The sequence below is a fragment of the Hyla sarda genome, chromosome 9 (genome assembly GCF_029499605.1).
Source record: "Hyla sarda isolate aHylSar1 chromosome 9, aHylSar1.hap1, whole genome shotgun sequence".
Taxonomy (NCBI): domain Eukaryota; kingdom Metazoa; phylum Chordata; class Amphibia; order Anura; family Hylidae; genus Hyla; species Hyla sarda.
The window spans coordinates 43,663,379-43,788,142 of record NC_079197.1 but is presented as its reverse complement, the minus strand read 5'-3'; the positions used below and the strand labels follow the sequence as shown (position 1 = coordinate 43,788,142).

General features: G+C 44.5%; 1 protein-coding gene and 1 long non-coding RNA gene across 3 annotated transcripts; both read left to right on the top strand.

Moving 5' to 3' along the window:
• The first annotated feature begins 22,998 nt into the window (after positions 1-22,998).
• TSC22D3 (TSC22 domain family member 3) lies at positions 22,999-96,506 on the top strand. 2 transcript variants are annotated; one of them, XM_056538843.1, is made up of 3 exons: positions 22,999-23,548; positions 93,153-93,204; positions 95,182-96,506. In XM_056538843.1, the coding sequence occupies exons 1-3, from the start codon at positions 23,217-23,219 to the stop codon at positions 95,425-95,427; spliced, it is 630 nt and encodes a 209-aa protein (XP_056394818.1). In that variant the 5' UTR covers positions 22,999-23,216; the 3' UTR covers positions 95,428-96,506. The 2 variants fall into 2 exon arrangements, with proteins under 2 accessions (XP_056394818.1, XP_056394819.1); XM_056538844.1 differs by lacking the exon at positions 22,999-23,548 and adding an exon at positions 91,921-92,191 and having other exon boundaries at positions 95,182-96,504.
• Positions 89,670-91,488, top strand: LOC130290779 (uncharacterized). The gene is made up of 3 exons (XR_008847694.1): positions 89,670-90,608; positions 90,693-91,008; positions 91,093-91,488. It is a non-coding gene; the product is annotated as an uncharacterized LOC130290779 (long non-coding RNA).
• Positions 96,507-124,764: the final 28,258 nt, after the last annotated feature.

The following is a 124,764-nucleotide window of genomic DNA, read 5'->3' as shown; positions in this document are numbered from 1 at the left end:
CTCATGTTATCCTTTTCTTTGGCTATGGGGCCTGTTGGCTCTCTTGGCACTTCTCCCCAAATCTGACTTGTTTGAACTTGATGTGGACAGACTTGACTGATGGACAACCTGTTCTGCAGGATCCTGATGAATGGTGATGTTACTCAGGAACTGGAATCTTGGCAACAACTGGGTTTCCTAGGCCTGTCATCATGTGGTGAGGCACAGGCCCCACAGCAGAGGTCTGGACTGGACCTCCACTGATTGGCCAAAGTACACATGTGATTCCCTATGCATCCTCCTTCACAGTTACGAATAATTATTTCCTGACAATGGAACATAAGTGCATTAAACAGTGCAGTCACATTATAGTAAATTACCAAACATATGACATGTAACCTTGCAGCTGTGGGCCGGAGCAGAAACAATAAAGTGGCATCCACCTGACAGGTGTTCCACACCAGGATACCACACCATGAAGATCGGACGCTCAGAACAGTATATAGCCCTCTAGGCAATGAGCATAGGACCATTAGATCAATGTATAGCCAGATATACAGATGTACACATATATAGCCAGCATCAAAATAGAGGAAGAAAATAAAGCCATATTGACTTCTCCAATCCAGTGATTTTGCACATATTCCAGCTTCCAAGATGTCTGTCACATTTCTGCTTTTGTATTGGAAACCACGTAAACACAGACAACACTGGATTGGAGAGGTCATCATGGCTTTATTTTCTTCCCTTTTTTATTTTATTACTTTTTTTTTTTTTTTATTACAGGAAGAAGAACTTTGGTTCAAGAAGTGAAGAGAAAGAAAGATTTTTTTTCCACTTAATAAAAAGGTTAACATAGGGAGCTAAAGGGATTATATGCTTTTGTCTAAAAGTTTTTTTGGTGCTATGAGGGTCTAATGCTTTTTGTCTGGGGTGATTCACTCTAGATTGCTCATTTTCTAGGGGGTAGGTGCGATGCAGCAGTGGAGGCAATGCCCATTGTCAAGGGGAAAGTAAATTTACCAGTAAGAGTATCAGCAGCCTGCGACTGAGGATGTCCTCTGTCTGTGAGCTGGCATTTTCTGTGTGGAGCGCGCATCTTTCTTCTCCCGTTGCTCGGCTTGCCTTCTTCAGACCCTTGCATACCAAGAACAGGAAGTGATGTCAGCAGGATCTGCTATATGACCTATTTCTCACAAGATCCTGCTGACTGAGCACTCCCTTTCTTCTAAAACACAACCCCTAAGTACAATACATGCACACCCTCCCTTACAATGGTAACACCCGCTTCCTCCTAATCCATCCAATATTACAATGAAGTTCACACCCATCTGATGGCTTATGGGAATTGCAAACAAAATATAAAAGCTTATATCTTGGGAATGGGTGGAGCAATCAACATTTCGTAAAAATGGTTTGAAATCTCGGCCACATAAGAAATTCTATAAAACAAGATTTGTCCAGCTCATCCACAGCTCTTCACTCCTTGGCTTGGACAGGGCCTGGCCCCGGCCGGGTACAACTTGTTAACAAAGAGGATTCCTGGTATAAACCCTAAGGCTAGGTTCAGACTATGGAATCTCCGGGCAGAAAATTTACATCCGGAGATTCCAAGTGCGGCCAACGCCGACTGAATCAGTCGGCGCTAGGATCGTACAGACACTGCAGTCTCCAATAGACGGCAATGTGTTCCGCGAGTATTTCCGTCTGAATAATGAGCAACGCCATTCTTCAGGCAGAAATTTCCAAGTGGATTCACAAATTCTGCTTCACAAATTCCTAAGTGTGAATTTGTGAACAGAAACCCATTCACTATACTGTACATTTTAGTAAGCGGAATTTCTGCCTGCAATTTCAAAGCGGAATTGCAGGTGGAAATTCCGTAGTGTGAACCTAGCCTAAAAGGTAAACTTTATTTGTGTCCATGTAAATTTACAGCAAAGCCCACATGGCATATGGGCATTGTGCCATTTCCAAGTGCTTTGCTGTGATTTTAAATGAATGCAAGTAAAGGCTACCTTTTATGATTTATACCATGCTGGTCATCTTTTTCTTTCACAAATGAAATTCAAGCACCCTAAGCTGACTTATGGTGCAACTTTTTTTTTAATGGTGATTACAGGTCCGTCTTAAGGATGTATTTAAAAAATAAAATTGGCTTGGCCTCAAACCCCTTTATGAAGAAACCTTTTTTCACTTTTGAACTTCTTTTATTCTATAGGTCAGTTTGATTATGATGATACCCAATTTATATAGGTTTTGTTTCATTTAATCACTTTTAAAAAACTTAAATTCGCTCTATTCTGACCCCTATAACTTTTTTCCATGGAACTGAATGAGGGCTAATTTTTTTGCACCGTGATCTTTCATCAACACCATTTTTGTTTAATGCCACTTTTTGATTACCGTACTTTTTATATTTAAAAAAAATATCTGACCAAACATCAAAAATTCTTGTTTTTAAAATTTTTTTCTTTTTCTTTACTTACACTATTCACCGGGCAGAGTCATAAATATTACTTTTTAAATAGTTTGTCCAATTCCTCACACAGCAATACCAAATATGCTTTTGGGGATTTTTTTTGCATTCTTTATTTGAAAAATGGGGAAAAAGGGAGTATTTTTACATTTTATTAGCTTTGTATGGTCAGTGCTGTAAACAACCCAGCTTTTTCAGGATCAGAAACTCTGACTGGTTATTTGTTGCAATATGCTGTTTTTAGGCCCATACATCATTTTATTCTTTAGGTTTTTCTAAAATGACACTAATTTCTCCACAATTTTATTCCAGTTTTCAGGCATGCCTAACATTCATGTGTTCTCTATGGGGAAGGAAGAGTAAACCACAGCCAGACAGCTCTGGCCCAGCTTATCCCTCTAAGAACAAAAGGGTACGGCAGTGAAAATCCTGCACTCTGGACTCTTTATTTCACCAACAATATCGGTCGATGGAGAGTTGGGAAGCTGCGATAGATAGTTTAAGGTTTATGGGATGGGCACCTTAACAGTTGATAAGAAAGTCCTTGTATGCCTACTTGTGACCCTTTATGCCAGACCTCTATCTGGGCCTTGCATTGGAGTTCTTCCACTGTAGACAGGTTCTGTCCATGGCCTTTACCTTTCTGCAGTCTTTCAGGTGTTTTTACTGCTGATTCTGCTTTCTCATTACTACAAGGATATCTTGGAGATGTCTGGTGCATAAATACCCACATCTCTTGGAATTTTCTATTGAGATGTAGGTTGAACATCTAAGTTGGAGAACACAATATAGGAAATTCTATACTTTACAAAATGGGCCTTGAATTTTTTTAATCACTGTTTTAAATCATTGAACTGCAGCTGCTACTGTGGGGCCAGAGTCCCGCTGCCACTGCCCGATTCCCCCCCCATCCCCGGTTTTCTAGTTACATGTCCTGGGGACCGTGCTTTTTCATGTTCTGTCAGCATCCTGAGCTGTCATTGTGCACTGCGCAATGTGCACGTCAACTCAATGCGACGTCATTCGTCAATTATTGCGCAGCGCAGTGACAGCTCAGGAAGCCACCGGAGCATGAATGAGCGCAGTGCCCAGGACATGTAACTAAAAAACTAGGGACGGGGAGGGAATCGGGCAGCGGCGGGACATATAACTATAAAACCGGGTATGGGGAGGGAAGCAGGTAGCGGCGGCGGGACTCTGGCCCCGCAGAAGCCGCTGCAGTTCAATGATTTAAAGTGCCCACTTTAAATCATTGAACTGCAGTGGCTTCTGCGGGGCCAGAAACAGTTTATCGAGGTATACTCGCACACACATGCACCCTCATATTGCCAAGGATATTTGGGTAAAAAAACATTTTTACCCAAATTTCGATGGAAAAATTAGGGTGTGTGTTATATGCCGGTGTGTGGTATACCCAGATAAATATGATAGGTTAAGTTAAGATAAGTTGGAAGTTATCAGGTATTCTTGATCATTCATCTTGAACAGATCTTTTCCTATTTTTTTTTCCACCATGGTCTGTTTGGAGATGCATGTATTTGGTGGAGAAACTTATTGGAGTATGTTTCACTTGAATTTTAGCCAGCTGTATGTGACGTAAAGGGGTATTCCAGATTTTTTTTTTTATTGGACTATTGCTACATAGGCTGTAAAGTTAGTGTAGTTCCTAATATAGTGTCTGTACCTGTGTTTCATGGTGGTCTCGCAATTCTTCTGTGATTTTTGGCCCAAGGTTTATTTTTTAACAGCATACAAAATGACTGTCATCTCAGGTTTTCCCAGGTTGCTGTGTGGCCCGAGATATTACATCACTAGTCAGGTGCTCAGAGTGAGCCTATCTTTGCTTCAATGGGTGGAGCGACTGGTGGGTGGGAAAGAGATCATTCTGCACTAATTCATAGGTTTGCAGCAGCTGGATGCACTCCGGTTAGAAAACATTAGTCTATTGCATTGAAGGGACCACAGGTGTATTTCAATGGGTAGGGTGGCTGATGCGTGAAAGGAAGAAAAATTACCTCACACTTACAAAGAATTATGTGACATGTAGTTCTAGGGAGGGAACTCCAACAGGAAATAGCCAGTTCACAAAAAGATAGCCACAGCGTTATGGTAATCTCAAAACTTAGCCATTTAGCCCCAAGACAAGCACAAACCCTTCCTAAGTATGTCAATTACTGTCTGAGAGGTATGCACTAAAATCACCTTATGGTGGATAACCCCATTAAGATCTGGAGAGTTTTATCTTCTTCTGAGAAGTCCTGCATCTGTCTCAGCTTGTGTTTTCGCATTGCCAGGTATTCGCACATACAGGTGAAACTAGAAAAATTTGAATATCGTGCAAAAGTCCATTAAGTCCATTTCATTAATGCAACTTAAAAGGAAAGGAAGCATGAAGTGCTCCAAAATCTCCTTGTAGACGGATGCATTGACCCTGGACTTAATGAAGCACAGTGACCAACACCAGCAGATGACACTGCTCCCCAAATCATAGTAATGGGGGGGGGTTCATGAGCTGTAAGCCATAATCATCGCAATTATGACAAATCACAGCTTGGACTATTTTGCATTGCATGTAATGAGTCTCTATCATATATTAGTTTCACCTTTTAAGTTGCATTACTGAAATAAATGAACTTTGAACAATATTTACATTTTTCAAGTTTCACCTGTATTGATGCCATTCAATGACTTTTTCTTTCATATGTGTAATTAAAAAAGTGCTGCTTATAACATCTGCAGCCAGTAAAACCAGTAGCTGATGTCAAAATATTTTTGGAAGGATACAATCGAATTAGCTGTCAGATTCGACAATCTATTTGGATTTGTGCAGAAACACAGGCTCCTATCAAAAGACGGGAGTCCCTGCCCCTATACACTGAGAGGCCAGGAATACACTGTATGTCCCGCCACTCAGTTAACATCTGTTGGGTTGGGTACAGAGAAACCTCAGTGTATGCATAAAATGGCAAACAAATAATACAAGATAATACAATTACGTCCAGCAAACCTTTAATCTACTCAGCAACCTGACAAGCTGAGCTGGGAATCCACAATTACTTTCCATGGCACCCTATGCTCTTGGCAATCCAGCTGAAATCTAATAGGCAGCTCATCTAACTAAATGGCTGCAAAATGCTACTGACTGACTGACATGTTATTTTGCAGTCTGCTGCCATGTCATCTTTGTCTTGTGTCACTGGGTGGACTCGTTTGTGCTGTTTGTCTGTTTATAGTTTGTACAAAGCTAAGAAATTCTTCCTCTTAACACAAGTTGAGCCGATTTCTCAAAATGCTACCACAATCTTTACAATAAATTGAGGTTCCAGAGAGTTATGGCCCTGCTTTCCCTTCCTCAGATTAGCAAGTGCCGTGGAATTATTAATGGTATTTTGTGAGTTTAGCATGTAAGAGGGGTTATCCATGAATGGTGGCCTGACAAATAAGTCTGCCCCAAACACTTGTTATACTAGTTTGTCTTGGTCACGCAGACAGAGCTAGGAGAAAAATGCACTTAGCATGTAATTCCTGGCTCATTCCAATGATAAGTAGGTGTCTTAATACACAGACCCCAACCTATCAAAACTTTTCACACAACTCAATGTAATGTCGAAGGTTTTTGGAACTGACAGTGCCCACTCAACTACTACATAATGTTTCAAGGAGTCCGATTATGTTTTCCACGAGGAAGGAGCTGCAATAATTTGACAAAAACTGTCCATTCCTTGCAAACCCTGTAACACTTATCTGAGATGAGACACTTCAAGCTTGTTGGCTTTAGGAAGTTCACAATGTTTAACATTCGAAACTTAGGGGGAAATGTATCAATGTTGGTGTAGGTAGAAGTTTTTTGTAGATCGTTTTGGTTGGTCTAAATTTGGTGCAATTGCACCAAACTTACCATTCTTGTGCAAGGCACGTGATAAATCTCCACACGGTTCTATTTGTACACCTGAGCTGCACCTCAAAGGAAAAGTGGACACAGGGATTTTGTTCTATTGCTTTGATGCCAGGATTTTTTTTGTCCTCCAGCAAAAACGCCAGAAAAACTGTCACTGCGTTTTGTCAGTTTTTCTTGCTTTTATGCTGATGTGTGAAAAAAGTCATTTTTGTACCCTGTGGCAATTTTTTCACTGCTGCCTTCAGTGTACCACTCCATGGGTCGTATGCAGAGTGCCCGGTCCACAGAGTGTAAGGAGGTAAGGAATGATGTAGAGCATCACTACTTACCTCCGCCGGCTTTATAGTATACAGGGGTGCATTGTATACCCATGTATACTACACAGGAGCCCAGCAAGTAAAGAGTTAACCCCCACTGCTGCTGAGCAGTTCTGGGATAAGTCTTTGTGCACTATCCTGTATATACAGCTGTCTATAGATGACTGTATATACTGGACACAGTAGGCAGACTTCAACAATTGGAGGCTCCCTGTTTAGGAACACACCGCAGTATGGGTGAACTCCCCAGGGAAGAGCACCAAAAATGTACTAACTATTTTTCTTTTCTTTTCTTCTCATTTCAGATAAGTGAATGCGGAGGACAACGTCGGTGGATTACGATGATGAGCAGCATTTTTTAAATTTCAATAAAAGGGTTAATGAGGGCTGTGGGGGAGTGTTTTTTTTAAATAAAAAAATTTCAACTGAATTTTTTATAATTAAATTTTTAGGCTTATTTGTGGAAGCCGTCTCGTAGACAGAGTCCATTACCAAGCTGGGGCTTAGCGTTAGCCCCAAAAACAACTAGCGCTAACCTCCAATTGTAACCTCGGTACCCACCGCCACAGGGGTGCCGGGAAGAGCTGGTACCAACAGACCCAAATCATCAAATATGGCACTCCTGGGCCTAGGTGGTAACAGGCTGGTGTTATTTAGGCCGGGGAGGGCCAGTAACAATGGTCCTCGCCCACCCTGGTAACGTCAGGCTGTTGCTGCTTGGTTGGTATCTGGCTGAAAAAAGGGAACCACACACGTTTTATATATATGTATATATATATATATATATATATATATATATATATATATATTTATACCGTTATTTTCAGTATCAGCCAGATACCAACCAAGCAGCAACAGCCTGACGTTACCAGGGTGGGTGAGGACCATTGTTACTGGCCCTCCCCAGCCTAAATAACGCCAGCCTGTTACCACCTAGGCCCAGGAGGCTCTTCCCGGCACCCCTGTGGCGGTGGGTACCAGGTAATAATTGGGGGTTAGCACTAGCTGTTTTTGGGGCTAATGCTAAGCCCCGGCTTAGTAATGGATTCCATCTACAAGACAGCTATAAAAAAATGTTTTTTTTAAAACACTGCCCCACATCCCTCGTTAACCCTTTTATTGAAATAAAAAAGCGATTGTCAACGTTGCAGTCCACCGAATCTGACGTAGTCCACCGCATTCATGTATTTGAAATGAGAAGAAAAGAAAAAGACGAAAAATGGAGAGAGCGCACATAATGCAGTGTGTTCCTAAACAGCTGGAGGCACCCTTGTTGGGAAACACTGCCCTACATACTGTATCTTATAACCCCCCAGCCTCCACCATATTGTGCATCATAACACACTCCCACAAACCTACTCTGCGCTAACACAGGGGAAGTCAGCGCAGCTCCATCCCACTCCTCCGATACAGAAACACTGACTACACAGAAACAGTGAGTGACAAAGACACCCTCAAAGGGCCGGTTGTATCTGTAGGACCCCTCCCCCCCCCCACATACCGTATATGCCTAGGTATAAGACGACCCCCAACTTTTAAAGTTAAAATGTAGAGTTTGGGATATACTCGCCATATAAGACAACCCCTCCCACCGCAATGTACAGTACCTTGTAGTTCCCCCCACATTAGGTAGGCAGCATGTTCCCCCACATTAGTAGGCAGCATGTTCCTCCACATTAGGTTGGCAGTATAGTTCCCCCCACCTTAGGTTGGCAGTATAGTTCCCCCCACATTAGGTTGGCAGTATAGTTCCGCCCACATTAGGTTGGCAGTATAGTTCCCCCCACATTAAGTAGGCAGTATAGTTCCCCCCACATTAGGTAGGCAGTATAGTTCCCCCCACATTAGGTTGGCAGTATAGTTCCACCCACATTAGGTAGACAGTATAGTTCCACCCACATTAGGTAGGCAGCATGTTCCCCCACATTAGTTGGCAGCATGTTCCCCCACATTAGGTTGGCAGTATAGTTCCCCCCACATTAGGTTGGCAGTATAGTTCCCCCCACATTAGGTTGGCAGAATAGTTCCCCCCACTTTAGGTTGGCAGTATAGTTCCTCCACATTAGGTTGGCAGTATAGTTCCCCCCACATTAGGTTTGCACTATAGTTCCCCCCACATTAGTTAGGCAGTATAGTTCCCCCCCCACATTAGGTAGGTAGCATGTTCCCCCACATTAGTTGGCAGCATGTTTTTCCACATTAGGTTGGCAGTATAGTTCCCCCCACATTAGGTTGGCAGTATAGTTCCTCCACACATTAGGCTGGCAGTATAGTTCCCCCACATTAGGTTGGCAGTATAGTTCCCCCCACATTAGGTTGGCAGTATAGTTCCCCCCACATTAGGTAGGCAGTATAGTTCCCCCCACATTAGGTAGGCAGCATGTTCCCCCACATTAGTTGGCAGTATGTTCCCCCCACATTATGTTGGCAGTATAGTTCCCCCACATTAGGTTGGCAGTATAGTTCCCCCCACATTAGGTTGGCAGTATAGTTCCCCCCACATTAGGTTGGCAATATAGTTCCCCACACATTAGGTTGGCAGTATAGTTCCCCCCACAATATGTAGGCACTATAGTTCCCCCACATTATTTAGGCAGCATGTTCCCCCACATTAGTAGGCAGCATGTTCCCCCCACATTAGTAGGCAGCATAGTTCCCCCACATTAGGTTGGCAGTATAGTCCCCCCACATTAGGTAGGCAGTATAGTTCCCCCCACATTAGGTAGGCAGCATGTTCCCCCACATTAGTAGGCAGCATGTTCCCCCACATTAGGTTGGCAGTATAGTTCCCCCCACATTAGGTAGGCAGTATAGTTCCACCCACATTAGGTAGGCAGCATGTTCCCCCACATTAGTTGGCAGCATGTTCCCCCACATTAGTTGGCAGTATAGTTCCCCCCACATTAGGTTGGCAGCACCCCCCCTCCCTCCCTCCCCACAGACATACAGCCTCCAGCCATATACAGTGTATGGCTGGAGGCTGTATGTCTGTGTGCTGCCCCCACTGTGATCCGGTCACCACTCCTCCGGCCCGGGGTCACAATCTACTGCTATGGCCTATGGACCATAGCAGTAGGTGCCAGGACCGGTCGAGCAGTGACCGGAACGCTGACGAGAAGAAGATAACGCATCGCCGGTCTCTTACCAGGCCCCAGCCGGAGAGCGTCCTCCTGCGATGATCCTGCCGTCCTCCTGGTCCTCCCGCGTCTCTATGGTTGTACGCACGGGACGTCACTGACGTCCCGTGCGTACAACCATAGAGGCAGAGGACCAGGAGGACCGAAGGAGGATCGCTAGAGGGCAGATGTTGGTGAAGGCTGGCGGCCGCCGGCCGCTACGCGGGCCATATGACGAGGTCTGGCAGGCCGAATTTGGCCCACGGGCCTTGTGTTTGACACCCGTGATTTAGAGCATCAGGTGCAGGGCCGGAGGCTCCAGACATCACGCCCACACCCCCTCAATGCAAGTCTATGTCACACCCCCTCCCATAGACTTACATTGGGGGGGCATGGCCGTGACATCACGAACAGGCTGTGATCATGACTTCATGAGCCTCCGCCCCACTTCGCCAGTTATCCAGCACATCGCTCCATGCACCGGATGTCTGGGGTTCCCGCAGCCGAGATCGTGGGGGTCCCCAGCAGTGGGACCCCCACAATCAGACATCTCATCCTTTACCCTTTGGATAGGGGATAAGATGTCTAGAGGCGGAGTACCCCTTTAAAGTCTCTCATTGAAGAAAAATACAAGCTCTTACACTCCAGAATCACATTACACACTACATAATCTGAACCGATACCACAGATAAGTTTGTTTATATTGCTGCAGAAGTGCTTTACCTTGTTATCTCTGCAAACATTCAGTGGCTTTAGCTGTGAAACTGACATCCTGTATACTGGGCTAGCAACTGAACTGAAAACAGCATAAAATACTTTTTAAAATTCCAAAATTTAAATAAATATAATACACAAGGAATAATCTGCCCTTCTTGGAGCCCGACCCCCCGACCCTGTGATTAAGTCTCATGCTCTGCCACCCAATGTGGGGCTTGAACCCAGGAGGGATCCACATGAAGTTTAAATTATTCCTGTGGCCTCTTCACTGAAGTGTTTAACATTTTGTGGCTCCTATTCCCGCTCTTTGGGAGATGGATTCACTTTGACTTAAGACAGGCTGTTATGTTTGGTAAAACTCTGTATTACAGCAGTGTTGCTTCAGGCTATGTTCCTCCTGCAGCCTTGTCAATCAGACATCTCATGTCCATGACCCTTGGACAACCTCATGATGCTGTGGGACTCATCAGTGTCCCAGTAGGTTTGGGGACCCCTAGTGGTGGGATTTGCAAAGGCAGTTTTCTTTAATAAAATGTTAATAATTTTTTTTAAAGAAGTATATTAGAAAAACTATTGTTTTGCCAAGATGAACAACATATAAAAAGTTTTTATATCTGACAGTGCCCATTTAATAACATTTTTTACCTCTACTTTGTTTCCAAGTGTCCTTCTTTCCTTTTTTTTAAGTTACAGTATCTCACATAAGTGAATCCCCCCTAACATTATATACAGTATCTCACATAAGTGAGTTCTTCCCTTACATTTTAGTAAAAATTTTATTATATCTTTCCATGGGACAACACTGAAGAAATGGCCCTCTGCTACAATGTAAAGTAGTGAGTGCACAGCCTGTATAACAGCCCTCAAAATAACTCAACACACAGCCATTAATGTCTAGACCTTGGGAACAAAATTGAAATGTGGAAATGTCCAAATTGGGCCCAATTACCCATTTTGTCTCCCTGATGTCATGTGACGCGCTAGGTCTCAGATGTGAATGGGGAGCAGGTGTCCTAAAATTGGTGTTATCACTCTCTAATACTGGTCACTGAAGTTTAACATGGCACATCATGACAAAGAACTCTGAGGATCTAAAAAAGAGAATTTTTGCTCTACATAGAGATGGCGTAGGCTATAAGAAGATTGCCAAGAACCTGAGCTGAAGCACAGTGGAAAAGACCATAGAGTGGTTTACAGGTTTACAGGTTACAAGTGGTTTACCATACAGGTGCCCCTCCCTTCAAAAAGAAAAGAACTTCCTCTGTAGCATACAGCAGCTGATAAGTACTGGAAGGATTAAGATTTTTAAATAGAAGTAATTTAGAAATCTGTTTAACTTTCTGGTGTCAGGTTTCGGCAGGCTGGAGGTGGATCTTCTGTGTCAGAGAGGGATTGGCGTGGACCGTACCGGAGGGCCGGTTCTAAGTTTCTACTGGTATTCACCAGAGCCCGCCGCAAAGCGGGATGGTCTTGCAGCAGCGGTAGCAACCAGGTCGTATCCTCCGGTAACGGCTCAACCTCTCTGACTGCTGAGATAGGCGCGGTACAAGGGATTAGGCAAGAGCAAGGTCGGACGTAGCAGAAGGTCAGGGCAGGCTGCAAGGATCGTAGTCAGGGGCAACGGCAAGAGGTCTGGAACACTGGCTTGGGACATACAAGGAACACTTTCACTGGCACAATGGCAACAAGATCCGGCAAGGAAGGGAAGGGGAAGTGAGGTTATATAGGGAAGTGCACAGGTGAATACACTAATTAGAACCAGGCGCCAATCAGCGGCGCATTGGCCCTTTAAATCGCAGAGAGCCGGCGCGCGCGCGCCGGGACAGTACAGACGGGGAACGAGTCTGGTAAGCGGACCGGGATGCGAATCGGGCGCGTCCCGTATCGCGGATCGCATCCCGGCTAGGGACATTATCGCAGCGCTCCCGGTCAGCGGGTCTGACCGGGGTGCTGCGAACAGGAAAACGCTGCGAGTGCTCCGGGGAGGAGCGGGGACCCGGAGCGCTCGGCGTAACAGTACCCCCCCCCTTGGGTCTCCCCCTCTTTTTGGAACCAGAAAATTTGTGAATGAGGTCCTTGTCAAGAATGTTATTCTCGGGTTCCCACGACCTCTCCTCAGGACCGCAATTCTCCCAATCTACGAGAATTTTTTTTTTTTACCTCTGACCGTCTTAGACGCGAGAATTTCTTTAACCGAGAAGACATCTGAGGACCCAGAGACAGGAGTGGGAGCGACAACCTTGGGAGAGAAGCGGTTAAGGATAAGCGGTTTAAGGAGAGAAACATGAAAAGCGTTAGGAATACGGAGAGAAGGGGGAAGAAGGAGTTTGTAGGAGACAGGATTGATTTGGCACTTGGTTTTAAAGGGTCCAAGATAACGAATTCAGCCCAGGGTAGAAGATTGGCCCAATCATCCTGGCGGGAGGAAACAAAATGTCGCAAATAGTCACCAAGAACCTGGTTAACTCTCTCTACTTTCCCATTGGATTGGGGATGATAGGAAGACGAGAAATTTAATTTGATTTTTAGTTGATTACAGAGAGCTCTCCAGAATTTTGACACAAATTGAACGCCTCTATCCGAGACGATATGCATGGGAAGCCCGTGAAGGCGAAAAATGTGCACAAAAAATTGTTTCGCCAACTGTGGCGCAGAAGGAAGGCCTGGAAGTGGAATAAAATGTGCCATCTTGGAGAAACGATCAATGACCACCCAAATGACTGTGTTGCCATGGGATAAAGGCAGGTCCGTTATAAAATCCATGGCAATCTGAGACCATGGTAGCTCAGGGACAGGCAGAGGATGAAGGAGGCCGGCAGGCTTCTGGCGAGAAGTCTTGTCCCGGGCACAGACTGTACACGCCCGAACAAAATCAGCAACATCTGCTTCCAGGGTAGGCCACCAATAAAATCGAGAGATGAGTTGGATGGACTTCTTGACGCCAGCATGGCTGGCGAGGTGCGAGGAGTGTCCCCACCTGAGGATCTTGAGGCGCTGGCGTGGAGGGACGAAAGTCTTTCCAGGAGGTGTTTGTCTGATGGAAGCTGGGGAAGAGGAGATCAGACACTCAGGAGGAACAATGTGTTGCAGGGGGGCTTCCGTTTCGGAGGCATCAGAGGAACGAGAGAGGGCGTCAGCCCTGATGTTTTTGTCAGCAGAGCGAAAATGAATCTCAAAGTTAAAACGGGCAAAAAACAATGACAACCTAGCCTGGCGTGGGTTCAGCCGTTGGGCAGACTGGAGATAAGAGAGATTCTTGTGATCTATGTATATGATAATTGGGTATTTGGAACCCTCCAGCAGGTGCCTCCATTCCTCGAGGGCTAGTTTTATGGCCAGCAGTTCTCGATCACCAATGGAGTAATTTTTCTCCGCAGGAGAGAAGGTCTAAGAAAAGAAACCACAAGTAATGTTATGTCCAGTCCAGTACAGCTCCGGCTCCCACTGAGGAGGCGTCTACCTCCAGTAAGAAGGGTTTAGATGGATCAGGTCTGGAGAGTACAGGAGCAGAAGAAAAGGCAGTTTTGAGACGGTTGAATGCCTCGTCTGATTGGGGAGGCCAGGACTTAGGGTTGGCGTTTTTCTTGGTTAGGGCCACAATTGGAGCCACAATGGTGGAAAAATGTGGAATAAATTGTCGGTAGTAATTGGCAAACCCTAAAAAGCGTTGGATAGCTCGGAGTCTGGAGGGGCGTGGCCAATCTAACACGGCTGACAGTTTGTCTGGGTCCATTTGAAGTCCCTGGCCAGAGACTAAATATCCTAGGAAGGGAAGAGATTGGCATTCAAAGAGACATTTCTCCATCTTGGCATATAATTGATTGTCACAGAGTCTCTGGAGCACCAGAAGGACATGACGGCGGTGTTCTTCGAGGTCAGAAGAGAAAATCAAAATGTCGTCCAAGTAAACCACAACACAGGTATATAACAGATCACGAAAAATTTCATTCACAAAGTCCTGGAAGACAGCAGGGGCATTGCAGAGCCCAAAGGGCATAACCAGATATTCAAAGTGTCCGTCTCTGGTATTAAATGCGGTCTTCCACTCATCCCCTTCCCTGATGCGGATGAGATTATATGCACCTCTTAAATCCAATTTGGTGAAGATGTTAGCGCCACGTAGGCGGTCAAAGAGTTCCGAGATAAGAGGCAGGGGATAGCGGTTTTTTATAGTGATCTTATTAAGACCGCGATAATCGATGCATGGCCGTAAGGAACCGTCTTTTTTGGAGACAAAGAAGAACCCCGCTCCGGCAGGGGAGGAAGACTTGCGGATGAATCCCCTTTTTAAATTTTCTTGGATGTAATCCGACATGGCTTGTGTCTCAGGAGCTGACAGCGGATAGATCCTGCCCCGGGGTGGAGTAGTACCAGGAAGGAGATCAATAGGGCAGTCATAAGGCCTGTGAGGAGGCAAAGTCTCTGCTTGTTTTTTGCAAAAAACATCGGCATAGTCCAAATAGGCCCTGGGAAGACCTGGTACAGGAGGAGCCATAGGGGTTTGACTGGCAGGACTGGGAGCAGACGTGAGGCATTTTTTGTGGCAAGAAGCACCCCAGTTCTTGATTTCCCCGGTGGTCCAGTCAAGGGTAGGGGAATGGCGTTGGAGCCAAGGCAGTCCGAGAAGAATTTCAGAAGTGCAGTTAGAGAGGACCAGAAATTCAATTTTTTCGTGATGAGGTCCAATGCACATTAACAGGGGTTCTGTGCGGTAACGCACAGTACAGTCCAATCTTTCTCCATTAACTGAAGCGATGTAGAGAGGTCTGGCGAGACTGGTCACTGGGATGTTGAACATGTTAACGAAAGAGGCCAAAATAAAATTTCCTGCAGATCCAGAATCCAAGAAGGCCACAGCTGAGAAGGAGGAGATAGAAGAAGAAATCCGCACAGACACAGTAAGACGTGGAGAAGCAGAGTTCACACCTAGAGCTGTCTCACCTTTGTGCGGAATCGGAGTGCGTCTTTCCTGACGTGGAGGACGGATAGAACAATCCTTCAGGAAGTGTTCGGTACTGGCACAGTATAGGCATAGGTTCTCATTGCGGCGGCGTGTCCTCTCTTGTGGTGTCAGGCAAGACCGGTCTACTTGCATAGCCTCCACGGCAGAAGGCACAGGAACAGATTGCAGCGGACCAGAGAAGAGAGGAGCCGAGGAGAGAAACCGCCTCGTGAGAACAAAGTCCATATCCTGACGGAGCTCCTGGTGTCTTTCGGAAAAGCGCATGTCAATGCGGGTGGCCAAATGAATAAGTTCATGCAGGTTGGCAGGGATTTTTCGTGCTGCCAGTACATCTTTGATGTTACTGGATAGGCCTTTTTTGAAGTTCGCGCAGAGGGCCTCGTTATTTCAAGATAATTCAGAGGCGAGGGTACGAAATTGGATTGCGTACTCGCCTACAGAAGAATTACCCTGGACCAGGTTCAGCAGGGCAGTCTCGGCAGAAGAAGCTCGGGCTGGTTCCTCAAAGACACTTCGAACCTCAGCGAAGAAGGACTGTACAGTGGCAGTGACAGGATCATTGCGGTCCCAGAGCGGTGTGGCCCATGACAGGGCCTTCCCAGACAGGAGACTAACCACGAAAGCCACCTTCGACCGTTCAGTTGGAAATTGGTCCGACATCATCTCCAAATGCAGGGAACATTGCGAGAGAAAACCACGGCAAAGTCTAGAGTCCCCATCGAATTTGTCCGGCAAAGATAAGCGGAGGCTGGATGCGGCCACTCGCTACGGAGGAGGTGCAGGAGCTGGCGGAGGAGATGGTTGCTGGAGCTGTGGTAGAAGCTGTTGTAGCATAACAGTCAGTTGAGATAGCTGATGGCCTTGTTGCGACTGCTAGGCGACCACCGTGGTAAGGTCAGCGACAACTGGCAGCGGGACCTCAGCGGGATCCATGGCCGGATCTACTGTCAGGTTTCGGCAGGCTGGAGGTGGATCCTCTGTGTCAGAGAGGGATTGGCGTGGACCGTACCGGAGGATCGGTTCTAAGTTGCTACTGGTATTCACCAGAGCCCGCCGCAAAGCGGGATGGTCTTGCAGCGGCGGTAGCAACCAGGTCGTATCCACCGGTAACGGCTCAACCTCTCTGACTGCTGAGATAGGCGCGGTACAAGGGATTAGGCAAGAGCAAGGTCGGACGTAGCAGAAGGTCAGGGCAGGCAGCAAGGTTCGTAGTCAGGGGCAACGGCAAGAGGTCTGGAACACTGGCTTGGGACATACAAGGAACGCTTTCACTGGCACAATGGCAACAAGATCCGGCAAGGAATGGAAGGGGAAGTGAGGTTATATAGGGAAGTGCACAGGTGAATACACTAATTAGAACCAGGTGCCATTCAGCTCCTAGGGGGCGGGGCCACGTGCACCGGGACAGTACAGAAGGGGAACGAGTCTGGTAAGCGGACCGGGATGCAAATCGCGAGCGGGCGCGTCCCGCATCGCGGATCGCATCCTGGCTAGGGACATTATCGCAACGCTCCCGGTCAGCGGGTCTGACCGGGGCGCTGCGAACAGGAAAACGCTGCGAGCGCTCCGGGGAGCGTAACATCTGGCACCAGTTGATTTAAAAAAAAATTTTCCAGCGGAGTACCCCTTTAAGGCAGTGCTGGAAAAGAATGGTGGTCATACAAAATATTGAAACTTTGGGCCTAATTTGGACATTTCGACTTATAAGGTGTATTCACTTTTGTTGGAGGGGAAATTTACCTGCTCTGTTGTGACATACAAAGCTTGTCCTGTGTGTATATATATATGGACCCCTTCACCATGCAGCAGTGTTTCCCAAGCAGTGCGCATCCAGCTGTTGAAAACCACAGCTCCCAGCATTCCCAGACAGCCAAAAGCTGTCTGGACATGTTGGGAGTTGTAGTTTTGCTATATCTGTATGCACCTGCTTGGGAAACACTGCCATAGACACAGAGCTCTCGGCCTACATCTCAGCCCCGCCCCCTGCTGGTCATGTTATCACAGACTCATATGGGGGCCTGTTGGGGTCAGAGGAAGGACCAGAGTGCAGGAGAACAGATGGTTATGGCAGGACAGGCAGGTTACAGGTAACACTATACAGTGATCCCTCAACTTACAATGGCCTCAACATACAATAGTTTCAACATACAATGGTCTTTTCTGGACCATTGTAAGTTGAAACCAGACTCAACATACAATGTTACGGACAGTCCAGATCTGTGAAACGTGTCAATGGCCGGAAGAACTGACCAATCGGAATGGGCAATTTACTGGTAAAACACCTGTATTACTGAAGCGTATGCACTGACTGATGTCTGGTAGCGCCCCCTACAGTACATGAGGTATTACATGTTCTGTACTCTTTACCTGTACCAGGTTTACCTGCTCTTTTGGACACCAGGTGAGGGCGACTCCATGTTACTTTTTTAGGACATTGTGTGTACTGTACATGACCTTGAAGAAGCTCCTGTCCTCTAAATAGACCAGGGTTTCCCAAGCAGGGTGCCCCCAGCGGTTGCAAAACTACAACTCCCAGCATGCCCTGACAGCCTTTGGCTGTCCGGGCATGCTGGGAGTTGTAGTTTTGCAACAGCTGGAGGCTCCCTGCTTGGGAAACCCTGACATAGACAGTGATTTACAGCTCCCAGCAGATCTTTCTTACTTTTATATGTAAGGATTTGCTTTATCTATATTAGTCGTCTACTTATTTTTCTTTAATTCTCACTTTTTCCTATTTTTTTAGGACATTTTGGTGTCTTCAGAACCAGTTACCAGGTTTCCATAGAGTTCTGGTCTCAACATACAATGGTTTCAACATACAATGGTCATCCTGGAACCAATTAATATTTTAACTTGAGGGACCACTGTATATACTGTGCCCTGACCCCTGCCAATCCTCCCCCCCCACACTGTGAGTTCTAACCCTGTACTGTTCTATAATTGTATATTATTAACCCTGTACTGTTCTATAATTGTATATTATTAACCATGTGCTGTGTATTATCCCTCTACTATGACATCGCTGTGTGTGTTACCCCTGTACTGTAACTTCGGTGTATAATCCTTGTACTGTGACATCACTGGCTGTATTATCCCTGTATTGTGACATCACTGGCTGTATTATCCCTGTATTGTGACATCACTGGCTGTATTATCGCTGTACTGTGACATCACTGGGCATTGTTATATTTTATATGTAGGGGGCACAGGGCAGGAGGCATTGTTACTATATGGGAGGGGCACACAGTGTTTTTCATTTCAGATGTATGGTGTATCATATAAGGTTTACTGTATGGCAAGGTTATATTCAGAGGCACAGTGTGTAATAGTATCATATTCAGAGAGTACAGTGTGTGGTAGCGTTAAATACAGAGGGTATAGTGTGTCGTATTATTATATTCCGAAGGTACAGTGTGTGGTATTATTATATTCCGAAGGTACAGTGTGTGGTAGTATTATATTCAGAGGGTACAATGTGCAGTAGTATTATATTCAGAGGGTACAATGTGCAGTAGTATTATATTCAGAGGGTACAATGTGCAGTAGTATTATATTCAGAGGGTACAATGTGCAGTAGTATTATATTCAGAGGGTACAATGTGCAGTAGTATTATATTCAGAGGGTACAATGTGCAGTAGTATTATATTCAGAGAGCATAGTCTGCAAAAGTATTCTATTCAGAGAGTACAGTGTGTGCCATGTTTATATTCACAGAGCACAGTGTGTAGTAGTATTATATATTTTGAGGGTACAGTGTGGGATAGTATTCTATTTAGAGGATAAATTGTGTGGCAGGTTTATATTCAAAGAGCGCAGTGTGTGGCAGTTTCATATTTACAGAATATAGTGTCTGGCAGGGTTATATTCAGACAGCGCAGCATGTGGCAGTATTATATTCAGAGTAGTGTTGAGCGGCATAGGCCATATTTGAATTTGCAATATTTCGCAAATATATGGACGAATATTCGTCATATATTCGCTAAATTTGCATATTCATAATATTCATGTTTTATTTTTGCATATGCGAATATGTATACAAGAATTAGCATAAGCGAAAATTCGCATGCCAGTCTCACACAGTAGTATTAGAGCCTTCTTTACACCATACAAGCTGGAAGCAGAGAGGGGTGATGTGTACTGTGGAAAAAAAAAGATTGAAAAAAAAAGAATATTCGTAATTATGAATATATAGAGCTATATTCGCGAATATTCACGAAATCGCGAATATGCGATATTCACAAATAAAATTCGCATTGCGAATATTCGCGAGCAACACTAATTCAGAGGATACAGTGCCTGACAGCATTATATTAATTATCATTTTCATATAGAGGATCAGACTCCGCTGAAAAAGTGAGGAACCAATGCCATCTGGGCATCAAGTTCTGCAGATAGAAGATTTAGCTGGACCAGGCGAAATGTACCATCTGTATTAGATAAGGAAAGACTATAGAGAAGATGTCACCTGTAATCACTGATATCATTGTGTATTCTGCTCACTATAGAGATGTCACCTGTAATCCCTCATATCATTGTGTATTCTCTTCACTATAGAGAAGACGTCATCTGTAGTCACTGATATCATTGTGTATTCTCCTCACTATAGAGAAGACGTCACTTGTAGTCACTGATATTATTGTGTATTCTCATCACTATAGAGAAGATGTCACCTGTAGTCACTGATATCATTGTGTATTCTCCTCACTATGGAGAAGACGTCACCTGTAGTTACTGATATCATTGTGTATTCTCCTTACTATAGAGAAGACGTCACCTGTGGTCACTGATATCATAGTGTATTCTCCTCACTATAGAGAAGACGTCACCTGTAGTCACTGATATTATTGTGTATTCTCCTCACTATAGAGAAGACGTCACCTGTAGTCACTGATATCATTGTGTATTCTCCTCACTATAGAGAAGATGTCACCTGTAGTCACTGATATCATTGTGTATTCTCCTCACTATAGAGAAGATGTCACCTGTAGTCACTGATAGCATTGTGTATTCTCCTCACTATAGAGAAGACGTCACCTGTAGTCACTGATATCATTGTGTATTCTCCTCACTATGTCCCATCAGAGTTGTAGTCACTTGATAGTTCTGCAGTAATAATGGGTGAAACAACAACTCCCAGCATAACCTTACCACTGCTAAGGCCATACTGGGAGCTGTAGTTTTGCATGGTAAAAAAATCTTTACCACTTTCCCATTATGTGGCAATTGTGATATATGAATATTATTCTTGAAAAACATGTCCGCAACACGCTTCACCTCTGGCGTCCTTCAAAACAGGCTATAAGATTACTTTGGGGAGGGTTGTATGGGGTGACACTATTTTCTACCGCACCGGGTGACACCAACCCTAGCAACGCCACTGCGTCCTAAGGCTTTGCGTGACTGTGCCATCCCACACAAGCAGAGAATGGTGGGAGTGGAGCGAAGGATCATGCTGCTGGTCTGAGCTGAAGTGAAGTCAGTAGCAGCAGAGTAGACTAGAGAGGCCAGAGAAGAGTGTGAGTTTCACAATATATATGGGGGAACTGTATATATGGGGGCATTGTATATATGGGGGAAGCCAGCAGGGGCACTGAATATATGGGGGCACTGAATATATTGGGTACTAAATGGGGGCTGGGGGAACTGTATATTTGGAAAAGCTGATGTTTTGCTCACATTCAGTGCAATTGGGGCAGCAAATGAAGCAGCACAGGCAGGATTAGCCAAGATGGTCATTTGGGAGGTAGCAATCCAGTCGCTTTGGGTTATATTTGATCTGCTTTTTCATTGCATTTATTCTTTCTCTTCTATTTTGCACATGGAGGACAGTGTAGATCCTGGAGCATTTCATAATATGCTGCTGCCAGGTGTTATACTTCAAATCACTGCATGCCGGCCTCTGCGAGTCATATCTACTGGCTAGGTGTTTACGGTATGAAATCGGACGACCTGATACAAGGGATACACATCTACACTGAACCCAGCGTGTAATGTCTTGATGACAGATGTGGGGAAACATATGAATGAGGCAGCTGGCCTTCTTCTAAAGATAAACCACCACCAGAAAGATCTGGCAGTGGCATACCCCCTCCATTGAAAATACATGCATGCTCAGCTAAGCCAGGTGTGCATGTGTATGGGGTGATTGGGCAAGATAGCTGACTGCTATCTAACATGAACGGCCAGTTTTAGGCTCCACTTGGCCAGTGGGGGTTAGATACTCTGTAGATGTTCTGGCTCGGTTGTTCTTTAGCTTATGTCTAGTTATCTGTATGTTTTATTTGTTCACTTTATTTAATGGGATTTTATATGTTTAACATATAATAAGGTAGTGGACAATATTAGAACACCTAGACATGTGACTTAATGACTATGTTTTATATTGTAAGTTGTATTAATATATGTTGTATATACCATGAAATTAGTCTCTTGGGCTCTCAAAGAGAACATGTCAAGGGCATTCACATTTCACAAATGTATTCCCTATCCTTTGGACTGGTGGGGGTCTGACCACCAGGACTTCTGATGATTCCGAGAATGCTGGAAAATTATTATCTGGAATTACGGGGTGAACCGTGCATGCAGGGCCAGTGCTCTGTTCACTCTCTATGCTGTTTTTGGTGGTGGTGGTGGGTGGGGGTCCAAGCAGTTTGCTAGCCTCTATAATGTAGATGGAGAATAACTTTGTAAAGTGAGAACACCCCTTGTGAGAGGATTAACACTCTGCTTCCCCTACCTCCCCATACGTTTGCCCAGTAGTTTGACCCTGTGATCCGCCCTCCTCCCTTGATCCCATGCCCTCCCCGATCACAGATGTAGTTGTTTTTCGACTTTGTTTCTTCAATATCGAGTGATGGAGCGGAGTGTTAGTGTAGCATGTGGTACGGTGTATAGCTTAGGGAACCTGTGCTGTATATTGTACTGTCATGCTTTGTGTGATTTTAATTTATTGTATGACTTGTAATGACGACTGAATGATGAATAAAGCTCTTTCAATACCTTGTAAGAATACCCATTAAAACCCCTTTTGAAATAATCGCAAAAAACTAAGCAAAGGGAGATTTTCTTGTCTGTACCCCACTGTCCCCTCGTTTTTATTTGTACTTTTCCTTAACTCTTTTTTTCCATAACATTTTAAATAGTATAGGATTATAGAGTAATCCTCCTAAGAAATGACTTTGTTGTTGATAAAAATAGCCTTTTCATTTTACAATAATGTGATCTAAGTGTGAACTCCTGGAGGTTACGTGGCAAAAGATGAATTATATCATCAGTACTATTTTTTCTGTCAAAGAAATGCTGCTAAGTCAGCAAAACGAACAGACATAGTTACATGGGAGGGATAGAATATAATACAAAACTCTATCCCATTATTTCAGCACACACACGCGAGACTGTCCCCTCCTTCCCTGACTTGTGTCCTCTTATGTAAAGTCTTTTCACGTTAGCTCTGCCTCTGGGGGAGTTAGAGGACTGTGTTTCGGGCTTTCACAACTGGGATGTGCCTATGAGAGAGGCAGCAGCATATTTTTCCTGTTTCTACAGAGGTGTGTGCACATTCATCTGCTCCTCAGATAAGAAGGTGCTGAACACTCTCTCTCTCTGGTAAGGAGTACACCATTATAGGCAGACCTCAAGAAGGAAGCCACACTTCATACACACATCTCCTGTTGTAAACTTCCTCGCAGCTGTTCCTCATAGCCTGTCATCTGCTTTCAAGGAGCACTGCCTGTTGTGTATGAGTTCATGGATAGTTCCAGAGACATGTCTGAAGAAGAGGACTGCAGGTCCCCCATTGGTCTGGACTGCTGTAGCTGCTGCCTAGACCTAGCCAACAAGAGTGATATGGAGGAAAGCAGTGGAGAGAATAACAACCTGGCCAGTCCCACTGTTAACAATTTCCGTCAGTTACGGGAGAAGCTGGTTTTTGAGAACCTGAACACCGATAAGCTGAACACCATCATGAGGCAGGACTCTCTAGAACCGGTGGTGAAGGACCCCTGCTACCTTATGAATGAAGGCATCTGCAACAGCAACATTGACCAGACCATGCTGTCCATCCTTCTTTTTTTCCACAGGTGAGCATCGCATTCTGACACAGCAAATGCCCATTACATTATAATGTCCGTAATAATTTATAGGTGGAAAGAATGAATTCCGATTTGTTTAAAGGGGTACTCTGCTGCCCCAGCATTTGGAACATTTTGTTCCAAACGCTTGGAACGGACGGCAGGGGTCGTGATGTCACACCACTCCCCCTCAATGCGAGTCTATGGGAGGGGGCGTGACGGCAGTCACGCCCCCTCCCATAGACTTGCATTGAGGGGGAGTGGTGTGACGTCACAAGGGGATGTGGCCATGACGTCACGACCCCCGCTGCCAGCTCCAAGCGTTCTAAATGAATGTGGGGTGCTGCACACAGCTGGGACCCCCATAGTCAGACGTCTTATCCCCTATCCTTTGGATAGGGGATAAGATGTCTAGGGGCGGAGTACCCCTTTAGTCCACTATATTAAGCCCAGTTGTTATATCACCTTGTGTTAGCTATATGTAAAGCGCAGTGTTTCACCTCTCGTGTAAGGTCCCGGATGAAATCCTGATGAATAGTAGAAGAGCCATAAATACAAGGGTTACAAAATATATCAACTTTATAGTAATGCCGTAGTCTAGGTCTCCACTTTATACTTGCTGGCGTTATGACAGGTAAGACAAATCATGTGATTGAGGCAGCAAATAACAGGGAACCTGGACAGAGGTCGTGCGAAGAACAAACGCAATCATAAATGTAATTTTTTTTTTATTATTTTAGCATTTTAGACCATAGCACATGTTATATTCCAGCGTGGTTTACACTTGTTATGTCAGTAAATCAAATAAAGGAGTTGGTCAATTCCGCAGCATGCAGTATAGTCACCCATAACTAGGCTTAATTCTATTACGCTGATTGAATGATTTGTGGTTATCCGCAATGACTCTCTTGATCTTATTGATAAGACTTGGCAACAGTGGCTGTCCTCCTCTCATGCATCTGACATGTTCTATTATTTGTCTTTTTAACCCAGCTTTGTTTTTATTCCCTATTACTTTTTTTCTTATTATTGTATACCTTCCAGAGTAGTGAACCGTGCGTATCTTTTTCACTCTGTTTATTGCATTTTGTGCACTTCTGGATTTCTCTATTATTGTACCTAGCAAGCCATATACATTAGATATGTCTCAACTGAATCCGCAGATATTGGTAGACTGGCTGACAATCTAACATGTATGGGGAAACCTGACTCCCCCCTCCAACAGCAAATATCAATGGAGAGAAGATTTAGGCATGTTGAATTTCACCTGCCTTTGCTTTGCATGTGTATAGTGGGAGATCAGGAGAGATAGCTGTAGGCCAAACAGTTCGGACGACAGATATCTAAGATGTTAGAAAACCCACATTTCTAGACCTTTGGCAGTACCTATAATGGAAGTTTCCAAGTCATGGTAAAAAAAAATATATTTTATATTTAAATGAGCACTGTCAGATACAAAAACTTTTGATATGTTGTAAAACATGCAAAACCAATAGGTTTTGCAATTGCTTTCATTAGAAAATTGTCAGTATTTCACACCGAAAAAGCAAGTCAAACAACTGTCCCCCTACCTGCTTGAACACATACTAGTCCTGCTGTGTCCATGCGTCATCACCTATGTCATGGACACACTTCCTTGATTGACAGCTGTGAGTGCAGGGCTTACAGATGGAGGAAAAATCCTCCCACTGTCAGCTTGTGTCCCGCTACTGTCAGTGAGGACAAGCTGGGAGTTGTAGTTTTGCTAATGCTAGGGGAGATGTGAGCAGACAGCATACTGATGGAGGGGGCGGAGACCTGCACAGTGAGGCAACGCCCCCTCCCTTTGAGAGAGATTCAGACTAGTGAGCTAAATTAAAAGTGTAATAAAAAAATAAATAAAGGTGCTAGACACATATAAATTAGATGTACATGGTCAGGATTAGGTACTGAGTGATATATTAAAAATCTGACGGGTACACTTTGAGAAATCTTCTGAGAATTTTGTCAAATTATTCCTTGTAAGGGCCCATTGACATGGCAGAATTTCTGTGTAGAAGCCAGTTTAAAAAATCTGCTAGGAATTCCGCTTGATTTCAATGAGATTCTGCTGCAAAGTGCACACGACAGAATTTCCAAGGTGGAACATGTTCATTCTTTTAGTGAAATCTGCCACCTCTGAGCTTCCCACAATTCCAATGAAGATCTTATGTAACATTTAATTAGAAAAATAAACTAATGGCTACATATTCTTAGAAGGGATTTGTTACATCAAAAAGCATTCTTACCGGCTGATATATTAATAGATAAAGCATTTATTATGAAAGCTCTTGGCTGGCCTATTCCAATATCTGACTTTGAGAGAGGACAGCCTATTACTGATAGACCTGGTATGAACACAGAATGTCCCAGGATTGTGAACCTTGGCACAATATTTACTGTATGATTGAATCACTAAACAATGATTGTACAACTCGGCACCTTGTCTTAGATGCCAATCTGGTATTTAAAAATGTATTCAATAAGTAGCCACCGTCCTTGCCATCGGAGCTCAGGTCACAGCTGCGTATAACTATGATGTTACAGGGGATTATAACACTACTAGTGATACATTTTGCTATATTTATGTTTGAGTGTTGTTGTTTATGTTTAAGTATTACAGACATGACATGACAGTCTCATGGCAGCACCCCCGTGGGGCACCATAGCTTTAGACAGCCAGCCAGCACGTCCCTTGGAAGATGGCGTGTTCAATATGGAGACCTTAAAGGGGTACTCCACCCCTAGACATCTTATCCCAGGGGTCCTGCTGCTGGGGACCCCCGCAATGTCGGCTGTGGCACCCCAGACATCCAGTGTACGGAGCGAACATCGCTCCGTGTTGGATCACTGCCAATGTGGAGCGGAGGCTCGTGACGTCACGGTCACACCCCGCTCGGGACATCACGACATCACGGCCATGCCCCCTCAATGCAAGTCAGGGCTCATGACATCACGCCCTGCTCGTGATGTGATGACCATCCCCCCTCAATGCAAGTCTATGGTAGGGGGCATGACGGCCGTCATGCCCCCTCCCATAGACTTGCATTGAGGGGGCATGGTCATCACATCACAAGCAGGGCATGACTTCATGAGCCTCCGGCGCTGCACCCAACACTCTAAACGTATGCCGGGTGCAGCAGGGAGATCGCGGGGATTCCCAGTGGCAGGACCCCTGCGATCAGGCATCTTATCCCCTATCCTGTGGATAGGGGATAAGATGTCTAGGGGCGGAGTACCCCTCTAAGTGTAACAGCCATTTATTGAAAATAGGTAAATAAGAACCAAGAAAAACTGACATCAGTATAGAGTGGGATACTATGAAGGACATGACTTGTGCCATGTTTTCTCAGAGTCCACAGCAACAGCTGTCATACAAGTTTTTTGGGTGCTCCACAATGACAGCTTTTCTTGTCCTTAGCTGGCCATACATTTTATATAGCTGTTGGATGAATGTAGATGTGCTCTCAATAGGGAAAGGGGAGACATCTGCTACCAAACACCAATGGCTTTTCCTCTCAAAAAGAAACCATCCCCAACTGTTCTCTCCTCCAATATCTGTTGTTGAGGGAAAGTTTGGATGGTTTGGATGACTTTAGTTTAATACATATGGCCAGCTGTAGAATGTGAGAATATCCAGGTACTTCTACTAGCACCATGGGTAAAACCAAGGTCTAAAGAGCTAGACCATTTCCATTGTAATTGGCAATTATTATTATTTTTTTTTTAAGAAAGGGAAGCAAATGACTGCTCATTTCCATATTGCACTTAAAAAGATGAGGGTCTCCACATGTATGTCTTAACCCATGGTGGAAACAAGAATTCAAGTCAAATATATTCCAGTTCAAGTTTGGCGTTCCTTAAATTTTTCATAAATTGACATCATATAGGTCATACTGTCATACTGTGCGTTTAGAACCCAATTCCATGATTTTGTATTATACCCCACTTTGGCTTTATTTGCAACAAATCTGCCATGTGTGAACATACCCATGGTGTCCCTGCATGTGGTCATATTACGGATGTGTGCTGTACAGACCTTATAGCCTGTCCCTAGTGCCATTCATAAATGTCAAATTCACATAGTAAAACAGCAGTCCTTACACTTTATTAGTGCATATACAATACAAAGACAGGCTCAAAAGTGCTCAAGCAACCAGTCATAAGCTAAACAGGAGCTTGTACCGTCAACACCTGCACAGGAGTACAGTTTTATGCCTCAGGCTTGGTATTATAAATGCTTAGTTGGATTGATGTAAGTTTTCTTCAGCGTTTGCTTTGTAGTACAACTAATAAATTATGCAAAGCGTCTAAGGTCCTGTCTTCATGCCTATCCCTAAAAATTAAAGTGAAAACATGTCTCTTATTTAATCGATTACGGTTTATACCGTAAACATACCTGTCCCTTTTTTGGGGGGAAGGTCGAGAGGCCCCGTATTCTTTAAACAGTGGATGGTCCCATTGAATTCAGGGGGTTTGAGACTTTTGTCTAATGTTTATTGAGATTTTGGGACTGCTACAGTACTGTTCATGTGCTGTGTGAGAAAGGATGAGCAGAGGTATGACTTGATATTGATTTGCATAATGTATGAATTTCAATATGGCCCCTTCCTTCCCAAATCATTACAGTATCATACTAAGTACTGTATGATTGCTGCTTAATACACATTTTGGCTGTACCCTGAATGTATATCAGGATACTGTCAAAAATGTATTCTAACATATACCAAGGCATGGCCATACGAGTGAATAGAGAAAACATAGTATACTTGGGAATATGTTTTGTCCATTTTAAGGGGTACTCCGGCGCTAAGACATCTTATCCCCTATCCAAAGGATAGGGGATAAGATTGTTGATCGCCGGAGAACCGCCGCTGGGGACCTCCGTGATCTTCCACGCCGCACCCCATTAGAATCAGGGGTGCTCCGTCCCCGTAATCGCCAGTAATCAGACCCGGAGCGAGCACGCTCCGGGGGCTGATTCTAACGGGGTGCGGCGTGGAAGATCACGGGAGTCCCCAGCGGCGGGACCCCCGCCATCAGGCAGCTCATCCCCTATCCTTTGGATAGGGGATAAGATGTCTTAGCGCCGGAGTACCCCTTTAAACTGTTTTATATTTTATTTTCAGGACACAAAAGCATAGTCTACCATGCTTTCATGTCCTTCAGAAAAAAATACATATCAACGTAAAACAGAGTTAGACTATGAGTGGTATATTGAAGCCTATGGCCCAGCCACAGGGTATGTTGAAATTATTTGGCCTGTCTTGACTAGGGTATGGCTGATTCAGAAATCAAAGTAACGTATCTGTCATGTCAGGTTAGGAGCGGTGAAGACCTGCACTCGCCCCAAACCAATGTCCCTACCTGTTACAATGGGTTAACGAGGGACGAGTCAGACTGTCAAAACCAAGAGGGCAGCACCGTCCTAAAAAAAGGCCCCAAAACATAGTTAGAAGAGGCAAGGGTTAATACAAGGATATCAATGTCAGATCCAATTCAGCAGGCAGGTGGTCAATAAAAACAGGAATAAGGTAAAGTTATGAGATCAGGACTGCAAATAAGGAATAGGGATCAAGAATGCTGGTGACGGGATAGAACCTCACTGATGGTCATCTGATAATAGCAGACGCCCATTTAATTCTCCTGCCATTGGGAGGCGGGGTGTCATTAACCATCAGAAGAGGGTTTTCTGGAATTTTCCAAGCTATCAAAATCCACTGTCAACTTGGTGTATGTAAACATCTGACCCACTGAATTCCTCATATAGTAAATTATAAGTGAAATTATCTTATTCTAAACATTTGTAGGGAAAAATGGTTAGTGTTATGTAGAAAGTAAATATCCTAAATAGATTAATAAAACTGTGGAGGGGAATCTGTGGACTGCGAAATGTGAGTTTCAACCTAAGTGTATGGAAACTTATGACTTAATTTGTCCTAGGTTATTATTGCATGTAACTTCTTTTCTGCAGACAGGTTTCTATCCATCAGGTTTCATCCAGTCTACTTTCAGGGTGTGTGGTAAGAAGAGATAATGGCTGTGACATCATATCTGTTCACCAATCTGAAGTAAACTAAGGTTAAAGCTATATTGGTGCCAAACTTTACTCCAGACGTCAATATAAGAATAATCTAGACTAACACATTGATGAAGTTTACCTTGAAATGTGATTCTTAAAGGGGTACTCCTCTGCCCCAGCATTCGGAACATATTGTTCCGAAAGCTGGGTGCTGGCGGCAGGGGTCGTGACGTCATGACCACGCCCATCGTAGCGTCATGTCACGCCCCCTCAATACAAGTCTATGGGAGGGGGCATGGCTGCATCCACGTCCCCTCCCATAGACTTGCATTGAGGGGGTGTGGTGTGACGTCATGAGGGGCGTGGCAGTGATGTCACGACCCCCGCCACCCACACCCAGCATTCTAAACAAGCGCCGGGTGCTGCACAGAGATCATGGGGGTCCCAGCTGCAGGACCTTCAAGATCAGACATCTTATCCTGTATCCTTTAGATAGAGGATAAGATGTCTAGGGGCGTAGTACCCCTTTAGGAATGAAATGTCTTTGTAGCCATCAGTCAATTGAACATAGAGCACAAAAATATGTATGCAAAAACAAGGAGGACGCCATCCAGTGATCAACTAAACATACTCAGACTCCATTCTACTCTGGTAACACTCCGCTCTTCTCTGGTCCTGGTCAGCCTTCAGTAATATTCAGAAATCTAGAGATCTGCATACAAGTCAACCCAATGTTCTTATATGCAAACAAAAAGAATGAAGTCCAGCACTGCTGTCCAAGACTAAGACCAGTCCCAATAGATAAATCTATCCCTATTCACACCTTCACTGCTGTGCCGGGGGTGCAATCCAGAAGAAGCAGAGGCCAATATTCATCAAACGAGTAGAAGAACGAAAGGATGCACTCACCCGGAATTCTTGAAGAAAGGAGACTTTATTGAGTCATCGGTGTATCACACAGGCGGGTAGGCGCAGAGGAGAGACCTCACAGTGACAGGCTGTTTCCTGCACAGGAACTGTACCTGTACGCCCTGAGTCTGCTCCCGATCTATAAGGCGGGGCCACGGCGTCTAAAATAAAAGTGAAACCATGCCGGTTAGCTCAGGGAGCTGTTCGGGATAGCCGCGGTGAAATCGCGGCATCCCAAACAGCTTACAGGACAGCTGGAGGGTCCCTACCTGCCTCCTCGCTGTCCGATCGCCGAATGACTGCTCAGTGCCTGAGAGTCAGAAGCCCCCAAAAGTTACAAAAGGTTTTTTTTTTTTCAATTTTGTCTCACATTTTGTTTTCCGTTTCGCCGTAGATTTTTGGGTAAAATGACTGATGTCATTACAAAGTAGAATTGGTGGCGCAAAAAATAAGCCATCATATGGATTTTTAGGTGAAAGATTGAAAGAATTATGATTTTTTAAAGGTAAGGAGGAAAAAACGAAAATGCAAAAATGGAAAAACCCCAGGTCCTTAAGGGGTTAAAGTCAGTTTTCAAGCGTTATCTGGGACATATATTTAAATGCTATGGATGCTATGAACTAGATGTAAGTTCAGTGAAGACCATTATCTCCACTATCTGTCACATAACTATAAATTAAACTGTAGTTGAACTGTAGAATTATTGATTTCCCATAAGAATTCAGGGTCACATGTAGCACCTACTAGTATTATACAAGAAGTTCACTCGTATGGGTTGGGTGTACTTCATGTCTGCCTATCATGGGTAAGGTCGTGTTGTGGTATAATATTGTCCAGTAAGTTGTAATACTAGAGGTATTGGCCTTAGCTATTGTCCGTATAAATGGTGGCATTTAGATGAGCAGTGGTATTTTGGTTCACAAGACCAAGCAGGTGGGGTTTAACATGTAAAGGCAAGTTAAGGCAGAGTGGGATAGTTATACCACGTAAGATGACCTATCACAGTTGGTGACAGATGACCTATCACAGTTGGTCACATTATATTAGAAATCCTATCAGATTTGCTCTCATAACCCACAGACAGAAAGTCCCTGATCACAGCCTGACCGTGGGATGTCGAGAGCCTATCACTTTACATGATATCATAACCAACAAACCCACCTCAGATAAAATACTTCTTCAATGGGTTTATAATATACACAATGCAGGAAACAGAAAAGAATTCGTGCAGAGTCTGACAATGGATTCCCTCAAGTACAACAATAAGACACCAGGCCTATTCACTTTCTAGTGCAGGGCTCCCGCAAGTCTCTTTGGCTTCTCTTGAGAGCTCTATGTTATTTTTGGATGTTGTCTAAAATTAAAGGTATTCTATACAAAGGTCAGTCATCTGAAAGCACAATGTCTGTCTTGAATGACTGGCTGAGAAGAATCATATGCAAAACTTTTATAGTCCGAAGTTTCCTTATAGAGTCAGGTAATCGCTAATGGTAAATTTGGGGGCTCCTCAGTTAATTCTATCATACCCAATAATATACAGCCAAAGAGACAGTACATAAAACGCACTCACCCGAAGAAGAGTAAACTTTATTTCTGGGGTAGCATGGAATACAGGAGTGCGGGTCGGGAGGAGAAAGGAAGGTGAGCTCAGCCGAGCTCGTGGAACGACGGTCCCATTTCGCGGGTTCTCCGCTTGGTCACGCCCCCTGGGCGTGACCAAGCGGAGAACCCCTGAAACGGGACCGTCGTTCCACAAGCTCGGCTGAGCTCGCCTTCCTTTCTCCTCCTGACCCGCACTCCTGTATTCCATGCCACCCCTGGAATAAAGTTTACTCTTCTTTGGCAGAAATTGGGTGAGTGCGTTTTATGTACTGTCTCTTTGGCTGTATTATGTGACCAAGCAGAGAACCCGCGAAACGGGACCGTTGTTCCACAAGCTCGGCTGAGCTCGCCTTTCTTTCTCCTTTTGACCCGCACTCCTGTATTCCATGCTACCCCTGGAATAAAGTTTACTCTTCTTTGGCAGAAATCGGGTGAGTGTGTTTTATATACTGTCTCTTTGGCTGTATTATGTGACCAAGCGTGACCAAGCGGAGAACCCGCAAACCGGGACCGTCGTTCAACGAGTTCGGCTGAGCTCGCCTTTCTTTCTCCTCCTGACCCGCACTCCTGTATTCCATGCTACTCTTACTCTTCTTTGGCAGAAATCGGGGAGTGCGTTTTATGTACTGTCTCTTTGGCTGTATTACATTACACTTTTTGCTCCACGTAACCGCACCCCTGACATCCCTGCCGCACCACCCGTCCATTCATATACAACCCAGCTTCAGCAATTCACGGGATAACCCGAACTCACTACAGTGCCGACTCTCTGTCTATCGCTTTATCATACCCAATAACTTAGCATTATTAGAGAATCTTATAGATGTATGACCGGCCTTTAGAAACCTTCATCACACAGTTATCAGGCAGTATCAATAATTATTATCGCTATTGCTCCACACTTTGACCTGGACTTTCACCTATCACCCTGGTAATCTTGCTAATAAAGATAATTTGTCCTTGGCGGTGCTAGAATGAAGTCCTGGCAGTTATCAGCTCCCTACGACCTCGCCGGGTCTAGGTCCTACTTATTCTAGGTGTGGGCATGAATAATGAAGACAATAAATATGGATAGCACTGCTATATTAAGAAGCATGCTTTATATCAGTTGTATGTCCCTGAAAATATTTACCAGATTGATGAATACATTGTAATATAATATTTCCATTTACTGAAAAAAATTACCAAAATGACAAAAAATCCATACTATTCCATAATCATATTCAAAAGATCTACAGTATAGTGTAAGGCATGTGACTTACTTTTAAAGGGGTACTCCCGTGGAAAACGTTTTTATTGAAAAACAATTTTAAATCAACTGGTGCCAGAAAGTTAAACAGATTTGTAAATTACTTCTATTAAAAAATCTTAATCCTTCCAGTACTTTTTAGGGGCTATATAGTACAGAAGAAATGCTTTTCTTTTTGGCTCTCTCTTATGTCATGACCACAGTGCTCTCTGCTGACCTGTGCTGTCCATTTTAGGAACTGTCCAGAGCAGCATATGTTGGACAGTTCCAAAAATGGACAGCAGAGGTCAGCAGAGAGCACTGTGGTCATGACATCAAAAAAGAAAAGCATTTCTTCTGTACTATATAGCCCCTAAAAAGTACTGGAAGGATTAAGATTTTTTAATAGAAGTAATTTACAAAACTTTCTGGCACCAGATGATTTAAAAAAAATAAAATAAATAATAATTCCCCAGTACCCCTTTCATTTTTATGCTTTCTATAGTCTTTTTAAATTACATGTCAGATTAATTTTACTTTAAATGGTCAGGTAGACTGGTACTCTCTGGGAAGGCAAGTGATATCCTGCACTTAGACAAGTGCCCCCCCCCCCTCACAATAGAAAGGCCCCCCTCAGAAAAAAACTAAAATAAATAAAATTCACCTTCAGGCAGGATCTTCTTCTTTATCTGCTCTTTTACAGTATGGGATGAGTGATGCCATTGGCTCCCTTGGTCCATCACCCATCACACAAATCCACTAAAAGCAGTGGAAAGCAGTACACGCTCGCCTGGGTATTCAGTGTGGATTCCCCAGTGCTAGTGTGCCCTATTGGGCCTAGTAGGTGGCGGTGCCTTAGGCGGGTGCCTACTTTAGTCTACCGAGGGTCATAACCCTGTCGATGTTATATAATGACCAGAAATAGTGCTTCATCTCATGTACATACACAGTACAGCTTATTCTGAAACATTTCCTGAAATGACAGATAAACCCTCAAGAGGTGAGCCACACTACATATCTTTGGCCATTGGCATAAAAAAAAACCTCATGCGCACTAATGCATAATGCTGTATTGTACTTCGATTCAATACTGTATTAATAAAGTTGTTTCCAGTCAAAGACGCCTCCCAAGAGCTCTAAAGCCAATTGGACATCATACATAGTGATACAGCTCATTCCATTTAGAAATCATTTAGAATATCTTAATATAGGCTTTAAAGTAACATCTGGCCAAAGCATTTTATAAAACCATAATATGCAACACAAGCTGCTAAAAATGCCACCGAAAGGCTTTGCCTTAAAGGGGTACTCCGCTCCTAGACATCTTATCCCCTATTTAAAGGATGGGGGATAAGATGTCTGATCGCAGGGGTCCCGCCTCTGGGGACCCTCGCGATCTCGGCTGCAGCATCCCAGACATCCGGTGCATGAAGCTAACTTTGCTCCGTGCTGGATGACTGACGATGCGGGGCGGAGGCTCATGACATCATGGCCACGCCCCACTCGTGATGTCACGGCAATGCCCCCTCAATGCAAGTCTATGGGAGGGGGCGTGATATCCGTCACGCCCCCTCCCATAGACTTGCATTGAGGGGGTGTGGCCTTGCTGTCACGAACCTCCGTCAGTGCATCCGATGCTCAAAACGAATGCCGGGTGCAGCAGGAAGATCCCGGAGTTCCCCAGCGACGGGACCCACACAATCAGACATCTTATCCCCTATCTTTTGGATAGGGAATAAGATGTCTAGGGACGGAGTACCCCTTTAATAGTACACTAATGCAATTCTTCTTGATGTAAAACCGTAAAGTAAGCTGAATGACAGGCGCCTTATGTTAGATATAAAATGAAGACCTATAGGAACTATGAGAGCATAGTAAAACTTTTAACTAACTGTTATGTTACATTACTTTATACGAATGCCGGGTGCAGCAGGGAGATCCCGGAGGTCCCCAAAGCTGTTGAATTTTGTGTTACCTTTTCTATGTTTTTGTCTATTATTTTTCTTTTTATAAAGCTATAAAAAAGTTGTTTGGAAAAACTGAATGTGTACATAGTATTCGCTATAGAAGGAGCATTACAGATATTTGCCTGTGGCATCAATATACTTTGCTGGAATGTGCAGAACACTATGTAGAATATGTTGTTCGACCTGTATAATATTCAGTCATTAACCAAGAGGACGAGACCAACTTGTCAGCACGCAACCAAGGGAAGAGCTTAAATCTTCTGTCTGTCTATAATTTTACACGGTGAATGTCAAGTTCAATGCCTTACCCTCAGGACAAATACAAGTATACAAGTCGTACCTAATATACTGTATGTACTCGATTATAAGCTGACCCGAATATAAGCCGAGGCCCCTAATTTTACCCCGAAACCCCAGGAAAAGTTATTGACTCGACTATAAGCCTAGGGTGGGAAATACATCATCCCCCCATGTAATCATCCAGACCCTCGTCATCATCCCCCCCCTTCATCATCACCGCCTGTCAATCCCTTCATCAGTGGTCTTCAACCTGTGGACCTCCAGATGTTGCAAAGCTACAACTCCCAGCATGCCCGGGCAGCCATCATCCCCCCCCCCTTCATCATCACCGCCTGTCAATCCCTTCAAAATCGTGCTGAAAAACTCGGCTTATACTCGAGTATATTCGGTAACTAATATGTTACAATAGTCCATGGTCCGGTTCACAGCTATAGTTGTGGTGCAGCTCGTAGGCGAGGTTCTCACTGCCATTCGTTTGGTCGTTCTTTTTTCTTTTTTTATGGCACTGGACCATTAGGTCCCTGACGAATCCCATTGATTTGAATGGGGACATGCACCATTTGTTTTCTCTGCTCAAATCCCGTTCTTCTGATGGACTGACTGACAGTGCTCTCCTTAGCGGAGTATGCCGGCAGTGTGAACAAGCCCTTATCTGTGCTGTTACCACTGAATGAGACAGTAAGATATAAATCACTGCAAAACCGCCTTCTATTAGATTGCATTTCTGCTCCGATCAAGGTTGCAGGTTTTTTTTTTTTTTTAAAGAAAAACTGTTACGCACATTTTCTTAGAACTGCTTCTGTGAAAAAGTGCACTCATTGTTTTCGACATGGTTTTTTCAAGGCAGTGCTTGTTTCCCATCAAATAAAAATTGCTGGCGACACAGTAATCCCTAGAAAAATGTAATAAAGAAAATCACTTTTTCCACTTAATAAAAACTGCATGCATTTTTACTAAGCATTACTATTAGCCTTGCAGTGTTAACAGATAAAACACATATTTTTAAATAGTTCACTTCTTTGGCAATGAAGACATAGGAAAGAGGGAACAAGAAAACTGGGGGCGCTCCCTTCGTTTATGTATAACGACTTAGTGTGACCCTCCACCACACCTAAGTGATATACTCACCAGATCGGATGGGAAGCCTTGGTCCCAGGTTTCCTGGGATCAATACTTGCAGTGGACCGGTGGGAGTTTAGTTTTAATAGGTAATGGCTGCCGCACTGTGACCGGGACTGGACCCTTGTGCAAGGGCCAGTTTGAGCAACACGTGGAAAATGGAGAAATACGGTCTTAGAGGCACTGCGCAAAACGTGGTCACAGATGGAAAGACTTGAGCCAGCACAGGACGATTCATATTTTATTTGACACAGCGGACGATGCGTTTCAGCACACAGAGAGTGCCTTCCTCAGGTCCAAACATACAGTGCAAATTCTGGGGTGGATCAGATGCAAGATTGCACTTGTGGGGTTCCTGTGATGAGCGGTGCTGGCGTGGGTGGGAGTTGTAGTTTTGAAACCTCTGGAGGTCCGCAGGTTGAAGACCACTGCGGCCTTCATCATCATCCAGACCCCCCCCCCCCCCCTTTAGTTTTCTACTCACCTCCCCTCGGTGGGAAGGAAGGGTGAGCTGGTCCGGGCCATCTATGCTGCAGGGACCGTCCGGTGGAGAGGGTTAGTCGTTCCGGGCTGTCCATTTTCACCGGGGGGGGGGGTGCCCCTCTTCTTCGTGCTCCTGGCCTGACCCTGACTAGTTACGTTGCCGTGATGACGATGCACAGGGACGCTGCGCATGAACGGCAGGCCCGGAGCACGGAGAAGAGGGCCCCTTGGTGAAAATGGACAGCCCGGAATGACTAACCCTCCACTCCGGACGGTCTCTGCAGCATAGATGGCCCGGACCAGCTCACCCTTCCTTCCCACCGAGGGGAGGTGAGTAGAAAACTAAAGGGGGGTCTGGATGATGACGAAGGCCGTAGTGGTCTTCAACCTGCGGACCTCCAGTGGTTTCAAAACTACAACTCCCAGCATGCCCGGACAGCCGATGGCTGTCCGGGCATGCTGGGAGTTGTAGTTTTGCAACATCTAGAGGTCCACAGGTTGAAGACCACTGAGAAGGGATTGACAGGCGGAGAGTTCACTCGAGTATAAGCCGAGGGGGGCATTTTCAGCACAAAAAATTGTGCTGAAAAACTCGGCTTATACTCGAGTATATACGGTGATACTGGCCTGCATTTTGCTTTCTATCGTGTAGGGAAGAATCTCTTACAATTTGCCTTTGGAAATATACAGGGAAACCTCTCCAAATGACCACATAATTGAGAAGACCATCCCTTATCCAGACCTGATTTTGAGTGACAGATTTTCAGTGCACCATACATTATGGCCATTTTCTTTGGGAAGACCACCTCGGTAGAAGACGGTCTTTTCAAGAGGTTTCAGTGTATGTACATGACAAAAAAATTACTATTGGGAAGAAGTAAAATGACATTTGCATTTAGGTCTGTGGAGCAGGTGGTGGTAGTTCCCTACAGGCCTCTATGTTACAGAACACTCTTGCAGCTTTAGGGTAGGGTCACACACAGCGCATACTCAGCGTATTTCACGCTGCGAGAAATCTGCCAGGCAGCAGGAAAAATGCTGCGTATGAGCAATGGACAGACACACAGGGCTTTCCTCACTGCACCCCTTTGTGTGCAAAAAGGTGTTTGAGCTGTATGAGACCCTACCCTTAGAGAGGATTTCACATAATGACATGGTACAAGATACAGTGACCCCCCGACCTACGATGGCCCCGACATACGATCATTTCAACATACGATGGCCTCTCAGAGGCCATCGCATGTTGAAGGCAGCATCAACATACGATGCTTTTGTATGTCGGGACCATCGCATAAACGGCTATCTGGGAGCGCAGACTGCTTCAGCTGCCCCCGGATAGCCGTTTACGGTGCCCCGTGTGGTCTGCTGACGATCACTTATCTGTCCTCGGGGCTCCGGCCCATCCTCTTCGGGATCCCTGCATCGTCGGCGCTCTCCATCATCGTCATCACGTCGCCGCACACACTGTCCTGTCATCCAATAGGAGCGGCGTGCGTAATGAGGTGATGGCGGGGACACCCCGGGGACACGGCGACAGCGATGGAAGGCGACATCCAGGGCAGCGGTGACGAGCGGTGACGGTCCGGAGCGGCGGGGACACGTGAGTATAACCTCCAATACCAGTGGTCTTCAACCTGCAGACCTCCAGATGTTGCAAAACTACAACTCAACGGCTGTCCGGGCATGCTGGGTGTTGTAGTTTTGCAACATCTGGAGGTCCGCAGGTTGTAAACCACTGTCCTATACTTTACATTGCACGGATCCCTCAACATACGATGTTTCAACAAACGATGGTCCATTTGGAACGGATTACCATCGTATGTTGAGGGACCACTGTATTAAACAGGTCCACCAAGTTCCTCCATTCACAGGCCCAACTGTTTGGCTGAATGAAAGATCTGGAACCACAGGGGCAGCCACACAGCTTTCCCAGATCCTGTTGACTCCACACCTCCCTTCTCTTCATTATAAATATTATTACAACTGGCCATCAGATCGATATCTAGTCTTTTAGATTCATCTACTGTCATCTACTATTTCCTGAGGAATAGCATTCCAAAGTCTAAGAACTTTTACCGTACTGATGATGGGAATTCTTTCTTTTTTGTCCAATGGAAAAAAATATATCTAAGTCTGCGTGTGCCAATATTTTTTGGATATATGTAGAGATAACATAAAGTTTTACTGCCAACATCCCTGGTACTCCAGGATCATGAAGGGGCTAATGTCTGTGTGGTGGCCCAGTACAGAAGTTGCCTTCTGTACCCTTTTCTGTCCTGTGTGGTGGAATATATTTCAGAGCCCCCCGAGTCCACCTCCATTCCGCAAACCCTAAATGGTTAACAGTGCCTTATGTGAATGATTAAATTGTCTATTCTGATGTTAATGTGCCTTCAAATGTTGCTACCGAGTCATGTAACCAGGGAAGGTGTCAGTGACCAGTTGACTGTGGGTGACCTATGGGAGTCCTCCAAATTGCTCCCATATATTGCAGTGAGGAGCTAGTTAGTTCATTCTAAGTTTAGCTGTGGAGCAGTACTGTCATTACCTGAAAGCGTCTGGTGTCCTGAGGAAGACCAAGGCCTAGCCACGCAGCCACGCTTCCACCAACTGTGTACCCCTTCAGGTGAAAGTCAAAACCTGGTAAGTAACCACAGGGGAGAAGTCTAGTCAGTCATAGTCAAGTCTATCAAGCCTGCTAAAGTCAGCATCCACTACAAGCCCCAGCGAGCCCGCAAGTCTCCTAAAGTCACTGGTCATCTCCTCGGGCCTAACTTAGCTGTAAGGACTATAACACCTGTCTGCCTCAGTAAAGCTGCCGTTGTTCCGTAACCTTGCATCGGATTGATTATTTGCCCCGTGCTTGGCCCAGGAACCAGCAGCCATACCTTGGGTGGTGTAGAGGATAACCATGCCCTGGCGTCACGAACACAAGGGGTTCATGCCATCTGCCCCTAGGGTAATAACATCTGCCCTTTCATCACACCCTCGCCACACCTGTATCCTTGGAGGTCTAGGGCTCTGAAGTCTGCTTGTCTATGGCCGTAAGGCTGAGTTCACACAGTGCATTTTAGAAATGTATTTTCTGTTGTGGTTTGTGAACTTCTATATCTTTCAATGTGTTTACCAATCCAAACAAAAAATGCATGTTAACAATGGAAGAAAAAATGTACAGTGTAAACACAGCCTACAGATGTTAGTGTCACCCTCCCTGGTAGTCTAGAACAGTGAAATAAGTAACGTCAGTATACTTGATGGTCTAGAACAGTGCATGGGTTAATTCCAATATCTCTGGTGGTCTTGGGCAGTGAAGGAGGTTATATCAGTATACCTAGAGAACTAGGGCATTGAATGGAGTTTTTGTCAGTATACCTGATTGTCTAGGGAAGTGGAGGGGTTCATGTAAGGATACATATTGGCCTAGGACAGTGAGGGCAGTTCTCCGGGTATGATGGGAATTGTAGTTTTGCAACAGCTGGAGGGCCACAGTTTGGGAAACACTATTATAGGACATACGTGGCGGCATTATTTCTGCTTGTTTTTGGAGTTGCACATACATGTAAACTAGGTATTTCTATAAAACATATTAGGCACCAATAAATGAACATCCAAATAGGCTACGGCAAAGCAAGGACTAATGGGATCAAATGTATTTCCTATTTCTGTGTTGTACATTTCTGACAGCACTAAAAAGAAATGCCTGAAGCCTAGAATGTGATCCCACATACAGGTCATTGTGTGCACTGAGAGGTGTGATACTGATACACATACACAGACATTGTAATTACATGCCACGGATTCCTCTGACCGACAAGACGTATAGACACCACACTTCCTAGCTAATCCTTTTGTCCTGTAAAGGCTTCAATAAAGAAGACTACAATGAGTGCACTAGGACTATTGTACATTTGCTTTGTGCATAGGCAAATATAAAGAGAACAGACCGCAGAGAACTGGTGATCCACCCATAGAGACAACAGGTTCAGGACGGCTTGTGGTGTATTATTGTGTCTGCAAGTAGAATCACATTAGAGCACATTACATACCACATATCAGCTTTCAGCACCTCATAAATCTTGTTTTCCAGGCATCAGCATGTCTCCCATATGTTTCATAACTTGGTTACACCAAATTCTTCCAACCAGTTGAATCCAGAGTTCTGCATTAGGACTGGCTTGTTACACCTTTTTTGTTTTATACGTGCTATATCACAATCTACATCAGTGTTTTCCAGCCAGGGTGCCTCCAGCTGTTGCAGAACTATAACTCCCAGCATGCCCAGACAGCCAGAGGCTTTCAAGAAAATGAAGAATTTCTCACAGAAAAGGATTGCAGTAACACATGTTTTGCTATACACGTGTTTACTCCCTTTGTGGGATAGTTTGCGCTGACACTGATGCTCCCTGAGCCTGCCAGACAGCTTGATTATCTTTGGAACTTGTTTGGGGCTGCTTATCCACCAATTCGGACTATCCTGCGTTGACACCTTTCATTAATTTTTCTCTTCCGTCCATGCTCATGCCATAGGTTGCAAACTTCTTGATAATGTTGCGCACTGTGGACAAAGGCAAATCTAGATCTCTGGAGATGGACGTGTAACCTTGAGATTGTTGATATTTTTCCACAATTTTGGTTCTCAAGTCCTCAGACAGTTCTCTTCTCCTCTTTTTGTTGTCCATGCTTAGTGTGGCACACTCAGACATACAATGCAAAGACAAGCAAACTTCTCTCCTTTTTATCTGCTTTCAGGTGGGATTTTTATATTGCCCCTACCTGTTACTTGCCCCAGGTGAGTTTAAAGGAGCATCACATGCTTGAAACAATCTTATTTTTCCACAATTTTAAAATAGTGCCAATAATTTTGTCCAGACCATTTTTGGTGTTTGGTGTGACATTATGTCCAATTTGCTTTTTTTCCTACCTTTTTTGGTTTAGTTCCAATACACACAAAGGGAATTAACATGTGTATAGCAAAACATGTGTTACTGCAATTCTTTTCTGTGAGAAATACTTCATTTTCTTGAAAAACTTCAAGGGTGCCAACATTTACGGCCATGACTGTGTGTGTGTGTATATATATATATATATATATATATATATATATATATATATATATGATTATGTGAACTTAAGATTCAGCTGGGAGCTTTTCTATTATATTAAACAGGTTGTCTCAGTTACACAACCCATTTCCAAATGCAATTTTAGGGAATGTTAATGGGGTGGGGGCTGGGGGTTCTCCTCCTTCAATCTTCTAGCCAGAGTGGCACAAGACTTCAGCAGACTTGGCCTATCCATGCATTACATTAGCTCAGGAACAAGTATGGAAACAGAGTCCAATAACATAACTTGGAATAAGATGCTATTCCACTATGACCACCATAAAGAGTATATTCAGGAAAGGTCATATTCACCTTGGTTTTCACCTATCCCTTGTGTATTTTCCTTTCTTCATTGGCCTTTTAAAGGTGTTATCCACCATAAGGTGATTTTAGTACGTACCTGGCAGACAGTAATGGACATGCTTAGGAAGGATCTGCGCTTGTCTTGGGGCTAAATGGCTATGTTGTGAGATTACCATAACACTGTGACTAGCTTTTTGTGAACTGGTATTTCCTGTTTGAGTTTTCTTCTTTTGCCTACAAATCCCATAATTCCATTTTCCTCCCTCCCACACATCAGCACCCCACCCATTGAAACATAAATGAGCTGTATCCATTCAAAAGACCTGTGGTTTTCAATCAGGGCGCCTACAGCTGTTGCATTAGTTGCAGTTGATCTCTCTCCCACCAAGCGATCCCTCCACCCATTGAAGCAGACAGGCTCCCTGTCATCAGCTGAGTAGTGAGTCAGGTCTCGGCCGCATTGCACCCTGGGAAAAATCTGAGACAACAGTCATTTTGTATGCTGACAAAAATAAATATTGGGGTGAAAATCACATAAGAATTGTGAGAAAACAATCACTCACAGAAACAGACAGAACTACACTAACTTTACAGCCCCTGTAGCATAGTCAAATAAAAAAAAAATGGAATACCCCTTTAACTCTGAGTCCACAGCTACAGCTACAGTACTTGTCTAGTAGCCAAAATTGTGCAAAAAAAAAAAAGTGCTGTTTGGCAAATAGGAGAGCTAAAAGAATACAGCAAACCTGTCAGAAACCGCAGAGAGGTCGCGTAGAGGCTGAGAAAGGAGGGAGAGGCGCTTCCTTCATGGATATGAATGAATAATGGTGTGCATGCCAAGCAAACAGTGTAAGCGGGTATAAACCCGCTATCTAAATTGTATAAATACCAAAGTACTCTCACATACTTGCTCAAATAAACGTTTATTGAAACAGTATCAGCAACTTAAAGGGGTACTCCACCCTTAGACATCTTATCCCCAATCCAAAGGATAGGGGACAAAATGTCTGATCGCTGGGGTCCCGCCGCTGGGGACCCCTGCGTTCTCGGCTGCGGCACCCCAGACATCCGGTGCACGGAGCGAACATTGCTCCGTGCCGGATGACTGGCGATGCGGGGCAGAAGCTCATGATGTCACGGCCGCGCCCCGCTCGTGACTTCATGGCCACGCCCCACCCGTGACTTCATGGCCACGCCACCTCAATGCAAGTCTATGGGTGGGGGCGTGACGGGCGTCACGCCCCCTCCCATAGACTTGCATTGAGGGGGCGTGGCTGTGATGTCACAAGCTTCTGGCGCATGCTCTAAACGAACGCCGGGTGCAGCAGGGAGATCACAAGGGTCCCCAGCGGCGGGACCCCTTGATCAGACGTCTTATCCCCTATCCTTTGGATAGGGGATAAGATGTCTAGGGGCTGAGTACCTCTTTAAGGATTGGCAGAGATGAGTATGAACAGTGGCAATGGTGGTCCAGGTCTGGGAGGGTCGAAACATCCACTACTAGCTACTGTACATACTCACCTCTGCCCATCCTTATGTTGACAATGTTTAACTACTAACTAAGCAAGAATCTGAGAGTGCTTTGGAATTGACACTATTTTATTCCTTTATTAATGCAACTTTCCCTCCAGGAGAGCTCCCATAGAAGTTTCACAACAATTTGTGGTGGTCTCCTCAAAGATTATTCCATAGATCATGTAGAAACAATTCTGACCCAAATAAGTTAATCCAGAGTGACAAGGTAAATACTCCAAGCAGCACATTATCTGTGACCGTAGGCAGGTATGTCAGCTTATTCAAGCATGACACTTAAAACATCACGTTACATCTCCACTGAAGCATGTATATCGTGTGAAAAATTATTTGTTATGTTTTCATCTTTATTTTCACAAGTATCAGTTCCAGACCTGTTGGTTATTATTCTCAAAAAACAAAACCAGTTGCATATTCCACGGGGTGTTGCCTTGTGTCGACAATTGGCTTAGGTTCTATTATACAATGGTGTGTAAAACATCCATCAGGGTTTTTGTCAACCTTTTCTGATACTAATGTCTCAAAATATAGTCTACAGTTTAATTCTTCATACTGTAACATGCCTGAATGAAGAAAGAAATGTCTATCAAGATTTACCAGTAACTATTTAAACAGACGGACAGGGAACCAATGGAAAGGAGCAGAACTTGCCATACACATAATATTAAAGCCATTTTTTTTGTCCAGGACAGTTTAATTTTTTTCCCGTTTTTAAATGATGCTGTTGAGCCACAATTCACAAGCAATGTCCGATTCTCATCAGTTAATTTTCAGTCAATTTTTATTCATTATTACTTTTGTCAGTTTCAAGTTATTTCAGGAGTATTGTGGGTTTTTCTTTCTTTAACGGAAAGGTACTAACAAGTTGGTCCACGTCTGTAAGTGTAGTCATTTAGATTGTTAAAACGTTGAGTTCTTTTTTGGTTTCACTTTTATCATAAGTCTAAACATAGTTTTTAAAAAAGTATAACTTTGTGAAATAGACCAAATATATTCATTATTAGGCTATATTTGTTACGCCTAGCGCTCCGGGCCCCCGCTCCTCCCCGGAGCGCTCACGGCGTCTTCCTCCCTGCAGCTCCCCGGTCAGTCCCGCTGACCGGGAGCGCTGCTCTGTCATGGCCGTTGGGGATGCGATTCGCACAGCGGGACGCGCCCGCTCGCGAATCGCATCCCAGGTCACTTACCCGTTCCCGTCCCCTGCTGTCATGTGCTGGCGCGCGCGGCTCCGCTCTCTAGGGCGCGCGCGCGCCAGCTCCCTGAGACTTAAGGGGCCAGTGCACCAATGATTGGTGCCTGGCCCAATTAGCTTAATTGGCTTCCACCTGGTCCCTGACTATATCTAACCTCCTCCCATGCACTTCCTTGCCGGATCTTGTTGCCCTTGTGCCTAGTGAAAGCGTTTTGTGTGTTTAAAGCCTGTGTACCAGAACTTCTGCTATCTCCCCTGACTACGAACCTTGCCGCCTGCCCCCGACCTTCTGCTACGTCCGACTTTGCTTCTGCCTACTCCCTTGTACCTCGCCTATCATCAGCAGTCAGAGAGGTGACCCGTTGCTAGTGGATACGACCTGGTCACTACCGCCGCAGCAAGACCATCCCGCTTTGCGGCGGGCTCTGGTGAAAACCAGTAGTGACTTAGAACCGGTCCACTAGCGCGGTTCTTGCCAATCCCTCTCTGGCACAGAGGATCCACTACCTGCCAGCCGGCATCGTGACAGTAGATCCGGCCATGGATCCCGCTGACGTCCCTCTGCCTTATATCTCTGATATCACCACGGTGGTCGCCCAGCAATCCCGACAGATCGCCCATCTAACCCACCAGCTGTCGGAAGTATTCACCATTGTGCAGCAACTTCAGCAGCAATCATCTCCTCCGCCAGCTCCTGCACCCCTTCCGCAGCGAGTGGCCACTCCTAGCCTCCGCCTGTCCTTGCCGGACAAATTTAATGGGGACTCTAAGTTTTGCCGTGGCTTCCTTTCGCAATGTTCTCTGCACTTGGAGATGATGTCGGACCAGTTTCCTACTGAAAGGTCTAAGGTGGCTTTCGTAGTCAGCCTTCTGTCTGGAAAAGCTCTGTCATGGGCCACACCGCTCTGGGACCGCAATGACCCCGTCACTGCCTCTGTACACTCCTTCTTCTCGGAAATTCGAAGTGTCTTTGAGGAACCTGCCCGAGCCTCTTCTGCTGAGACTGCCCTGCTGAACCTGGTCCAGGGTAGTTCTTCCGTTGGCGAGTACGCCATACAATTCCGTACTCTTGCTTCTGAACTATCCTGGAATAATGAGGCTCTCTGCGCGACCTTTAAAAAAGGCCTATCCAGCAACATTAAAGATGTTCTGGCCGCACGAGAGACTCCTGCTAACCTGCATGAACTCATTCATCTAGCCACTCGCATTGACATGCGTTTTTCTGAGAGGCATCAAGAGCTCCGCCAGGAAAAAGACTTAGATCTCTGGACACCTCTCCCACAGTCTCCACTGCAATCTGCGCCTAGGCCTCCCGCCGAGGAGGCCATGCAAGTGGATCGGTCTCGCCTGACCCTGGAAGAGAGGAATCGCCGTAAGGGAGAGAATCTTTGTCTGTACTGTGCCAGTACTGAACATTTTTTGGTGGATTGCCCAGTCCGTCCTCCACGTCTGGGAAACGCACGCTCGCACCCAGCTCTTGTGGGTGTGGCGTCTCTTGATGCTAAGTCGGCTTCTCCACGTCTCACGGTGCCTGTTCGGATTTCTACTTCAGCCAGCTCTCCCCTCTCAGCCGTGGCCTGCCTGGACTCTGGAGCTTCTGGGAATTTTATTCGGGAGTCCTTAGTGAATAAATTCCGCATTCCGGTGACCCGTCTTGTCAAGCCACTCCACATTTCCGCGGTCAACGGAGCCAGGTTGGATTGCACCGTGCGTTACCGCACGGAGCCCCTCCTAATGTGCATCGGACCTCATCACGAGGAAATTGTATTTTTTGTCCTTCCTAATTGCACTTCTGAAGTTCTCCTTGGACTACCCTGGCTTCAACACCATTCCCCAACCCTGGATTGGTCCACTGGGGAGATCAAGAGTTGGGGTCCCTCTTGTTCCAAGGACTGCCTTCAACCGGTTCCCAGTACCCCCTGCCGTGACCCTGTGGTTCCTCCTGTATCCGGTCCCCCTAAGGTCATTAAGGACTCTGCCTGCCACAGGAAATGCCTCTCCCCCCCTCCCAGTCCCATCAGGCAAGCCTCTGTGTCCCCTCATGGCCCTCGTCCTGGTGTCACACCGCCCCGTGCCAGGTCTCGCCCTCTGCCCTCTCTCCCCATTCCTACTCCTGCTGTTCTGCCTGCCGTTGAGGAACCCCTCCATCCTTTCCCGGTGTCCTCATCCCAGGGGAGGCAGTTACCGGACAAAGAGAAGGGGAGACCTAAGGGGGGGGGTACTGTTACGCCTAGCGCTCCGGGCCCCCGCTCCTCCCCGGAGCGCTCACGGCGTCTTCCTCCCTGCAGCTCCCCGGTCAGTCCCGCTGACCGGGAGCGCTGCTCTGTCATGGCCGTTGGGGATGCGATTCGCACAGCGGGACGCGCCCGCTCGCGAATCGCATCCCAGGTCACTTACCCGTTCCCGTCCCCTGCTGTCATGTGCTGGCGCGCGCGGCTCCGCTCTCTAGGGCGCGCGCGCGCCAGCTCCCTGAGACTTAAAGGGCCAGTGCACCAATGATTGGTGCCTGGCCCAATTAGCTTAATTGGCTTCCACCTGGTCCCTGACTATATCTAACCTCCTCCCATGCACTTCCTTGCCGGATCTTGTTGCCCTTGTGCCTAGTGAAAGCGTTTTGTGTGTTTAAAGCCTGTGTACCAGAACTTCTGCTATCTCCCCTGACTACGAACCTTGCCGCCTGCCCCCGACCTTCTGCTACGTCCGACTTTGCTTCTGCCTACTCCCTTGTACCTCGCCTATCATCAGCAGTCAGAGAGGTGACCCGTTGCTAGTGGATACGACCTGGTCACTACCGCCGCAGCAAGACCATCCCGCTTTGCGGCGGGCTCTGGTGAAAACCAGTAGTGACTTAGAACCGGTCCACTAGCGCGGTTCTTGCCAATCCCTCTCTGGCACAGAGGATCCACTACCTGCCAGCCGGCATCGTGACAATATTCAGTCCATTAAAGTCAAGGGGCCCACAACAGATGCATGCCGGTATACATTGGCTTACCTTTACGCTAGTATGCCAATGTATACCAGCAACAAGCACCAAAAACATGATGTGAATGGAGACAACCAGTTTCTTGGGCATTGATTTTAAATTCTACAATGACAGTGACAAAATGTGGCAACCTACAAAAATAACCAAACACATTGATAAATCTTGAGACTGGTTTGTTTTCCTTGGGACAGATAATAAATCTTACTATTTAATATTACTTGGATCTAGAGCTGGGCGGTATGACCAAATATGTGTGTCATGGTATTTTTTGTAACTTATGGGGGTTCCACGGTATATAATATTTTTGGGCTGCACGATATGAATTTTTCCCATACCGCAATACCGGTTGGGCCCCTCCCCCTCGGGAATGAATTAATCAGCCCAGCGCTGCGCTGTCCTCACATAGGGGAACCAATCATATGTGACCTGCGAGCGCTGTTCTGCTCCCCCCCCCCCACACACCAAATCATGTTACCCGCCAGCGCTGTTCTGCTCCCCCCCAATTAATTATCAGCCCAGTGGGGTACTACTCACATATGTCAAGCACTGCCCTCCTCCTCTTTGTTGGGGGCCGCTGGCGCTGGAACTCTATAAGAAATGATTCCGTTGTTGGCTAATGCATAGTCAAACTTTGGCTGTGTAAATGCTGACTTACTCTCTAAACCAATGGCCAAATATGTGCATGGTCTCCTGATGTTTTAGGTCCCTGATGTTTAATAACCCAGAAAGATAGCTAAGCCATTTTATGACTCCTTGTCATCAAGATTGTAATTCCTAATCTGCTGTTAAACATTCAGTGAGAAAAGTTGGGCAAGTGAGGCTGAGTGGGATCGACACCATCAAAAAACCATTTAGTTGTAAGTCTTAGAGTAGTCAAATACATTCCTATTGATGTGGGTATGTATGTAAACAACACTGGAATACAATGTCAGTGGGAGCCACATTCCAGAACCCACATAGGGGGGAATGTGCACGACTATCCTGCCAAATAATAATTGTATTGATGGTTATAGCACGTCTCTTAGTATAGCTCTCCAGCCTGAAGGAATTTATTTGGACAGAGTATATTTCATCACAAAGTACAAAAATACTTGGAAATGTAAGTGTCTACATTGTTGTCTTATATAAATGGATGTAGATTAGTTGTTATCTACTAGATTCCAGATTGGAATACTCCACAATGCAAGGTTTTCTGAATACTTTTAGTTGTTGAAGGATTATTACTGTGTGTAGTCTCTTTGCAGTCTTTGTGTCTTTCTCTTTGCTTCTGCTTTCTGAAATCCCTCCCCTCCCTCATCACCACTCCCCTCTCTATAGACTTCTATGGGCAGCATGTAATCTGGTGTCTCCGCTGCTAGTCCATTTTAGTTATTTTAGTGATGAAAGGGGAAAAATGTTAAGAGAAAGAAAGCAATTCTCTCTAATAAAATATATTACAACGATTCTTCACTTCTACTATAGATTTTATTACTAACTTTGTTGACATGATGATGATTGATGACCATTTAAAGGGAACCTGACATGAGATATGACCCCTGTAACCATTAACAACAGGCTCTAAAGCCTCTATGCCCATTAATGATGCCAGCAATCTTCAGAAAAGAAAGTTTAAAAACGCCATAATCTGTATCCAGATTTCCAGCAAGAAGTCCCCTGGGCGGTGCTGGGCGGTGCTGTGCAGCGAATAGTCACCACACCCAAGGCTGTCATTTACGCCTTCCCATGCCCTACTAATGCCTAAATAGGCCTAATTGACTGACTGGGCATGGCAGAATTCTCCCCTGCTTTTTCCCCAAGTCTCGTACAGGGCCTGAGGGATAAAACTTTGGGCATGCACACTGCTCTGTACACAGCGCTAGGTCTGGGTCCTCATGCCGAAGCTGCAGCAGGCTCCATTCTGCCGTGCCCAGGCTGTCAACCAGGCCTATGAGGGCATAAATGGGGCAGAAGAGATGCGATTACAGCCCTGGGTGCAGTGACTACTTTGTTGCACTGCCCAGTGGACTATGAAGCTTGCTGGCATCATTACTGGAAAATGGAAGCATAATAGCCTGTTGTTAAAGGGGTACTCCCGTGGAAACCTTTTTTTTTTAAAATCAACTGGTGCCAGAAAGTTAAACAGATTTGTAAATCACTTCTATTAAAAAATCTTAATCCTTCCAGTACTTTTTAGGGGCTGTATACTAAAGAGAAATCCAAAAAAGAAATACATTTCCTCTGATGTCATGACCACAGTGCTCTCTGCTGACCTCTGCTGTCCATTTTAGGAACTGGAGAAAATCCCCATTGCAAATATATGCTGCTCTGGACAGTTCCTAAAATGGACAGCAGAGATCAGCAGAGAGCACTGTGGACATGACATCAGAGGAAATGCATTTCTTTTTTGGATTTGTCTTTAGTATGCAGCCCCTAAAAAGTACTGGAAGGATTAAGATTTTTTTAATAGAAGTGATTTACAAATCTGGCACTTTCTGGCACCAGTTGATTTAAAAAAAAAAGTTGTCCACGGGAGTACCCCTTTAATGGTTACAGGGGGTAAAATCTCATGTCAGGTTGCCTTTAATGGGGTACTCCGGTGCTCCAGTGTTCTGAACATTTTATTCAGAACGCTCGGAGCCGGAGGCCGTGATTGTGACATCACGGCCATGCCCCTCATGGTGTCGAGCCACACCCCTTCTATTCATGTCTCTGGGAGAGGGCGTGTTGGCCGACACGCACCCTCCCATAGACATGAATGGAGGGGGCATGGAGTGACGTCACGAGGGGTGGCGTGGCCGTGATGTCACAACCACTGTCACAGGAACCCAGCGTTTGATTAGAACAATGATCCCCAAACTGTGGCCCTCCAGATGTTGCAAAACTACAATTCCCAGCATGCCTGGACAGCCGTTGGCTGTCCAGGCATGCTGGGAGTTGTAGTTTTGCAACATCTGGAGGGCCACAGTTTGAGGACTACTGGTTTAGAACACTGGGTGCTGCGGGAGATTGTGGGGAGCCCTTTCAGGGGGACCTCCGCGATCAGACATCTTAACTCCTATCCTTTGGATAAGGGATAAAATGTCTAGAAGCGGAGTACCACTTTAAGTTTCCCGTCTTGTGTCAAAATAGAATGTGCAGCTTCTGTACATGCAGGTTGAGATGCAGAATTCATTTGCTCAGGCTTAGTAGCTTAGAGGGAAAGCTTACAGAAGGCATTTCTGTTGGTCAGTGAAAAGTTGATATAAGTCCTGAAGGTATATAGGGCTATAAAATAAAGCTCAGCATGTCTCTAAATGCCACTGACGATTATAAATAGACCCCGATTGCTAGCTCATTGCCCCCTGCTACCTTTCAAAGGTTAAAATGCAATTCTGGAAAGTTACAGGGCTTCTGCCAGTGCTTAGATGAGATCCTCAGTTGACTTATGGCTCACAAAGTACAGCTGGACACAGACACAGTGCAACAGGGGGAGTTACAGAGCTGCAGAACATAAGGCCAGAATAGATGATCAAAATCATTATAGGGCAGAACAAGTAGAGGACATGGGGACGGCACCGCAGGACACAAGGACAGGACAAAAGAGAGACAGGAACAGCCCCGCGGGGCATTGATACAGCAATACTGAAAACAATAAGATATCTAATAACTGCACTGTGTGAACTATCGCCATGTGCACTATATTACACAGCGGTGCATTACTTGGGTTAATGTGTATACTGGAAAACACAACACCTACTGTATAGAAGTAATACGTCATTTCATATGTCATAATGCAACAGTGTTGACCTAGATCAGTGTTTCCCAACCAGGGTGCCTCCAGCTGTTGCAAAACTACAACTCCCAGCATGCTGGGAGTTGTAGTTTTGCAACAGCTGGAGGCACCCTGGTTGGAAAACACTGACCTAGATGATTTTCACCTGAACAAGATGAAAACCTGCAAATCAAACCAGGAAACTTACTTAGCAGAATCTGTTAAAGGGGTACTCCTGTGGAAAACGTCTTTTTTTTTTTTTTAAATCAACTGGTGCCAGAAAGTTAAACGGATTTGTAAATTACTTCTATTAAAAAAATCTTTATCCTTCCAGTACTTTATAGGGGCTGTATACTACAGGGGAAATGCTTTTCCTTTTGCATTTCCCTTCTGTTACAACCACAGTGCTCTCTGCTGACCTCTGCTGTCCATTTCAGGAACTGTCCAGAGCAGCATGTGTTTGCTATGGGGATTTTCTCCTGCTTTGGACAGTTCCTAAAATGGACAGCAGAGGTCAGCAGAGAGCACTGTGGCCGTGACAGAAGAGAAAGCCAAAAAGAAAAACATTTCCTCTGTAGTATATAGCCCCTAAAATGTACTGGAAGGATTAAGATTTTTTAATAGGAGCAGTTTACAAATCTGTTTAACTTTCTGGCACCAGTTGATTAAAAAAAAAAAAAAGTTTTCCACAGGTGTACCCCTTTAAATGCTTTGAATGTTGTACCTTGCACAAATACATACAGGGTATCTATCTTGAGAGATACCGTATTTTTCGCCGTATAAGACGTACTTTTTCTTCCCCAAAACTGGGGAAAAAAAAAAAAAGTTGGTGCGTCTTATAAGGCGAATACACACCTATCGCGGCGGTCCCTGCGGCCATCAACGGCCAGAACCCGCGGCTAATACAGGACATCACCGATCGTGGTGATGCCCTGTATTAACCCTTCAGACGCGGCCATCAAAGCTGACCGCCGCGTCTGAAGTGAAAATTACACTAACCCGGCTGTTCAGTCGGGCTGTCCGGGAGCGCCGCGGTGAAATCGCGGCGTCCTGAACAGCTTACAGGACACCGGGAGGGACCTTACCTGCCTCCTCGGTGTCTGCTCCGTGCCGGGATACCCTGCATGGCCGGCACTCTCCTTCGTCGTCATCACGTCGTCGCCCACGCCGTCCCGTCATCCAATAGGAGTGGCGTGCGTAGCGGCGTGTGTAACGACGTGATGGTGGCGACGGACAGCGAGGATACCGGGCAGCAGAGACGTTCCTGAGCGACGGGGACACCCCGGGGACGTGGCAACAGCGATGGAAGGCGACATCCAGGGCAGCGGTGACAAGCGATGACGGGTCCGCAGCGGCGGGGGCACGCGAGTATAACCTCCTATACCAGTGGTCTTCAACCTGCGGACCTCCAGATGTTGCAAAACTACAACTCCCAGCATGCCCGGACAGCCAACGGCTGTCCGGGCATGCTGGGAGTTGTAGTTTTGAAACATCTGAAGGTCCGCAGGTTGAAGATCACTGTCCTATACTTTACATTGTATTTGGTTCAGAATCTTTATTTTCTAGATTTTTATCCTATAAAATTAGGTGCGTCTTATATGGTGAAAAATACGGTAGTTCTCTCTGTTTTGAAGCTGCATTCTTAGGCTCTGTGCACATTTGCATTATGACTTCTGTTTGTAATAGAGGCCACAATGCAGTGTTAGAAGTATGGTGCAGCAGGTCATAAGGGAAGGTCATGAGAGATTCTATTAAACTATAATATCTGTTAGGCATAGATTACAGTATACTGTTATTTTTGTATAGGTACTATGCCCTTCAAGCTAAATTTATGTACAGTACTTGAGATCTGTTTAATATTTTGGATTCTTTATAAGGAGGGTATATAGACAGAAGGGTCCCTGTTGAATAAGTTTGAGGGCTGCTTGTCTAGGTGATCACCATACAATTCCTATCTGATGACCCTCTAACATGGTCCTAACTCCACCATATACCAGTACAGTGGTCCCTCAACATACGATGGTAATTCGTTCCAAACGAGCCATCGTTTGTCGAATCCATCGTATGTTGAGGGATTCGTGCAATGTAAAGTATAGGAAGTTGTACTCACCTGTCCCCGCCGCTCGAGATGGCGTCCCCGGGCCTCCGCTGGGCTCTCCTGGTCTTCTCCGGTCCTCCGCTGTCTTCTCCGGTCCTCTGCTTTCTTCCGCAAGGCCTTACTGGGCCTGCGTAGCGACGTCATTTCGCCGCTGCGTACGCCATTCCTATTGGATGATGTGCGCAGCAACGTATTGACATCATCGGAGAGGGCCGGGAAGACACCGGAAGACCAGCGCTGGACCCGGAGGGCACCCCGGAGCATTGTGGAGGGGTAAGTAATACTTACCGCACCACACGGGGAACATTAAGCTGCTATCCGGCAGCAGCTTAAGCATTTGGCGCTGCCGGATAGCACTTAATGCGATGGCCCCGACATAAAAAAGCATTGTATGTCGATGCTGACATCGACATGCGATGGCCTCTGAGAGGCCATCGTATGTCGATTTCATCATATGTAAGGGCCATCGTAGGTCGGGGGGTCACTGTAGTTATGACCCGTGGCACTTAGGCTAGGTTCACATTATGTTTGTGCCCTCTGTGGCACAGATACATCTGCAAAATGCCAAAAAGGATGCTGACATATCTGTGGCACTGATCTCATTGATTTCAATGTCCCAAAGTTAGTCAGCTAGCGACTACGTTTGGATAATTTTCTGACCATATATGTGTTTTGTCTTAAACAAAAGGGTGGATTGCTGCACTTGTATGATTTGAAAATGACCCATAGTCATTAGTTGACTACCTATGGGCCATATAAATCAATGGGGTCCGTGCCTGTCCATGCATGGATACATTTCTGTACTACAGAGGGCACGAACGTGGTGTGAATGAGGCCTTACATGTAATCGGGTAGAAGAAAGAGAAGTTCCTTTTTTATCATGGATGTGGGCATTTTACCTATAGGGCCAGCTGACCAGTCTGTACATTTGATATGTGGTTTTACCAAGTTTTTTCCTGTACATGAGATTTCCTTTCTCAAGGGAAGTCCCAACTGTATTATGCTGTGCGTCCTCTTCACAAGTTATCACACGGAAGCCTCTCCCTACAAGCTCTACAAGAAGTGCTGAGATCATTCAGCCAGACGGGTCCTGGCAGAGAGTCAACCTACACCAGAAGTTATATAACTGTTATAGACGATAACATTAACATCTACTGTATCACGGAGTTCAACATGTATGCATGTCAACAAGAATGTTTTGGCTGAGGCTTATACTGAATATCCAGGAAAACAGCAAAGAATTCTTATCATATGCAATTTAGGTTATTATTCTGCGATAAAATTAGTCATTTTCTCAAAAACAGTCCTGCTGGACTATCATGGCGGCCAAGTGTCTGCATTTCCTTTGCAGTAGTGAACAACAATATTAGCACTAAAAGTATAATACAGATCAGGCTGATCTGTATTATACTTTTAGTACTAATTGTTACATCCTGCGCACTGGCCAAACACTCCAGAACTTTTGGTGCCAAAAAAAGAGGGGGAGACCAAAGGGGAGGGGGGGGGGGGGTACTGTTACGTCCTGCACTCAGGCCAGACACTCTGGCCATGAGCGCTCCCCTGCTCTTTCTTCATCTGCCGGCGGGGCTGGGATTCGCATCGCGTGATGCGCCCGCATGCAAGTCCCAGCCCATCACCTACTTCCGCTCTCTGCTGTCCCTTCTGTCTCCTTGCAGCACCGGTATGTGTGTCCCCGCCTCCTAGGGCGTGCATACGCCGGAGCTATCAGATTTAAAGGGCCAGTGTGCCCGTAATTATGACATACACCTGCATCTTTTTTATTAGTACCTGCACCTCCTACTAACCCCTGCCAGATCTTTGTTTGCCCTTGTGCCTTAGAGAAAGCAATTCTGTGTCTTGCCTTGCTGTGTTCCTGACCCCTTAGTTTCGTTACCTGACCTTGCTCCTGTGCCGCCTGCCTATTGACCTCCTGCTATGTTCCTGACTTTGCACCTGTGCCGCCTACCCTTACTTTCTGCTATCCAGACCACGAGTTGCCATATCCCTCCTGTGCTTTGAATCTCCTCAGCCGCCTGTGTGGTCGAGTCGTAGCCAGGGGTAACGACTTGGGTGCCACCTGCCGCAGCAAATCCATCCCACTTTGCGGCGGGCTCTGGTGGAAACCAGTGGCACCTTAGACTCCGCTCTCTGGCACGGCCCACGTCATCTACTACACAGGTCCAGCGGATCCACTACTTCCCTGAGTGCTACAGCCTACTGCCCAGAGTCTTATACTAATATTGTTGTTAATCTTAATCGGATCTGTATCATAATTTTAGTACTAATATTGTTGTTAATTCATCTGCGTACCCTATCATGGTGAACTGAACATATTTAAAGATGGCATAAATATAAAGGACATATCCAGCTAAAAGTAGTAAAAATAAAAGCTTAAATAAGTTATATATATGCTCATCATGACTTAACAAAGCATTCCAGCCTGAGCCCCCATAAACAGCCTTTAAAATCCAGGTACTTCCTGGTTTGTGCAGGGAGCTGAATGCTGCGGAAAACTACACAGACCATCAGCCCTTGCTGTCGTTTCCTGTGGGAGCTGTGAGCAAGTCACATGGTTAGAGAAGCAGTGAATGTAGATAAGGGAGGAGTGTACATCTTTGCCAATCAGGGAGAATTACACAGTGCACACTGTAGCACTCTCGGTTCTCTGAGCTGAAAAGAAAGTCGTGTGACATTGCAAAGTGACCATCATGTGTGATAAGAACTACTGGACTTCCTGCTTGGAGGAAAAGCTAAGGGAAACAGGGTATGTGCTTAGCAAAGATTACACTTGTAAATAACAAGTTATATAACTTTAGCATATGCAGCTATATAAACGTAATTTCATTTGTCTGGAGTTCTTCAAGTTCTGGGACCTCAGTTTAAAGTCTGTTAAAGGGCCCCTTACCTATCATGTGCCATTTCTATTATTAATAGAATCGGATAGAGGCCAGATGAGTATGTGGCCTCAGGCAGGAGATTGCAGAGTCCCTGAGGGGTGGCATATTCAATGATTTGGCTGTAAATCATTTTGTTATTGTCTACCCTTTTTCTTGTTCTGTACTGTCAGCTCCATTGATCCCCATGGCCTGCACATGATGGGAAATGCAAGACAGTCAGGACTGTGAATGCAGGAATTATTTGGTAACTGTATGACTATTCACTTTGGTCCTCTTCTGTGCTGCAGATTTTCTGTGTGCAAATCTTTCTTATGATTTTAAATGACGGACTGCAGGATGCTATTTCAGCTTTTGCCTCAGACAGTAGAAAAGCCAGAATGTGCCCTGTTTATGACCCCTTGAGCACCACGTTTTTTCCCCGCTACCTCTCCACTCCCTACAGCTATGCCCGTGAAAAATCATAATCTTTATTTCTGTAGCACTAACTTTCTTTACACTTTCTAGTAAGGGAATACTGTATACTAAAGGGAATTCAAGGGAGTACAAAACATACCTTATATACTCATGTATAAGCCTACCCGAATATAAGCCAAGGCCCCTAATTTTACCCCAAAAACCCAGGAAAAGTTATTGACTTGACTATAAGCCTAGGGTGGGAAATACATCATCCCCCCATGTCATCATTCCCCCTGTCATCATCCAGACCCCGTCATTAACACCCCCATCATCATCACCCTGTCATTATCATCCCTGTCATCAACAACCTGTCATTTTCACCCCCATCATCATCACCCCGTCATCATCACCCTGTCATCATCCCTCCCCGTCATCATCACCCTCGTCATCATTCCCCCCCCCCTTCATCATCACCGCCTGTCAATCCCTTCATCAGGGGTCTTCAACCTGCGGACCTCCAGATGTTGCAAAACTACAACTCCCAGCATGCCCGGGCATGCTGGGATTTGTAGTTTTGAAACATCTGGAGGTCCGCAGGTCAAGACCACTGCAGCTTTCTTCATCATCCAGACCCCCCTTTAGTTTTCTACTCACCTCCCCTCGGTGGGAAGGAAGGGTGAGCTGGTCCCGGCCATCTATGCTGCAGGAACCGTCCGCTCCGGGCCGGCCCCGGACTAGTGACGTTGCCTTGACGACGACGCACAGGGACATTCATGCGCAGGTACATATGCTGCGCACGGACGTCCCTGTGCGTCGTCGTCAAGGCAACGTCACTAGTCCGGGGCAGGCCCGGAGCCGAGAAGAGGGCCTCCCAGTGAAAATGGACAGCCCGGAATGAATAACTCTCCCCACCGGACAGTCCCTGCAGCATAGATGGCCCGGACCAGCTCACCCTTCCTTCCCACCGAGGGTTGGTGAGTAGAAAACTAAAGGGGGGTCTGGATGATGACGAAGGCCGCAGTGGTCTTCAACCTGCGGACCTCCAGATGTTTCAAAACTACAACTCCCAACATGCCTGGACAGCCGATGGCTGTCCGGGCATGCTGGGAGTTGTAGTTTTGCAACATCTGGAGGTCCGCAGGTTGAAGATCACTGAGAAGGGATTGACAGGCAGAGAGTTCACTCGAGTATAAGCCGAGGGGGGCGTTTCGTGCTGAAAAACTCGGCTTATACTCGAGTATATATGGTAAGGTAGTAAAAACATACGAAACAAGAAATACTATAGTTACACTTTAGCAAAATTTTCAGCATCGAGACACAAGAACTATTGGCCCTGCATGTGAGGGCCCTAAAGTCATCTGATGTTATGATGTCAGGATCATGTTTACGCTATTTGCCCCTTGCTTCATTTTGCTTATGGACCTAAAGTTAGGTGTATAAAAACCTATGCAAGTCTTTCACACTAGATTTAATCTCTATGGGGGAGATTTATCAAAACCTGTGCAGAGGAAGAGTGGTGCAGTTGCCCATAGCAACCAATCAGATTGCTTCTTTCATTTTCCACAGGCCTCTAAAGAGGCCTGTGGAAAATGAAAGAAGCAATCTGATTGGTTGCTATGGGCAACTGCACCACTCTTCCTCTGCACAGGTTTTGATAAATCTCCCCCTATGTTGACATAAAAAAGCATGGCAGTAAAGCGCTCATAAAGAGTAGGGGATATTAGAAACAAACAATTCTGCCTTTGTCACCCATGGCCACAGCTGCCCCCTTATTTACACCCTTGTGTTCCCTCTGAGGTGGTCATGCACAATAGTAGGCAGCGCTGTGTACTATGATATAATGTTTAGAGACGTGACTTTCCGCCTCAGACCAAGTATTCTAGAAATGCTGAAAAATATGTCTGCATAGACAAAGAGGCTTACTAGAAAGTGCTCCGAGGTATGTTCCACAGGAGAGAGTACAGCACACACAGATGTTATAGGGCCCTAAGAAAAAAAAAAAAGCTTCTACTTCAGATAATGTTACTCAATGTGTACAGGACATGACTTAAGATGAATAATAGCGATATGCTTAGATAAGGCTGCTCAGTAGCTTTATGTGCAGGAATACCCAAGGCATATTATTATATTGTATTATATATAAGGTATTATATAAAAAAGGGGCAGCACAGTTATTTGCTTATTACATCTTTATCTATATAGGGCACAGTTCCTTTATACAGATGTATATTGATCACAAATACATCACCATTTAGTATCATGATTTTAGGAAATGTAAAAATAACTGTCCCATATGACTGTATTTCCTTACATGATATAGTAATACTGAGACTCCTGGAGCCATGATTGTATATTATTACTATCTGAGTACCCGACGCTGCCCGGTTTTCCCTACCTTTTCCTTGTAGGGAAGCTTTTGTCCTCATATCTCGTCCTTAAATCCTGACCCCATATCCCCTCCTGATATCCTGACCCCATATCCCCTCCTGATATCCCGACCCCAAATCCCCTCCTCATATTCTGACCCCATATCCTGGCTTCATATCCCGTCCTCATATCCCATCCCCATATGCAGACCTCATATCCCGTCCCCATATGCCGTCCCCATATCCCATCATCACATCCCGTCCTCATATCTTGTCCTCATATCCTGACCCCATATTCCGTCCTCATATCCCGTCCCCATATCCTGTCCCCATATCCTGTCACCATATCCCGTCCCCATGTCCTGTCCTCATATCCCAACCGCATATCCCGTCCTCATATCCCGTCCCCATATCCTGTCCCCATATCCTGTCACCATATCCTGTCACCATATCCTGTCACCATATCCCGTCCTCATATCCCTTCCTCATATCCTGTCCCCATATCCTGTCACCATATCCCATCCTCATATCCCATCCTTATATCCTGACCCCATACCCCGTCCTCATATCTAATCCTTATTTCTAATCCTCATATCCCGTCCTCAGGTAGGGATACGTTGTGGTAAAGATATTGTAAGCTGAAAATAAAAAGGGGTGTGGCTTGAAGAGTGGGCGTGTCTTTGCAAGATGGGGCATGGAATGCAGGGAGGGTGTGGTTTACCAGCCGGACTGATGCATTCACCAGGAGATGCAGAGCGGAGCTTGTGGAGTAAGGCACCAAAAATCATATATACTTGCATGGGACTTAAAACAAAAACCCCATCCTTCACATATGGGGGTAAGTTAGGGTTAATTTAACTATTATATATTTTTGACATATAAATAACATGTGACCAAGTATTATCGAAATATCTCCAGCCATATGGATGTTATGCTAGAACATACATTTCCCATAGATTTGCATTGGACAAAAACCCAGACCCTCATAAATGACGGTAGGTTAGGGTTAAATCACCTATCCTATGTTTGTTGTTGACATATAAGTAACATGTGTGGCAAGTTTCATGTTAATATCTTTAGCTGTTTGGAAGTGATGCTGGAACATACACACATACATACACACACACACATATATACACCCACATACACACACACATATATATATACACACACATACACACACACACACATATATACACCCACATACACACACACACACACACACACATATATATACACACACACATACACACACACACATATATACACCCACATACACACACACACGTATATATACACACACACATACACACACACACATATATATACATACACACACACACACACACACATACACACACACATAAACACACACATATACACACATACACACACATACACACACACATATATACACACACACATATATACACACACATACACACACACACATATACACACATACACATAGACACACACACACATACACATATATACACACATAGACACACACAGACACACACACATACACACAGACATACACACACATACACACATTGAGTTTTATATACACTATATACAGTAGATATACAGTACATAGTGCACTGTATTGTATCCTGGGAAATGACCGGGTTCTCCTTATGTGTCATACACTTGGCAGCAATGTACAGAGGCAAATGTAGTCTCTGTGACTCTATACTTCACAGCCATAGTCATTCCATGTGCAGCTGTATGGTAGCTCCATATCACATCACTGTTCTCTATTTAGGAATCATAAAGGTCTATAGCTGCCATATCATAGAACCCTACAACTTTGCACACAGCCATAATACACTTGTGTGCATAATACCTAAGGCTCTATGCTCAGCTGAAAGGTTAAAGGGTACCTCTCATCAAATAAACTTTTGATATATTTTAGATTAATGAATGTTGAATAACTTTCCAATAGCATATTAATGAAAAATATGCTTCTTTCTATTGTATTTTTCCCGATCAGTCCTGTCAGCAAGCATTTCTGACTCATGCTGGAGTCCTAAACACTCAGAGCTGCCAGCCTGCTTTGTTCACAGCTAAACAGGCTGTGAACAAAGCAGGCTGGCAGCTCTGAGTGTTCTCCTTTGTGAACAAAGCAGACTGGCAGCTCGTAGTGTTTAGGACTCCAGCATGAGTCTGAAATGCTTGCTGCCAGGACTGGTAGGGAGACCCCTAGTGGTCATTTCTTCAAAGTGGAAAATTAAATAGAAAGAAGCATATTTTTTAATAACATGCAATTGTAAAGTTATTCTGCATACATTAATCTATAATATATCAAAAGTTTTTTTTGATGAGAGGTACCCTTTAAAGGGGTACTCCGCCCCTAGACATCTTATCCCCTATCCAAAGGGTATGTACACATGATATTTTTTTTTACATTTTTCTATCTGAAAAAAACATCTTTGAGTCATTGGCAGAAATCTAAGGCATAGCCTCATAGCCTCAGATTTCTGTAGGACATTTGTAGCTTCTATCCTGTACATTCAGGCCAAGGTTATGGATGTGGGTTATTCCCATTCAGTTGAGCTAATCCGTGCCCAGACCACTAGAGTTTCACCTTTCTTGCAAAAAACATTCCGGACATGCTAATTTGCATAATTAACTACATATGCATAACATCACAGGATACTATTTGCCCCATTCTGACCCCTATAACTTTCTTATTTCTCCGTACACAGGCCTGTCTGAGGGAAAAAATGTTGTGCCCCGATCTGTAGTTATTAACAGTACCATTTTTGTTTTGATGTGACTTTTTGATTGCTGTATTTTTATTTATTTTTTAGCAAATTCGGGAGTTGCAGTTAGTTACTAACTACAACTTCCAGCATGCCCTGATACAGCAGCTTCCCCAAATGAAAACTACAACTCCCAACATGTTGGACTATATAGTAGTATATAGTATAGGTCAGTGTTTCCCAACCAGGAACAAACCAACTGCTGTCTGGGAATGCTGGTAGTTGTAGTTTTGCAACAGCTGGAGGCGCTCTCATTGGGAAACACTGGTATAGCATATAATGCAACATTCCGGGAGTTGGAGGATTGGTTGGATAAATACCGGCCATTGCATTGCCGGTATTTTTAAAGGGGTACTCCGCCCCTAGACATCTTATCCCCTATCCAAAGGATTGAGGATAAGATGTCAGATCGCCGCGGTTCCGCTGCTGGGGAGCCCTGGGATCCCCGCTGCGGCACCGCGCTATCATTACAGCACAGAGCGAATTAGCTCTGCACGTAATGACGGGCAATACAGAGGCCGGAGCATCGTTACGTCATGGCTCCGCCCCTTGTGAAGTCACAGCCCGCCCCTTTCAGTACAAGTCTATGGGAGGGGGCGTGGCTGTCGTCACGCCCCCTCCCATAGACTTGCATTAAGGGGACGGGCAGTGATGTCACAAGGGGCGGAGCCATGACATCACGCTGCTCCGTCGCCCGTCATTACGCACAGAGCGAACTCGCTCTGTGCTGTAATGATAGTGGGGTGCCGCAGCGGGGATCCCGGGGCTCCCCAGCAGCGGGACCGCGGCGATCGACACCTTATCCCCTTCCTGTACTTTTTAGCAGCTGTATGCTACAGAGGAAATTCTGTTCTTTTTAAATTTTTTGTCTTGTCCACACTGCTCTCTGCTGACACCTAATGTCCGTATCAGGAAGTGTCCAGAGCAGAAGAAAATCCCCATTGCAAACCATTCCTGCTCTGGCCAGTTCCTGACACAGACAGAGGTGTCAGCAGAGAGCAGTGAGGACAAGACAAAAAAGAAATTTAAAAAGAGCAGAATTTTCTCTGTAGCATACAGCTGCTAAAAAGTACTGGAAAGGTAAAGATTTTTTAATAGAAGTAATTTACAAATCTGTTTTAACTTTCTGGCACCAGTTGACTTATAAAGACCTAAAAAAAAAATTTCCCCCCGGAGTACCCCTTTATATAAAAATACCGACAGGGTGGCCAAAATACCGGCTGTGTCGGTAAAATACCGGCCAGGTGGCAACCCTACAGACAACCCATGCAGAATCCACATCAAAGAAGTGACATGTCCTAGATTTCAAACTTACATCTGTGAAAAAAATGACACTGTAATTCACAGTGTGAACTATGGCATGGCTTGTCATTGAAGATCATGAGAATCAGATTCCATGAAGTTTTCATGCAGATTCTGGTTTGCGTATTAGCTGCAATAGTCCTGGATGGTATTACGGTTCATACCCAATACCAAAATTTTTGTGCTGCACGATATGAATTTTAACCCATACCGCAATATCGGTTTGGCCCCTCCCCCTCGGGAATGAATGAATTATCAGCTGCAGCGCTGTTCCCACATCGGGGAACTAATCATATGTGACCTGTGAGCGCTGTTCTGCCCCCCAATTAATTATCAGCCTAGCGCTGCGCTGTCCCCATCGGGGTAAATAATCACACGTCACCCACAAGCGCTGCCCTCCTTATCCTCCTGTTTGTTGCGGCCGCCGGTGCTGACACTCTATACTGTGCGGTATACCTACGCTGTATCCCTATGCCCAGGCTGCAAAAAATAAACAAAATAAACTTTAACTCACCTCCCGTTAATCCGGTACCGGCCTCATCTGCTTCCTGGGGACAGGAAAGTCGGACAGCCTTCAGCCTATCACCGGCCGCTGCAATGTTCAGCCTTGGCCAGTGATAGGCTGAGCCCACTGTCAAGTAAGGAGCCGGCTTCTTACATCACAGTGGGCTCAGGCTATTACCGGCCAAGGCGGAACATCGCTGCAGCCGGTGATAGGCTGATGGCTGTCCGAAGTTCCCTTACCCAGAGTGAGGCCGACGTCGGAACATGCGTTAGTTTATTTTGTTTACCTTTTTGCAGCCCGGGCATAGGTATACCGCACAGTATAGAGTGTCAGCTCCGGCGGCCCCAACAAACAGGAGGACGAGGAGAGCAGCCCTTACGGGTGACGTGAGTAGTACCCCGATGTGGATAGTGCAGCGCTTGGCTGATAATTAATTTGGGGGGGGGGGAGGAGGAAATACCGTGATATACCGTGGAACCGCCAAAAGTTACAAAAATACCGTGATACACACATTTGGTCATACCGCCCAGCCCTAAGCTGCAAAAAATACTATCCTTATGAAAAAAGACAACTGTGGCTTAAATGACAATAAAGTTTCATACTGACTGTGAAGGGGGCAAATACTGAACCCTAGCAGTTCACTTATGTAAACATTTATATGGCGATCTTGCATACACATTGCCATACACAGTAGGGTATATTATTGTCTTTTATCACTGTAACTGTGCAGTAAACTTTCTGTGCATAATGGATTAAGAATATATTGTGCACATTTTACATATGAATATTATTTAATTATATATGGCATTGCGGAATATTGTTGGGTATATTGTGTACCTGCCCTAAAATATAATCCCCTGTTGATAGTTTGACAGTAGGTTCTCTCTCGTCTTTTCATGAGGGCCTCCTATTGCTGTGTCCTCTTGTTTGTTATTGTTGTCCTCTCTGTAGAAAGGCCTGAGAAGACAGGGTAAGAGAAGGGGGAGGCCTTTGGACAAGGGCTGTTCTAGTCTGGGGCGTAACTGGGATGCCAGACATTAAGAACTGGGAGTTCTGCCAAGGGCTTTATCAAAGGAAGCAGATCGACCGGCAGCTGGAGATGGGAGCTTGCCAGCTGTCTCTCTCTTTCTCGTTTCTTAATCTTTTCTTTATTTTCTTTCTTCTTTCTTACTATCTATGTGTATATTTGTTCTCCTATGAAGACTGTATTACTGTTCCTTGGATCACTTGATTCTCTTCATTCCTGTGGATTCAGCCCCCTACCCATAGACTTTCCTTCTCTGCAGAACACTTGACTCATGCATGGTGTACCTGTTAGTCTAAATATTTCTATGGAATATGTATGTGTATAAGTGCAGAAAGAGAAAATGACCTATTCACTTCAGTTCCATTTATCTTAACAACGTTGTGACTGGAAGAAAGCAGCAGTTACACAGTAGGACACTAGATTTCTGTTCTGGTGTTGCAGTACAGTCAAGGCCACAGATGCAGATACAGTATTTAGCGATATCCCCCAGGGATCTCCTGCATGGCACCCCGGCTCTCCCCAAGAATGGAGCTTGTCGACCCTTGCATGAAGCGGCGACCTACATGCCCCCTCCATGTACAGTATCTCCAAAAACTGTATCTCTGACTCTCTCATAGAGTTACATAGAGGGGGAGTGTAGGTCGCCGATTCTTGTGGGGATCGATGTGCTCCATTCCTGGGGACAGCCAGGATGACATGCAGTAGATCCGGGGGGGTTCCAGTGGTCGAACCCCCACAATCAGTAACTTATTCCTTATGTTTGGATAGGAGATAAACTGTCTTGCACGATAATACTACTTTAAGCTGTATTAATATTGTCACTACAAGCAGTTATGGAAAGTTACAAATCTTAGCTTAAAATTAAAAAAAGATTGTTTTATACAGTGATTTATAGATCTACAATAGCCCAATCTTATGGGAAGTCGCTGCCCCGGTCAAGTGCAACTCACTTTGAAAGCAATGGAAGCTTTTATAAAAGCAGCGCTAAATATACACATTAAAACCAGTACTAAAATCCACATGGCAAATCCTACATTGATTTTTGATGTGGAACCTTCAGCATGGTTTTGTGAACACTGTATGAACATGACCTTAAGCATGTAATATTTAGGGTATGTTCACATAGGGTGGATATGCTCAGGATTTTCCCAGCTTAAAGAAATATTGACGTCTTTAAGCAAAGATAAAGGGGGTGCTTTTCCTAGCAAGAAAAAAGCAAACTTCAAGCCATACAAAAGAAGATTTAGGAGCAGCAGTCCGATCGAAGAAGGCAAAATAGAGGAAGACAGGACGAGGATGGGGCTTCAAAAAAGAAGCCCTTTACTCCCAAGAGGGATAACCAATGATGCCAGCTCTCCAGTGGGTGCCAGGATCCAGGATTATGCAGGGATATGGTCCGCAACATCCTCAGATGCCTGAGTCACAGCCACTATAACAAGAGGATATTCGCTAGAGTTCAGAGAGAGGCCTCCTGATAAGCAAAACCTCCAATCCCATCGTGCTACAATTGGTGGAGCAGTTTATCCAGAAAATGGCCCTAGAAGAAGTACCATCTCGAGACAAGGGCGAAGGTCATTATTCCCCAGTTTTCGCAGTTCCGAAGTCGGGAGGGGATTGGAGGCTTATCATAGACCTCTCGTACCTGAATCAGTTTTTTGTAAAGAAGTAATTCCGGATGGAGTCCATTTGCTCAGCTGTTCTCAATATTCAGCAGGGGGATCACCTAGCATCTATAGATGTCCAGGATGCATACCTGCATGTACCGATTTTGAAGAGCCATCAAAAGTTTATACGTCTGGCAGTCCGGGATCATCTGAAAGTTCGGCATCTGCAGTTCAGATGTCTCCCGTTCGGAATCAGCTCAGCTCCAAGGGTCTTTACGAAGATTGTTGCAGTAATATCTGCAGCACTCAGGCTCAAAGGCATACAAGTCATGCCATATCTAGAGGATTGGCTGGTGAGAGCGCCATTGGAACAAATCCTGAATCAGCATATCCAGTCAACTATTCAATTCCTGCAATCCCACGGCTTTCTGATAAACTGGAAAAAGTCTCATCTTACCCCATCCACTAGTATCACCTACCTAGGATTCATAATCGACTCTCGATAAAGCTTCACATTTCTACAGAGAGGAAGATGAATATCTGCCAGTCGGTGAGGCATTTTGTGTCTCTAGATGTTTTCTCCATCAGATATGCCATGAGGATCCTTGGTCTTCTTACATCCATGCTTGAAGCAATACCATGGGGGAAGGCCCATATCAGGAATCTTCAGACTTACATCTTGAAATCCTGGAACAAGAATTTAGGACAGTCTGGATTGTCTTATCAGAATTCCTAGCGCTCTCAAAGCGGATCTTCCTTGGTGGTTGAATCCAGAGAGATACTCTCTCTCGGCAGGTTTCTCATATATACCTGGCCGGTGATTCTAACCACGGATGCTTCGTCAAAAGGCTGGGGGGCTCACATCCAAGATGCCTGGGTGCAGAAGAATTGGAGTCCGGAAGAGGCAAGACTATCATCCAACATAGGAGAAATAAAAGCCATCAAGTTGGCTCTCTTTCACTTCCAACCCCAGCTTGTTCGCCAGGCAGTACAGATTCAGACAGACAATCTTACTGCAGCATTTTACGTCAACAAGCAGGGGGGAAGCAAGCTGCTACAGAAAGAGTGTGCCCAGATCATGAATTGGGCGGCATCACGCCTGCTTTCCATTTCAAGGATCTCTGAACATTACAGCGTACTGTTTGAGCAGAAATCCGGTCCTGCCAGGAGAATGGGAATTGAATCCCAGAATCTTCAGTATCCTGACAGACAGATGGGGGCTTCCAGACCTGGACGTGATGGCAACTCGCCAGAACAGGAAAACGCAGCACTTTTGCTCACTGGTGAGAGCAGACAACCCGACTTTCCTGGACGGCCTCTCCATCAGTTGGAGTCACAGGTTCATCTATGTATTTCCTCCCGTACCTCTCATTCCCAAAGTTCTGAGGAAAATTCTGAATGAGAATGCAGAAGCCATTGCCATTCCTCCATACTGTCCCAGAAGGGGCAGGTTTCAAGTCGCATTGACGATTTCGAGAGGAATATTCTGGGAACTTCCAGGGTGCAAGGATCTCCTACTACAAGCAGGGATGTTCCATCTAGATTTGGCCAGACTGCAGCTAACAGCTTGGAAGATGAGAGGTCAGCCTTAATGCAGAAAGGCCTGTCGGAGTTAGTAGTGGACATCTTACTAGAATCCAGAAAGCCGTCTACAAGGAAAGTGTACTCTAGAGTTTGGGGCCTGTATTCCAGCTGGTGTTCAAGAAACAGGGCATCTACATCTGAAGTTTCATCCTTACTGCATTTTCTTCATGAAGGCTTTAACAAGGGGTTAAATCCCAATACCTTAAAGGTCCAGATAACCGCCATCAACTCCCATTTGGATGGTGTGTTTGCTGGTGTCCCGCTGGTCTCCAGATTCTTCAAGGCTATTAGCAAGCTGAGACCTAGCTATCATGACCCTATTCCATCACGGTATTTACCCCTTGTGCTAAAACATCTTGATGAGCAGCCATTTGAACCAATGGACGAAGCCTCTCTGAAATGCATCTCCTTTAAAGGGGTTCTCCACTGCTTTAACCTTCTTGGGGCAGTTAGGTAGTTATTTTATATGTTATTACCCCTTTGTTTCCTGCTGGTAATGCTACTGTAGTTGGGTTATTTTTTACCTTATTTTCAAACCCGGAAGCTGGTTACTTCATTAGTTTGCTGGCTTTTTTCGACTACTGTTTTCTTTCAGCCGCCGCCATCTTTCCATCACTACATCACCCTGCAGGGTGTTGTGTTGGAGGCCGGCCTGCCCCACGCTCCGTACGTGCCCGCCTCCCGCGCTGATGAATATTCCACTGTCACAATCGCGGACCTCCTTCCTTTCAGCTTCTTATAAGCTGATTGCTGATTGGGCTGCTAGCGGCGAATCGGCTCCATTGTTGGGCGCATGCGCAGTTCGTCCTCGGTCGGGAGGGTCATCTGCGCATGAGCCATTGTGTTTTCAGCTTCGGGACTGATGCGCTGGGGTATTGTTAACACTAACCTTGCCAGAGGGGAGTCCCTGTGTGCTGGACAGCTCCCGAAGGTTTGCTAGGCGCTCTCTGGCAGATGACGAACTGCGCATGCGCCCAACAACGGAGCCGATTCGCCGCGAGCAGCCCAATCAGCAATCAGCTTATAAGAAGCTGAAAGGAAGGAGGTCCGCGATTATCACAGTGGAATATTCATCAGCGCGGGAGGCGGGCACGTACGGAGCGTGGGGCAGGCTGGCCTCCAACACAACACCCTGCAGGGTGACGTAGCGATGGAAAGATGGCGGTGGCTGAAAAAAAAACAGTGGTCGAAAAAAGCCAGCAAACTAATGAAGTAACCAGCTTCCGGGTGTGAATAAGGTAAAAAATAACCCAACTACAGTAGCATTACCAGCAGGAAACAAAGGGGTAATAACAGAGTCAGTGAGTTGCAAGCATTGTCTAGTAAAGAACCATATCTAAGGATTCTTCCGGATACTGTAATCCTTCATACTATGCTGGGATTTTTGCCTAAAGTACTGTCAGAAGCCAATTTAAATCAGGAAATTATTCTTCCGGTATTATCCTCTCAAGAAGGTAATATGCCTCTTTTAGATGTAAAAAGGTCGATTGTCATCTATTTGGAGAAGACGGCATCATTCAGGCTCTCAGAAGGACTATTTCTTCAATTCTATAGCCCTAACAGGGGTAAGAGAGCAAGTAAATCCTCCTTGGCCAGATGACTAAGAGACACAATAAAGAAGTGTTACGCCATGGAAGGAATCCATTCTCTACTATCCTTAAGGGCTCATTCAACAAGGTCAACTGCAGCCTCTTGGGCAGAAAGGTACCACATTCCTATGGACTAAATTTGTAAGGCAGCTACATGGGCTTCTCCTAATACCTTCACGAAGCACTACAGATTGGATGTCGCTGCCACTTGGGGATCGGCCTTTGGCATGATTGCTATCCAAAGAGCTGGTAACCTATAAAAATTAGGCCCCCCTGGATATTTCTTCACTGCTGGGAATATCCCATTGTCTGCTGCCACGGATGATCAGGAAGTAGAAAATGTACCTTTTCTGAAATTTTCATTTCCTGGAATCTGTGGCAGCACAAGTATACCCACCCAATAAAATACACTGCTCAAAAAAAATAAAGGGAACACTAAGATAACACATCCTAGATCTCAATGAATGAACTAATCGTATTAAATACTTTCTTTACATAGTTGAATGTGCTGACAAAAAAATCACACAAAAATGATCAATGGAAATCAAATTTATCAACCCATGGAGGTCTGGCTATGGAGTCACACTCAAAAATGCTCAATCGGATTCAGGTCTGGGGAATGGGTGGGTCAGTCCATAGCATCAATGCCTTCCTCTTGCAGGAACTGCTGACACACTCTAGCCACATGAGGTCTAGCATTGTCTTGCATTAGGAGAAATCCAGGGCCAACCGCACCAGCATATGGTTTCACAAAGGGTCTGAGGATCTCATCTCGGTACCTAATGGCAGTCAGGCTACCTCTGGCAAGCACATGGAGGGCTTTGCAGCCCCCCAAAGAAATGTCACCCACACCATTACTGACCCATCGCCAAACCAGTCGTGCTGGAGGATGTGGCAGGCAGCATAAAATTCTCCACAGCGTCTACATACTCTGTCACGTCTGCCACATGTGCTCAGTGTGAACCTGCTTTCATCTGCCAACAGCACAGGGCGCCAGTGGCGAATTTGCCAATCTTGGTGTTCTCTAGCAAATGCCAAGCATCCTGCACGGTGTTGGGCTGTAAGCACAACCCCCACCTGTGGACGTCGGGCCCTCATACTACCCTCATGGAGTCTGTTTCTGACCGTTTGAGTGGACACATGCGCATTTGTGGCCTGCTGGAGGTCACTTTGCAGGGCTCTGGCAGTGCTCCTCCTGCTCCTCCTTGCACAAAGGCAGAGGTAGCTGTCCTGCTGCTGGGTTGTTGCCCTCCTACAGCCTCCTCCACATCTCCTGATGTACTGGCCTGTCTCTTGGTAGCGCCTCCATGCTCTGGACACTATGCTGACAGACACAGCAAACCTTCTTGCCACAGCTCGCATTGATGTGCCATCCTGGATGAGCTGCACTACCTGAGCCACTTGTGTGGGTTGTAGACTCCGTCTCATGCTACCACTGGAGGGAAAGCACCGCCAGCATTCAAAAGTGACCAAAACATCAGCCAGGAAGCATAGGAACTGAGAAGTGGTCTGTGGTCACCACCTTTACAACCACTCTTTTATTGGTGGTGTCTTGCTAATTGCCTATCATTTCCACTTGTTGTCTGTTCCATTTGCACAACAGCATGTGAAATTGATTGTCAATCAGTGTTGCTTCCTGAGTGGACAGTGTGATTGCACAGAAGTGTCATTGACTTGGAGTTATATTGTGTTGTTTAAGTGTTTGCTTTCATTTTTTTGAGCAGTGTATTTTCGCTGCTGCATAAAATATGAAGTGTGTCGGTGTTTGTGGGGTATTTATAGGTTAGTGGGGGGGGGGGGGGGTGGTTGAACCTTGTTAGCTTAATTACTTGTCTTGGTGCTATTGCTGGTTCATTCTTCTATTCCAGGTTAATGAGGGAAACATTAACCCATAGTGTGCTGCCAGGGATGATCAGTCAGGAAATGAAATTTTCAGAAAAGGTAAATTCTCCATTGTGGTGAAATAGATTTAATGGAAAAGACTTAGGCTATGTTTACACAATGGAATTTCTGTGCATTGATTTCAATGGGATTCTGCTGCACTGTTAACTTCCGGTGTTTGCAGAAAGAATAGACATGTCTCAGCATGGGAATGCATTGCTGTCTATGTATATCCGAGAGGTCCTCGTGCTGGCATCTTCTGCCGCCACTCCGCCACTAACTATGTAGTTGGTGGAATGTCTGCATGGAAAATTTCTGTGCGGATATTCCCCCATCTGAACATAGCCTTATTCTCCTTGAGTATCCTTACCGAAAATAAGTTATCCACTATACTCCTACAATGTAAAATGCCAGTGGTGCATAGACAAAAACACTACTCTCATACAAGGCTATCTTCCTATTTGGTGTCTTCTCTGCCAGGAATGTGGGTTGAGCACCCCCTTTCTTTAGACTGATGCCCCATCTCTGACTAGACATTTGTCGATATAGAACAAATATCTATTGTGCGCACTACTACAGAAGTGTCAATGGAGAGTTATGTACAAAATGCAAGAACATGCACTTGCGCTTAATACTAATGCTGGAATTGTTTGCTACCGACACCGGCGGGGGAGACCCCCCTTTTCACCTGCTGGACCCCAACAGATGTAATTTGCTGAATGACACTGAGAACCCTGTCAGATGACAGACTACAAACTGCTGCTCTGATGGCTTCGGCTTATGCTGACATAGTTTCCATTTGCAATCTGTCGCTTAGGAGCCCGTGATAGAATTGGAAATGTCGTGCAGGAAATCTCAATGAAAGGAAAGCTCTCCTTTAAAGTCTATGATGGGAAAACCTCATTATCAAAACCCAGCCCCTGAGCTCCGCACTTCAGCTGATTTAGGAGATTGATACTATACGCACAGGAATACACGGCAGGGATGAAGGCAGGGAGCGCATCACACAACGTCCTGTTCCCTGTCATTATGTAACAAGGGGCATGTCTGATCATAGAAAGAATAAAGGGCTCTGAGTGTTTCATGTCACAAAAACTCCAGGAGAACCCATCACAGTGAAAATGCAGTCCAATCTGAAGGCTCATGTTATAGAGTAGGAGGAGCTGAGAAGATTGATATATAGATTTGGGGATAAAATCCCAGTCTAGGCTAAGTAGTCAAGTGGGTGGTGCTAATCAGTGATTGACAGCTGTCTCTGTAGGCACACTTATAAAGATAGCTTTCAGTCACTGATTGGACCACCCACATGACTTAAAAGGGGCATGGCTTTAAGCCATGCCCCTTTTTAAGCCATGTGGGTGGTCCAATTTTGCAATAAAATGTTGGTGCGCACTAAAGCCAACCAATAGTTGGTATGAAAATTTAGACTAAGTTTAAAGATGTAGCAGATTTGTTATAAAGCAAAACACTGGGATAAATTTGGCACATCCTTACACTGCCTAATGTAAGGACATGTTCACCAAACCAAAAACATGTGTGAGTGTAAAATGCTCCAACAATTCTTTTTTAAATGTGTTTTTTGAGGTATTTTTCTTCATATATATATATATATATATATATATATAGATAGATAGATAGATATATATATATATATATATATATATGTACTAGCTGAGTACCCAGCGTTGCCCGGTTTTTCCTTCCTAATCCTTGTTGGGGAGGAAAATCAACAAAGGAGGAAGTTTTTGACTTCATATCCCATCCTCTTATATTGTTGTCATATCCCATCCCCATATCCGATATCCTGTCCCCATATCTCATCCTCATATCCCGACCTCATATTCCGTCCTCATATCCCATCCCCATATCCCGTCCCCATATTTCGTCCTCATATCCCGACCTCATTTGCTGTCCTCATATTCCGTCCTCATATCTCTACCTCATATCCAGTCTTCATATCCCGTCCTCATATCCAATCTTCATATCCCGACCTCATATCCCAACCTCATATCCCGACCTCATATCCCGACCTCATATCCCGACCTCATATCCCAACCTCATATCCCGACCTCATATCCCGACCTCATATCCCGACCTCATATCCCGACCTCATATCCTGACCTCATATCCATTCTCATATCCTGTCCTCATATGCTGTCCTCATATCCGTCCTCATATCCCATCCTCATACGCTGTCCCCATATCCCATCCTCATATGCTGTCCTTATGTCCCATCCCCATATCCCATCCTCATATGCTGTCCTCATATCCTGTCTTTATGTCCCATCCTCATATCCTGTCCTCAGGTGGGACTGATTTGTGATGAAGATATTGTAAGATGAAAATAGAAGGACACGTGGCTTTGTGGGACTGAGCATGATTTGAAAGCCAGACCGATGCACAAAAAGGATAGAGAATAAAGGGGGTGGGGCTTAAACAGTGGGCGTGTCTTGTGAGATGGGGTGTGGATTGCAAGCCGGACTGACACATTCACCAGGAGATGCAGAGCAGAACTTGTGGAGTAAGATACATGAAGTCCCATATACTTGCATGGGACTCGAAACAAAAACCCATCTTTTATATAAGGGTGTAGGTAAGACCCATCTTTTATATAAGGGTGTAGGTAAGGGTTAAAGGGGTATCCCAGGAAAAAAAATATTTTTATATATCAACTGGCTCCAGAAAGTTAAACAGATTTGTAAATTACTTCTATTAAAAAATCTTAATCCTTCTAATAATTATCAGCTGCTGAAGTTGAGTTGTTCTTTTCTGTCTGCCAACAGTGCTCTCTGCTGACATCTCTGCTTGTCTCAGGAACTGCACAGAGTAGAAGAGGTTTGCTATGGGGATTTGCTTCTACTCTGGACAGTTCCCGAGACAGGTGTCATCAGAGAGCACTTAGACAGAAAAGAACAACTCAACTTCAGCAGCTCAAGTACTGAAAGGATTAAGATTTTTTAGTGGAAGTAATTTACAAATCTGTTTATTTTTTTCCCCTGGATAACCCCTTTAATTTAACTATCATATCTTTTTATTTGACATATAAGTAATATGTGTACCAGGTATTATTGAAATGTCTCCAGCCGTACGGAAGTTATGTGAGAACATACATTTTCCATAGATTTGCAGGGGACTTTAAAGGAGTACTCTGGTGCAGAGTATTCCTGCTCCGTCCTACCCGGGCTGCAAAAAAAAAATGAAAATGAACCATCTCTCACCTTCCTGGGTTCCCGCGGAGCGTCACTACAGCTGATCGGTCCTCCGGTCCATCTTCTTCATATTTCCAGGTGTAACGAAGCGTCACATGGCGCTCAGCCTATCGCCGGCCTCCGCGATGTTCTGCCTCGGCCGGCGATAGGCTGAGCGCCATGTGAGGCTTCGTTACACCCGGAAGTATGAAGAGGGTGGACCGGAGGACCGATCAGCTGTAGTGGCGCTCCGCGGGAACCCGGGAAGGTGAGAGATGGTTCATTTTCATTTATTTTGCAGCCCGAGCAGGACGGAGCACCAGAGTACTCCTTTAAACAAAAACCCCGGCCCTCACAAATGGGGGTAGTTAAGGATTAAATTAACTATCCTATATTTTTAGTGGACATATAAGTAACATGTGACCAAGTATTATCGTAATATCTCCAGCCGTTTGGAAGTTATGCAGTAACATATATTTCCCATTGATTTGTATGGGACTTTAAACAAAAACCCCGACCCTGGCAAATGGGGGTGAGTAAGGGTTAAAGTACCTATCCTATGTTTGTTGATGACATATAAGTAACATGTGTGCCAAGTTACATGTTAATATCTTCAGTCGTTTGGACGTGATGCTGGAACACACACACACACACACACACACACACACACACACACAGTGGGGGAGATTTATCAAAACCTGTGTAAAGGAAGAGTGGTGTAGTTGCCCATGGCAACCAGTCAGATTGCTTCTTTCATTTTTAACAAGTCTCTTTAAAAATGAAAGAAGCAATCTGATTGGTTGCCATGGACAACTGCACCATTCTTCCTCTGCACAGTTTTTGATAAATCTCCCCCATTGAGTGACGCCAAATAAGTGACGCCACAATGGCGCGAAAAACGCTTTTTTTTTTTTTTTTTTTTTAAAGGATCACTCTGCTCCCCATTGTCCAGAAAATTGAGTTCAATGTTCCGGACGCTGGGTAGTGGAGTAACCCTTCAAGCTCAAGAGCACATTTCCCCCATCCCATACACAAACTTTGGACCGAAGCCCAAACACAGGAAGTGCAGCCTGGAGTGTTGAGGGGGGTGTGTCCAACCAACAGCATATGGCAGTTAAGTGTCAGAGGAGCTATGATTGGATGAGGCTGGACACCCCCCCCCCCCCCACTCAGCACTCCAGGCTGCACTTTCTGTGTGTGGACCTTGGTCCTAAGTCTGTGTATAAGATGGGGGAAATGTGCTCTTGAGCTTTTTTAAGCACAAATAAAACATAGAAAACCTCATTTTTTTTAAACAAAGTATATTAGAAATATTTTCTTATTTACCATAAGGAGTGCAATAGCAAAAAAAATTTTTTATGAGAGTTACCCTTTAAAGCAAAAGCCATAATTTTTTCCCTTCACACCAAGCTGCCTGCCTATTGCAGATTCAGTCTTCCCAGCCTGGTGCAGGTCTACAATTTTGTTTCTGGTGTCCTTCGACAGCTCTTTGGTCTTGTAACACAAGAAAAGATGGGCACAGCAAATTACGTACTGGGGGTGCAAAAACTGATTACCAAAATTGCAACAAAGTGTAAGAAGAAAAAACATGGAAAATATATGTAAATTTATTATTGCACAATAGGCATACAAAAGAAAGGACTCACAAATTTAAAAACAATTAAAAACATGAAAGATACATAGAGTAGAGGAATGTGATCCTTACTCAACCCCCTATCTCATGCTACAATAGCAAACTACAGCCCCTGTCCTGTATACGCATGCAATGTATATGAATAATAGATGGAAATACTGGACAAAGAAATGAGGGAATCACAGGAAAAAAACACGACCACAATCCTGAACCTAATCAGAAAATATATGTGCAACCATGAATAAATTATAAGTACAATAAAACTTACTGCAAGTGCATGTAAAGTGCAAATGACTACCTATCCATGAAGTTTGCATGTATGTGCCTATGGCGGTGTGTAAATAAACTGAATGGAAGGAGCAGTGGTGAAGCCCGTGAAAATACCCCACCAAAGTGTCTCAATGCAGGGACAGCTGGGGGCCCCCGCAATGTAGCATGCGGCGCCCACCTGTTTCTGGTCCGGAAGCGCTGGAGGGTCTGGGTCCCGACCACGGGAACGGAAGTTCGTGACGTCACGACTCTGCCCCCGTGTGACGTCACGCCCCGTCCCCTCAATGCAAGTCTATTGGAGGGGGCCCCTGTGTGACGTCACGCCCCGTCCCCTCAATGCACGTCTATGGGAGGGGGCGTGATGACCCCTCCCATAGACTTGCATTGAGGGGACGGGGCGTGATGTCACGAACTTCCATTCCCGAGGTCGGGACCCAGACCCTCCAGCGCTTCCGGACCAGAAACAGGTGGGCGCCGCATGCTACATTGCGGGGGTCCCCAGCTGTCCCTGCATTGAGACACTTTGGTGGGGTATTTTCACGGGCTTCACCACCCCAGCGGCGGGACCCCCGCGATCAGACATCTTATCCTCTATCCTTTGGACAGGGGATAAGATGTCTAGGGGTGGAGTACCCCTTTAAAGAAGAAGTTACAGGTCTGTGAGAGCCAGAAATCTTGCTTGTTTGTAGGTGACCACATACTTATTTTAAAGAGCAATTTACCAATAATTCATTAGAAATCCTACAATGTAAATTCATGTATCCCCCCCCCCCCCCCCCCCCATTCTGTCTCTCATAGTTGAGGTTTACCTATGATGAAAATTACAGGCCTCTCTCATCTTTTTAAGTGGGAGAACTTGCACAATCGGTGGCTGACTAAATACTTTTTTGCCCCACTGTATGTATGTACCAGGGAATTCCTGGCGCTGTAACAATAACAATAATAGGCCTCCTTCCTGCTGCCATTCTTTTGCAGTGTGAATGCTATTAATAATCTGGGCTCACAGAGCGACACGATGAAAGATAACCTGTTTTTTTCGTGACTCCTCGCACACTGGTGACCTCTAGATGTTTATTGCTCGGTGTGGACTAAGACGTACGGACAGCTGCACTTTCCTCCTGTAGAAGTCTTTCCGCTTCCCACTATATTATCGCTTCTCCGTCAAGTGGAACTCTTGGCATAACACAATAACGTAAACAGAAAATGCAAAAACAATCACAACAAAAAAAAAAGTTTTAAAGGCATTGTCTGGTGCCAATTTTTTTTGTCCCTAGGCTGGCCTAAAAATATAAAAGAACTTAAGGTCCTTCAGGAAACGCCTGCTAAACCAGCGATTGGCTGTGTGCTAAAAGAGGAAAGCGAGTAATGCTCAGCAGCAGGGTCAGGGACCATGCGGATGGCAGCGGTGGGGGATTTGGGAAGATGAGTGTTTTTTATTTTGAAACCAACTTGGGACGAAAAAAAAATAATAATAATTTCCGCTAAACAATCCATTCTATTAAATAAACATTATGATGCAGAAAATGACCTAGACATATGTGTTATCCCTGTAACCGTGATCACCTTTACCATATAGTATGTTATTTATGGTGACCATAAATTAAAACAGCATAAATACTTTTTTTTCTGCATTTACGTGGAGGTTAGGGTCACACGTAGCGCATCCGCAGTGGGTTTCATACAGCTGAAATCCTTCTTACAGATTGTCCTCTGCAGAATGGGTAGTAACATATTCAGCATATCCCAAATTTGTAGCTGCGGATGTGCTACATGTGGCCCTACCCTAAAGGGGTATTTCTAATTAAAACTTTTATTTCCTATCCAGAGAACAATGTTTGGCTATCTTCGCCAGCTCCATAGACAATGAATGGAGTGGGGGTGTGCATGTAATCTGGGTATAAGTACCCCCTCAGATCTGACACTTTTCTTCTATCCATGGTTTGGTGTTCTTTGGTAGAAATGACAGGTGAACTGCTATCTCATAACTAAATATGCTATGTTCAAATATGATAAAAAAACAAACAAAAAAACCTGTAATCCAGCATGGCTGCTCGTGCATATAACTAATAACTTTATTCGATCAAATAAAATCACTATAGGACAGGCGAACAAAGAGGAAGTGACGTGTTTCGGATGCAAAAGCCCCCTTGTTTGTACTCAAAATATACTTGCAATAGAGATGAGAACAGATATGTGGAATTCCTATCGCCCGACACCCGGGACATGCAGGTGAGTTTTTCAGGCCCTTAGCAGGGCCGGACCTGAAAGCCCCCGACATGCACGGCGGTGCTCAGAGGGGTGTATGAGAAGGCTTCGGACTCCTGCTCGCTCCATACTCTGCAGCCCCAAGCTGTTTTCAGTAGCTGGGGGCAGCTGCTAATAGCAAGCATGCTGCGATTGCCGCGGCTGGCTAGTAACCCTTTAGATCTCCGCAGTCAAAGCTGACAGTGGCGTCTGAAGGGACATGTGAATGCTCCCAGGTGGGCTAGTGGGGTGGATCGCCTCCCCCCCTCCCCCGCAGCGCGATTGCGGGGGGTTGGTGGGCGATCCACTATAGAGGTAACTGGAGGGCTTACCTCTGATTCCCTGGTGTCCGTGGCACTGTCTGGCTGGGCTAGGCTCTATCAAGGGATCACAGAGCTCACAGATTAATAGAGTTCAATAGAACTCCTCCTAAAATTCCTCCTAAGATTCCTCCTTCCATATAAAAAGTTCAAATCACCCCCTTTTCCTATATAAAAACATGTAAACATAATAAAAATAAATATATTTAGTATCGCTGCATTTGTGCATTTGTAGGAAATATTAAAATATAACATTATGTATCCCGTCCAGAAAATTATGTACGGTAAATGTAAAAAAAAAAATATATACCAAACCACAGAATTGCAATTTTTATAATATCCAAGAAAAAAAGTTAAAAGCGCTTAAAAAGTCAGATCAATGCCAAAATGGCAGATTATGGCGCAAAAAATGCCAAAAAAACTGATTATGGCGCAAAAAAATTGTCCTAATACAGCCTCGTATGCAAAAAAATTAAAATAAATCTACAGGGGTCAGAAAATGGCAATTAAAAAAAATTCTAAAAAGTTCAGAGTTTTTTTTTAAATTAGTAAAACATGACAGAAACTATACAAATCTGGTATTGCTGTAATCAGGCGGCCTAAAGTAATGTAAAATTAAAAATAATAAAAGTAATTAAAAATAACAGGTTAACTCAACCACAAGGTAAATGGCGTAGAAAAGAAAACCACCAAATTTGCTTAATTATCTTTTACTATTTCAATTTCACTTCACCAATATTTTTTTGTTTTTGTTTCGGAGAATATGTTATGGAACAATTAAAAGGTATCATTATAGTAGTTAGTTATGACTATTATAGGGCGAGGAGGAAAAAAAGAGAGTGTAAAAGCGAAAATTGCGCAGGACAAGTGGATCGTCATGAGGGACAAGTAGATTTTGCTCCATTTTAGTCCCATGGACAAGCAGTTTATAAAATTTCCACACCCCTGTGAGAAACCATGGCACTCGGACCGCTAACTGCAGCTTCAGCTGGCCCCTACCAAGGCAAAACTGTCATTGTACCGTCCTTCCGCCATCGCTCCCAGTGTCTTTATATTCCCATGTATTAAAGGGGTACTCACCTGGAAAACATTTTTTTTTAAATCAACTAGTGCCAGAAGGTTAAACAGATTTGTAAAAGACTTATATTTAAAAATCTTAATCCTTCCAGTACTTATCAGCTGCTATATGCTCCACAGGAAGTTATTTTCTTTTTGAATTTCCTTTCTGTCTTACCCCAGTGCTCTCTGCTGACATCTCTGTCCATTTCAGGAACTGTCCAGAGCAGGATAGGTTTGCTATGGGGATTTGCTCCTACTCTGGACAGTTCCTAAAATGGGCAGAGGTGTCAGCAGAGAGCACTGTGGTCAGACAGAAAGGAAATTCAGAAAGAAAATAACTTACTGTGGATCATACTGCAGCTGATAAGTACTGGAAGGATTAAGATTTTTTAAATAGAAGTAATTTACAAATCTGTTTAACTTTTTGGCACCAGTTGATTTAAGAAAAAAAGAATGTTTTCCAGTGGAGTACCCCTTTAATAAAGAAGCACAAGTGTTCCAGTAGTCCCAGTGCCCTGGTTTCTCATCTCTATTGCTAGTATACAGACTGTTTTCCACAGATTTATGGACAGATCTCCAAATGCACAGGTGTGTGTTCGGTTGTAGCACTGCCGACAGAGTTTTCTACTAGACTGTACTCAAAATATAAATGTCCAAATAAGAATTTTCTGCAGTTCTGTAATAAATCTTTAATAACTCACCACTGTTGAGGACTTTGGTGCAGAAATGTGGCAGATCTGAGGCGAAATCAGCAATATTGGATTTTTAAAGGGGTACTCCGGTGGAAAACTTTTTTTTTTTTTTAAATCAACCGGTGCCAGGAAATTTTTTTTCTTTTTGGAACACAGAGCTCTCTGCTGACATCATGAGCACAGTGATCTCTGCTGACACCTCTGTCCATTTTAAGAACTGTCCAGAGTAGGAAAAAAATCCCCATAGCAAACATATAGGCTGCTCTGGGCAGTTCCTAAAATGGACAGAGATGTCAGCAGAGAGCACTGTGGTCATGATGTCAGCAGAGAGCACTGTGGTCATGATGTCAGCAGAGAGCTCTGTGTTCAAAAAAAGAAAATAATTTCCTCTGTAGTATTCAGCAGCTAATTAATTAATTTTTTAATAGAAGTCATTTACAAATCTGTTTAACTTTCTGGCACCAGTTAATTTAAAAAAAATTAAAAATAAATAAAAAGTTTTCTACCAGAGTACCCCCTTAAATAGAATAATTATTATTTATTTAATTATTTATTGTTAATTGGCATATTCGGCACCAAATCTTGCTCAAGGCTGGCCCTGGCCAATGTCGCTGTGCATCTTCTTGCCCGAACGGTCTATACAGCAGATTGTCTAATACCTGGGACTAAACCTTGACACTGTATGGTCCGCAGACAATATGAAGGTATTGGTATTGTGAGCTTTACCCGTATTTCTCTGTCTGGAGATTAACATTCCGCTGGCTTTACTCACAGGCTGCTCCAATTACATGTTAGTGCGTGACCTTATTTCCAAAACACTCCTGTTATTATATAATTGCTTGGCAATCATTCCTGTGCACGCCTGTGTGCGAGGCCGGCGCTGTATCACCCTGTGTCACCCGTTCTTCTATCATCGGCACAATAGTAAATCCATATATAGGGATTGGACCTGATGAAGAGGGGTTCCCACCCCTTGAAACGCGTAGTCCTAGCACTGCTTTAATACATTTACTTTCCTATTCTACATCCGCTAATCCGAATCCTCTCATTGATCCGGCTCTCATCTACTATAACACGGGGAAGCCCATTGGAGCGTTTTTTTCTTTATCCACCTTTGTGGATCTACGACTATAAAATCCATTTATAGACCGCAGGTAAATCCTTCAACTAATGCTTATTAGAATTCATCTTCAAACTAGTCAGCGCAGAAAAACTGCAGAATTCCTATCCAAAGGGCCCATTCACATGGGCAAATTTCCAAGCGGAATCCGGCAGAAAAATGGGAACGGGAATGGGAATCTGCTGCACAGCGCACACTGCAGAATTTCAGGTAATTCAAATTCCGGACTACGCAGGAAGAATGAACATTGCTGTCTGTGGAGGGGGCGCATTTTCGAGCAGTCCTAGCCTCGGATTGTTCTAGAGTTTTTCCGGGCGAATGTTCCACCACGTGAATGGGGCCTTAGACATATTGGGGGGAGCTTTACCAGTGCAATTGTGCCAAAATCACAGCTCGATTCCCTGTGATAAGTTTGGTGCATTTTTTTTTTGTCTACCATTTGGGCCTTCCTTATCCCCACCTTTCTATTGTGCACTCATTTTGTTGCATGATGGATGATGAATTTGGCGCATTGTTTTCAGTACACTTTTCTACTATGCGCATTTCGTCACCACTGGATTGCATCAGGCCGCTCAAAAATGTTGCAAACAAATTCATCTAAACTCCCATTTTGCATACGTCCCCCCCCCCCCCCAAATATCTTTTTACCAAAGCGACAACCCTTTGTCAGATGTCATAACAAATGTGACACACAGCATTTGAGCCAGATATCTGGAGCAAATTTTGGCAGAATTCTGGCAAATTTTCAGTGGTAAAACTGTTTGTAAATTTACATTGTATAAAAATTGGACAGTTTTAGTAAATTTGCCCCATTGACCTTTATATGCAGCAGTGTTTCCCAACCAGGGTACCTCCGGTTTTTGCAAAACTACAACTCCCAGCATGCCCGGACAGCCAAAGGCTGTCCGGGATGCTGGGAGTTGTAGTTTTGCAACAGCTGGAGGCACCAATGTTTGGAAATACTGCTCTAATGCATTGGGGAAAAATTTGAATGTAGGTAAAAAAGGGATCCAGGTAAAAAACATTTTGAGACAATAACTAGCATTAGGAGATGATACATTGTACAGTATCTGGGTGAGGGTTGCTCATAACCCATTAGTCTTGCTCAGCATAACAACATTATTAGTGTTGCGGGGATTAGATCTCTTATGTTGTCTCTGTCATACCAAGGTGTTTCACAATGAAATTAGGTCAATGAATAATTGCTATAATAAAGAGAACCTACACTGGAAGCCTAGCAAAGAGCAATTTATTGTCAGCTGCATCACTGATGTCTGCCACCAGGTGGCAGACAAGGACAAGCCCGGCTGTCACTTTGCATGGACTAGAAAAACCTAGCAGATATTAGCATTAAAAATCAGCTTGACATTGCGAACATGAAGAACAGTGCGCCAATGTGTATTTATTCTAATGTTTAAGTCAGGTGCAGCTTAACATGCATATTTATTCAGATACACACATACAGATATCCCCCATACACACAGACATACAGTACACACACGGGTACGCACTCATACACAAACATAAATATTTATTCAGACACATACAAACAGATACCCCCCCCCCCTCACACACAGACACACACACAGATATGCACATACTAACACACAGAAACACACACATGCAAACAGACATGCATACACACACATGCACACAGAAACACACATGGACGCACACATGCACACACACAGCCGCATGCACACACATATATATATATATATACGAACAGATATATGCACACAGACACATACAGACACATGCACACATATATACACATATACACATGCACGCACATAAACAAATACAGACACATGCACACACGAATAGATACATGTACACATACAGACACATGGATACACATATACACACATATACACATGCACGCACATAAACACATACAGACACATGCACACATATATACACGAATAGATACATGTACACACACAGACACATGGATACACATATACACACACATGCACGCACATAAACACATACAGACACATGCACACATATATACACGAATAGATACATGTACACACACAGACACATGGATACAAATATACACACACATGCACGCACATAAACAAATACAGACACTTGCACACATATATACACGAATAGATACATGTACACACACAGACACATGGATACACATATACACATGCACGCACATAAACACATACAGACACATGCACACATATATACACGAATAGATACATGTACACACACAGACACATGGATACACATATACACACACATACACATGCACGCACATAAACACATACAGACACATGCACACATATATACACGAATAGATACATGTACACATACAGACACATGGATACACATATACACACACATACACATGCACGCACACAAACACATACAGACACGTGTGGTGGCCCAGTACGGGAGGTGTTACCCTGTACCTTCCACTGCCCTGTCAGGCAGCCTCCTTCAGTGTCCCCAGGGCCCCCTGCATTAGTTTCCCCCATTATAAATATGTTTTACTGTATAAAATGTGTTATCACTATAAGAGTTATACCATGTGATATGTCATGTGATTGTTACCCAGGAGGTACCAGTGACCAGGTGATCCAAAGAGTAACCTATGGGCTCCCTGCTAGTCTCCCCCATATAATCCTGGGTGGAGCTAGCTTCTTGCTCTTTTGCACCAAGTCTTTGCTGAGGTCAGTCGTGCCGAGTGTGTGTGTCCACAGTATGACTGCTCTGTGCCTGAGATCCAGGCAGGAGCAGTCGAGCGGCGATAACACTGATCAATGCCCGGCTATTGCCTGGCAGCGATCTTTGTAGAAGATCAGTGTGTGCAGTGTTATAGCCCCTTATGGGAACTATAACACTGCAAAAAAAAATAATAATAAATAAAATAAAGTGTTAATAAAGATCATTTAACCCATAATAAAAGTCAGAATCACCCCCCTTTTCCCAATAAAAAACAAAACTGTGTAAATAAAAATATGGTATCGCCACGGGCGTAAATGTCCAAACTATAAAAATATGATGTTAATTAATCCGCACGGTCTATGGCGTACACGTAAAAAAATTCCAAAGTCCAAAATAGCATACTTTTGGTCACTTTTTAGACCATAAAAAACGGAATAAAAAGGTGATCAAAAAGTCCAATCAAAACAAAAATGATACCAATAAAAACGTCAGATCACGGTGCAAAAGATGAGCCCTCAAACTTCCCCATATGCTGAAAAATAAAAAAGTTATAGGGGTCAGAAGAGGACATTTTTTAACGTATACATTATCCTGCATGTAGTTAGGATTTTTTCCAGAAGTACGAAAAAATCAAACCTATATAAGTAGGGTATCCTTTTAACCGTGAGGACCTACAGAATAAAGAGAAGGTGTCATTTTTACCGGAAAATGCACTGCATAGAAACGGAAGCCCCCAAAAGTTACAAAATGGCATTTTTCTTCAGTTTTGTCACACAATTCTTTTTTTTTTTTCTGTTTCACCATGGATTTTTGGGTAAAATGACTAATGTCACTGCAAAGTAGAATTGGTGGCGCAAAAAATAAGCCATCATATGGATTTTTTGGTGCAAAATTGAAAGGGTTATGATTTTTAGAAGGTGATGAGGAAAAAATGAAAATGCAAAAACGGAAAATACCCTGCGTCATTAAGGGGTTAATCTACCCTTGGTACATATGGACTCACCCTCCTTATAGTACTGCCAATATGAACAAGCTGTCCTGTTCCCTGTATATGTATCTTCTGCAGTACAAATATACACTATCGATGGAAAATTTCTATGCGCTATTCATATCCATTGTGAAAACTGCTTACAGTGCAAAATAATCTTACTTAATCCCTGGATCTGCATTCTAAAAAAGAGGTCACGTCGGGGGTGACCACACCTAACAGAACAGACTTGAAAACACATTGTATCTGGTTTGGATGGAAGGTTACAGTGAATTTGTGCTGCCGATTGTTTTGGCTATACCATATCTAAGGAGAACATTGTGTTCTTCTCAGCCGCTGTGTAAACAAGACTTTGGAGCGGTTAATGTTGTGGTGATGGCAGGGGGACACCAGCAGGGGGAGCCGGAGATCAGCATAAAATGGAGGGAAACTGCAGACTAATGTCCAGGAACTTAAGTCTCGGGGATGGTGGGGGAAGGGACGGCATGTGTCTCTAGTAATACAGTTCACGAAACCGCTCTGCATGAGGACACTGAATTATGCGCCATGATCTGCTGTATTCTATGTGGGGGAGATTTATCAAAACCTGTGCAGAGGAAAAGTTGCTGAGTTGCCCATAGCAACCAATCAGATCGCTTCTTTCCTTTTGCAGAGGCCTTGTTAAAAATGAAAGCAGCGATCTGATTGGTTGGTATGGGCAACTGGGCAACTTTTCCTCTGCACAGGTTTTGATAAATCTCCCCCTATAACCCCACATAAGAACATCTGGAACATTGTCCTACACCGGAACATCTGGAACATCGTCCTACACCGGGACATCTGGAACAACGTCCTACACCGGAACATCTGGAACTTCGTTCTACACCAGAACATGCAACATCAGCATGTTCACACATTTATCTGTCATGTACATCAGCGTTTCCCAACCAGGGTGCCTCCAGCTGTTGCAAAACGACAACTCCCAGCATGCCCGGACAGCCTTCGGCTGTCCGGGCATGCTGGGAGTTGTAGTTTTGCAACAGCTGGAGGCACCCTGGTTGGGAAACGCTGATGTACATACTCGGCCCACCACACCTCTCTTGCAGAACACCATAATAAGACTTACGTACAGTATATAGGATGCTAGAAAACCTAAGCCATTATTTATTAACTCTTGTGCTTCCTTTTTACAAGGTGCTCAGATACATTGCATTGTTTTGCGACATCCATACTACTACCGTGCACACCTATGGCAGCCTAGATCATACGTATAGGCATACCTTGGACAAGACACCAGACTGTGTTGCAGAATCCGCCATAAAGAAAAAAGGCTGCATTCACACCACGTTTTTGCAATACAGTTCCTGCATCAGGTTTTTGATGAAAAACGGATTCCTCAAAACCTGACTAAACTGTATCAAAAAATGTGTACAAATTTTAACCCATATACGGTTGAAAACTGTATACAGTTTGAAAAATGATGTCAAGTTTTTAACTTTTCACTCCATTTTGAATAAAGTTTCACTTGTCTGATTGAAATTCCAAGAAAAAAAAAACTGTGCAAAGTCAAAAACCATATGGTGAAAACCTGATGGAACTGTACGCACATACAGTTCTGTACGGTTCCCATTGACTCCCATGTTTAAAAAAAAAACGTATACGGTTTAATACAGTTTTTCAACGGGACCAAGAAACGTGGTAGACTACGGTTTTGGGTACGGGTAAAAAACTGGACACAACCGTATGTGAGATGCAAAACGGACTAAGGGTGCTTTCACACCACGTTTTGTACTTACGGTTCCCGAATACGGCTGGGAGGAGCGGGGGGCGGGACTTAATTGCGGCGCCCGCACTCAGCCGTATTTAATGTATGTCTATGAGCCGACCGGAGTGAACGGCAGCCTCCGGTCAGCTGCGTTTTCGGCCGTATGCGGTTTCCCGACTGCAGGCAAAAGCGTGGTCAACCGCGTTTTTGCCTACGGTCGGGAAACCGCATATGAAAACGCAGCTGACCGGAGGCTGCCGTTCACTACGGTCGGCTCATAGACATGCATTAAATACGGTTCCCGAATACGCGGGCGCTGCAATTAAGCCCCACCCCCCTCCTCACAGCCGTATTCGGGAACCGTAAGTACAAAACGTGGTGTGAAAGCACCCTTAGGCCGCATTCACATTTTGTTTTTGCAACACGGGTCCCGAATCCCGTTTCTGCTCAAAAAACGTATGTCTCCAAACCGGACCGAAACGTATGCAACCGTTTATACCTCCTCACGTTTTTAAACCATATAAGGTTTGAAAACGGATGTCCGTTTGCATACGTTTTAATACGTTTTCCTTGAAAAAAAAACGGATACGGTTTTATGTTTGTCAACAATTTAAATAAAGTTCTTCTTTTTATTGAATTTCCAAGAAAAAAATGAAAAACCGTATTGTGCAAACCGGATGTAACTGTACGCACATACGGTTACCATAGAACTCCATTTTAAAATAACCGTATACAGGTTGGATACGGTTTTTGACCCGGACACAAAACCGTAGTAGACTATGGTTTGGTGTACTGTTAAAAACTGTATAAAACCGTAAGTGATGCAAAACGTACACAACCTGATGCTACAGTTGGCATCCGGTTTACAATGAAATGTCTATATATACGATTTGCAATACGGTTCCATACGTTTTTTTCAATGAAACCAGATACGGCAACCTTATTGCAAAAACGAGATGCGAATGCAGCCTAACCGGATGATGATGCGTTTGACATACAGTTTACAATGTTTTTTATTTTTTGTTTTTTTTTTTATTTTATTTTTTATTTCAAATTACAAAATTACAATAATGCATTTCAAAATTCACTTTACACAATATAAATAATGTGTTCCCACATGTTCCTGCAGGACTTGAGCCCTAATATATTGGTATACCTTGCTGGGGGTTTTCCATCTATTGTTAGGACATGCTATTACTTTGGTGGGGGTCCTATGTTTGGGGTCCCCAGTGATCGTAGAATGAAGGGGGTACAGTGTCTTCTTCACTGTTTCCCCTGCCCCAGCCCCCTCCATTGTGCAGGGAACTTCAGTGCAGCCCCATTGAAGTACTGTATATAGGGTGCACAGGTGGCCAGAGAAACTATATCAATGCAGCATCCCCTTAATTCTCAAGATTGATGGGGGTCTCAAAGATTGAATAATGATATATGCCAATCCCTTAAACTATGTCAATAAGTGTATTAGATTCGATTGTACAGTATAGGGGGAACCTCCAAAAAAATGCAATGCTGCATAGTATATGTACTCCTAGTATAGGGTTTCCTAAGAAGTGTCTCTCCAGCTGTTGCACAACTACAACTCGCAGCATGACCGGACAGCCTTTGGCATGCTGGGAGTTATAGTTGTGCAACAGCTGGAGGCACACTGCTTGGAATGCCTACTCTAGTGCATACTGTATATGTGACATTCTTCATACTATATATATTCTTCCTACTTGGCGACTTTTTTCAGCATCTGTAAAAAAAAAAAAAGAGACTATAGCTATAGGTGTGCACTACTCTTGCAGACTTACCGAGACCAATCAACGTCACATGGCGTGAAACGGACTGTCACCTAAACACTTATCTATTGCTCCCAATTAAGTAATGTTCTAATGTTCTGTTTTTGTGCCATGACCATAAACACGATTCAACTTAAAGAAGGCAACATATAGTTTGAAGAAGTCAACAAAATTGCTGCGTAGTTTGCTGCAGATTTGTAATCAGTGAGTAAGGATATCTGCGGCAATAAAATCTGCAGCAAAAGCCGCACGTGTGAACATACCCTAAATTCCTACAAGTTTTCTATTTTCTATGCAAACACATGCTGGTCCCTTCTATAACAGCTACAGTATATTAGATAAAAAAAAGATAAAAAATTCAGTTTATTACTTTGGCCAAAGTGAGGACCTCCAGCTGTTGCAAAACTAATACAGTATATTAGATAAAAAGAAAAAAAATTCAGTTTATCACAGTGGTCTCCAAAGTGTGGACCTCCAGCTGTTGCAAAACTAATACAGTATATTAGATAAAAAGTTCAGTTTATCGCAGTGGTCTCCAAAGTGTGGCCCTCCAGCTGTTTCAAACAGAATACAGTATATTAGATAAAAAGATTAAAAAATTCAGTTTATCGCAGTGGTCTCCAAAGTGTGGACCTCCAGCTGTTGCAAAACTAATACAGTATATTAGATAAAAAGATTTTTAAAAATCAGTTTATCGCAGTGGTCTCCAAAGTGTGGACCTCCAGCTGTTGCAAAACTAATACAGTATATCAGATAAAAAATTCAGTTTATCCCAGTGGTCTCCAAAGTGTGGACCTCCAGCTGTTGCAAAACTAATACAGTGTATTAGATAAAAAGGTAAAAAAAAATTCAGTTTATCGCAGTGGCCTAAGTGTGGACCTCCAGTTGTTGCAAAACTAATACAGTGTATTAGATAAAAAGATTAGACAGTGGTCTCCAAAGTGTGGACCTCCAGCCGTTGCAAATCTAATACAGTATATTAGATAAAAAGATAAAAAATTCAGTTTATCGCAGTGGTCTCCAAAGTGTGGACCTCCAGCTGTTGCAAAACTAATACAGTATATTAGATAAAAAGATTTTTAAAAATCAGTTTATCGCAGTGGTCTCCAAAGTGTGGACCTCCAGCTGTTGCAAAACTAATACAGTATATCAGATAAAAAATTCAGTTTATCCCAGTGGTCTCCAAAGTGTGGACCTCCAGCTGTTGCAAAACTAATACAGTGTATTAGATAAAAAGGTAAAAAAAAATTCAGTTTATCGCAGTGGCCTAAGTGTGGACCTCCAGTTGTTGCAAAACTAATACAGTGTATTAGATAAAAAGATTAGACAGTGGTCTCCAAAGTGTGGACCTCCAGCCGTTGCAAATCTAATACAGTATATTAGATAAAAAGATAAAAAATTCAGTTTATCGCAGTGGTCTCCAAAGTGTGGACCTCCAGCTGTTGCAAAACTAATACAGTATATCAGAGAAAAAATTCAGTTTATCGCAGTGGTCTCCAAAGTGTGGACCTCCAGCTGTTGCAAAACTAATACAGTGTATTAGATAAAAAGGTCAAAAAAATTCAGTTTATCGCAGTGGCCAAAGTATGGACCTCCAGCTGTTGCAAAACTAATACAGTGTATTAGATAAAAAGATTAGACAGTGGTCTCCAAAGTGTGGACCTCCAGCTGTTGCAAAACTAATACAGTATATTAGATAAAAAGATAAAAAATTCAGTTTATCGCAGTGGTCTCCAAAGTGTGGACCTCCAGCTGTTGCAAAACTACAACTCCCAGCATGCCCGGACAGCCGTTGGCTGTCCGGGCATGCTGGAAGTTGTAGTCCTGCAACAGCTGGAGGCCCACACTTTGGAGACCTAGGGTTTATAGTGTGCCTAGGATGCCATACACGACTGCTCCGATCAGTTTGTATCTCATGTGCCACTCCACAAAAACACAAAGCCATGTCCAGAGGAAAAATACTGCAACTTATTTTGCAAATGTGTGTCAATATATTGCACTGAACTGAGGCTGTTTATTAGCTCTGTGGTTTGGAGAAGGATGGGGTGAGGGGGGGATTTACGAAGTCGGCCTATTTTGCATAGAAGGGATGACACCATATGATGTCACCACCCATTGCTATTTAAGGAGGAGCGGCACTGAAATAGCATTCAGTCTGAGCTTGTTGCATCAGCAAAGGAGGCCTGAGCTTGGTGCAGGGCGTCTCATTCATACAGTACAGACTGCTTAAAAAAAAAAAAAAGCGCAGCACGTTGTTTTTTTGGGTGGAAATCCAAAGTGACCTATCATCCTGCAAACATGAGTACGGGAGTGTGTAAATACCCCATGGAGGTGGCCGTGTACGAGCTGCACAATTTCTCCATCTCCTTCTTCTCCTCCCTTCTGGGAGCGGACGTCGTATCCGTAAAACTGGATAACAGGTAAATATTGAGTTGTTTCTGAATATTTAATTTATTTTTTATTTTACGCCATTTCTTTAAAGCTGCGGCGAAAACCCACTGCTGCAGGTGTAACCGTGTCTTGCCGCACGCTGTGTTTCTGGATCCTAGCATGCCCTATGGAACGTTTTATATTTAGGACAATAGTGTCCATAGGATAGATTAATAGGGTATACAATATCTAAAATAAACCATTTATCCTTGAGGATAGGATTTACCGTGTCTAGGATAATTGATCTTTTATGCTTGATCCACGCTTTTATTTTTTATTTTTTTTATTATGCACAAATAATTCAATTTTTATTTATTTTTATACTTTTAAACAATTCATTTTCAAAGTAAAAAATAAATGTAGGAAAAAAAATAGCGACCCGTTTCATGCACACAATATAAAAAAAATACAAAAAAATGTAAACTAATAATAATATAAAAATATATAAATATATATATATTGTGCATAAATGACAAGCACGCTATATTGTCCTACTTGAACGCGTGTCTGGCTATTGGAAGTCGTGCCGCATAGAGTCCTCGCTCCGTTTCTTTATTATGTAACTGCATTCTTCCATAGCTATATTGGGTGACATCCCATCTTGATATTCTGTAGCACAGCAGACATGCCTGAGCTTTGTTGCTGGGAGGGCTGGTCGGTTACAGCAGGATTATCCTGGTTTGGACTGGAATAGCTCAGTTTCCGCCTCCCTTGTTTGTCAGTCTTGCAGGAGGCTATTGCTTTGTCTGCGCTGTCAGTTTAACCCCTCGGGGGACATACGCACGCTGCATAGTCCTGTGCTCTTAGTATGGCTATTGCATAAGAGGTGAACTACTATATAGGTTATATTTACACCGCTTGCCTTAAAAAATTAAATAAAAAAAAAATCATAGTCTTCTTATGCTGTTACATTGACGCTAATGTACGTGTATTTTTTTTTTCTATTTACAGCGCTTCGGGTGCCAGTGTTGTTGCAATAGATAACAAGATTGAGCAAGCCATGGTGAGTATTGCATTTATATCGTATTTTAGATCACGCACCCACATGTCGACCAGCGTTTCCCAACCAGGATGCCTCCAGCTGTTGCAAAACTACAACTCCCAGCATGCCCGGACAGCATTCGGCTGTCCGGGCATGCTGGGAGTTGTAGTTTTGCAACAGCTGGAGGCACCCTGGTTGGGAAACACCGATGTAGACAATAGGAATTGTATTGTACAATGTGCACGTATAGATTATTTTATGATGGGAGTAAAAAAATCCAGTATATGTCCCAGTATAGATTCCATATGATGGATATTTGGTGCATAGGCATTTGCATCAGTTTAACGTGTAGGTGGTGGGGGGGGGGGGGGGGGGGGGAAGACGAATTGCTGCTTGTTGCTGAGCAGATTTCTCGGCTGAGGTTTGTGGGATCTTATTGGCCAGAGAAGGACTGCAGTGTGTAGCAGACTATACCAGGCTGGGAATGTGGGAATCCCATCTTCAGGAAGGAAACTGCAGACGTTCCAACAATAGAGCCTTCTCTGTTCTTACTCCAGCATGACTGACCTACTGTGCGAGGTGCTACAGTAAATACATCAACCTGCTTAGGTTCATTACATTGTCACTTCATCCATGGCCTAATAAATAAAAAATAATATGCATGTGCTTTCAATGACGAGAGTAGAGGAAGCTTCTGCTAGACACCCCTCTTATGGCTACTTATATCCGTAAGAACAAAGAATCATGCCCAATGCTTGTTTCCCCCGACCTCTGCCATCGGGGAGTCATGACACCCCCCATCCAGATTAACAAAGGAATGTCCAGCGCCAAGTGTGGTAAAACGACAGGTACTTTATTGTAGGATCAGCAGACACAAACTTGCAGGAGACAGGAGTCGACACGTTTCGGACTGTTACAGGTCCTTAGTCATGGCATAACGCACAGGATAAAATCCAAACTTGAAATACTTTCTTAGGAACATCACATGTATCATGTATCACACATGTATCACACTTAAAGGGGTACTCCGGTGACATTTTTTTTTTTTTAAATCAACTGGTGCCAGAAAGTTAAACAGATTTGTAAATTACTGCTATTAAAAAATCTTAATCCTTCCTGTACTTATTAGCTGCTGAATACTACAGCGGAAATTCTTTTCTTTTTGAAACACAGAGCTGTCTGCTGACATCACGAGCACAGTGCTCTCTGCTGACATCTCTGTCCATTTTATGAACTGTCCAGAACAGCATATATTTGCTATGGGGATTTCCTATTACCCTGGACACTACCTAAAATGGACAGAGAGAGCTCTGTGTTTCAAACGGAAAAGAATTTCCACTGTAGTATTCAGCAGCTAATAAGTACAGGAAGCATTAAGATTTTTTAATAGAAATAATTTACAAATCTGTAAATTGATTTAAAAAAAAAAAAAAAAAAAAAGTTTTTCACTGGAGTACCCCTTTAATAAAGACATGTGGAAAACATGGAAATGGAACAATGGATGTGTATGAACACTTGAATTCAGGCAGAAAAAACCCACACAAAAAAATGAATGCAATTATACAGCAGCCCTACACAAAGTAATAAAACAAAACAAAAAAAAAAATAAAAAAAATAATTATAAAAAAAATAAAAAATAAAAATTTAAATAAAAATTAGGTGGTTGCATTTTGTGGCTCCCTTGCAAGCCTTTTATGACAATGTAAGGCAGTGTTTGCCTCCAGGTGTTGGTTGCAAAACTACAACTCCCAGCATGCCTGGACAGCCAAAGGCTGTCCAGGCATGCTGGGAGTTGTAGTTTTGCAACATCTGGAGGCACCCTGGTTGGGAAACACTGATGTAAGGGTTAATCTTGTGTGCTGTGCTTGGTTCTTATACTGAGCAGGAGTTGGGTTTTCTTCTATACACTGCTTTACTGTATGTATGGAAGTAAAATATGCTATCTCTTACCACTCGGCATCTCTATTTAAGGTCTATTTTTTTTCCTTTGTCCTCTAGGATTTGGTAAAGAACCATCTCATGTATGCAGTACGGGAAGAGGTGGAAGTCCTGAAGGAGCAGATCAAAGAGCTGGTGGAGAAAAATTCTCAGCTTGAACGGGAGAATTGTCTACTAAAGAATCTGGCCAGCCCGGAACAGATGAAAAAATTTCAATCCCGGCTTCCTTCAGATGAGACGAGGGAGATCCCAAGCCTAGATTTTTTTCATGCAACCCAACCACGCTCAGCCGGATCTGCAGTTTAAGTGGCTCTGTCTATGGAGTGGACAGAGCCACAGAACTTTCCTAATCGTCTCCTCGATAATAAGAGAAAAAAATGAGATTTTTTTCCCCCCTCTTTAAAGTGTCACCTTGGCCTGGAGGGTCGTTGACTAGCCTATACTGGCACCATGAGATGTACCAGGGCTAGAGCAGGCTTCCTCAGCTGTCTTTTCTTCAAGAGAAGAGGGAGAGAAGCCGTTCGTGGACTCTTTAAGAAGAGTGCCAGCAAGACAGAGCTTGTCCGCTATGGAACCTGCCTTTCTTGGTGTCAGGCTTTTAACGCAAAGCCAAGACAATCGCAGAAGCTGCTGAAGAAGTCCACAGTCCGCTTCTGGAAGAGTTCTCTAACCGTGGAGTACAATGTTGGTCAGAGGGACCATCTCTGTTCGGCTTGACCATAAACTCTTCATAAGATGGAAAACAGAGATTGGTGACCTCCAGAATGTAGAGACTGGTGTAGGATATGTTGATCCATTCGGTTGGAGAACAAAGCCGAGCTTGAGATGCACCTAATCACTTTGAAAAGGATATCTGTAGTTAGATGGCACATATTGGCCCTAGTTAGAGCTAGTGGAGATGACTAAAATCCCCACAAATAACAGGGCTGTAAGCATGGGTCTACACATAGTGTTCAGTGTTGGCTAAGCGGTTGCCATAAAGTCTCCTTGAAGGCTTGGAATATGCTACATGTAACATGGACACTGTTGAACTTTTTTTCTTTTCTGTTCTTTTTTTTTTTATATACATTTTTATATGTCTAGACTAGATTTCTCTTACTTTCTTCTTCATTTCCATTTGTCTTCATGCAAAAGCACACTGGCTGACAAAGAGCCTCCTGTAAAGTTCACACGACACTTTAAATCTGGGAAAAGTAAGACGACAGACTTTTTTTTTATATACTGCAATATTAATGACTTCAGAACGAAAAACGTCAAACAATAACCTTATATGGCTCGATGGAATCAGTACTTTCTGCTGTTTAATGTTATTGTAAGAGACTTGCACTGTACATAACTCTATGGATCCTGCAATAAAACCTTTTGATATATACCTATGAGAATCTTTAATTCTTCCAAATATTAATCTTGTTTTATTGCAAGTTGTTTTTTATTTTCCTATTTGAGGTATTGATCAGTGTTTAATTTATAGAATCTAGAAAGAGCAGGCCATACATGTTGGATAGTGAAACTGGTGACCATCTAATTTGTATCTGTGACCCCCGACTCTCCCCCAACACAGACATTGGTGGAAGAGAGGTGTCAGGTTGGGTTCTTTTATTCTCAGGAGTGGCTTACTTCCCCCACTCCCCCTCCACCTGAGTGTTCATACATAGAAAAGATATCTAATAATATTGCTGAAGAAAATACACTTGCACTCACCGGTCTTGTGATTCTTAGTATTCCGGATTATCCGTTGTGCTGGGAGACCTGTAGATCTACAACAGATAATCCGGAATACTAAGAATCACAAGACCGGTGAGTGCAAGTATATTTTATATTTTCTTCAGCAATATTATTGGATATACTAGTACCTTTTGCACTTAGCACCAGGGCAGTGATATTTAATTAAAGCAGCTACGGCCACTGAACTGCTAACATGTCCTCACTATTCCACTGCATATAATAGATAGGATTTAGAGACTGTGCCCTCCGAATTCTCCAAAGTTGTACAATAGAAAAGATATCTGTAATAAGCAAAAAAGAGGGCCGTGTAAACATACCTCGAAGTGTCATTCTGCGTCTATAGCTACAACAAGGACCATTCATGATAGTATCTAACACCAGGTTACAGCCTCATACAGACCAATTAACATGCATCTCAATCATAGTAATTATATAATAGTTATAACTATAGTACTAAAAGCAATTGGACCAGTCCAGTCTTGTACTAGGGTGCCTATGGCCAAGCAGTTGAACAGACTCTGGTGGTCCACCCTAAAGTTGCATGCAAATATTACCTGTTTCACGCCTTTTAGGCCTTCAGAATGCATTAAAAACACCATAGGGAAGATTTATCAAAACTTGTGCAGAGGAAAAGGTGACCAGTTGCCCTTAGTAGAGATGAGCGAACTTACAGTAAGTTCGATTCGTCACGAACTTCTCGGCTTGGCAGTGGATGACTTTTCCTGCATAAATTAGTTTAGCTTTCAGGTGCTCCGGTGGGCTGGAAAAGGTGGATACAGTCCTAGGAGACTCTTTCCTAGGAATGTATCCACCTTTTCCAGCCCACCGGAGCACCTGAAGGCTGAACTAATTTACACAGGATAAGTCATCAACTGCCGAGCCGAGAAGTTCGTGACGAATCAAATTTACTGTAAGTTCGCTCATCTCTAGCCCTTAGCAATGAACCAGATTGCTACTTTTATTTAGCAGAAGTATTTTAGAAATAAAAGAAGCAATCTGATAGAGAGTCCCGACCGATCAAAACTTGACATGTTTTGTGAAGTGACAGTGCCTATTTAACCTGAGCAATACATGGGAGTCAATACATATGTCTAATATTTCAAAACATATGAAAAATTATCCATAACATGGGGAATATCTTTCCTTCTTTGGACAGGGTTTGGCTGGTGCTTCTGGAGCCGGGTTTCCCAACCAGGGTGCCTCCAGCTGTTGATTACAAAAAAAGAGAGGGATGGAGTCACTTATTTCAATATAAAAATATACATATTTTATTGGTATACATTAAAATGACAAAAAAGCATAAAATACATAGTAAGGGAAAAGGAAATTCCACTGTGATATTAAATGAGCGTCACTCCAGGCCAGACCCAACATCACAATAAAGAAGGAAATTACAAGGTAAGTATTTCCCATATACATACACTATATATGGTTAAAGGGGTACTCCGGTGAAAACCTTTTTTCTTTTAAATCAACTGGTGGCAGAAAGTTAAACATATTTGCAAATTACTTCTATTAAAAAATCTTAATCCTTCCTGTACTTATTAACTGCTGAATACTACAGAGGAAATTATTTTCTTTTTGGAATGCTCTCTGATGACATCAGGAGTTCTCTCTGCTGACGTTATTATAATAATAATAATGCCTTATTTATTGTTGTCCTTAGTGGGATTTGAACCGAAGTCCCCAGCACTGCAAGGCAGCAGTGCTAACCACTGAGCCACCATGCTGCCCTTAGCATACATCTGCTATGCTGCTGCTGCTATGCATGGTTGCTAAAATGGACAGAGATGTCAGCAGAGAGCACTGTGCTCGTGATGTCATCAGTGTTCCAAAAAGAAAGGAATTTCCTCTGTAGCATTCAGCAGCTAATAAGTACTGGAAGGATTAAGATTTTTTAATATAAGTAATTTACAAATATGTTTAACTATCTGCCACCAGTTGATTTAAAAGAAAAAAGGTTTTCACCGGAGTACCCCTTTAAGGGTGGAAAATGTGCCCATTCTATCCATGGTAGAAACAATCGGGAGTACATACAGTACATACCAAAATGATATACAGAGTATTATGTGGAGGTCTGTTGGGGTGGCGTCGCGCCACATAATATTCTGTGTAAAATTTTGGTATGTACTCCCAATTGTTTCTACCATGGATAGAATGGGCAAATTTTCCACCCTTAACCATATATAGTGTATGTATATGGGAAATACTTACCTTGTAATTTCCTTCTTTATTGTGATGTTGGGTCTTGCCTGGAGTGACGCTCATTTATTCTCCCCCAGTGGAATTTCCATTTCCCTTACTATGTATTTTAATGCTTTTTTTTGTCATTTTAATGTATACCAATAAAATATGTATATTTTAATATTGAAATAAGTGACTCCATCCCTCTCTTTTTTGTAATCAATCAATAGTCGTGTAGGAGTACACAATAGGTCCTATGCTTTTGGGCACATGCTGATTGTTCGAATAGCAAGAATTTGCCTTTGTATATTTTCCTCCAGCTGTCGCAAAACTACAACTCCCAGCATGCCCGGACAGCCAAAGGCTGTCCGGGCATGCTGGGAGTTGTAGTTTTGCGACAGCTGGAGCACCCTGGTTGGGAAACACTGTTCTGGAGGCACCCAAAGGCTTGGTAGATGGACTATAGGATATTAACCATGGGTTAAGGCCAGCTCTGTATTGGGATTAGAGATGAGCGAGATTTACAGTAAATTCGATTTGTCACAAACTTCTCGGCTCGGCAGTTGATGGCTTATCCTGCATAAATTAGTTCAGCTTTCAGGTGCTCCGGTGGGTTGGAAAAGGTGGATACATTCCTAGGAAAGAGTCTCCTAGGACTGTATCCACCTTTTCCAGCCAACGGGAGCACCTGAAAGCTGAACTAATTTATGCAGGATAAGTCATCAACTGCCGAGTCGAGAAGTTCGTGACGAATCGAATTTACTGTAAATTCGCTCATCTCTAATTGGGATGTATAGCTTTACACATACATACATCATTAGAATTAGGAGCCTGTTACTAATAGTGATATGTTTGCTTGTACTTCTCTCTTATTTCCATAGTTTATTACTTTCTTTTAATGATAAAAAATAAATAAACTAAAACGGTAAAAAAACATAAAACGTTCACAAGCATCTGCAACCCATAGTTTACTACTGCACAATCACCTCCCCGCCTGTGATCACTATTGCAGACATTTCGCTGTGGTTTACACTGACCGCACTCACGTCAGAACAGAAGATGGGTGGTTTCAATAGAGGAAAATAGTGAAACTTAGATCAGTAACTGCTCCGCCCATCGCAACTCAGATTGCGTCCTATCGTCTCTGTTTGTTTCCTTATTACCAAGGAAACCAGAGGTCACACCCACGGTAAAAAACGAATAACAAGCCCTAAATTGATGCACAGGACTGGTGCGTGACTCTTGTGCAGGACACAGGGACGAGGGTGCAGACAGTATCACACTACATGGGCTAAAGAATGTGCGGAAAATGTCACATTCACGGTAAACAATGCTGCCTACAGTCTAGGATCAGACACATGCTGCTGGAGGTTCCTCATTGTATACATGACCGTTAAGATGAGTATTAAAGGGGTACTCCGGTGAAAACCTTTTTTCTTTTAAATCAACTGGTGGCAGAAAGTTAAATGTGCACTGTCACCAACTTTATTTTTTTGATATGTTGTAGTGCTTATCTACTACAACATATCTCTAATATACTTTTATTATAATTTTTCTTTAATTAAAATTGTTTAATTTACATTTGAAAACCGGCCACTAGGGGTCTCCCTCCTAGTGGCCGGCTGCAGCCTGGCGTGATGTCACGGAGACCGAGGGGACGGGCTAGCGCCGCATGTAACTAATAGTTTATGTACACAGGGTGCCTCCAGCTGTTTCAATACTTCAACTCCCAGCATACCCTGACAGCCAATAGATGTCAGGGCAAGCTGGGAGTTGTAGTGATGAAACAGCTGGAGGCACCCTGTGTAGATGAACTAAGGGCGGAAGTCCCCCCCCAGCAGGCATCAGTGACGTGGTGCCTGCTGCCTGGTAGTGAGCACACTGCCAGGCAGACAAAAGGCATTTTTAATATAGTAAAAATAAAAATTAAAAGCAGGGAGGGGGTTAGGGATAGATTGGCAATAGGCAGGGACAGAAAAAAAATAGGATGGTGGGAGCTACCCATTAAACATATTTGTAAATTACTTCTATTAAAAAATCTTAATCCTTCCAGTACTTATTAGCTGATGCTACAGTGGAAATTCCTTTCTTTTTGGAACACTGATGACATCATGAGCACAGTGCTCTCTGCTGACATCTCTGTCCATTTTAGCAACCATGCATAGCAGATTTATGCTAAGGGCAGCATGGTGGCTCACTGGTTAGCACTGCTTCCTTGCAGTGCTGGGGACTTGGGTTCAAATCCCACTAAGGACAACAATAAATAAAGCGTTATTATTATTATAATAATGTCAGCAGAGAGAACTGTGCTCGTGGTGTCATCAGAGAGCATTCCAAAAAGAAAATAATTTCCTCTGTAGTATTCAGCAGCTAATAAGTACAGGAAGGATTAAGATTTTTTAATAGAAGTAATTTACAAATATGTTTAACTTTCTGCCACCAGTTGATTTAAAAGAAAAAAGGTTTTCACCGGAGTACTCCTTTAACCAATGTATTTTACAGCCTTCATTTGCATATTTATAAAACTCAATTTTCACGAACACGGCACACCGGATGGACATAACAATTATACTGTAGTAGCCACTGGGAGATTATGAGGGTTATGCTCAGTGTAGTAGTCCCTAATGTATATGGTGTGTGACAAGGTGGTAACTAACTATATGTTCCTCTGTGACCCCTCAACTTTTTGTCAGTAAAGCTGTTCCCATATACTAGGGGTCTCCAAGCTGTGGGCCTCCAGATGTTGCAAAACTATAACTCCCAGTATGCCCTGACAGCCAACGGCTGTTTGGCCATGCTGGGAGTCCTAGTTCTGCAACATCTAGAGACCAGAGTTTAGACCACTGGCCAATACAAAGTGCAGAAGTGTCACCTCTGGAAACTAGGATTCTGTGAAGTAACTTGTAAAACTTTACACAAGTCCTTGTGCAAATCCAATGAAATACAGATGCTTGAATACAGCTTGCTAGGTTACAACTTTGGGGTCATAAGAACGGATATTTGGTCACTGTCCCTTTAAGGGTACGTTCACACGCTATTACTAGCAGCGAGTTTCACGCTGCGGGAAACCTGCTGCGAGTTACACTACAATTGATTTGAATGGGTCCATAGACATTCCGCAATAGTGTCAGATTTGCAGACTCGTTTAAATCAATTGTAGGTGTAGCGTAACTCGCAGCAGGAAACTCGTTGCTGGCTACTAGCTTGTGAACGCACTCTAAGGGTACGTTCACCCGGGTGGATTTATTTGCGTGTTTCCCGCTGTGTATTTGAAAGGGGGTGGGCTCTTCTCGGCTGTCCGCAGCAGATTTTTTCTGACTTCAATGGGGCTTGCGGCGGATCTTACGTAGCGTAAATTTCACCAGGTAAAATCTGCTGCGGACAGCCAAGAAGAGCCCTCCCCCTTTCAAATACGCAGCGGGAAACCTGCAAATAAATCCGCCCGTGTGAACGGACCCTAATAGTGCTTTTTAGCAGCTTTACAGAATTAAACACTCTCTAGTCCAATTAAGAGTTCTCAGTCCAATATTACTGAAACTGCTGGTTGAGGATCTTCACAGCTTAGTTCACTGTGGTGCAAGGTGCAAAATGTAGACTTCATTTAACCCTTTTCTTGGCCTCTGTGACACGACACTCAGGGAAGTTTTCCTGGTGTGGCAGACAGGCAGCATTGACCCAATCGTAGGCCAACAAAGAGATCATTGTAATTCATAGAAGCCCTTGTGCAACATTCTTCTTTCTTGCGAAGATGAAGAAATTTGTGGAGCAATACCCTCATAGTGAGGACAGGAACATGATCAGTAAGGCCCCTTTCACACTACAGGCATCATCCTGTAAAAACCTCCATTATTAATCCCGGCAAAAAGTCCTGTCAACGGCATTCATGTCAATGGGATATTTTCACCATCCTTTTGCATCAGGCATGTCCGTTTTTACCAATGTCAGTTATTTTTGCCGGCACAAAAAATGGGGAAAAAACGTCCGTTACAATTTAACATTGAAGTCTATGGGAAATGGATGTAAAAAAAAAACAAAAAACATCCGTTATCATCCATTATTGTCTGTTGTTTAACATCCGTTTTTTGTACTGAGCGTGCTTAGTACAGCTTTACAAAAAAAGCTTAAAAACCTGATAAAAAAACGGATGATAACGGATGAACAACATCAGTTTTTTTTAAAGAAAAAAAACATTAAAAATAACGTATGATGGTCATCAGTTATCATCCGTTATTATCAGTTATTGCATCCATTTTTTCATCCGTTATTGTAAAATAACTGCAGTAAAAAAGCAGGATGATACCTGTTGTGTGAAAGGGGCCTAAGGCTAGGAAATGTTGCTCTACCGGTAGACGACACGCGGGGAATCCTGGCAGTCAGACCCCCTGATAGGGGATGCGTTAATATTCGCTGGAGTTCTCATTTAAAGACATATCTTATAATTTTGCGGAATCTGGAATGTGAAATTTCCACGGTAAAATGTCTGCTGCGGAAATTCCCCTGTGTGAAGGGGACATTGGAAGCCTCATTAATGCTTATGGGCAGTAAATTATGCAGAATCGCTGAGCAGAATTTTCTGTCCGAATTCTGCGCGGAAATTCAGCCATGTAAACATAGGCTTACAAGTCTATTCTGTGTGACCCATTAGATCTCTCTGACCAAAATGACTACAAAGTCCATCTCCACAAGTGATATTAGTGCAATACTCTATCATCTGCACAATCATCTTTTTTGTTATGGGACATTTGTCCTTTGTTATGATGGGGGTTGTCATCCAGGCTGTTGAAAGTGATGGATGAGTCAGTACATTGCTAATCATTTCCACACGTACAGGTCTTCCTTTCCTGGGCTTATTTATTCTTAGTCTCCATAGTTACAGGACATGGTGATTCCCTCTAATCTTTTCCATATTCGCTGTGCCTACGCTACAAGGAGATTGCTATAAATAAGACAGGAGCTATATTTGTTTGGCTCGAGGAGCTATTTTAGTTGTTCGTTTTTTTATGTAGATTTCTCTATGTTTTTACATTACATTGGAAGGATGTATGTAGGTAAGGGGTAACAACCCCTTTTTCTATTATAGTCGGGGGCTCACTGTCTGCTGCATAATTCTGAACCGATAGGTTGGACAGCATTCATATGCTGCATAAAAAGTCAGCATACTGCAAATTTCCATTGCCTCCTCCAATTATTGCAAATTTCTTACAGATTCGCATTGGATATTATCGGGCGCAATAGATCAAATCTGTGGCAAAATTCAGTACATGATCATTTTGCAGCAGATATCAGGCCATCTCGGATTGTATATAGTACTGACCAAAAGTTTGGACACACCTTCTCATTCAGAGTTTTCTTTATTTTCATGACTATGAAAATTGTAGATTCACACTGAAGGCATCAAAACTATGAATTAACACATGTGGAATTATATACATAACAAAAAAGTGTGAAAATATGTCATATTGTAGGTTCTAGCCACCTTTTGCTTTGATTACTGCTTTGCACACTCTTAGCATTCTCTTGATGAGCTTCAAGAGGTAGTCACCTGAAATGGTCTTCCAACAGTCTTGAAGGAGTTCCCATGATGCTTAGCACTTGTTGGCCCGTTTTGCCTTCACTCTGCGGTCCAGCTCGCCCCAAACCATCTCGATTGGGTTCAGGTCCGGTTACTGTGGAGGCCAGGTCATCTGGCGCAGCACCCCATCACTCTCTTTCTTGGTAAAATAGCCCTTACACAGCCTGGAGGTGTGTTTGGGGTCATTGTCCTGTTGAAAAATAAATGATGGTCCAACTAAACGCAAACCGGATGGAATAGCATGCCGCTGCAAGATGCTGTGGTAGCCATGCTGGTTCAGTATGCCTTCAATTATGAATAAATCCCCAACAGTGTCACCAGCAAAGCCCCCCCCCCCCACACCATCACACCTCCTCCTCCACACCAGCACACCTGTGAAGTGAAAACCATTTCAGGTGACTACCTCTTAAATCTCAATAAGAGAATGCCAAGAGTGTGTAAAGCAGTAATCAAAGCAAAAGGTGGCTACTTTGAAGAACCTAGAATATGACATATTTTCAGTTGTTTCACACTTTTTTGTTATGTTTATAATTCCACATGTGTTACTTCATAGTTTTGATGCCTTCAGTGTGAATCTACAATTTTCATAGTCATGAAAATAAAGAGGTGTGTCCAAACTTTTGGTCTGTACACTATATGCTTTTCGAACATGCGCCTTGATGCAGTTTATATGTACTCTATGGACAGGGGCAGCGATTCGGCTGTAGTTGCCATAGCGGCCTGGCCACTCCAGCTATGCAAACCACCTGGTTAGCATTATTTTCTTTCTGACACTGCAAGGGTCAAGTCCTGGAAAAACAAGTGAAGGAACTCACCCATGATTTCCATTCAAGGGCTGGTCCTACAGGACTCCTGTTAAAGGGGTTATCCAGGAAAAAAACTTTTATATATATCAACTGGCTCCAGAGAGTTAAACAGATTTGTAAATTACTTCTATTAAAAAATCTTAATCCTTTCAGTACTCATGATCTGCTGAAGTTGAGTTGTTCTTTTCTGTCTAAGTGCTCTCTGATGACACCTGTCTCGGGAACTGTCCAGAGTAGAAGCAAATCCCCATAGCAAACCTCTTCTACTCTGTGCAGTTCCCGAGACAAGCAGAGATGTCAGCAGAGAGCACTGTTGCCAGACAGAAAAGAACAACTCAACTTTAGCAGCTGATAATTATTGGAAGGAGTAAGATTTTTTAATAGAAGTAATATACAAATCTGTTTAACTTTCTGGAGCCAGTTGATATTGAATTTTTTTTTTCGGGAATACCCCATTAATGGGAATGATGTTCCTGCTGTGGAAAAAGTGCAGGAACTCAGTTCCCATGCGAACTTGACCCCTGTGACACTGGCTATGGAACTTATACCACTTTAAAACAAGTAGAAAGGGACCTTGCAGGGCTGGGCCTCCCCCTGATACAGACAGTCTGGCGGTAGTCATGTGGCCAGCGTCAGGATGATGGTCCTAAACAGTGACTAGAGGCTGAATATAGGGGCAGGGTTGTGCAGAGTTTCCCATTCAGCGTGCCTCCAGCTGTTGCAAATCTACAACTCCCAGCATGCCCGGACAGCCAAAGGCTGTCCGGGCATGCTGGGAGTTGTAGATTTGCAACAGCTGGAGGCACACTGGTTGGGAAATACTGCTCTAGTGCCAATTCTTGATAACTAAATATCATTATCTATGTTCTGTATTTTACAGTGTATGCAGGATACAGCACCTGTGGAATAAAGGGGCACATGCATTACAGCATTTGCGGGTTCCTACATCAAAGATATATAAAATCAAACACAATAAGGTTACATTTTGGTGGTAAAAACACTTATATGCATGCTTCCCCCTCCCCTTCACCCGCTCTGTAGCTGGCGTACAGTAAAGATTCAAAACACCAGCATATTTGGTATATTTCTAAATCATTAAAATGTAATGTTATTTATTCGACACAGAAAACATAAACTGGCATTTGAAATTTAACACCCCTGTGGTTCCTGGGGTGTACCAAGTCAGGTCCCAAAAGTCCCTATGTGTTCTGACATGCTATCCCTGAGAAAGCCAAATAACGTGGTGAAACACGTGGGAACTTGTGGCACCTGACTCTTGACACCCTAGGAAACCCTTGAAAATATTGAAAATATTGCTGATGCCCGTCGTCCAATGATTTGCCTGGTACTTTTACTTTCATAATTTATTTATTTTATTTATTTATATTTATTTATTTATTTATATAGCGCCTACAGATTCCACAGCGCATAACACCAGTGTTGCATTTTATTTATGCTCTACATATGCACTTTACTTAGGGATTTATCAATGTACGTTATACTGGTTTTCAAGCATGGGATTAGTTATTTTGGTGCCAGACCCTTGGGGACAACCCATTAGGTTGTCTTCCTAATTTTTTGTCAGTCTATGTTGTGCACTTTGGTGTTTACAAGAAAGCTTGACCTTCACATACCCTCCACTGTTCCTTTGTATGTTTTGTACCTTTAAGTAGTCATGGCCAGGCAATCCAATATCTCCAAATTAAACACTACAGTCTCCAGCTATTTACTACAAGCCTTCATTGATTATATTGCATTTTCACGCTTAATCTACCCATAACTCAGCGTCGATGTCAGGAGCACAATTGTGCGCGCTTTGTACACACTGCCGAGGAAACATTGTTCACCCTAGCGTTAAAATACCACTTTGCACACATTATGCTTTTCATCCGCCACAGTCAATAGTGTATCACTTCTGTAATCCACCGGGATCAAAACTGTATAATTTCATTGTATCTGTTACAGTGACTGTGAATTGCCAGACACTTCCCCAAATGTCTGATGATGGGGAAAACATACAGTCTGATATATATATATATATATATATATATATATATATATATATATATATATATATTTTGCTAACCACCCTTGACTCTGGATTGCCCTTTGACACACCCCACCTTACTACTGTGGTGACACACTGTAATAAACCTCCTCCTCATGTAATCTCCTTATTACTGGGGTGACACACTGTAACAAACCTCTTCCTCATGTAATCTCTTTACTACTGGTGGTGACACACTGTAACAAACCTCCTCCTCATGTAATCTCCTTACTACTGGGGTGACACACTGTAACAAACCCTCTCCTCATGTAATCTCCTTACTACTGGGGTGACACACTGTAACAAACCTCCTCCCCATGTAATCTCCTTACTATTGGGGGGCACACTGTAATAAACCTCCTCCTCATGTAATCTCCTTATTACTGGGGTGACACACTGTAACAAACCTCCTCCTCATGTAATCTCTTTACTACTGGTGGTGACACACTGTAACAAACCTCCTCCTCATGTAATCTCCTTACTATTGGGGGACACACTGTAACAAACCCTCTCCTCATGTAATCTCCTTACTACTGGGGTGACACACTGTAACAAACCTCCTCCTCATGTAATCTCTTTACTACTGGTGGTGACAGACTGTAACAAACCTCCTCCTCATGTAATCTCCTTACTACTGGGGTGACACACTGTAACAAACCTCCTCCTCATGTAATCTCCTTACTACTGGGGTGACACGCTGTAACAAACCTCCTCCTCATGTAATCTCCTTACTACTGGGGTGAAACACATCAAAGGAGGGAGGTTATTGTGGTGGTGCTGGTTGTTTGAGCGAGTGGTTCGGATGCTGGCTCTCCAACTTTCTTGTGGCAGGCAGAACGGCGCCCCCCATCAAGAGGGTGCTCTAGGCGGCTGCCTATTTTGTCTATAGGCAGAGTCGGCCCTGTATATGTATTAGCTTCTAAAATATGTGGTGCCAGTGGTCCTAGGCATCTGCTCTTCTCCTCTCCCCATGATCATTGTGGGTTCTCACATATAATATCAAACATTATGGCCCAGATTTATCAAACTGTGAGAGAAAAGTGGAGTGATTTTCCCATAACAACCAATCACAGCTCAGCTTTCACTTTACCAGAGCTTGTTAGCTGAGCTGTGATTGGTTGCTGTGGGAAAATCCCTTCACTTTTTCTCTCACACAATTTGATAAATCTGGGCCAATAAGGTTGAATTTTAAATGACTGCATTAACCCACAGAATGGGATGTCCTAAAGGTTCCTGTAGGTGCAATGTGCAGGTGTCCAGTACTTATGTCCATACAGTATATGTATGTACACGATGGGAAATCAGTCTACTCATTGCATCTTCAATATGTGTACAGTCATGTTTGCTTTTTTGCGATCTTTGACATAGTTCTAAACTAAGCCGTCGAAAAGTCCCCGGGACCTTGTGATATCATTGTCCATTTAGGAACAATATCACCTGAGGTTCCTGAGGAAGAGACTGTTTCCTTTCTTCCTCCTGACCACCCTCCAAAGCAATGGTTCTGCACATGTGGTGAGCCACGGGGTGTGAGGTGAGGTGTAAGGGGCAGATGCTATTGCCAAGGGGTAGATGGTATTAACCCATTCGTGTTTGTGACGCCAGGGCGTGATTTAACCTTAATCACCTGAAGGTAGCACCACTAGTCCTAGGTTCGGCAGGACAAATAATAGTCCAAGGCCAGGTTAAGGTTAACGGTAGCTTTTACTGAAGTAGACAGATGGTACCGTCTATACAGCTCTCCCACGATCCCAGAGAGGTGACCAGTAACACGGGGGACCTCGCAGCTTGTTAGGACTTGCTGTGACTTGCCAGACTATAGGTACAGGCCACACTGACTACAATTGACTTGACTTGACTGAAGATGATGACAGATAATAAAGACGACTTGACTTACTGACTTGTGGCTGCAATTTAGGTTGAGGCCTCCAGATGTGCTGAACACTGACCCTGAGATGCCTGGACTGAACCTCAGGAACAAGAGAAGAGAGCGATTGTAGCTCCTCCCTATCTTATATAGGGGGCTGTGCAAGGAGCCCATAGGTTACTTCGGAGGTCACCTGGTCACCTGGTGCTCTCTGGGTAACAATACAATCATGTGGTACAAGTATAATCATGTGACAAACATTATCATGTGACTAACAATCATGTGACCAAGTCAAAGGTCTTTTACACTTAAAGGAGTACTCTGATATAAAAAATATGGCACCATAGTGAAGTGTACTTGATTACCTTTCATTAGAGGTCCTGCTCGCCAAAATCGGTCCAGCTGTTCTCCTGCAATCATCCCCGGTATTTTAGCATACTTCCGGGTACTGTAAGCATGGCCGTGACGTGATGAATGACGTTTTCCCAGCATGCTTACTCCTCTTCTTCCACTCCCAACCCCTCCCTACTCCAGTTCCCAATCCCACAAATTATGCATGCACGTTTCAATCTCCCTTTACTCCCTTTACTCCGATTGCTAGCGTAACTAGCTATGTGAATATAACTTAGAGTTACTGCGGCGTAACTCTAAGTTATTGTCACGATGCCGGCTGGCAGGAGGTGGATCCTCTGTGCCAGAGAGGGATTGGCGTGGACCGTGCTAGTGGACCGGTTCTAAGTCACTACTGGTATTCACCAGAGCCCGCCGCAAAGCAGGATGGTCTTGCTGCGGCGGTAGTGACCAGGTCGTATCCACTAGCAACGGCTCAACCTCTCTGACTGCTGAAGATAGGCGCGGTACAAGGGAGTAGACAGAAGCAAGGTCGGACGTAGCAGAAGGTCGGGGCAGGCAGCAAGGATCGTAGTCAGGGGCAACGGCAGGAGGTCTGGAACACAGGCTAGGAACACACAAGGGAACGCTTTCACTAGGCACAAGGGCAACAAGATCCAGCGAGGGAGTGCAGGGGAAGTGAGGTATACATAGGGAGTGCACAGGTGAAGACACTAATTGGAACCACTGCGCCAATCAGTGGCGCAGTGGCCCTTTAAATCGCAGAGACCCGGCGCACGCGCGCCCTAGGGAGCGGGGCCGCGCGCGCCGGGACAGGACCGAGGGAGAGCGAGTCAGGTACGGAAGCCGGGATGCGCATCGCGAGCGGGTCTGACCGGGGCGCTGCCGTAGCGAGGATGTTGCGAGCGCTCCGGGGAGGAGCAGGGACCCGGAGCGCTCGGCGTAACAGTACCCCCCCCCCCTTGGGTCTCCCCCTCTTCTTAGAGCCTGAGAACCTGAGGACCAGACTTTTATCTAGGATATTGTCCTCAGGTTCCCAGGATCTCTCTTCAGGGCCACAGCCCTCCCAGTCCACTAAAAAAAAAGTTTTTCCTCTGACCTTTTTGGAGGCTAGTATCTCCTTTACGGGGAAGATGTCTGAAGAACCGGAGACAGGAGTAGGAGAAATAAGTTTGGGAGAGAAACGGTGGATGACGAGTGGTTTAAGAAGAGAGACATGAAAGGCATTAGGAATACGAAGAGAAGAAGGAAGAAGAAGTTTGTAAGAGACAGGATTAATTTGGCACAAGATCTTGAAAGGACCAAGATAGCGTGGTCCCAATTTGTAGCTGGGAACACGGAAGCGGACATATTTAGCGGAGAGCCATACCTTGTCTCCGGGAGAAAAAATGGGGGGAGCTCTTCTTTTCTTATCAGCAAACTTCTTCATGCGTGATGAAGCCTGTAAGAGAGAATTTTGGGTCTCTTTCCATATGGTGGAAAGATCACGAGTTATTTCATCCACAGCGGGCAAACCAGAGGGCAAGGGAGTAGGGAGGGGGGGAAGAGGGTGACGGCCGTACACCACGAAAAATGGGGATTTGGAAGAAGATTCAGAGACTCTGAAGTTGTACGAGAATTCGGCCCATGGAAGAAGATCTGCCCAGTCATCCTGGCGGGAGGAAACAAAATGCCGTAAATAATCACCCAGGACCTGGTTAATTCTTTCTACTTGCCCATTGGATTGAGGATGATAAGCAGAAGAAAAGTTTAATTTAATCTTGAGTTGTTTACAGAGAGCCCTCCAGAATTTTGACACGAATTGGACGCCTCTATCCGAGACGATCTGCGTGGGCAACCCGTGAAGACGAAAAATGTGTACAAAAAATAGTTTTGCCAACTGAGGCGCTGAAGGAAGACCAGGAAGAGGAATAAAATGTGCCATCTTGGAAAATCAATCAACGACCACCCAAACAACAGTGTTGCCACGGGATGGGGGTAAGTCTGTAATAAAGTCCATACCAATCAGAGACCAAGGCTGTTCGGGGACAGGCAGAGGATGAAGAAGACCAGCAGGCTTCTGGCGAGGAGTCTTATCCCGGGCACAGACAGTACAGGCCCGCACAAAATCAACAACATCCGTTTCCAGAGTCGGCCACCAATAGAAACGAGAGATGAGTTGCAAGGATTTCTTGATGCCCGCATGGCCTGCGAGATGGGAGGAGTGACCCCATTTGAGGATTCCGAGGCGTTGGCGTGGAGAAACGAAGGTCTTCCCTGGAGGAGTTTGCCTGATGGAGGCTGGAGAAGTGGAGATCAGGCAGTCAGGAGGAATGATGTGTTGCGGAGAGAGCTCTACTTCCGAGGCATCCGAGGAACGAGAGAGAGCATCGGCCCTAATGTTCTTATCGGCAGGGCGAAAGTGAATTTCAAAATTAAACCGGGCAAAGAACAGAGACCACCTGGCCTGGCGAGGGTTCAGCCGTTGGGCAGACTGAAGATAGGAGAGATTCTTGTGATCGGTGTAAATAATAACTGGAAATTTTGATCCCTCCAGCAGATGCCTCCATTCCTCAAGTGCTAATTTAATGGCCAGTAGCTCTCGATCCCCGATGGAGTAGTTCCTCTCCGCCGGAGAGAAGGTCCTAGAAATAAAACCACAAGTAACAGCATGCCCAGAAGAATTTTTTTGTAGAAGAACTGCTCCAGCTCCTACTGAGGAGGCATCAACCTCCAATAGGAAGGGTTTAGATGGGTCAGGTCTGGAGAGCACGGGAGCAGAAGAAAAGGCAGACTTGAGCTGTTTAAAGGCGTCTTCCGCTTGAGGAGGCCATGACTTAGGATTGGCGTTCTTCTTGGTTAAAGCCACGATAGGAGCCACAATGGTGGAAAAATGTGGAATAAATTGTCTGTAATAATTGGCGAACCCCAAAAAACGTTGGATAGCACGGAGTCCGGAGGGGCGTGGCCAATCTAAGACGGCAGAGAGTTTGTCTGGGTCCATTTGTAGTCCCTGGCCAGAGACCAAGTATCCTAGGAAAGGAAGAGATTGACATTCAAACAGACATTTCTCCATTTTGGCATAAAGTTGGTTGTCTCGAAGTCTCTGAAGAACCATGCGGACATGCTGGCGGTGTTCTTCTAGGTTGGCAGAAAAAATCAGAATATCGTCCAGATACACAACAACACAGGAATATAAGAGATCACGAAAAATTTCATTAACAAAGTCTTGGAAGACGGCAGGGGCGTTGCACAGGCCAAAGGGCATGACCAGATACTCAAAGTGTCCATCTCTAGTGTTAAATGCCGTTTTCCATTCGTCCCCCTCCCTGATGCGGATGAGATTATAAGCACCTCTTAAGTCCAGTTTGGTAAAGATGTGGGCACCTTGGAGGCGATCAAAGAGTTCAGAGATAAGAGGTAGAGGGTAGCGGTTCTTTACCGTGATTTTATTAAGTCCGCGGTAGTCAATGCAAGGACGTAGGGAGCCATCTTTTTTGGACACAAAGAAAAATCCAGCTCCGGCAGGAGAGGAGGATTTGCGGATAAACCCCTTTTTTAAATTTTCCTGGATGTACTCAGACATAGCAAGAGTCTCTGGGGCGGACAGAGGATAAATTCTGCCCCGGGGTGGAGTAGTGCCCGGGAGGAGGTCAATAGGACAGTCATAAGGCCTGTGAGGAGGTAGAGTCTCAGCTTGTTTTTTGCAAAACACATCAGCAAAGTCCATATAGGCCTTAGGGAGACCGGTTACAGGGGGAACCACAGGGTCACGGCAGGGAGTACTGGGAACCGGTTTAAGGCAGTCCTTGAAACAAGAGGTACCCCAGCTCTTGATCTCCCCCGTGGACCAATCCAGGGTTGGGGAATGGCGTTGGAGCCACGGTAGTCCAAGGAGAATTTCGGAAGTGCAATTGGGGAGGACCAAGAACTCAATTTTTTCTTGATGAGGTCCGATGCACATTAGAAGGGGCTCCGTACGGTAACGTATGGTACAGTCCAATCTTTCATTGTTAACACAATTGATGTAGAGGGGCCTGGCGAGACTGGTTACCGGGATGTTGAACCTGTTGATGAGAGAGGCCAAAATAAAGTTTCCTGCAGATCCGGAATCCAAGAAGGCCATAGTAGAGAAGGAGAAGGTAGATGCAGATATCCGCACAGGCACAGTAAGACGTGGAGAAGCAGAGTAGACATCAAGGACTGTCTCACTTTTGTGCGGAGTCTGCATGCGTCTTTCCAGGCGGGGAGGACGGATAGGACAATCCTTCAAGAAGTGTTCGGTACCGGCACAGTACAGGCAGAGATTCTCCATGCGGCGTCGTGTCCTCTCTTGAGGTGTCAGGCGAGACCGGTCAACTTGCATAGCCTCCACGGCGGGAGGCACAGGAACGGATTGCAGAGGACCAGAGGAGAGAGGAGCCGGGGAGAAAAAACGCCTTGTGCGAACAAAGTCCATATCCTGGCGGAGCTCCTGACGCCTTTCGGAAAAACGCATGTCAATGCGAGTGGCAAGATGAATGAGTTCATGTAGATTAGCAGGAATTTCTCGTGCGGCCAGAACATCTTTAATGTTGCTGGATAGGCCTTTTTTAAAGGTCGCGCAGAGGGCCTCATTATTCCAGGATAGTTCAGAAGCAAGAGTACGGAATTGTATGGCGTACTCGCCAACGGAAGAATTACCCTGGACCAGGTTCAGCAGGGCAGTCTCAGCAGAGGAGGCTCGGGCAGGTTCCTCAAAGACACTACGAATTTCCGAGAAGAAGGAGTGTACAGAGGCAGTGACGGGGTCATTGCGGTCCCAGAGCGGTATGGCCCATGACAGAGCTTTTCCAGACAGAAGGCTGACTACGAAAGCCACCTTAGACCTTTCAGTAGGAAACTGGTCCGACATCATCTCCAAGTGCAGAGAACATTGTGAAAGAAAGCCACGGCAAAACTTAGAGTCCCCATCAAATTTATCCGGCAAGGATAGTCATAGGCCTGAAGCGGCCACTCGCTGCGGAGGAGGTGCAGGAGCTGGCGGAGGAGATGATTGCTGAAGCTGTGGTAGTAGCTGCTGTAGCATCACGGTCAGTTGAGACAGCTGGTGGCCTTGTTGCGCTATCTGTTGTGACTGCTGGGCGACCACCGTGGTGAGGTCAGCGACAACTGGCAGAGGTACTCCAGCGGGATCCATGGCCGGATCTACTGTCACGATGCCGGCTGGCAGGAGGTGGATCCTCTGTGCCAGAGAGGGATTGGCGTGGACCGTGCTAGTGGACCGGTTCTAAGTCACTACTGGTATTCACCAGAACCCGCCGCAAAGCGGGATGGTCTTGCTGCGGCGGTAGTGACCAGGTCGTATCCACTAGCAACGGCTCAACCTCTCTGACTGCTGAAGATAGGCGCGGTACAAGGGAGTAGACAGAAGCAAGGTCGGACGTAGCAGAAGGTCGGGGCAGGCAGCAAGGATCGTAGTCAGGGGCAACGGCAGGAGGTCTGGAACACAGGCTAGGAACACACAAGGGAACGCTTTCACTAGGCACAAGGGCAACAAGATCCGGCGAGGGAGTGCAGGGGAAGTGAGGTATACATAGGGAGTGCACAGGTGAAGACACTAATTGGAACCACTGCGCCAATCAGTGGCGCAGTGGCCCTTTAAATCGCAGAGACCCGGCGCGCGCGCGCCCTAGGGAGCGGGGCCGCGCGCGCCGGGACAGGACCGAGGGAGAGCGAGTCAGATACGGAAGCCGGGGTGCGCATCGCGAGCGGGCGCCACCCGCATCGCGAATCGCATCCCGGCTGGAGGCGGTATCGCAGCGCACCCGGTCAGTGGGTCTGACCGGGGTGCTGCCGTAGCGAGGATGTTGCGAGCGCTCCGGGGAGGAGCGGGGACCCGGAGCGCTCGGCGTAACAGTTATATTATTGGACGGGAGAGATCACATGTCCGGTACGGTCAGGCTGCTGAGTGCGCAGGCGCGCCTTCGCGCATGCTGATAGGAGGATAGAGGGAGAGGAGTTCACTCAGCAGAGCGAATAGCTGCTGAGTAAACCAATTGGGTTTATGAATATTCAGAGGTGGGAGTGAACGAGCGCCACTAGTGGGGGCTGGCATAACTCAGGGAGGAACAACACCATGATGACGATTCGTTCAAAAGATGGCCGCGGGTGGCCGGAGAGCGTGGAACGAGTGTCATAATTGGTAAAGATAGGCTGCACTTCCGGAATCGCTATAAAACATGGATGGCTGCTTGTAACGCTACTGAGGTAATTTAATAAGTTATATATCTCGGGAAAAGCTTGCTAATGGTGGGTAAAAGTTTTGATTCAGAGTACTCCTTTAACCCCTTAAGGACGCAGGACGTAAATGTACGTCCTGGTGCGGTGGTACTTAACGCACCAGGACGTACATTTACGTCCTGTGCATAACCGCGGGCATCGAAGCGATGCCCCTGTCATGCGCGGCTGATCCCGGCTGCTGATCGCGGGCGTCTCGCAGGCGTCCGCCATTAAGCCCTCAGGTGCCGGGATCAATACAGATCCCGGCATCTGCGGCAGTGCGCAATTTAAATGAACGATTGGATCGCCCGCAGTGCTGCTGAGGGGATCCGATCATTCAGAACGCCGCACTGAGGTCCCCTCACCTTCCTGCTCCCGGCTCCCGGCGTCTTCTGCTCTGGTCTGAGATCGAGCAGACCAGAACAGAAGATAGCCGATAACACTGATCTGTTGTATGTCCTATACATAGAACAGATCAGTATTAGCAATCATGGTATTGCTATGAATAGTTCCCTATGGGGACTATTCAAGTGTAAAAAAAATGTAAAAAAATGTAAAAGTTAAAGTAAAAAAAAAAGTGAAAAATCCCCTCCCCCAATAAAAAAGTAAAACGTCCGTTTTTTCCTATTTTTCCCCCAAAAAGCGTAAAAAATAAATTTTATAGACATATTTGGTATCGCCGCGTGCGTAAATGTCCGAACTATTAAAATAAAATGTTAATGATCCCGTACGGTGAACGGCGTGAACGTAAAAAAAAAAAGTCCAAAATTGCTACTTTTTTAATACATTTTATAAAAAAAAAATTATAAAAAATGTATTAAAAATGTATTATTTTTTATATTCAAATGTGGTATAAAAAAAAAGTACAGATCATGGCGCAAAAAATTAGCCCTCATACCGCTGCTTATATGGAAAATTAAAAAGTTAGAGGTCATCAAAATAAAGGGATTATAAACGTACTAATTTGGTTAAAAAGTTTGTGATTTTTTTTAAGCACAACAATAATATAAAAGTACGTAATAATGGGTATCATTTTAATCGTATTGACCCTCAGAATAAAGACACACGTCATTTTTACCGTAAATTGTACGGCGTGAAAACGAAACCTTCTAAAATTAGCAAAATTGCGTTTTTCTTTTTAATTTCCCCACAAAAATAGTGTTTTTTTTGGGTTGCGCCATATATTTTAGGATATAATGAGTGATGTCATTACAAAGGACAACTGGTCATGCAAAAAACAAGCCCTCATACTAGTCTGTGGATGAAAATATAAAGAGTTATGATTTTTAGAAGGCGAGGAGGAAAAAATGAAAACGTAAAAATTTAATTGTCTGAGTCCTTAAGGGGTTAATATACAACCTATTCACATTATGGGGGAACACTGCAGGAGAGCCTTGAGGACGTACAGGGACTCAACCTGACAGGACTGTAGGAGCATATCCCGTACTGGGACACCACACACAACACACATTTTGAATTAAAATATGTGTGTCTGGTCTCTGTCACTGTTTTGGTGGGAGCTCAAGAACAGAATTGGAGGGCTCACTACAGAGCCGACCTACCTGCCTTCCATCGGGAGGCTGCAATGATGTAAGGCTGGGTTCACATCACGTTTTACAGCTGGGAGGAGCTAAAACCGGGCGCTCCCGTATCCCCGCCATATGCCTACCCACCCGTATATAATGTATTTCAATAAGGTAGCATACGTGCACTCACCGCTAAGTAGGTATCTGCGTGCGGGATCCCGGAGTCTTGAATTCAGACGCTGTGGAGCGCTCTGAGGCAATGCTGGCCGTTTCGCACGTCAGTGCGTACTTCTCCCGGCCTCGGCGAGGCCGGGAGAAGTACACACTGACGTGCGAAACGTCCTGCATTGCCTTTGAGCGTTCCACATCGTCTGAATTCAAGACCCAGTGGTCCCAGACGTGCAGATACCTACTTAGCGGTGAGTGTACGTATGCTCCTATATGTATGCAATATTTAGGCTATGTTCACACTGCAGAATTTCTGCACAGAATTCTGCAGTAAATTCCGCAGAAATTCACTTCAATATTTCGACCACATCCAATTTTCGTGTGATGCCAGTAACAAGAAACATAGTATGGGGTTTTGATCAGTCACTTATTCCCACTAATTCTCTCCATCCTTATGGTGCATTATGTGTATGACCTGTGTCCATTGTGGAGCTCATTTCCCTAGGCTGGACACCGACCAATTTTTATTCCGACGCATTACACATTTATCTGTAGCCAGTGTTCTATCTCACCCTCCTGCAGAGCTATGGAGAGATACACACTGATAAAACAACACAACCAAACCCCTTGTCTCTCTATCTCTCTTTTATTTCAGGTTCACATGCAAATTTCTGAAAGGAGATGGAATTTTCCACACATGAAACTGTGTATATCAGACAAGCAAATATCAGTCTTATCTTGTGGAAGCTGTTACCTAACAAGTTAAGGTAATCAGTAATAGAGGGCTGATAGGTGACCTATTTGTACATTATTTCTTATGGTATGTTCACACGTACCATACAGTATATGCTGGGAATTTTATGCTGCAGATTTTATCATTGATTTTCCAGCATAAACTCTGTAGCATAAAATCTGCAGCATATACTGTAAGTGGGAACATACCTTACAATAAATTCAGTTTCTGACCATAAGGTATTGTGCATTCTGCTATAGAAAAGACAATGACCCCTGATTTGCTAAAGTCCAACCGAAATTTTTCTCGGTTATTGCGCCAAAATTTTTGTTGCAACGTCTGTGCGACTATTTCTGCTACCAAATTTTATGCTCAAGTATATGCAAAAAAAGAAACAGAAAAGAGAGCGCACTAATGTGCCATGATTCTGTATGTATAGGAGATACACAGGTGAACAAAGACTGGTGCGCTCACCTGGGGGTGTTGTGTTACAGACACAACACCGTTGAAGGCTTATTCCCCAGATCCCTGGGAGGTAGTGGTGGAAGAGCTGCTGGGCACCCGTTCGTCTCGGGAACTGGTCCTGGACGTCTGGTATAAGGAAAAGGACAGTGGAATCCTGGTTCCACAAAGAAGCGGTGCTTGGTAGCGCTCGTTTCCAGCGAGAGACGAAAGATTGTAATCCACGAACTCGGGTATGGCATAAAGAAAAGAGTCTTTATTCGCACATGCAGTAACAAAAGGGATAACGCGTTTCGAGGGGCGGAGACCCCCTCTTCGTCAGATCCAATCATATGTTGGGATAGGTTCCCGTCCCATTTATATAGAAAAAAGGTGAGACTTTATTTTAAATATCAAAGTGCACCGAATAGACAGATGTGATCTGATGAAGAGGGGCTATACCCCTTGAAACGCGTTGTGTGCTGTTTTAATAATAATAATGCCACCTGTTAATCAGATGCACTTGAGATCAGTCCGATCATTTGGAGGCTCTGTTGGTTGATGCCAGGGTAATATGCATTTTCTACTGAAGCTTAGGCTGAGGTTCCTCTCCACTTGATATCAACTAAAATAGGAATACACCAAGCGAACACAAGAACCCCTACATTATTCTATAGTATAGCCTTTGCTACACTATATAGGCAAAATGAAATTAATAAATAAATAAATAAAAAAAGTGTCGGGAATGCTTCTTTAAAGAGGTACTCCGTTGTTAGACATCTTATCCCCGATCCAAAGCGGGCCGGATCCCCGCGATCTCCGTGCAGACACCTAGCGTTCATCAATGGAGATCAAGGGGGGTCCCAGTGGCCAGATCCCCATGATCGGACATCTTATCTCCTATCTTTTAGATAGGGGATAAGATGTCTAGCAACTGAGTACTCCTTTAAGTAGCAGACAATCTGTGGCTATGCGCTGCTGAGATGTAAACGTGTTACTGGAAATAGGTTGTCTTAATGTACAGTACTTGTCTCAATTTCATGTTTGCACATCAACCTCTCAAATATGTCTATTGTATATACCACTGTAGATAGTTTATTTCTTGCAGACCCTCTGGGGCCTTGTGTTGTGATGTTCTACTGTCTACTTTGATTTCTTTGCCTCTACATCCTGTTTGTCATTTGTTTTTTATTAGTGTGTGACCCTGACCTTCATCTGTTTATGACTTTTAAGGTTTCATGTGTTTACGCCACAGTTTTTTTTTAAAGCAAAGTAACTCGGAAGACCTTCATAGGCCCCCAGTTGTGCAGGTCTGGGATTTTTCAAAAGGTCCTGATGACTGTTGTAGGCCTTACATTTGTTTCACATTGTTTAGTTAGGGCCACAGGTTGTTCAGAATAAAATACATGGCCATTTATAAAAGTATTCTGCCAAACAGAATGTGAGAGAGAGAACAGCCAAGTGCGGTCCCCTGTGACACGAAAACTGCAATTTAGAGGAATATTTCCAGTTACTGATCCATTATTTATAATAAAATACCCTATTTTGGGATTTTAGCACATCACAAACACCATACTTTCGGCAGGTGCCTGGATCGTCTTCTGGGTGACCTGGCTCTCACCAGCTTTCTCACCAGGACTCAGTTGTATAATCAGCTTTTCATACTACTCTGTAAAAAAGTGAAGAAATTTTGTTCAGGCGATACTGGATAGCATTACGTTAGCCTCCAGAAGGACAGGTGTATGCACACAATCGTGCACTTCCAAAGTAGATGTCCGACAGTCCCCAATCTCTGCTTCCTCTGACATGTTGTTACCACAGGGATTGCCTATTTAGATAATAAATGGTTAAGGTAAGTCATCGTTATGGTCAGTGATTGCCTGGGATGGTAGCATGTACATGGTCATCATATCAGAGAAAGCAGGGAGTGGGGGGGCTGTAAGCTGTTGGAACAGGGCAAGTGAGTATGGTTTCTTTTGGTCCCCTGAATAACCCTTTAAGAGTTGTCACCTATAACAAAAAGCTATGTTGCCTCTTGTTTTTATGCATCCTCTTTTTTCATGTGAAAGTTGTAATAGATATACAGTAATAATCTATGTCTAGGAAGTTATGTTAAAGCACATGTGACATAAAAGCTAAAAAAAAAAACTGAAGTTAGGAGAACTATGGTCGCCATTGGCACCAATACAACCTCATTTGTGCTACATCTTACGCCTATGAATTCTGTCAGAAAAGGATTCTGATGTATACCAGGCCAGATTAAGAGCATTGTGGGCCTGGTGCTGAGGATTTTGGTGGGCCTTTTTATGTTTTCATATTACCCCATACAGTGACCATATAATGATAGATGCCTCTATATAAGTTCTGCAGTCCATATACAAAACACATACAGTTACATCCAGTGACTCACAGGTGGAATCTTTTATAATCGGAGTCATTCATTTTCCCTTTTCTCCTTCATCAAGGCTGAGGCATCTTGAAAACTTCTCCCGGCCACAATTCATCTCTGCGGAACCTTCTGGACAAACATTTTAGGCTCATCATTCAAGCACCCTCTTCATCTCTATACAATCTCCCCATCTGTATTGCCCCACACAATATTAGTGCCCACTTTGTGCCCCCATATAGTAGTTAAGTCCCCTAGGTTCCTCCATATAGTACTGGAACCCCCTGTGTGCCCAAATATAGTAGTTAGGCCCCTCTATGTCTCCATATCGTAGGTTAACAGGCTTCTATGCCCTCATGTATTATTAGGCCCACTCTGTACCCCCATACAGTAGTTAGGTCTGCTTGTACACCCATATAGTAGCTTTGCCCACCTCTGTGCCACCATATAGTAGTAAGGTCCACTCTGTGCTCCAATATAGTAGTTAGGTCCCCTCTTTTCCCCCATAAAGCAGTTACAGTAGGTTCCCTCTGAACCTCCATATAGTAATAATGCCCACCCATGTGCCCCTAAATAATATTTAGGCCAACCTCTATGCCCACATATAGAAGCTAGGGCTAGGTGTTGCCATCCCCATTTGACAGGTTGCTAAGATAATGCCATGATGGGGCCTAATATCCAAAGTTTTATATATGTTCATGGTGGGAGCAGACACCATTTCTGCAGTCTCCTAATGCTGTTACTGTCACTTTAAAGATGTTTGTACTACTTTATTGAGATCACTTTCCACCCTAGTGAGTGCTCATCCCCAAAAAACACTGTTGTCCCAATGAATGTTTGATGTTCCTGGGAAGATCAGGGCATATTTTGTGTGTATTATACTATATGTGATGTTTTTTTCACCTATTTGGAGACATATCGGCCTGTAAGAGCCAATAACTTATTGGGTTATAAGAATGCCAGCAATGATAAAACACATGAACCACAATATACCTGTTCTGCAAGATTGTTTTATGAACAGTGTCTTTCAGGCATCGAGGAAGTTGGGAATACAATGTGCGCTATGCAGGCATTTCCCACACTGCTATAATACACTGCTCTGTGTCTGTGGATACAGATGACTTTTATTGTTCTTAGAAATGGCCATGATGTCATACTAGTACCATTTCTTGGGACAGTGCAATTCTGCTTAGGCTTACATTTACATATAAACATTTCTGTAGTGAGTTTTGCATCAAATTATGCAGGTGTTTAGTGTCTGGGATGTCCCAGTACAGGATATCATCCTACAGTCCTATCAGCTTGAGTCACTGTACATCCTCAGAGCTCACCTGCATTGTTCCCCCATAAAGTGTATAGGTTGTACATAAAGTGTAAAGGACCTTTGATATGGTCACATGGTTACTAGTCACATGATAATAGTTGTCATATGTTAAAGTCACATGTTTTGTTACCCAGAGAGCCCCAGGTGACCAGATGACTCCCAGCTAGCCTATGGGCTCATTGCACAGCCCCCTTTATAAGGAGGGGAGGAGCTGCAAACTCTCTCTTTGAACATTACTCTGAGATCCTGAGGTCAAGTCCAGTCCAGACATCTCAGAGCCAGTGTCCAGCTCATCTGGAGGCCTCAAGCCTAAATTACAGCCACAAGTCAGTAAGTCAAGTCATCTCTGTCTGCTGTCACTATCTTCAGTCAAGTCAATTATAGTCAACGTGGCTGTGGTAAAGTCTGTCAAAGTCACTGTGCCAGTCCCAGCAAGCTGCAAGGTCCCCAGTGTTACTGGTCACCTCTCTTGTATCCTGGCCTAGCTGTAAAGACTGTACCATCTGTCCACCTCAGTAAAGCTACCATAAACCCTAACCCGGCCTTGAACTATTATTTGCCCTGTCTAAACTAGGACTAGTGGTGCTACCGTTCGGGTGGTTCTCGGTTAAAACCACACCCTGGGTTCACAAACATGCAGGGGTTAACAACACCTGCCCCTGGGCTATAACACCTGCCCCATACACCTCACTTCACACCCCGTGGCTTCGCCACAACTTTGGCATCACGAACAGGATTTGGGTGTGTGCCCTAGCCATAAAGGCACAAGTCCTGCCCCTAGTCTGAGTCTGAACTGTATCCAAGAAAAATCGCATGCTGATGCGAAAAAGTTTGCGCCAGAAAAAAAGTGTTCTGGACTTTGTTGCTGTAATGTGTTTTTACTGTGGTGCTGATAAAGTAGAGGGGGAGGTGAAGAAAGTTTTGCCGTTGGGAAGTCTGTAAAAGTTGTACTGACAATGTACAAAATCAGGACTGTAGCCATGCTGCACCATTTTGCTAAGTCGGTGACCTGAAAGGGTTAAGGAGGAGCCCGAGAAGCGCGTGAAAATGTCCCGCGCTGGTCAACATTCCGCCCCTGGGCATGGAAATCATGTCGCTGTGTCCAGTCCAAAATGGAACCTGAAAGGTCGGCCCCTTGTTGCCAAGGGGGTGGACGAAGAGGGTGCACCGCCAAGTCACTTCTGGTCCCAGGCTCTGCTGACGTCATTCCGGCAGAGTGTCCCAAGATGGCATCGGAGGATCAGCAGATTGCCGGCATGTGTTCCAGGAGTTAGTTTATCGCCTGCATAAGCTCTCCATCGGGGCCGAAGGCGTCCATCTGAAAGTGCCGTTGCCAGAGGACGATGGACAGTGGGCCGCAACTCTGGCAAAAGGTATGCCGAAGTTGTCATGAGAACTGTCACCAGTGAGGCTGTCACACCATCACCACACCTGGGGATCCTGGGTGGAGATCGACAGGGAGGAGTCAGAAGGGAGTACCCCGGCCGAGGCTGCGTTCTCTACCTCTCCATCTACCCCCAGCCAAGAGCCAGCGACCCAGGTCCAATAGCCGCTGGCATGTCCCCAGTCACCACTGCTACCTAAGTAGCTATTTGGCGATGAGCCTAACTTGATTCAGTATATGAGGGAGCATCTTCTTCCCCTGCCAGAGAAGTCCCTTCCCTCAGTTCCTCTGGCCCAGTCCGAAAGGGCCAAAAGAGACGCTGAGGTTGCCACCATCATGGAGGATCTGAAGGTTCAGCGAATGGAGAGATATGGGCCGAAGCGGCTGCCATTCGAGATGCGACAGGAGCAGCAGCAAGATACCAAAAAGTTGGAGGCCCTGTACATAAGAAAGCTAGAGTAAAATTATTGTGGAGCTTTTCCCACAAAACTGTATATAAAACTGTATATAAATCTGCTTAGCTCCTTCTGTCCTACAACACAACAAATTAAAGGGGTACTCCGCCCCTAGACATCTTATACCCTATCCAAAGGATATGTCAGATCGCCACGGTCCCACTGCTGGGGACCCCCGGGATCGCCGCTGCGGCACCCCACTGTCATTACTGCACAGAGCGAGTTCACTCTGTGCATAATGACGGGCGATACAGGGGACAGAGCAGCGTGACATCATGGCTCCGCCCCTTGTGACATCACGGCCCACCCCCTTAATACAAGTCTATGGCAGGGGCGTGGCGGTCGTCACGCCCCTCCCATAAACTCGTATTGAGGGGGGCAAGCCGTGATGTCACGAGGGGCGGGGCAGTGACGTAACGATGCTCCGGCCCCTGTAC

Bases quoted from the DNA above. Each gene is read 5' to 3' on its own strand.
- TSC22D3 (XM_056538843.1), top strand. From the start codon at position 23,217: ATGGATAGTTCCAGAGACATGTCTGAAGAAGAGGACTGCAGGTCCCCC. The intron at 23,549-93,152 runs GTGAGCATCGCA...TTCTATTTACAG, and splicing joins ATCCTTCTTTTTTTCCACAG to CGCTTCGGGTGCCAGTGTTG. The intron at 93,205-95,181 runs GTGAGTATTGCA...TTTGTCCTCTAG, and splicing joins ACAAGATTGAGCAAGCCATG to GATTTGGTAAAGAACCATCT.